The 144179-nt window shown below is 46.5% G+C and overlaps 1 protein-coding gene and 1 pseudogene across 1 annotated transcript; both read left to right on the forward strand.

Moving 5' to 3' along the window:
* Positions 1–37168: 37168 nt before the first annotated feature.
* LOC144180446 (uncharacterized) lies at positions 37169–93735 on the forward strand. Its single transcript, XM_077708786.1, has 7 exons — positions 37169–37546; positions 53874–54064; positions 54749–54958; positions 57384–57493; positions 64320–64434; positions 86535–86834; positions 93477–93735. Exons 2-7 carry the CDS (start codon positions 54002–54004, stop codon positions 93624–93626), a joined length of 948 nt encoding a protein of 315 aa, XP_077564912.1. The 5' UTR covers positions 37169–37546; positions 53874–54001; the 3' UTR covers positions 93627–93735.
* LOC144180769 (U4 spliceosomal RNA) lies at positions 50588–50669 on the forward strand (annotated as a pseudogene).
* Positions 93736–144179: the final 50444 nt, after the last annotated feature.

Consider the following 144179-nt stretch of genomic DNA (forward strand, 5'->3'; position numbering starts at 1 on the left):
ATGACGATCGTTAAACGCTGACATGTGCGCATGTACAGGGTTGTACAGCAGGGCTGCTAACTATTTCATTCCTTCGTGAAGGCTGCCTGAGGAAGGAAGAACGAGGTTTACGTGTCCGCGCATCCATCCTCGAACAACACCATCTGGAAACGCTGCCTCGGCAGGGTTGCCCATGCGAATACCTCTGTAGGAGGGAAAGCCCTCCCTACGTCCGCGCTTAACCACCGTCCCAGTGTCAAATGGTCGTTCGTCTCTCCACTGTCGGCGGTTGCGTTCTCCGAGATCGCAGTGGTGCAGAGAGTTAACGCAAAGCACTCCCATAAACCCCAGCGGCCCAATCAATTCTTGTGTAGTGTCAAACCCCGCACATACAACGATGACGAATTGTGCCATACACACTAAACTTTTAACACCCTTTTTGGCCCAAAAGGGTGTAAAAATCTTGTCCCATGGCTAACACCCTTAAAAGGTGTTCTGGCAAAAAAGGGTGTACGAATGGAAAAAGGTTGTTGAGCTCAACACCCTTACAAAAGGTGTAGAGATGCTCAACACCCTAAATTACGGCTGTTGGGCATCCTCACACCCCTTTTTTAAGGTGATGGCATGCGCAGTGGCGATGTGAATTGACCGTGCGCGCAGAATTCAATACAAACAGTCAATACGCACAAGTTACAGTTGGAACACAAATGAATTGAGCAAGGAAACTAACGGGATGGAAGCGATGCAGGGAGTGCATACTTAATTAGTAATACATGTGCTGTTCTTGCTTTTATATTCAATAGAGGAAAGCCCCCTGATCGAGTCGGTGGGCTTGTCGCAAAAAACAAAAAATTTAGCGCTAATTTTGGAAGTATGGATTTTACTATGAGAATATACAAATCAACACGAGGATTTGCAAAAACTTTTTAATTACGAGGTAGTTTTTGTGTTCCATAACTTATAGAATTTTATTAAATACCAAACAAATCTTTCCCGCCCTCTCAACACCCTTTAAAAAGGGTGTTAATTATTTCAACACCCTTTTTCCCAGAAGGGTATAAAGCTCTAAATTAGGGTGTTCGGAACTAAGCAAAAGGGCGTAAAGAAAAACGGTGTAAGAAAAAGGGTGTAAGAAAAGACCGCCAACTAAGAAAATGGTGAACAGACCTCGAACTTTGTAGACATTTTGTACCTGTATTACGGGTGGACTGAACATTTTCTACAAACGGGGGGTGCTTTGTACCTCATGATGTTTAAAGCAATATAAATTGGCATAACTTATTACCAGTGCAGCTCGTTAAGCTTGAGATAGTTTCGGTGGCGTTAGCAAAAAATACAACGAAAAAGAACTGCGGCACCTGTAAAGGGTTCACCACCGCAGATAAGGTGTTATAACAGCGAAGTTGGGTTTCGAGTTTACTATACCATCTCAAAGGTATTAGTCTTTTTTGGATTCTAAAAGGCAAAGAATTTGGCGCAGCTTGCAATAGCGGCGCAAAGCTGGAGAAACGGCATAGCTGGGGGCCGACCTAGCTTGTTTCCCCCTTGGATCTCCTGGCATTGGGGGGCGGGGGGAGGACACACTGGAACAGCCTTCTAAAATCCGGTTAAACTTGGCCTTACCCCTCAGCGGTCCGCCTAGCTTAGCAAGAACATTGTAAAGCTTAGCAAACATAACAAAACTTAGCAACACCGGAAGAAACTAGTTCGGCCGCCAGCTCCGCTGTTCTGTTTTTGCTACTGAACACCTATTTCACACCGTTTCAACAAACTACAGAAACCGAAGCATGCTGCAGTCGGTGAACACACTTTTCGCCACACGCATATAGTCTTTTTAATTTTGAAAATTCAAATTGGTGTTTCACGTGCCAAAGCTAAACTTGGGGCATGAGGTGCACCGCATATGGAAACGAGCGATCATTGCATATGAGCAATTATTTTTTGGCGTTTGAAACTTTCTGCCGAGTAGAGGAGTGTATGAGGGGATGTCGTCTTTACAGTGCTATTATGCATCTAAGCATGGCCTTATTGAGTGAACAGCTTAGCCCCTTTTCCACACCCTTTCAACACCCTAAGAAAAACCATGGGTGTTGAAGTTGATTAACACCGTTTTTTCACACAAAAAGGGTGTAGAGCTAGAAAAATGGTGTTGAGATTCAAGAAAAAGGGTGTAAAGGCCTCCCAACACTTTTTTTCATATTATAATACACCCTTTCTGGCTAAAAGGGTGTATAGAAGTTTAGTGTGTATGTTTAATTTCAAACTCAGGCAATTTGGCGTTCAGGGAGTAACTGGGCGCGCCTAACTTCGCCGTACTTCCTGATGCAGTTGTATTTTCTGTTTTTTTTAAGGCGAAGCTTTTGTGTCCTCACTGATGCCGTTGTACGCGAATACGCCCTGCAGAAAAGCGGACGTTCCCTAATGATGATAATGAATGATCGCGGGTACAGTGACAGAAAAAAATGCTTGCCATGGCCAGAACCGAATCTGCGTCCCTCGCGCTAATAAGCCGGAGTCTATCCGATAGCTCCATTCGACATGGTCAAAATGAATGCAAAGCAGAAGGTACCGGATTGGCGCCGTACAACAAGCCAAAACGTTAGGCCTATGGTGCACACACCTGAGAGTTACTGCGCGTATTTTAGAAATGTGGTGCGTACGTACAGAGTAGCACATTCCCGCAGCGTGTGATTGCCCAATAAAATACTCGCTCGCGAGAAAGCTTGTCGCGTTTAATTATCGCCATCGTTAGACAGAGGGGTACAGGCTTTTTTTCTCTTACTATGGGTTTAAGAAAGGGTACTTAACCATGGATCCCATCCATGTTGTTCATCGAGTGATAGAACGGCATTTATAGACCATGAGAAAGCGTTGGACTCCGTAGTCACCGCAGCCGTGCAGGAAGCACTTAAAGACCAGTGGAGACCTACATGAAACTTCTATAAGGCATATATAAGTAATGCACGGGCAGGATAATCCTCCCCATGCAAAGCAATAAATTCCCGATCTGAAAGGGAGTACGACTATCTCGCCAAAACTATGCAGAGCCTGTGTGGAGGGGGTTCTTAGAAAGCTTGATTGGGAAAACATAGGATTAAGGATAAACGGGGTATAATAGAGCCATTTTAGGTTGGCGGACGACGTAGTATTGTTCAGTGAGACTGCAGAACACTTCCAAACAATGCTTGAGTAACCACAATCAGAAAGGACGGAAGGGGGGGGGGCTAAAAATAAATATGAATAAATATCAAATAATCAGGAATAAGCACTCTAAAAACGTCCTCCTTAGCGAACGCTAGAAGAAGTGAATGAAACTACCTCGGACAGGTGCTTTTAGGGATGACCCCAGCCACCAGAGGGAAAACCGGCGCAGAATAGCACTTGTTTAGGGAGCATTCGGGAAGTTCCACCATAAAATGAAGAGTAAGCTACCTCTGTCACCCCGAAAAAAATTACAACCGGTGCATACGGCTGGTTATGACATATAGAGTTGAAACTAAGCGCCTTACTAAACAACTAGAAAGCAAAATTAGGTCAGTTCAGATGGCCACGAAATGGATAATGTTAGAAGTAACACTCCGGACAAGAAACGACTTGAAACGAGCGTTGCGCGCGCACGCTCCCGCACGCACGCACTCACGCACGCACGCAAGCACACACTAACGCACACACACACACACACACAGACACATACACGCGCGCATGCGCACGCGCACACACACACGCACGCGCGCGCGCAGGCGCATTACTGGCGCACACGTAATGTTGCGTAACTGACCCAAGCACTCTTGTGAATGCAAGAATGAATGATTCTGTCTAACTCCATGTCATTCCAAAAATTTTTTAGAGATTCTCTGAAACCAAGCAATGTTCTCAAGGTAATCAGAGGTTGTTCTTGTCAACAATTTTTTCCTTTTCTCAACAGATGAATTGTCCGTAGTGGACCATCGTCATCGTAAGTGACTTCGTTCTTGTAAGCTTAAGTCAGTCATTCGACTGGTAGGCGGCCATTGGCGTTAATTTCGAAATAAATCTGTACCTACCAACTTACAAAGGGTATTCTTTCTCAACTTTTCGTTTTCCCGCACGCTGTTCACGCCATGAAAAATCGCAAGCAGGGCCAATTTTTATAGCAAATTTGTTTCTTTTATATGTACTTCGAAGTAATTTGTGGCCCTGAGGACTGACACTAAGATGCAACTTCTGGAATTTTTGGCTAGGTTGATAAGTGTTTTACTCCTGAGTGCTGATAGCTGACTTTATTTCATGTAGAATTTCAGCCTTATCATTTACAGGTGAATACGTTGCTTTTTTTACGATGGGCGAAGATAGCAAGGTGAAACACAAGCTGTTCCGAGCTGTATAGAAAAATGGGCTGCACACTAAACATTTTTACGCCCGAAAGGGTGCGTTCAGCTTGTCGCCGCAGGAGACCCTCATAACAGAATAATTTACACCCTTTAAGGTGCTTGGATGTTGTCACCACAGGAGCACCCTCTGTGAAGCACCACAGAATACGGGTGCCTTATAACACCCTTTTCGACCTAAAAGCCTCATAGGGCGCTTACTTGGCACCCCAATCTGTAGGAGCTTTTTCTGCAAAAGCACTCACCTAAAGGGGTACAAAAAGGGTGCGTCATTTTCGGTTCACAAATGGCACTGCAGGTGTGCAGCCACATATGGCACAGTATGACTCACAATTATGGTATGAAACATTCGTGCTTTCCAAGCTTGCTTCTATGAGACGTTGCATTGAAGCTCAACCTCAGCTGACAATTTCCTCGAACTTTTTATCCCACCGATTTTTAAAACATTCATTTATGAAGTCTAATATTAGGGCCGCATCTCAGTGCAGCAGTAATAACATTGGAGGTTTTTGATTATTCAAAACTTTGTACAAAATCAATTATATGTTCATTTGCCGAGCTGCAGAACACATCCTTCGAGCTTCCCTGGAGAGCATCAATGTGTTACGCAATAAAAGCAAGTAGATGTGCAACACATCAACTGCCCAAAAGTTCTTTGAACCTTAAAACCCTTGTCTTCTCAGTATTACATCAATCTTCAAATCACGGTAGCTACCCGCAATGTTTAGTGCCTTATTCTTGAGCTGAGCAGGAAAGCTGAACATGAAGGAAGACCAAATGCAATATGTATACTTCCCTCCTTACTGTCGCTTTAATCTACTCATAAAAATAGGGTCTCCACTTCGTGAAAAAACATTTGCTGCATGAAAAAACATTCATAAGGTACAGGACTTGCAAGGTTGGGTGGTATATTGAGATTTATGAACATACATTTTAGATCAAATGACCCCACATAGCAATACCAAGAAGTGTAAACATCACAGAACAATGCATATGAGTTCCCTGGTGAAGTCCATGGTTGAAATGTGATGACATTAGTGCTAAAGCATTATTTTATCATGAGGCTAGCTTGTACATGGTGCTTGCATTATGTCCCTGTCTGTGGATGTGGGGTCATTTTTCAATATTGCAAATGAAAAGCCAACAGCCAGTGCCCATTAGATTCGTCTAGTACTAGGAGATGCTCTATGGCATGCATCGAACCCGTCTATAGCCCTTCTTAGAGTTGACTAGAAGTAAAATCAGCAAAATATTTCCTATAAAAAATTTGGCATTTTTTATCATCAGCTTGCTTCCCCTTTCTCCAACTTTTGTTTTCTTTTGATATCTGACTTGTTCTCCAGCGTTGTTTGTGCAGGAGAGACTAGGTGGTCTGTTTCGTGCATGTGTACACATTATTGACGGTCGCTAAAAATAATTATGTAATAAAATTGTTAATGCTAGTGCGTTATAACTTCACTGAGCGAAGAGAAGGACTGGTCTCAGATGGGGCTATGATTGTGCTGGTGGGGCAGGAAAGGAACAGGGAACGACGGAATGATGATAGAGATGTCACAGTTCAAGGTTGTGCTGTGGTCCGTGCAAGGCTGTATACAAAAAGTGGGAGGGGAAGCGTTATTGTGTCGATGTTCGTAATGAGCAAGAGCTAATATTTTTTCCTGTTTCAACGTCGATGCCGCCGCTGTTATATATTGAATTTCGCAACGAGAGATCACATCGTAAACGCTTTCATTTTCAGTTGTATACTGTTCTATTTATTTTTTATTTTTCACTCGGGAAACAAGATTTTATGAAGAGTTAAAAAACCACTTGATTGTTGTTTTTTTTATGATGAAATGCGAAACCATCATTCAAATACTGCGTAGATTCGCGTCAGCAGCGTTACTGCATAATAATGCGATACCAAATTCTTAGGTAAATTCAATGCCTTGCGTAAAAATTTTATAGATAGGACTACAAGGGGCATTTAGTGCCGTTCTCTTCCTGTATACAAAGACTTCGAAATTAACCTTGTGATGCACTCGAAGAAGTAATATAGTGCAGAGTGGGATCTAAATATTCAGCATGTTTTGCGCAATTTCGCACCTTCTACAAGCATATTTGCACCCTTTGTTTTAATACCCAAACCATAGGGTGTTGTGGCGAACACCCTAATCGGCCATAAATACCAATCAGCACCCTTTTCGCCTGCGGTTGCACCATTTTAAACGACTGTTTACACCCTTTATTTAGAAGCACCCTCATGTTAAGGTGCCGGCGCAAAATTAGGGCGCCTAAAAGGTGCAAAAAGGGTGTAAAATGTTGACTGCACCCTTTCAGCACCCTTAATGGTGCAAAATTGTTTAGTGTGTGTGGTGCTGGACGTGGGCTGAGTCAACGCGGGCCGCTCCGGGTAACCGTAGTGGTACACATACTTCCTTCCTCAGTCTGGAAACGCGGTCCGTGCACGCTTTTGCGGCGAGATGCGTTTAATGTGTTTGTTAAAGCCAAAAGAAAAGAAATCTTTCTAGCAATCCGAGCGAAGGCTTGATATTGTCATGAACTTAAGGAGCATACCAATCTGTCGACATCGGCTAATGGACGCTGAATATAGTTGTTATAAATTAACACGCGAATAACGTGAATAAAGAACACGGAGATAAATATGCAGCAAATGTCTTTTTGCGGTTTGTAAACTTCCAAAAAATACCCGAAGTTGCTCTTTAAAGAAGCACAAAAGAACGGTATTGCACCGATGCAGGGGAATGAAAGAATACAGTCAAATCTCCATATAACGAATCAAGCTGGACAACCTAAAATCGTTCGTTATTTCAAAAAATCGTTGTAATGAAAAAGTGGCGGTTATAAGCCAGTGCTCAAACCTAGAAATGATGACGTAGGTTAGAAGTAGACGCATGTGCAGACAGGCAAACTCTGACATTAAAATGTTGCTTTCACTTCAAATGGTACTATTCGAAGAAATCAGTTTTGTTCTCTCGTGTGCAGCACATACTCGAGATTAAGAATGCCTCTACGTATTCCCCCTTAAAAAAACACCTCTTCGGGTGCGTCATTATACTGAGGAATGGAAGTGCGGAATGTGTTCGTATGCAGTAAAACATCAATTTTAACGTTCGACACAACTCCGCGTTCTGCGTTTGGTGAACCACCGTCGTCTTCCTTCGCGTCGCCACCGTCACTAAAGACAATGAATGCTCTCGCTTCTTCTTTGCTTTGTGTCCAGCTACATTTATCTTTAAATCTCGCACTAAATTCGCAGCAAAATCATCTACAATAAAGAAATACCTGCCCGCACACGTTATTAGCGTGAAGTACGACCGACAAGCCACCGTCACCTAACACAAGGAGAGACACAAGAAGCAAACGCGGCTAGGCCTACTAGGCAACTGCCCATTAAACCACAGCTTTCTTGTGGCACTAGCAGTTGGCACTTGACATGGTGATGATGATAGTTTTCCTACTCGGGGAAAACACAGAGAAACGGCGCTTTGTTTCCCGCGAGAGTTGCGATGCTGTTACTTTTAGCCGGATTCGTAATAGTGATGTCCCTCAATTAAAATGTGGAAACTAAATTCCGTGCTTCTCTCTGACACATGCGCTATATTGAAACTCGTAGTTCTGGAATATTTTTAATACGAAGGTGTTTTATTCCCGGACACACAAAGATTTCACTGACTTCATATTCGTCACGGAAACGACGCCAGTACAACGAAGCATGCGGCCTTTAAAGGGTGCACCCCTGCACACAGGGTCTTGTTGAGGGAACGCAACCATTACTACCAAAGAGTGCGTTATACTTAGGGTTGTTCCTTTTCGGGTTTTATGTTTTAACACGAAAATGTTTTAAGCCAGTTTACAAGATTCTGCTGACGTAATATTGTCACGAAGCCAAAGACGACGCAGTTGTCTTGAAAGAAAACAAGTTTATTGGGGCAAACTTGTGATCCCCTAACAACTCAAAGAATACACAGGCGGCGAAACAGCAGTCAAGAAAGTGACGTGGGTAGGCAAGCGTCGAGCGTCGAATGCCGCGGCGTCTGCTCTGCAGGCTTTCATCTTTCGGCGCGAGTGTTTCTGGAACCGTCAATTTGCATCCAGAACATTGTAGATCAAAGACAACTATTCTGGGATAGTGAGGTTAGGGCGAAAGAGTCTGCTTATCTGAATGAGATAGCCCGTGCGGCATGAAAATAAAGAATGGAAGACGCGCTTCACTTGGGACACAGATAGCAGAGCCGAGCGTGACCGAGCCGTAGACAAACAATAAATAAACAAAGCCATACATGGTTCACGGCATTATCCATCACAGAAATGACGCCAGTACAGCATTGCTGAAGCGACCCGCCTTCAGGGCGTCGCTCCGCAAGCACACCCACAAGACAGCCGGCGACCCGCAAATCACGCTCACCTTCACATTTCGCTGCACATTTCACTTTCCGGTTTTAGAGATTCCTATGACAGAGAAATCAGGGTTTTATATGGAAAATATAGGCGATCTAGCGGGGATTCTGCAAGTATTCGTACATTAGAGAAATTCGTTAATGTGGGGTTCGAAGTAACGACATTTGACTATCACAATTAACGAGCGTGTTACGCATGTACGTTGATTTTTTCGTGGCGCCTTTTGCAAGTAGATGGGAATTCCGGTATATGCTAGTTTGTACCAGAGTGGTGTGACCGATGTGAGTGTTTAAACCGATGTGAGTGTTACGTGAGTGTGATGTGAGTGTAACCGATGTGATTGTTTTCATTTCTAGATGATCAAGAAGGAAGGTAAGTCTACCGACATTTGTCGTCCCTTTCAAAAATAAGGGCAACGGAATATTTTGCCCAACGAGTGATGATCAATCGTAAAACATATCCTTCGGCCAGTGAGCGGTCTAATTTCTTGCGACGGCCTCACCGTGTCTGCTTGATACGGATTATTCGCCGCTTGCTTAGCTGAGACCACTTGCTTATTGTTTGCAAGACTTATTTTGTGCGGCCGTGCTAACGCGCCAGAGAAGTGAAACTGATGTTCGACCGACCGACCGACCGACCGACCGACCGCCCGGACCGGAGCGGACCAGCTCCGGCCTTGCCCGCTGTGATCTTTCCGGACACTGTCTTGCCTGCTACTCACCGACCACCACAGCCGGTCGCACTCGCCTCTACAGTCGCCGCCTTCGGTTTTCTGAACGGACTGCTCGTTGTCCGAGGCAGCTGAATCCACGATCGCAGCGAGCGTGGAACTTTCCATAGTATGGGTGGTTTTCTAGCCTTTCTCGGGCTGCTTTAGGTAGGTTCGCATTGCCTTATTGGTTCGTATTGCCTACTCACAGAAGGCGCTCGGGACTTTAGCCATAAAAAATCTGTTCCAACCTAGTCGTATATGCAGCCGTGTTATAAAATGCCCGCAAGCCAGCGGACTTTCCCTTCTTCGTGTTCTCTGTGCGTTTGAAGAAATGAATGAAGAGGGCATGCTAGCAAGGAGATCACTTTCAGTTTGCACCATAGGAGCTAGATACCTTGGATTGCTAGTTCCTTCAGGGCTAAAAGGCCGAAGCTTGGTAGGCTACGACAGTCATAGTTTACCAACCTACGTGCTTGGGAACAGCGAATGCACTACCGTGGGACGGAAAGTCTATGGTAATTTCGGAACGCACTATGGAAAAAGCCCATAGGACCTGTCTTGAGCGTATACAGTAAAAGCTAGGGAACGCCACCTCAGTTCGAATGAATAAGAGTTCTAAATAATAAAACGAAGAGCAAAAGCCGTGCAATGCGATTAGGTAGCATTTCAGCAAGCCAGTAGCTGAATGCTTGGAAAAATAGGTGATTGAAGCCTGGTTTTTATGCTTGAAAGCGAAAACCAACACTTTCACTCTGACGATTGAATGTAGCGGTGTGCTCCTTTTTCAGGTATACTCGAAAATTGAAGGGGAGACGGGCGGCATTCCGTCGAGTCATTCAATTCGACCGATGGCCGCATTAGGGCTTTGTCCACACTTATCCTAGCAGTCACTGGCAGGGACAGCTTTCACGCTTTTGACATCAGAAAAGATTCCACCTGTCAACAGCACGCTTCAAAGTCTCAACTCGTGTCCTCATTGGCGTAGTACGCAAAACAAAACTTCTCACAGAACGTCTGCCATTGGACATTTAGGTATGCTTTTACCAGATTTATGTTTCCTCTGCGTTATTCTTTCTCTTCTGGAGGCGATGCGGCCTCCTGTGTACATTCGGCGGGTGTGTTCCACTGGCTGCGGGTCCGGCTCCATTCTGCTCGCGCGGTGGCGCGTAGTTCAAATTATTCATGGCGGATGAAACTTCCGTTTGGATTACCAGGGTTTTAAGTGCAGAGCACTTGAAGGGCCTGGCATTTCGTGATAGCTCGTCTGCGGTCACGCTAGCTATCCACCGCAGTCAAAAGGCCATACGCACCCAAACAAAGGCTTCGAAAAGATACCCACTTGTCGCTCGACCAGCCGTCGGGGCAAAAGTTAAGAGGATGCTTGAACAAAGGGTTCTTAAACGCAGGACCATTGGAAACTCCTGGAACCGCTGTCACTTGTCCTACACACCCACATTATTTACCGCGAAGAAAACTGCGGGTGCATTTGAGTCTAAATATATGAAATTAGCCGGAATTCCCGTGTCCATATCACTCTAAACTTTTTTTCCACCCATATACTCCTTAGAGGTTCTTTTTCGCCTGTCCTCTAGTGGTCCTCCTTGTAGGAGTTTTTTTACTACATGGAACAGGGAGGTTTTGTTTACCTCCTCAAAACAGGGCGTTTTTAGGTTATAGAAAGGAGGTATTTAGGGAGTGTTAAGAAATGTTCGGGAGAATTTAAGGAGGTCAAAATGGAGTATTCCCTACTTCCTGAAGGGCGTTTTTAAGTGATGTTTATGGAATTTTTAGGCGGTTGAATAGGAGCCTATTATAGCTCCCTTTGGAAGTACTAATGTTAGTTTAGGGGCGTTTTTAGGAGGTTCAAGGGAAGCATTTACTTCTTTTGAATGGAGTTTGACGAAAGCTTGGGGAGTTTTGTAGGCCTTCCGAAAGGAGGTTTTCAAGGCCACAAGGGAGAACTTCTAGTTCCCTGCGGGAGTACTGATTTCACACGGTTTTTCTCGATTTCAGGTTTATTTCAAACGAACTATCGCAGACAAGTTTACATGGTACATGGTGTACACAAGGGGGTTCCGAAATAAATACTTATGGCGACCTCATATTAGAAATCACAAATGGTACATTGCTAAATAAACGCCAGTTAGGAATTGAAGACAGCAATACGATGCTAGTTGAACAAAACGTAGAAACAATATTACTACAAGAACTGGAAATACGCGAAAAACAAAGATAGGCACAAACACAACCGCATGGTAAGTGAAATCATCATAGAATACTAGAGGATCGAGGACGCGTCAGTACTTATCAGAACTTATCAGTACGCATCAGCGCTCAGTACACAGTGAAAAAAAATGGCTGCAGTGGTTTACAACAACAAAAAAAAATTCAGTAGGTGGTGAAATGAGCGAGAGCTGTCTGCTAGTTGAACAAATTGTAGAAACAATAATAATACAAGAACTGGAAATACTTGAAAAACAGATAGGCACAAACACAACCGCATGGTAAATGAAATCATTATATAATACTAGAGGATCGAGAACCCGTCAGTATTTATCAGAACTTATCAGTACACATCAGTACTAAGTACACAAAGTGAAGAAAAAATGGTTGCAGTGGTTTACAACAACAAAACAATGTTTCAATTTGTCGTGAAATAAGCGAGAGCTGTGCAACGATTTGATATTGAAAGGTAACAAGCATTTTGTAGGTGGTAAAGGCACAAGAGATAAATGATGTAGGAGACAGACTGCAGTGAGATGGCTATGGAAATGAGTAATATAAAGAACGAAAAATATTCTGCGGAAAATACCAGTGCGTTTTGATAAAGACACAAATGCGCCAAGAAAAGTGACCGAGTCTGACGGGTTAATTGCAATGATATAGAACAGAATGGGTGGTATCGCGACAGCTTCTTTAGAGTAAGAACAAAAAGCCATGAAATTCGTGTTTTTCGGATAATTTTTAGTTGATTCATTTCGCACCAGTTGCCAATATTATTTAGATAATTGTTTCAAGTTAAATTAGTTTGTTAATATTATTGCTTCACTGAAAGATAGCTGTATTATGAGCATACAGAACGGCCCATCAAACATCCCCTTTTCAGTAAAAAAAGAAAAAAGAAAAAGTCATAAATATAATACGGAATTCTTTTTGACTACTATCCAATGATTACAGGATTGAAAACAAATATTAGAGCGCGATATTGATGCGATAAAAGTTAATTAGTTCTAAATCCTTCACACGTGGTTTGCCGCAGGCAAGGTCCAAAAAGCCATGTTCCACAAATGTTAGAGCTCTCTGTGCCTTCTTGGGATATTGAATGTTGAAAATCCAGAACGATGCAAACAGACTACACAGTCCTCCCAGTAAAGATGATGCAGTCAAGACACACTGGCCATCGATGTGGAGGCTAACTTCCCCGTTCACGGAATGCAGGCAGGGAGTCAGAGGAACATCTGCCTGAAAAAGCAAAAAAGAAAAAAAATGCCCCACACGTAAAATTCAAAACAGACATTATGGTTAAATGAACTTAATAATTCGGTACAGTAATAAAATTGTAAGGCCAGGTTCCCTGCGAATTCCAGTACCTAATTAGGCTTCATAAGATTAGGCTTCATAAAACCAAGTGCCAGTACATTAACCGTCGTGGCTTTTGCAGCAATAAAAAAGATATTACTTCCGCACAATATACTCGAGCACAACTCTAAATGACAGTGAAGATAAAATGCAAGTCTCTGTAGGTTGATAGATTAGTTTTTGTTTTTGACTGAAAAACACTTTGGTATTGCATGATTTTGTTAACTGCTGTTTCTTTCTTTAAGATGCCAGCTTGCATCTATTCAAGTGAGTGGGCACACAGTTAAAGATGTAAACCCTTACACTGCCTCTCCCCTACCATGGTGGCTCACTTTCATAGAAAAAGTGGAGCTTTTGCGAGCTGGACGGCTGTTGCAAGCCGTGGCAATACTCACATCTGCTGGAGGGGCCAACTTGGTTTCCGAATGCAGCCTTGCCTTGTACAGCACAGCCTATCCTGCCTTAAGATCTATGAAGTCATTCAACTCGATCATGTATCAGGATCTGCAGAAGAAAATCGTGTCAGCAAATAATGAATTCATGCCGGACAGGCACCCACTGTTTCAGTTATACTTGCAGATACCTCTACCTATTTCCCTCCTGGTGTTACATCCAAAGCTACTTTGTTACGGCTTGTCTCATCAAGTATGGTCATTTGTCATAACACAGCTAGTCATACAGGAAAGTCCTTCACTGGGTCAGAAAACACTTTCTTTTTTTACAGTAGTAATAAACTAGGCGACTCAGTCATCCGTATTCTGACACCTTAATATTCTGTGTAACCGAGCTGACAAGCGTGATTGGTGCATAAGGTCATTTGTAGCCGCAACCGTTACTACAGCCTTGTTAGCTAACGTAAACCTCGTTCATGGCACCAAATTACTTGTGATTGCATGGCAACAACAACAAAAAAAAACAGCTGAAATGGAAACGCTATTCTCGCAACCTTACCAACGCTGCATGCCACACACACCTGACTTAGTTAATTTACCGTGATTGTAGAAGTTTCCGTCACGCAAAACCACAGTGCACTTTTTGGAGCTGCAAGCTCCGTGTCAAAATCGAGTGTCAGATGAATCGAGTAATTTTTGTGTATGGTCTTACTATTGATTATGACAAATTTATTACCAACAAAAGAAGAGTGTGTGCATTGTTCTTATAAAAAAATTATATCCTTTTTTATGCCCGGCAGACCTGTGTCATGCTACGGCAAATTCTGTTCTCTTCCATAAGGGCATGAATTTGTGTTTTTAATTACGTGGCCTTTGCTGGCGACTGACGGGCCCCGATTGTATACAGACCCCTCATTATCATCCGCACGAGAATAAAAACATTTCGGTTTCGAACCACGTCGCCGTCGTGGTCCACACTATATGCATTTAATCGTTCGATAAGCTCATAGCATCTTTTACGCATGTCACCGTTTCCTTAATGGGGTACGCTGTTAGATGTGAAGAGTCGACTCAAGCGAGCAAACAACCCCACCGAATCTACAGGGCACAGTTTTCGAAGGGGGTGGCCGTCTGATCTGCGGCTTTCGCCGACCAGAGCGCTAAGAATGAGTCAGAGCCTTGAACGAAAACAACACAAAGACTTGTGTTTGGACAGGCAAGCCATCAGGAGCGTTAACAAATAGATATTACAAAGTAGAGCAGTTAACTAAAAAGAACACGAGCAGTTCGATGCATATGAGAGACAGAGTCCCACAATATTCACCGACCGGGCCCGACGATGCACCGCTGTCGGAGGCGATTCGGCTATGAGTAACCGTCACGTTGCTTTGAAACGACGCCGCGCGCGACAAACGATTTCATCTCGAATGCCCTGTTACAAACCGGCCTACAAAATAATACGAATGCATACCCCAAAAGCCACATACAAGTACAATAAAACGAATGTGCGCTTTTTTCTTTGCCCGTGCGTGTACGTACTGTGTGCGGCACGGGTACTTCGCAGTTAACCCTATCCAAACGTTTGACAAACGCATCGACTGATGAAAGAGCACTTACCAGCGAGCTGTCCACAGCTGTCGCCGTATCCAAATGTTGTTAGCGGCCGTTCGTCGTGTGACAGGGGCACATAAAAATCTTTCCACCAAATGGCACTACTAGTCCTTCTCAAATAAGAAAAAATGATGGCCCAAGGCGAGGCGCTTGAAGCTCCGGCCGCACCAAGTCACCGGCCGCGCTGCATTCATAGCACCACAGAACATGGAGGATTTTAGAGAAGCAAAGGTCTAGCTTAAGGTCCCTAAAATTACTAAGGTAGCGCCATCTTTAGATCTCGCCGCCTTTCGCCCTCGCCCGCGCTCCTCTCTTACTTCGTTTTTTGCCATTTTCTTTTTCGCCGGCGAACGCCGCGCGCCATTGGCCAAGGGAAAAGTCACGTGGTTTTGTTTTTTTTGCTCCGCCGCCGGGTCGCCTCGCCGATGCCTCGCCGGCTGGGACATTGCGCAACGCCGCCGCTGCGACGCCATTGCTGGCTTCCGAGCCACCGTCGCCACCGTGCTTCAGTACCGGAATTAGCTGCTCGCTTCGAAAAAATGTCGCACCGGTGTCGTTTTAGGTTGCTTCTCGGTGTCGATGTGTTGTGCCTTAGGCAGCGCGAATATCGTCAGGCAGGGCACAAGACTTCGTTATTCCGTCCGGGAAACGCGACGCAGAAAGGAGAAAAGTTTGGTTGCATAGATTTGAACGGGCATACTTCAGGCCGACGCTACCATCACTTTTTTCCGAGGTAAGTTTCTGAATGCTTGTTCTTGCTCTGTTAAATTCTGCGCGAGCTTGAGCGGTCACTTACGAAGAAATGCGTATTCCCTTCGCGACCGTCGTCCACGCTTTGTTCTGAGTAGGCATTGCGCGCAGCGCCGAGTTCGTCCCGTCGTAAGCTTTGGTTTGGATAAGAGGCCGTGTATTTGTCATGTGCGCGCTTAACTTCCAGCATCAATATCAGCGGCGTAGCATGTTCAGTCAGTTGTCGTAAGGGTTTCGTGACGCGAGAATTGTTCACCTGAATTCATGCTTGTTTTGGCCGACGGCAGCTTGCGTCTGACCATGTATCGTGTGCGTTCCGAGTGCGTGTACGCTCTTTTTGGCGTGAAGTCATGTTTTGTGTGTTAGCTACCCGGGTGGTATTATAATCCCGTTGTTATGACATCGGAGTGATTTGCTGCGTAATATGGGCTTGGTCGGTGCGGCGCAAATTGAGGCTGTTGCGAGAAAAAAAAATTGCGGCTAGGTAAAACAATTTAAGGTCAGCTAATATAGTGACCGCGCCGTTGACGTACGTTTGATGCGCAATTTCTGTTATCGCTTTATTAAATTCGCGCACGTTTGAATGAGCACTTCAAATGCATATTCGCACCGTAACGGCTGTACGCCCTTTCTTCCGTGTATGCACAGAGGAACGTTAATTACGACTTACGTTTGCATTACACGTGATGCCGTACATTTGCAGTGTGCGCGCTTACTTCATCTTAGTAGTCAATGGCGCAGCGTATCCAGTCATTGCGATTTGAACCAAAACACACTGGGCGGCTATATTATTTTCAGCAGACGTATTTTTGTCCAGCAAAGCGCTTGCTAAACGGATTTAGTGTAGCGAGTTGGGCGGACGCGGCACTGAGCAGATGCGCGAACACGAATTTGACCATGCTACGGTAGAACAGTCACTAACTCCCTTCTGCAATGCATTATTGCCTATATTTGCGGAGTGTTTGTGGCGCATCTCAAACTCGGTGGCGACATTTCTTTTCCCTTCTCAATAGGATTATTTCACGGATCAATTTGAGCAACGGATATTGGAGAAGCTTGGCGTTAAAAAAACTAAACCCAAATGCCACTCCCAACATTTTTTCTCATGGGAAGCCACGTCAGCAGCACAAGCCACCTGCACGACGTCATTACGGACGTTTGTTCCAATAAAATATCTATTTGCTGGCACCAATTCATTTTTGTGATTTATTGTTTTCTCTTGATAATCATCGTGACATTGGTCCTCTTTCGAATTTCTTTCGGGTGTATCCGCGCCCGGTGAAAAAACGTATTGCGTGATTAATTAACTGCAGTAACTAGTTACATAATTTGTACCTAGAGGGACTGTAATTTCAGTTTACCCGATCGATTGATCACAGTCTTCTCTGGCGCGTATTCCCAGAATTACAAGTCTGCGTTTTTCACTAGGTTCGCACATGAACGTACGGCCGCGAGTGTAGTTTAGTGTATCCGGCTGCGAAGTCGGGGAAGCAGGGGCTTTTCACGTCGCTGTACGTGCACACACGCACAACAGCATGTGTATGTTTTTAGTCTACTCACAGCAGCCTATAACGACATGAAGGTGAAGGAAACATTTCTACAAGAACGGCAAAGCACTCTAAACTGCGCGTAATTAAGGTAGGCTGTAGGTCGTTAGTAAAAGCGGGCGCAGAGTGAACGCCGCTGAGGATACACAATTATCGCAAGAAAGGCGAGTGCAAGGACGCCAGCGCAGCGCTCGAACTACGGCATTTGCGAATGAAGCGCACTGTATACTGCCGCGAACCGTGCGTAAGACCTCTGTGCAGTGATTGCACGACCACAGTCACGCGAATGCAAGAACGGAACTACCGTAACAGAGCAGTTTGAAATGTCCACTCTCGATCCTTTCGCATTCACGAGCTATCCTGAGGTGTTACAGAATGCCGCACACGTAAACAAAAACCGCGCTGTGCGTATGCGCCAGCGGCATCCGCCCCCCAAATATCCCCTTGTAGACAAAAATATAAAACAAAACACTATCACTCAGTGTCTGTTGGTAAAACGGGGCTCTAGAAATCCTATAAATGCTACCAAAGAGCGATTTCGGCGCGAAAACAAGAGCAAACTGCAGCGAGCGCCCTGAAGCGTAGCGAGGGCGTCTGCTCTCAAGTGGCCAACAAATATGGCGGCCCCGCTGCGGAGTTAAAGGGACGGCGGCGCCGCGGGTGAGGGGAGAGAAAAAAGAGGAGGGCAGCGGAGAAGGAGGGAGCAGTTGGCGCTACCTTAGTTCTTTCAGGGACCTTAGTCTAGCTTTGCCTGTAGTGCCAGAAAAAGCGTAGTGGCGGCGTCGTGAACTACCCAGTACGCCCGCTTGATGGCGCTGTAAACACGGCTTTGTAAACATGGCGGATGCTTTTTGCACAGGCCGCTTGAGCTCCTTAATAACATGGCTGCCCTCGCACGGCGGCCGCCGGCTCGCTGCTCCACGGCCGGACTCGACTCTCCTCCTCCCGCGCGCGAAAGGGGCGTCGAGTCCGGCCGTGGCTGCTCCTGCTGGCTCCTGGCTGGCACGCTGGTCGCGTGTTTACTTGCGCCGCGCTAGTGAAGTGATGTTACGCCAGGTGACCAGATGGCCTCGACTGGCACAGACCACAGTAAGCAGCAAGTGAGAACAAATCGTTTATTGACATCCGCAAGTTTACAGAGGCCAGGACATCATTTCATTTCGATCGCTGCAATTGTACGTCGCTTTCGTGACAACATTTTTTTTTTGCCATAACAACTCGTTCACTTGCGCTAAGATTTCGAACGAAGGGCACAAATGAAGTATTGACGGCGACAACGGTTTCCTTTGCACCGTCTTTCTAGCGGAGTGCATAACACTCACCTTCTGTTGGAAGAATCGAATATTCTGGCCTCGACAGCTGCCTTCCGATGCGGAATTTCCCACATTTGTCATTCCACAAGCACTCAATTCCCGTGTTTTGCCAGTCCTCTCAACAACTGATGGACGCAAAAGCACATAACAGCAATAACAGTCACGAAACCGGTATTCCGCGCACATTGAAACGGTCGGCCGTTGCAGCGGTTTCAATTTGAATTGGCGGCTTTGTGGTTGCGAATTCAGAAACGAGGTGGTGCACCAGTCGGCTGTTCGTAAAAAGTTGCGTACATTTTTGCTCAAGGGATGTTTGATGCGGAACTTGTTAATAGTATTTTTAAATAACACATTGTAAGCGAACTGTGTGGGCTCTTTGAGTCACGGAATGAATGTTTTGTATTCTATTCCAAAAGTAACATTTTGCCTGCGCCGTCTGGTGGGCTTGATGGTCGAAAACAGCGCTTTAGGTTGGTCACGTGGGGGGTCGATTTTTACGCCGCCTATAGGGAAGACAGGGAACGTCCAAGCTTGAGAGGCCTGATAGCACGGAGGTCTCCGGAGGTTGTTTACATCCGGGCAGCAAGTCGTGCCGCCAGGGCAAGTTGAGTCGCTGCAGTCGGGTGCGTTGGCGCGCTGGCACGAGAATTTAAATTGTCTATATATGCGCAAGCAAGCGAAGCAGATGAACATTGCATTTGTTTGCAACGGCGAGAACTGTCTCTTTGTTAGCAGCAGAGTTTGACAACACCTACCGCCAAAATAAACAGATTGAAACAACACGGCCGCGCTGTCTGCTTGTGATCGCGCTGGCTGAAGCATCTATACGGGTATACGTACGGTATCGGTTTTGTAGCTGCATGCAACTGTCACGTCCTGCTTTCTTGTTCTAATTAGCATTAGTCCACGGTTGAAGTACTGACACACGGAAACAACACAAGACTAACATGGCGACCGCCCGCTTGAGATGATTACCCCAGATGGGGAGTTTATTGTAGACGTGGTTGTTTACAAGGGACCGAACGCCATCTCACAAATGGTGTTATGTCGTTCTAAATCCTCCCTTTTGCTACACGGATGGGCAACGGTACTACCATGGAGGTTCGTCCACTTGTTTAGACCATGCCTAGGGAGTACATTTTTTGCTATAAGTACTTTTCAGGGCACATTACTTGATTAAAACTCCATTTCCGGCTAGTTTGCGTTTACAGTGATTTAGTTGGGAATGCTCATTGGGTTGGTTTTTACGATAGTAAGCGAAAAAAAAGTGGTCGCTGAACAAAGGACTACGCGTTCAAAAAGGCGCAGAAAGGCTCCAGCACCAGCGATATGAAAGCAAGCACTGAAAGAACAGGTCTCCTGCCCGTGATGTTCCATACACAACAACAAACAAACGGAAAGAAAGCGATCTGAGGTCTCCCTAAAGAAGGCGCACGAGCATTGCAAAGGCGGTAAAGTTGAATCGAATTGAACTAACCTCTGCTCAATTCGTCAAGAGAAGAGTGAGAGCGAGAGAGAGGGGGTCGAGCGTGAGGGTGGGTAGCAAAGAGCAAAAACGGCGCCGCAACCACTACGGCGGATCACTGTCCTGCACTTCGGACAGCTTTCACATTGAGTGGAACTGATCTAATGTTTCTTATGCACAGAGTTCTTGGCTTGGCGGGACCAAATCATACAGTTCGAATAATCCATACATTCGAATTATTAAAGTTCAAACTTCTGAGCTTTCACTGTATTCCAGTATAATGTTCCCTGTCATACCATTACTTATCCCACGTGGGTCCGCTCAAAACGGTAAATATAGAGGCGGTTGACTCGAAGTGGTTGGAAGCAACTGAAAGCGGCCTTAACCCTAATACAAACTTTTCACGTGGCTTTGACGATGTTCTGCGGCGTGGCCAGAGACTGACCGCATTATCTCGAGTGAGGCCCCCGGAGAATACGGGGTAAAATAAGTTTACGCCTAAAGTTCCGAAAAAAGCGACTGAGCAGGGAAAGGAAAGAGAGCGGCTGTATCTTATTTCCCTTTACATCCAAATTGTTTAATGCGAGGCATCTATTGTCTCGTTCCATCTGCTCTTCGATCGCAAAGCTCGGTGTAAGGAGCGCCTGTTTGCAACCATGCGCGTGATGACAGAAAGCCAACTTCATAAAGGATCAGACGTCCGGATCGGATCAGACCTGACAGGGGTCCTTAAAGAACGCCCCCAAAACATTAGGTGTTTTGATTTTGTTCTCGAGGCTGTAACAAATATTTTGGGTGGCGTCGTCAATTGGCAGAAAGGGTTAAACCTGCAAAATTCGACTTTTTAAAGCCTTTGTATTTCACCGTTACTTTGTTGACTAAACGATTGTATTATGCAGTTAGTTGCTTTCTAGTGAGCCCGTTCAGTAAATGCACAGCTCATTTTGTTTGACCAGCCTTAAGCGCCTCTCAAATAGTCACGCAGCGAGGCAACGCAACACATGCGCAAAAATGCAGGCGCTTTGATTTTGTGGCTCATTCCCTGGCCTCCTTACCCATGCGCATTAGAGCTGGTACGCAAGTGCTGCGCGAACGTCTCCATGTCATGATTAAACGCTCGAATCGCGTACAGGTAACAGGTTAAAAAAACGCTTATCGCATTCAACCAGGAAGCAGCTATGCGATGCTGCAGCCGACACAAAATCCTGGCAACTCACAGTTAATCTCACCGTATTTTGCTAACCGCATACGGATACATAACTACAAGTTGTCAGATTAACACCCATAACTTTCGCCGTTTTCAGTGCGTATGAACAAAGCGGACAACCTTTATGCAGCCATCGTGTGTAGTATACACTTGCATTGGCTCAGCGGCGTGCTCTCCCTGTCAGCATCAACTCTACTGTGCCAACTGTGCGAAACCAACTACCATAAAGTTCCAAAACAACGCCCACCCAGAGTACTCAGATATCAAGTGAACAATACGGGATGGGTGAATTTTTGGGTAAGGTGCGAAAAACTACAAAAAAGTGGCCGCACTGCCAACCAAAACTACCGAGAATGAAGAAATAAATTTCAGGAGAGAATGTTCGGGTCAAGTGCTGTACTGACAAACAAGGGACCGTATCAACACAGGAATACATGATTCATGTTTATATTGTTCCCTCATCGGCAATAAAGCAACCGATTTTAGGGGGTAGGTGATCTTTGAGGTCTTTTAGTAAATGTAATATTTCACCCCTCTAGGGGAACGGCTAAGTTTCGGGATAGGGCGTTCTCACGGAACTTTACGGTAACCTATAAATGGCCACTGCACTTAGTCCTCCAAGGAGCCTGAAGTGAGTGATGAACATAGTGTAGCACCTATTTTGCCTGATTAAAGGCTGGATTCTAAGGACATTTTGTAGGTTCTTTCATTTCCTTTAATTTCATTTCATTTTGTTTCATTTATTTTACCCTGAGGGACGGAGGGTTTACGGGGGAAGGTGGGTTAGCAAACAAAACAAACATATCTTTGTTTTGATGCCATATGGCATCAAAAAGTTAGTGTGTAACAGATACACGTGGTTCCTAAAGAAACAGAATTAGCTAAAATAGTGCGAACAGGCAATGGTCTTCACTGGCGGTGATTGGTCCGGGAAGGTGGTTCCCGTCATGTGCTGTGCGAGGAATGAAAGACTGAGAACAAGATTTTGTGGGACAGAAAATAATTGTAACATTATGGCAGTCATCAATCCGGGCAGGAAGGAATAACGGCTCAGAAATGAAGATGGAATGCGATTAGGGATTCTGATAACGTATTATATTAAATACACGAAGATGAAAATACTGATGCCGGTTGGCGTGTTGAGGCAAGCACAATGCATCCATCTTAATTTCTGAGCCTTTATATTTTTCTGCCCGCAGTGATCAGTGACGTAAAGTTGGTTATCAATGCGGTGATCCCCGGTGATTTTAATAAATCGTGAAGAGTTCTGTTGAACAGGTTCGAGAGATTTAATTATAATGTCAGTACCCGGACCTTACATTGCCGTACCGTACTTCAATTTAGCCCTTTCAAACGTTGTGTACAAGAGTATCCTCACTGAAATGGGAGCGGATGAAAAGTTACGACAAAGGTTGGTGTTAATTATTTGTTTAGTATGCAGTGACCATAAAAGCGACGAAGTTATGTCAACACCTAATTATCGGAATGATGTTACAGATGATAAAGGGCAGGAGAAGATGAAGAGACATGCATAACTTTACATGTAGTAGTGGTTAGTTCTATGTTGAGTTCCCTCGATCGACTTACACACTTTCCCGAAGGAAGTTCCCCCGAAAGTGCAACTTCCCGATTCGCCGAACTTTTACAACTCTGACAAATTCACGGGAATAAATTCAAAGGATTGAAATGATGCTCAACCTTTTGAACATTATGTGATCAAGTACAACGTCAATATTACGCTTCAAACAGGCACATTTTATTCTCAGGAAGTAGCGCGCATTACACTACATGCTCAAACGATCACCCAGTGCGGTTTCGTTACATTAAGTGTGATGGTGTGTTCAACATTACAGATATAGTTATACTCTGGATTTCCACCAAGCAGAGAAGTAAAGAGCGAGAGCGGTAAAGTTACTGTTGCGAGTTGACGGCTGCCTGGGCGTGTGTGTGCGGCCGTGTGCGTGTGTGGGCGTGTGTGTGAGTTTGTGTGTGTGCGTCGTGCGTGGGCGTGTGCATGTGTGTGTGCGTGCGATCGTGTGTGCGTGTTTGTGTATGTACGCGTGCGCGTCCGTGTTTGCCTGTGCGTGTGTACATGTGTGCGTGTCTGTCTATGCGTGCGTGTGCGTGTCTGCGCGTGTGCGTGTGCGTGTATGTGCATGTGTACATGTGTGTGCATGTTATTGTGTTTGTGTGCGTGCGTGCGTGTGTGTATGTGTACGTGCGTGTGTGCGTGTGTGTGTGAATGTGTGCTTGTGTGCGTGCGTGCGTGTGCGCGTGTGTTCGTGTGAGTGCGTTCGTGTGTGTGCGTGTACGTGTGCGTGTGTGCCTGTGTGACAATGTTCATGCGTTTGTGTGTGCGTTTGTGTGTGCGTGTGTGTGTGCACGTGTGTGCGTGGGTGTGCGTGTGTGTGTGTGCGTGTGTGTGCATGTTCATACTTTTGTGTGTGTGTGTGTGTGTACGTGTGTGTGCGTGCATGCATGTGCGTGCGTGCATGCATGTGTGAGCGTACGTGTGTGTGTGTGCATGTGCGCGCGCATTTGCGCGTGTAGGCGTGTGCGCGTGTGTGTGAATGTGTGTGTGCGTGTGTGTGTACGAGTCTGTATGTGTGCACGTGTGTGCGCGTGTGTGTGTGTGTGTGTGTGCGTGCATGTGTGTGCCTGTGTGCGTGTGTGGTATGTGAGAGCATGTGTGCATGTGTGTGCGCGTGTGTCCGTGTGTATGTGTGTACGTGTGCGTGTGTGCGTGTGTGTACATGTTCATCCTTTGGTGTGTGCGTGTGTGTGCGTATGTGCGCGTGCGTGTATGTGTGCGTATGTGCGTATGTGTGCCTGTGTGTGTGCGCGCGTGTTTGCGTATGTGTGCGAGTGTGTGCGTGTGTGTGAATGTGTGTGTTCATGTGTGCGTGTACGAGTCTGTATGTGTGCATGTGCGTGCGTGTGTGTGTCCGTGCACGTTTGTGTGCATGTGTGCGTGTGTGTGTATGTGTGTGCATGTGTGAATGTGTGGGCGTGTGCATGTGTGTGTCCATTTGTGCGTGTGTTTGGGGGTGTGTGTGTGTGCTTTTATTTGCGCGTGTGTGCATGTGTGTGCGTGTGTGTGTACGTGTGCGTGTATAAGTGCGTGTGTTTTCATGTCTGTGTGCGTGTGTGTGCGTATGTGTGTGCCTGTGTGCATGTGTGTGTACGTGTGTGCGCGTGCGTGCCTGAACGTGCGTGTGTATGCGTGTGTATGTGTGCGTGTGTGCATGTGTGTGTGCGTGTGCGTGTTGCTGTGCGTGTGTCGGCGTACGTGTGTGAGTGTGTGTGCGTGCATGTGTGCGTATGCATGTGTGTGCGTGTGTGCGTGCGTGTGTGTGCATGTGTGTGTGCGTGTGTGTGTATGTGTGCATGCGTGTGTGGGTGCATGTGTATGTGTGTGCATGTGTGCTGTGTGCATGTGTGTACGTGTGTGTGTATGTGTGTGCGTGTGTGCATGTGTGTGTGTGCGTGTGTATTTATGTGTGTGCATGTCTGCGTATGTGTGCATATGTGTGTGCGTGTGTGTGCATGTGTGCGTATGTCTATGTGTGTGCATGTATGTGTGCGTGTGTGACAATGTACATGCGTTTGTGTGTACGTGTGTGTGCATGCGTGCGTGTGTGTCTGCGCACGTGCGTGTGTGTGCGCGGGCGGGCGTGTGTGCGCGTGTGTGTGCGTCTGTGTGCATGTGTGTACGTGTGCGTGTGTGTGCGTGTGCGTGTGTGCGTGTATGCATGTTCCTGCTTTTGTGTGTGCGTGTGTGTGTACGTGTGTGCGTGCGTGCGTGTGTGTGCGTACGTGCGCGTGTGTGTGCGTGTGTGCGCGCGCGTGTAGGCGTGTGTGCGTGTGTGTGTGCTTGTGCGAGTGTGTGTGAATGTGGGCTTGTGTGTGCGAGTGTGCGTGCACGTGTGTGCGTGGGTATGCGTGTGTTTGAGTGTGAATGAGTGTATGTGTTTGTGTGGGTGCATGCATGTTTGTGTGTGTGTGCATGTGTGCGTGTTTGTTCATGTGTGTGTGTGCGTGTGTGTGTGCATGTGTGTGTGAGTGTGTGTATTTATGTGTTTGCATGCGTGCGTATGTGTGCTTGTGTGTGTGCGTGTATGTGTGTGTGTGGATGTGTGTGTTGTGTATGTGTGTGCAAGTGTGTGTGCACGTGTGCGTGTGTGACAATGTCCATGCGTTTGTGTGTGCGTGTGTGTGTACGTGTGTGTGCATGCGTGCTTGTGTGTCTGCGTACGTGCGTGTGTGTGCGTGTGGGTGTGTGTGTGTGCGGGCGTGTGTGTGCGCGTGTAGGCGTGTGCGCGTGAGTGTTTGTGGGTGCGTGTGTGAATGGGTGTGCGTGTGTTTTTGTGTGTGCAAGTGTGTCTGTGTGCACGTGTGTGCGTGGGTGTGCGTGTGTATGTGTGTACGTGTGCGTGTGTGTGCTTACATGCGTGTGTGTGTGCGCGTGTGTGTGAATGTGTGTATGTGCGTGGGTGTGTGCACGTGTGTGCGTGTGTGTGCGTGTGTATGTGTGAATGTGCGCATGTGTGTGCGTGTGTGCATGTGTGTGTGCTTGTATGTGTGCGTGTGTGCATGTGTGTGCGTGTGTGTGTACGTGTGCGTGTATGTGTGCGTGTGTTTGCATGACTGTGTGCGTGTGTGTGCGTGTGTGTATGTGCGTGTATTTGTGCGTGCGTGTATATGTGCACGTGTGTGTGCGTGTGTGTGCACGTGTGTATGTGTGTGCATGTGTGTGCGTGTGTGCGTGTGTGTGCGTGTGTGCATGTGTGTTTGCGTGTATGTGTGCATGTGTGTGTGAATGTGTGCGTGTGTGTGTATGTGTGTGCATGTGACCGTGCGTGCGTGTGTGTGCGTGTGTGTCTGTGTCTGTGTGTACATGTGTGTGGATGTGTGAGTGTGCGTGTGTGTGCATGTGTGCGTTCGTCTATGTGTTTGCGCGTGTGTCTTTGTGTGCGTGTGTGTGCATGTGTGTGGGTGGTTGTGTGCGCCTGTGTGTGTATGTGTGTGCATGTGTGTGTGTGTGAGTGTGTGTGTGTGTGCATGTGTGGGGGTGTGCGCCCTCGTAGTGGGGTAGTGCGTCCTGGGCCATCATGGAGAACGTTTCTTTGCCAGTTTCAGTTTTTTTGTTAACACCCCAGTGGGCTGCTTCCTTTATCATGACTGTTCTCCGCTCGCTATATATTAAAGTTTGGCTTCGGCTGTTTATTTTCGGTATGGAGTCAACTCCCCTGCAAGCGGCTCTGGCCCACCACGATACCTCTACATGACGGAGGCCCGCTCTTGTACACCTTCGCCCATGCAACACAACGCAATCAAGCCGAAAATAAAGTTTGACACTCTCTCAAGGGTCCCCTCCAGGCTCGGCAATGCAGCCGCACCAGACTTGTGTATTATCCGCAGACTGCGTGTCTGCGGATGCTACTGTGTGTCTGTTCTAATAAAAATCAGTTGTGAGTCAGCGCTGTGGTTTGTCGTTTCTTTTCCTAGTGTGCGTGTTTAAGTGCGCTACCTTCAAGATGTCACATAAGCATCCGCAGGGTGGTGTTGTACTAAAGCACCGAAGCACTAACCTTCAACTGCTCCCCGTGCTCTTTCCTCTCAACCCACGGCAATAAAAGTAGTGCAGCCTGGCATATGCAACAGTCTCCCATTCGGCCATGCACCTTCCTTCACTTGCAGAAAATCCTGGAACTATGCGTGGATCCTTTTTTGCCTGTTCGCCTCGTTCTTCATCATCCTGAGCACTGTCCTGGCGATTACCCTTGGTACGTGTGCGCTATTCCATCCTCCTGCGCGCTTTACTATGCCACTTACTATGCACGCTCTTTTTTCACTTTTTGAGGGATTTTTTGTACGATTTTCGAGTTGTTTTATTTTATTTTTCGCTGTATGTGTGACGAGAATAGGTGTACATATTGCGGGAGACGTCAAGGGCAGCCGTCACCCAGAAGAGACGTCGCAGAGGCAGTGGAAACAACGCGTTTATTCTTAGCTGCGACCCAGAACTCCAGCACCAGGAATGATGATGACAATGGGTAGGAAGAAGGGATGAGGTACGGCATGATGATGATAATTATCGTGAGAAACAGAGGAAGTACACGATGAATTGGCCACGACTGTACAAGGGCACTTATCCATGTCTCTTCGAAGTGGGAACTAGCGCATCGCACAGATTGATGCTCTATATATGCATATAGAATAATATGGGTAAATATAAGGGTCTTGTTGTGGAAATACAGATGAAAAGACCACCAGTCTACAACGCCAAGGAGGCATAAAGCATTGGTGCGGCTTTTCTAAATGCGTAGGATTGTTTACCGAGTATCTCCATAGCCAGGATGGTGCAATGCCATGACTTTACACAAAAATGCAAATTAGACAGAAGTTACACCCATAGTTACTAGAATACCGTAAATGTAAATAACTCGCCGACGAGAATTTTGAAAAAAAAGAACACTAGACAAAATGAGCGCGAAGTGGGGAACCCCGTATTTCCTCAAAAATTGAGATTAGGTGGAAGTTACATTTTTAATCGTTATAATTGCTTAAATGTAGATAATCGTCGAACAGAATTTTTATAAACCAAGAAATAAGCAAAATGGAAAATAATAGCGAAAAGTGCCGAACCCTGTAAAGCCACGCATTTCTAAACAATTGCTGCCCACAACAGCTTTGCACTGTTGGGGTTCGGCTGCTGCCTCTCTTTCCGAATCCGCTGTCAGTGTGGGGAGCAGATAGGTCGACCCCCAGCTCTGCTGTTTCTCCATCCTTGCACCACTAGTGCCAGCTAACCCAATTTTTGTGCGAGCTCCTTACGTGGTGTAAGCCCACGCGCAAGCCTGGACGACGCCGCTGTACACGAACCTTTACACCATGTGTTGCGCAGTGACGTCACGGCTTTACGTTCACCGGTGGGGCTCGGAGGAGCCACGCCTAGGCTAGCGAAGCTATGCACAGCGGATCCAGGGATTGCGAGGTGACGTAATTGAACCGCGAGGTTTTTTCTACGGCAGACGGATAACGCGGCTCTTAAATAGCTCCGCTGTTAAATCAGGCGTCCACAGTGGGAACCGAACCCCACGAATTTCTACTAGATTTAGGATGCCTTACCAATTTCGCAGTCGGTGTGACCTTGTTCCCCAGCACTTTCTCGGGTATTTGTATTTAGCACAACTATCTCTGACATTTCAGGTTGGTAGCCAGCGCAACTAACAAGGGGTGAAGGGGATATTTTTAAATGCGAATGCATTTTTTAGTCGGGGGTTGTCGTGCGTTGGCCGGCGTGCGCCTAGCAGCAGCTGTGGCGCGCCTAGCAACCGGAGCACGTGGTAGCTCGGGCGGGAGTAGCGGAGGGCAAGGGGAGAGGAGGAGCGCGCTCGGCGTGTGAGGGCGCTCGCATCGCGGAGCTCGGGCGGAGTAGCGGAAAGTGAGTGGAGAGGAGGAGCGCGCTCGGGCGTGTGAGGGCGCTCGCATCGCGGATCCAGGCGGAGAAAGCTCGCTCCGGGGCGGGCGTGTTGCGCGGGTCTCTCTCTCCTCTCCGCGTACCCTCTCTCCGCTCGCTGCGCTCGGAAAAATATATATAAATGCAGTGGAGCGCGCGCCTCTCTCCGTGACTGCTTGCCGCAGCGCACTCATCGGTGCACCCAATGCATTCGCATTTCCGCACGATCCCCTTCGGGGAGGTGGGGGGAGTTTTTAACCCCTTGGCCGTTGTGACTCGCACGTCTACAGACTATCATGAGTAGTATACAGACCGGAAACCCTCTTATGCTACCATGACATCAATTCTACCAGAACCGAGGCCGTCCCAATGCTTTGCAGAATAAGGTTAGGAATGAGGGGGTAGCTGAGGATATATAGAAGGAAAGCCTGGCAGTCTACAACACCGAGGGAGGCATTGGGGGATGGTTAGGCTTTTCTTTTTGCTACGATTACTGAAGTTAACTTTTTAAAATTTTAAGTAAGTCACGAAAGAAACAGGGCTCCCAGGAGTTTTACGATCCGGACTAAAAAGAATTGGAGCGGGTTGCACTTATGGTACAAGGCTGGAGAAACAGCGGAGCTAGGATCGACCTAGCTTGTTCCGGTTTTAATTAGTTTTGCACTGTTTTGGTAGGCTTTGCGAAGTTTTGTTAGGTTGACAAATGCTCTTGCTAGGCTAGGCTAAGTGTTGATGGGTGAAGCCAAGTCAGCCGGAATATAAAAGGCGGCTCCGGTCGGTCCGCCAGACTCACAACAGAGATCAGGGGGAAGGAAGCTAGGCCTACCTCTAACTCCGCCCGCTGTCTCTCCAGCCTTCCACCACTAGGGCAAGGCGCCCTTAGTAGCCCAATAAAGATTATCACCTTTAAAACTCAACGGAAAGGGGTGAACATATGCGTATTCCCTTTGTGCTTACACTCGAGCACTCAGAACCCGGCTTCAGTGTTATAATACATTATTTGCGGGGGTGCACCCTTTACAGGCGGCGCACTTTTTTTCTTGCAGTTTTCTTTCTTGCTAACCCCACCTGATTAAGCTCAAGATTTAACAGCTTCGCTGTTGAAATCGATTGACACTTAGCTGTATATACAGCTCCGCTATAAAATGTGCGCAAGCTTAGGTACTTTAGCCTGGTAGCTACGTCGGCGCTAGAAGATGAAGACGACGGTCGTAGCCTCCCAAGATACGTGGGTGGGAACAGCGAAGGCCCTGTAATGACTCGAAGAGTCTCAAATTACTGCGGAACGCACAATAAGGAAGCACAAAGGACATCTCCAGAATATATTTCCAGTCGAAACTTCCCTTCATAGGTGCGTCAGATAAAAGGAGTAAATATAAAGGCCGGTCACCCGAAATTGGTCAATACAACTAAAAGCGGTATCAATATGGTAATAAAAAATGAAGCTAATCTACCCGGCGAAAGTGGTTGGAAAGCGAAGCTGTAAACCACACCCACAAGGATTATCTTGAATTCAAACACTTGGCTCTACAAAGAGTGAAACCAGAAGCAAGTGAAATACACTTAAGTACAGCGTTTATTACTTGAAAGAGGTGTTAATTGCTAAGGTCAAAGCCATGCATGATTCGTGATTGGTGGTTGGTTCAATTGTATGGGTGAAGCACATGAGTGGAAACTCTTTTTTTTAAGCATGAAACGAAGCTCAAAAACACCGATAGACGAACTCACTTCTCCGTCTCTGCTGCCGCCCACGGAGGCTACGAACCAGCAGTTAATGTTGTACCGTCTTTCGAAAATAGGCGGCACGAAACAAAAGACAATATTTTGTTATTTATCTCCCCATTATGTGGTACTCAATTATGAGCAGTGCATCTCGATTTTCTATTTTTTTCAGGAGCGGATACGGATACTACTGGTAAGTTATTTATCGTGTGTCTATCAAGGGAGAATATAAAAGGAGGCCCCCTGCGCAGTCGCGTAGAATGGGCGTCATGACACTTTTAGCTTCTTTAGAATTAGTCTTGCACTGAGGTCACTTGAACACCTTTAGTGTCACTTGGGCCTCTTGACACTTACGTTTACATCGACATTTAATCTACGTCCAGTCTACCTACTTACTGTAGGGCATGCATCGACTCTATAAAAAACAAAATTTTAGCGTTTCACTCGCCGAACATACCCCTGGGCCAATATGTGGGTTGTAGTTAAATAGTACAGAATAATTTATTCCACCTGGACATCCTAAAAGCCCTTTGTAATCTCGACTAATGCATCGAGATTACAAAGTGTCTCACCTCCATTGAAACATTCCGAGAAGCCCTTGCACTCTACAAAGGTGGAAGTCAGGGCAATATATATATATATATATATATATATATATATATATATATATATATATATATATATATATAGCGAATTTGAATAGGAAATGAGGGGCTCGTTGAAAATAACACAGAAATAAGAGTTGGCAGTCAAGAACACCTCCGAAAGCAAAGGGGAAGATGTGGTAGGTCATTGAAATAGATAAAGAATTTGGAAAGAAAGAAAGAAAGTGGAGAAAAAAATGCCCGCCAGGTGGGATCCAAACCTACGACCTCCAGAATACCGGTCTGGTGCGATAACCACTGCGCTACCGGCGGGGCTATTTTTCCCCTCAACTTTCTGGGGTATTTATGTAAATGTAATTTTTTCCTGTGCTTGGGGGTGGTAGCCAGCGCCACTTCGACTTCTCGGGGTGAAGGGGACCTTCTTTTTAACCCCCGGGCCGTGACACGACTGTCTACGACATGCCGAGAGTGGTCGACCAGCGTTGAACCCTCTTAAGCTCCCATGGCACCAAGACTGCCAGAACAGAGGCCCTCGCTATGCATGTAGCGAATTGGATTTGGAAATGAGGGGCTCGTTGAAAATAACACAGAAATAAGAGTTGGCAGTCAAGAACACCTCCGAAAGCAAAGGGGAGGATGTGGTAGGTCATTGAAATAGATAAAGAATTTGGAAAGAAAGAAAGTGGAGAAAAAAATTCCCGCCAGGTGGGATCCGAACTCATGACCTCCAGAATACCGATCCCACCTGGCGGGCATTTATTATTCACTTTCTTTCTTTCTTTCCTTCCAAATTCTTTGTCTATTTCAATGACCGACCACTTCCTCCCCTTTGCTTTTGGAGGTGTTCTTGACTGCCAACTCTTAATCCTGTGTTATTTTCAACGAGCCCCTCATTTCCTATTCAAATTCGCTACATGCATAGCGAGGGCCTCTGTTCTGGCAGTCTTGGTGCCATAGGGAGCTTAAGAGGGTTCAACGCTGGTCGACCACTCTCGACATGTCATAGACACTCGTGTCACGGCCCGGGGGTTAAAAAAAAGGTCCCCTTCACCCCGAGAAGTCGAAGTGGCGCTGGCTACCACCCCCAAGCACAGGAAAAAATTACATTTACATAAATACCCCAGAAAGTGGAGGGAAAAAATAGCCCCGCCGGTAGCGTAGTGGTTATCGCACCAGACAGGTATTCTGGAAGTCGTGGGTTCGGATCCCACCTGGCGGGCATTTTTTCTCCACTTTCTTTCTTTCTTTCCAAATTCTTTATCTATTTCAATGACCTACCACATTATCCCTTTGCTTTCGGAGGTTTTCTTGACTGCCGACCCTTATTTCTGTGTTATTTCTACGAGTCCCTCATTTTCCTATATATATATATATATATATATATATATATATAAGGTTAGTAGAGACAGAGACACACGAGAAGGAGATTGAAAATAAAAATTCTTTCTTTCTTTCTTTCTTTCTTCTGTATAATTAAAAAAAATGTTTACTTAATCAACCGTAGTGGTAAAGAAAAGAGCCTAACCACACCCCTATGCCTCCTTTGGCGTTGTAGACTGCTGACCTATCTTATATATATATATATATATATATATATATATATATATATATATATATATATATATATATATATATATATATATACGTTAGAGGTTGATACAATGGGAATGGGCCCGGTAAAAAATACCGTACAGCAAGAAGACGAAGAGGTAACAAACCTATTTGACGTTTTTGCTTGGGACAAGCCTTCCTCAGAATACAACCGAAGTGCTCGAGCACAAGCTTATAAGGGGTCACGGGCCAATCACAGCAGAGAGTTACACCTGATAAATCTTTAAGAATGATGTGTGATGCAATATCAAAATAAAACAGGTTTTCACAATGACATGTCATTTCTATGTACAGCATGCTAAAAAAAGAAAAAAACGATTGTAAAGAAGCGTGCAGTACAACAAGACCTGCATACAATTACAGTGCAGAGTGCGAGGACGCAGCAACAGCCACGTACGACCAATGTGTCACTATTAAACAAAATGTAAGATGGGGCCCAAGAAGTTGATAGTGGAGCTTAAACATTAAAAATGTAGGAGTAAAACTGCGGGAAAGCCCGCATTCTCATACACGAACCCCCATACACAAAGCTATATAATCAAGATATGAAGCTTCACACAGATGACTATTAGTTCACCAAAAAGATAAGTGTGCCAATGTTTTCCTTTAATCCTGATGTCATGGATTTGAATTTGCGAATAAGGTAGGATTCTCTGACTTCTGTATCATGGTGTGAACAGAAACCGGATTCACGGATTGTACCTTTAATTTTATCAAATAAATGGCCAGCTACATTTATAGGTTTCAATAGCGGCAGATTTGGAAAGGTCTTAATCTGTGACTCATGATTTTTGAAGGGCACTTTGTCAGAGTTGGCGCTCTGGCCAATGTATTGAATTCGGCCTTCCGTGCATTCGAGCAGATGAATATCATTTTCGGTGTCACATGTGAAATGTCCTGTGATATTAAGCTTAAAATATGAACGTCTACTAGCAGCTGCCATGGGTTCAATTACCTTGTGTTCAACAGCACAACACGTTCGCGCCAAGAGAGCAAGAGAGAAAGAGAGAGCGAGAGAGAGAGAGAGAGAGAGAGAGAGAGAGAGAGAGAGAGAGAGAGAGAGAGAGAGAGAGAGAGAGAGAGAGAGAGAGAGAGAGAGAGAGCTCTAACTCTAAGAAGAGCTCTAATTGCAGGGGTTGCCCGGCAGCGGTGGCTGTTTGGCGGGCTTTGTAGCCCGGGCTATGATAATCATATCTCTCCGGCTCCCTCTCAGAGCTCCTAGGAGTTGACATGGAGGCGGGGCTCATATAGAGAGACCCACAGTTGATGTGCCGGTGTCTTGTCTCCACATAGTGTGCAGAATGGAGAGAGATATAGTGAGATATGCATATGAATGATAGCCACGTTGGAACGGGTACTGTTTTCGTTAGCCTCCACTTCATCCTTGTACGTAAGTCAGTGAGGGCCGCATGTCCCCACGTGGAGGGGCGGCATGGCGCCGCTCGTGTTCCGGCCGCACAGATGCACGCCCTGCTGCATGTACCCACGGCTTCGAAGAAAACTCCAAGTCCCCATTTGTGCGTATTCTCTATGTCCACGCCATTTTGTGTCGCCCCTTCACACGGACAATTTGCTGCACATTGGCCACTCTTATACCCCACCAGAGACCAACCAGCCGCGGTTGCGACGTGGTTATGGTATTGTGCTGCTGCGACCAACAACGCGGGAGCGGTTCTCGGCGACGATGATGGTTTTTCAGGTGGAGGCGAAAAGCAAAAATGCCCGTGTGTGGATATTTAGGCGCACGTCAAAGATCCCCAGATAGTCAAAGTTGACCGGAGCCCTCCACTACGGAACGCACTAAAGCCAAGGTGTATGTTCAGCACATACAACTCCCTGAATATTGTTCCGGGCTACAGCGGTAGAACCTCCGCAACCACCGAGAGCAATCCGAGCGACAACTTCACAGAGAGGTCTTGACGAATGCGCGCGCTGAAAGAGCCTCCAAGCATTCTTAGTGTGGTGGCGAGATTGGCGAAACTGTAACATGTAACAGTGCATGGCTACTTTACACCGGTTTCCCGAGCCCCTCGTTGCACTACAATCGAGCAAATTTAATCGAAGCCCGTGGGCCAATTTTAAATTATTGTTTTTGTTGCGTTCCAATATGTTTCTGGGTTCCTAACAATTTATCGTCGCCCGGACAACAAATAGCGGATTAAGATAGAGGTTCTGCGTGTCATTTGGGTGTGATCATTTGATATAACGAATATATCAAGTTATGTATCACGGCAGCCATTAATAAGACGTGCACTACTAAAATGATTACCAATGCTGTCCTTTACTTCTTTACCTTTGCAAAAAACCTATACGATCAACTTTGTAGACGAAACAGTACTTGTTTTTTTCGAAGGGCACCCCAGGTAGACCGAATGTAAGTTTGGTGCGTAAACGCGCAGTTGCAACGTTTTTCAATGCGCGAGGGGTTCGCGCAGTTCGTGACTGAAAACTGGAGATTTCATTGATCACGTGATCACGCTGCTACTTGGCGGCCGTAAAGTGGGCCAGGCGGCAGAAATAGCCCCAATGCAAACGTTGGGAACGACAGCAAACAAAAGTACGAATGGAAAAAAATCGTCGCGCATGATACTTCTCTGTCTGAAAGGGGGAAAGGGAGAAAACAGTTGACAGCGTTAGCTCAGACACGTTTCAATCAGAATCGTGACCACTTCACAATAACCAATGAGCCGACTTAGCATCGACTGCTCGCCCAGTGAGCAGCGGCGGATCAAATAAGTGGCAGGAGCTGGGCACCACTGTCATCCACTGCTCTTTGCAGCTGGGAAGGGGGGGGGGGTGGAGAAGCAGGTTGTGCGTGTTCTTTCTACGCTCTACAGTCCAACCCGAATGTAACGAACCCGGATATAGCGAATTATGCTATATATAGAACAAAAATAAGTCAGTTACGAAAATACACGCGAAACACATTCCTTATAACGAACTTCACATCTGATATATCGAACTCAGCGTGCCTAGAATGGCCGCCAAAATGCATGCTCTCGGAGCGGCGATTGAGATTTTGAACGGCCGCGACTTCTAAGCAAAGGCCGCGACTGAGACATTGCACCTCGTATGAAGTTGCATGACGCCCGCCACTTTCCGTAACTGTTTCCGACGCGCAGAACTCATGACGGAACCCGCCCAGTCAGTGAGTCCGGACTAAGGCGGCAGTTCACCAACTTTCCCGATGCTGTGACTAAAGGAGTGTCCTTCGAAGATTTCCTGAGCATCGACGACGTCGTTGCCGTCACTGTAAGCCCCTCGGACGCGGGCATCGTCAGCAGCACCATCGTAATGCTGATGAAAAGAACCAATGAGGCAGAGGATGTCGCGAATTAAAGCCATCCGACGCTTTATGAAGTGCATTAGGATCTCCTCCGCCAATGTTTCTTCAATATTGAAGGACACGGACTCGAACTGAAGCAAACAATGTCTCGTGTAAAGAATGCTGTGCTAGTTGACGCTGCCAATACGAAAAGGAAAAGAAAAATCACCGCCTTTCTGGAAGTCGGCAGTTAAGCGTTAAGGCGGAAAGCAGCCTTATTATTTGCAATAAATTGATTGTTTTGTGTATGGTAATGACATACTCTATTTTTTTTCGTTTCTGCATGCGGGGATGGCAAGGGAATTCCCGCGTATTGCGAACTCGTAGCAATAAACTCGTTATCGGCGGGCTCGGCTATATCGAACTATGCGATATATCGAACTAATCGTGGTGCATATTGCACTTCGCTATAACCGGGTTTGACTGTATAACGATGTGTCGAACTACGCCTGGCTTCCTACAGGATTTTTATACTTGGGGAAATTATCTAGGCGATATCCGGTGTAGCCAAATCGGGTGAGGGAAAATGTTGGTTGGTATGACCCTGAGTGTTGTTCCTCGGGACTTCGTGTGGTAGCGCCATCGACGGAAATGCCCCACGGGGTCTCTAGAGAACGATTCAAAGTTAATTAAGCAGTGCTCGTACAACAGCGTCAACCTCCACAGGTTCATGATCGCGAACGACACCTAATATGGCTCCGTTAATTTCTGAAGCGCGTTCCACCGCCACCTGAATCTCTCAGGCCACTCACATACTGCTGCTGTTACACCACCACAGCCCGAGCAAAGAGGATTATGTGATGTTCGACGTTGCGGTTCTGCATGTCGGGAATTGTAATCGCGCTCCACGCACATTGCTCCGTCTGCTCATGACACTCTGAATGAACGAGCGACTCCCTATTCACAGCAAGTTTTGTATCCCGCCGCCCCCACCGCTCTTATCGGTTCCATTGTGATCCTTTCCAAACCGTAGACTTAACATACGCGGCCCTATCACAGCTACCGCATTCTGACAATTTGATACAATCACGTGATCAGTGAGGTCATCGAATTTTCGTTCACGCACTTCCTGAATACGCGCCACTTGCAGCGAAAGGGCGATACGAGTGGGCGGAAAAGGACGCGCCTACACGCATGCGTCTACCGTTCCGAGAACCGGTTTTGCTGCCGGATGACCCCGGATCGGCTGCTCCCGAGCGTGTTCTAGCTGCTAGACATTTTGCCGCGGCGTGTTAGAAAGTGGATTTCTGGAACACGCATGTGTCTGCCGCTTAGCACTGCAACGAAGAGCGCATATCCCTACTAGTTTTCGTTCATGCTATGGTCCCCCCGAGCCTCCGTCGGCTCTGGCAGGCCCATCGAATAGCCTCCCCGCATGATGGCGAAAAGTAAGGACTAATTCCTATCCCACTTTTAACTTTGTTAGATGGCGGCGAGGGCGAGAACATCCCGGTACAAGTTCCCGTCGGCGACCGCGGTACCACAGTTGAGAAGACAGGTAAGCGAGCCATTATTACTCAACGTAACGCGAGGGGGGGGGGGGGGGGGGGACGGGGAGGGGGCGGTTGAGGGTTGCTCCGATCTCACTTATAATTGCGCACGGGATCCTCCCAAAGTAGCGGCAGCAGACATGTTGATGCCGCCCAAACATTAGCATGTGAGGGATTTTCTGTGATGTGGACAAATGTGAGGTGATGTGATGGGATACGGGTACCTCGAAGCACATTATTCCGGGTTTTATCGTAGGACCACCCGGTAATCACGTCTGCGTAGTCAGAAGCGAAAGTACACTATCGTTTCAACCGAAAGACAAGATATTTAGTTCGCCTTTTTTTTTCATGACCAGTAGCACTTCGTATAAACCCAGATAAAGCTGAAGTTGTAATCTCCAGTTTCCACTCCAGTTTTTTTACGGAGTTACAGAGCGCATAGTATGCAATAAACCAAACGCCTATCTGGCCGCCCGGTGGTGCTGTTACCTAGGAAAAAGCGTCGAAAATATCCGCGCAATCGATCAGCGCCCACCGAGCGGTCGATTGTGGAAGTCAATGCAATGACTTTTAGGGTAAACCCGCCGGTGGCTCAGTGGCTAAGGCGTTGTGCTGCATGATCACGAAGTCGCGGGTTCGATTCCCGGTCGCCGCGACCGCTTTTGTGATGGAGGCGAAAAGCAAAATCGCCTGTGTGTACGAGATTTCGGCTCACGTTAAAGATCCATATATGGTCAAAATTAATCGGGAGCACTCCACTACGGCGCGCCTCATCGCCTGCGTTGGATCGGCTCGTTGAACCCTATAATCAATCAATCGAATTTAGGGCTGCCGTAAACACTAATAAAAATGTCCCTGGATATTCTTTTTCACAGTGAACCTGAATGACAAATCGCGGCGTCCGAGGGAAAAATGTCGGCAAATGAAGAGGCCTGACTTAAGATTTGACCCCAAAATTCAGCGCCATTCCGTTCTCTGAAGGTGGATCACCAGCAAACCATTTTGTGGGTTACCGTGCTAAAGGAATGAGGTCCCCGGGAAACCACAAGAGATCATACAGCACTCAAGAGATGCCGAGTTGTTGGCCGCAGACTACCGCTCAAAGGGCATCCTTAATCGTGATTGGTAGCCACGCCGACGTGTTGCGGTTTTTACCTCGCGGTATTCGGGGCCTGAATGGGCATAATGCTTATGCTTGGTTTCGGGGCCCGATCGTCCTCGGTGGTCTTCTTCCGCCACTGATGATGATGAATAACGATTGCTAGTGGCATCCCTTTGTAGCGTAGTAATGACCTGTTATCTTACCAAAAAAACTAATATACATACGTTTTCTTCTGTTAGTTTAATCCCAGCGCTATTCCTAGGGCAAGCACCCGCCGCGGTGGCTCAGTGACTAACGCGTTGTACTGCTGAACACGAGGACGCGGGTTGGAGCCCCGGCCGTGGCGGCCGTTTTTCTGATGGAGGCGAAAAGCACAAGCGCCCGTGTGTTCGCAATTTCGGCGCACGTTAGAGATCCCCAGGTGGTCAAAATTCATCCGGAGCCCTCCACTACTGCGCGCCTCATCGCCTGTGTTGCGTCGGTGCGTTTGCGTTAAACACTACAATCAATCAACTCCTAGAGGAAGCCGAAAATACTGAGTTTTTTTTGTTACAGGAGGTAGCGGCGTTTTGTCCACCAGCATTCTAATCTTATTTTCGTCGCCTGGACAGCCTTTAAGTTAACTACCTCTGTGCTATCTTTAAATCCTGGGCTTCTGGAAGTCAAATATTTCCGTCACGTAGATTTGGATGGATACACTCCCATTCCAACACTATGTGCCGCATAGGTTTTTTTTCTCCGCAGTCCGCTCATGTCCCATTTTTTTTTGTGTACACTTCCATTCAAAGTTCGTAGTTCGCAAGCAGCCTGCTCTAGCCTCAAAACAAAGCACTCCCTTTGGAATTACCGTTGAACTTTTCCTTTCTCATGTCCAATTTCTCTGCCCTGTCGTTTCAACTTCCTTATTTTTTTTTCTCCATTTATTCATTTCAGTCTGCCTTGGTTCCTTTTGGTTACGTTGGCTGTCTTTGTTTCTCCACTGTCCGTTCTGTATTACATCGTTAGGCTCCTAGTCCTCCTACTCTCAACCTCTCCTCAAAATGTATTTTACTCTGAGCTAGTCGAACTTAAAACGACAACCAGCCCATATATCCCTGCACTGCTTAGTTAATTGTTTTACCATGCGTTCCTAAGGCCAAACGGCTTGCCGTTCTTTGGTTGAATTCAAGGCTGCCAGAGCGTCTGATTTTAGGCAGATTACGGCATTCGCAAAATGTACAGTCCAAAGCCATTACTTCTTTCCACATTCCTCTAGCTACTTCATATTTATTATCCCCCCACATAGCTCCATGCTTCATTATAGATGCGTTTCTATATCATTTAGTCTTAAATTGCTCCTTGTCAGTTCTTAAGTCGCTGTTCTCTTTGTTTATCGACCCTTCCAAATACCGTATTTACTCGATTCTACGTACCCACTTTTTTCTATGCTTGCTATGCCAAAGGGAAGGTTGTGCTCAGATTCGAAAAACATAAATTGCCGCCCTCACCGCCATTTTTTTTTTTTCGCGACCGTATGTTCAGGAGACGGGGGCAAGGAATAATGTTTTATTTAGGAAACATTCAAACGAAAAATAGGTAAAGAGAGTGAACCCACTGCTTACGCATGACACTCTGCCAACATCACTGGCATTTGAGTCTCTTGTACCGCTTGGGGACTCCGCTCGCAGTATCCGCAGTAGGTCCTCTTCTGTCCTGTTGAAGTGGTTTGTAATTGAAAACTTCAGAAATGGCTTGGCCACACCTTCAACTCAGGCCCGCTTCAACGCGTCTGAAATCTACAGGCGATAGTTGCTTAGAAAAGGGGGTGCTTAGATTCGCATGAAACTTTTTCCCAAAATTTAATTTTCGAAAGCAGGGGAGGAGCGTGCTTGGAATCGCGAAATTACGGTATTTATATTCCTTGACTCTGGGTAATTCGCCATGCTGGATTGACACTGTGTCAGTGCAAGTCTCATTTAAAACCATTATTCCCTGTTGTTCAGAGCTAAAATTTAACCTGAGGTCTGTGGCTCCCTGACCACTAATATTTATGAGCCGCTACATATCGGTCTGGTTATCAGCTAAAGTCACAAGGTCGTCTTTGTATAACATTCCCGGAATACGCTGCTCTACCACTTTGTTTTGCAACATATGCGTTAGGTTGAGCCCCAATTGACTCTGCTCTAGTCTTTTTTTCTAACCTTGCCTTAAAAAGCATAAACAGTAGGTCTCAAAGGACATCCCTTTTTAAGTCCTCGATGTGTGTTGACCAGCTTTGCGCATTTCTACCTTCTCTTGTCAGGGGCACTCCATTATCTTTATATATTGCTATAAGGAACTCTATTAACTCTTCATAAAAGCCCTCGAGTTTCAGCATTCTACACAGCAGTCGTCTGTTTACGTTGTGATATGCCCCTCTAATTTACAAGAACGTAATCTATAATGGTCTATTCTGAGCCTTTGCAATTTCAATGCACAGTATTATCATGAACAAATTATTATCTAAGCGCCTGTCTTGTCAAAATCCATTCTACAGTTCCCCAAGGATTTCATTTTATTCCATCCATGCTTGGATTTCTAATTTTATCACCTGCAATTCCAATCTATATACCACTGAAATTACTGTGTGTGGTCTGTATCAATCAATACTGGCTTTGTTGCCTCTGTCTTAATATATTAAATTCATCCTACTGTCTAGCCACTTCCTGGTTATTTTCTTTTTTTATCACCTCATCTATTGCCCTCATAAACGATGCCTTACGTTTTGGTCCAAACAGGTTTATCAGCTGCATTGGTATTCCGTCCGGTCCCACTGCTGTTCAGCACCTTTTGCTCGGCTTTTTAATGAATGTAGCCCATTCTTTTTTCATCTTTCGCAGTCTTCCGTGGTGCTCCTGTTATGGGTGCAGGCTTCCCTACCTGTATTTCTTTAATATTCTCAATAAACACTCGATAAATATGCGCCAACGCCTGCTCTCCTTCGAAATCTTTCCCCTGCTCATCAATGATTTTTTTTATGGATATCGTTTTCAAAGCCTAGTATTTTGCATGGTTCCAAAATTTCTTGGATGCAATTTTTCCTTCCTTCGTAATTCTGCCATCCACTGTTCGCTTTTTCCCTTGATACTTGCTTGCTCCATTTTCTGCATTTGTAGAGTTTTCCCCGGTAGCTATTCCATTTTTTTTCTGCATTAACTCCGGTTCGATACCAGTTCTTTTTGCCTCTCCATGTTCTCTCGATGACGCGTTCTCACCCACTGCGTCCTATTTTGGCGGGCCTAAGTGTGCGACTCTCGATGTGGAAAAGCAAGCTTGCACAGATAGTCTACAAAGATAGTCTACACTTACGTCTTTGAAGTCGGCTTTACTTGTAAACATAGCTAGGAAGACATTGTTTTTCAGCGGCAATGTACACTATCTAATGTAAAACATATGAAGCACCGGAGGTAGCGGGTGGCCAGAGGGAGAGGGTGTGCATACAGGGCGAGACGAAGAACAGGTGCAGTCAGCCACGTTACGTACAGAGCACACAGACCCGGGAGATGAGAGAGAGAGAGAGAGAGAGAGAGAGAGAGAGAGAGAGAGAGAGAGAGAGAGAGAGAGAGAGAGAGAGAGAGAGAGAGAGAGAGAGAGAGAGAGAGAGAGAGAGAATTCCTTTGAACTTTGTGCGGTTAGAAGGCTGTTGGGGTGTCGGTTTATGCCGGGCAACGACGGCGGCGGCTCTGATGACTACGGATGCTTGGATCTCCTAGTCTGAGCTCGCCAGTGCCTCCTCTTACTGCGAATTGGTGGAAATTAAGGGAACAGTCTTTGATGCACCTGCATATAATATGGGGAAAGGCCGCCATGGAGCCGCATATTTTGCAGTTTGTTGAGATGTAAAGAGACGGGTGGAAGTTCAAGTTCAAGTTCAAGTTTGTTTCACTTTTTTCCATAGCATAAACGAATACAATGACAAAAGAGGTCCCGAAGTTTTGAACCGTCTGGGGGATTGGTCATTTTAATAGACTAAAAGCAGCAAGGAGTTGAGCAGGTTTTAGAACATCCTAAAACATAATTAAGACAAGCAAAAACAATATATCGAACAGAAACCATGCAATAACGCTTCATGGAGAATTGGCACACATTCTGGAAAATCAATTATACAAAGCAAAAACACATATAGTTTACTAGACATGTAGTTTTCTAAGAAGGTATAATTTAGATAATTTACGAAAAGAATGTAATGTACAACTTTACATAATTTCTTCAGGTATATTGTTCCATGTGGACACACCAGCAAATTTTGCGGTCTGTTGGCCGTAGTTCGTACACACTTTTGGCGTCAAGAAATTGTTTCGGGCAGAGAATCGGGTGTTATTTGTGTTAATGAGATTCCCCCGGGGTAATCCATCAATGGATATGTGATTATAGAAAAGGCGATACATAAATGAAGCCAGATTTATCAGTCGTTTACCGGAAGCACGCCTAGGTTAATGTAGAGGGGCATGGAATGAGACCGAAAAGGAGCAAATTTAATGATACGGAGAGCCTGATTTTGGAGGATTCGAAGAGGCACGACATGTGCAGCATATGTATTGCCCCACGATGAAATGCAGTACGAAAGATGACTCTGAATATATGCATAGTATAACGAAAGAACAATGCGTAGGTGAAAATAAGGGCGGGCTTTGATAAGAACATCAATTCAATAGCTACCTTTTTAAGCAATGATTGCACGTGGTAATTAAGCTTCAAATGTTTGTCTAATACAACGCCGAGGTAGGGGTGAGGTTGGGTTTGATTGATTGATTGATTGATTGATTCATTGATTGATTGATTGAGTGATTGATTGCGAGGTTTGTGCCAACGCTGTACGCAGGCGAGGGGGTTGCCGTAGTGGAGGTCTCCGTATTAATTCTGACAAACCGCGGGTCTTTATCGAGCGCCTAAATCTCGAACGCGTGCGCGTTCGAGATTCAGGTGGTTCTTAAGGATCCACGGGTGGTCATAATTATTCTGGAGCACTTGGTTTAAAAAGGTACTAGTTAGGAGGAGTCGACACGTGGGCTGTTGTGCGGGCGCGAGCAACACGTTGGCTGAGGGGAGCTTTCTACAAGAGGAAAGACAATTGTGATCTCATATATGGTATGATCCCACGAGACCATTCTGTCAGTGGAGGATCTGGCACCATCGTAAAAGAACGTACGCGCTTACCCCGGCTGAAATAGTAAGCCTTAGTGTGGACGGCCTCGTTACCCTCCAGGCCAGCATGCTCTGGAGTCCATACAATTGGATGGTGGTGGGTGCTCTTGAATAATTCTGTTTATATGATTTTATATGTTTAAATATAATTATCATTATAATAAATTTTATACAATTTTGTTTGTATAATTTTTGATGGCCGTCTTAGAATCGGATATTATGCCGGAGCGGTTGGCCTTCCCACGAGCGCTCTAATCGCCTTTTCCGCAGTTATCAGGTTACTGCGATTGCGAAAGCTGCACGATGTCTGTATCCCGCCGCGTCCACATAGAGCGTTTCCACTTTGGTGGGAAATCGTTTCTGTTGCGCTTTAGACCTCTGTTCCCTACTTCGTGAGGGGTATATACGATGCCCATTTCTGGGGATTGGTTTCACAGCCACTTTTCTCGTATTTTCCGGGTAGGGGGCACCTGCCACATTCAGGTACGGTGATCGGCAATGCGGAGTGAGGATAACGTGCCTACTTCGTAATCTCCGTTGAAGTTTGATTTCGATAAATTTTTCTTCGTTGCATAAAACATTTGAAAGTTATAAAATTCCAGAAAGCATACATTCTTCTGCCCCGCATGAAAGGGTGCAACTTATTCGTATAAGCCCAAGGTACAAACTTTTTTGCAACAAATAATAGTCTGGGCAAGTAGCTACACCATAAATGCATACAAGCCACAGTCGCTGATTAGTTGGGAAGCCACCACACCCCTTAACAAGAGTTTTACGGGCATGTTTTGCCTAAATTGTTTGGCATGCATGAATGGCCTCTTCTCTGGCTAGTACAGCCTTTCTCTGCTTTGCAGAAGGGAACTCCAGTCGCTTTCTGCTTCGTTTTTGGTGGCATAGAACCACCACTAGTGGGGACGCCCGATTCCCGAAACTGTCGGAAGACTTTCCTTAACGCTTCAAGGTTGCCTAGTCCTTCATTCATTGTCCCCACGCGGCTTCTACAATCATCGTAACGCTAATGGTTCATTTTTCACCCTCCAGTGATATATTTCTAAGTCTAGGCACATATACACACGCCAGTATCTGACGGAACTCCTCAGACTGTCCATGTGCCAAATTACCAGCCGTTTTCGCTGTAAAAGCGGTTTACTTGAAGGACAGAGGCATGCGCACAAATATTTCATTAGAGCACTTGATACATGCAGGTATCTGCAGAACGCATCACAGTTTTTCCATGTTTAAAAATGTCGCGAAATTCAAGTCCCTCTTTGACTGTTTATCTTGCCGCTCGCCATTTTTGGGCCGAGTGGAGAGGTACGGCGTAGCAAACGAATGTTTTCGCCTCCATTGCCGCGCCGGGTCGGCTGGCCATCTGTTTCGGGAAGAGGGTAGGGGAGAGTGCCGCGGCCAACGGAAGCCTACGCCCCGCGGATTCTCGGAAGACGCGCGGCCCGAGGGACTGTGTGCACGGTGCAGCGCGGGGTTTGCGGGGAGAAGGGGCTAAGAACTGGCGATGGGCGAACGGACGGCCGGAACGCGGCGTCGGCCTTGAGAGCTGTGCTGAGGAGGCCGAGCGACGACGGCGGGGAACTCCGGGCCCCCGAAGATCGCCTCAAGGAGGTGAAACTGCGCGGCCGAAGTTCACCCAAGTTGCGTCGCTGATGAGCGGCGCCCCACCACAGGCGACCGACAGCTTTCGTCACCCCGGCGAGATCATCAGCCAGACCGCAGCTCAGATGTTCTCCCCTTCTCCACCCTTCTTCGGACTCTTTCTACTCGTCTTACCTGTTATACTTCTCTAAGTGGAATGCACGGGCTTCTATATCCGCCTCCTTCAGTGCACCATGCTATATGTGTCCTTCGCGGGCCTCTGTTAGCAGTTGGGCGAAGCCTCCAACCCCGCCTATTGTACACTCTACTATCCCCTTCATTTGCTGTCGCCTCCTTCTTGGGCTCGTAACGACGAGTACCGTTTCTTTCATTGTGATTAATGTACTCTGTGTCGGTTTCTTGGCAGCTCTGACCCCAACGGGGTGTCAACTGCAGTGTGTTATTAAGTGGTCAAACCTTCTGTCTGCCTGTTCTGGATTTCCTGTGAATGTAGAGAAAGTAAATGTGTGTTGTTTTGAAGCGGCTATCCCGTGCCCCGTCTCGTGCATCACGCCAGCGGCCAATCAGGCGTGGACCTATCGCCGGTGAGCAGGTCCGAACCACATCACGGAATTCACACGTTGGGGGGAGTTGTTTGTCGCTCGTCCCGTCCGAGACATCGGCCACTAAATTGCCTCTCAATTCTGTGACACAAAACCTCCAGATCAAAGGTGGGCAACCTTTTGAGGTGGAGGGCCGAGTTCATTAAGCGGACATGGCGGAGGGCCGTGAGGCCAATCGGGTGGGGGGCTTCCAGGCAAAGCGAAAAAAGTTTGCGAATTTGCAACAATAAGAGACAATAATTGACAATAATCTGGCTAAGTGGGAAAATAGGGAACAATGCAAGTAAAGCAATCAACTACCGGTTTTGTCTCCGGTCTAACCCCGTTTCAGGTCAAAACTGGTGTCTCGGCCTTCAGATACGAAACCGCAAGAGGAGGGCAGGTGTTCTGATGACGTGCTGGTGGCCGCATAATACTGCTCCGCGTTCCTCCGGTTGCCGACTCCTGCTCTAGATAAACGAATGAAACTTTATTGCTGATTTAGGGCTCTTTATAGCTTTGTTCGGAAAGAGGGTTACAAGAAGGGGGAGTGGAATGGCTCTCCCATTAGTCCGGCCAGTTCGGCCTCGCGCACGAACGGCCGCAAAGAGATGCTTGCATCCTAGGAAGCGGATGCTTTGCGCACCCATTTGAGGGGGTGGGGTCGCCCATTCCTGCAGTGAAGTAATGCTTGGACCACTGTGCTTGTTCCTCAGCGGTGCAAGGCTGGGACAATACCGCCGTAAGTGCCGCACCATTGGACCGGCAAAGTATCCCATTTGAAGCACGTCACAGTGGCTGCGTGGTCGCCCTTCGCGTTTTGATCGGTGTTGTCCACATGTGCTGCAGGGTTAGCGCCATAAGTTCACTTGGGTGCAACGTGTGCTCGCCCCTTATTCCAATAAGGTAAAAATTAGACGCTTGTGCTTGTTTCTTCGCGGTGCAAGGCTTGGGCAATATTACAGTAAGTGCTGGAGCGTTGGACAGCACTGGTATCACATGTGCAGCACGTCACAGTGGTTGCGTGGTCGTTCTCCTTGTTTTGATCGGTGTGGTCTGCGTGTGTTGTAGGGTCAACACCACGAGTTCTGTTAGGTGAAACGTTTGCTCGCCCCTTATTGCAATGAGGTAACACTTATACCCTTGTGTTTGTTCCTTAGCGGTGCAAGGTTGGGACAACCCACAGTAAGCACCGGACCGTTGGACAGGCACCGGTATCGGATGTGCAGTACGTCACAGTGGCTGCGTGGTCTCCCTCCTCGTTTTGATCGATGTTATCTGCATGTGTTGTAGGGTCAGCGCCACGACTTCTTTTAGGTGCACCGTGTTCTCCCCACTTGTTCAATCAGGTAACACTTGGGCTCTTGTGCTGGTTCCTCAGCGGCAAAAGGCTTGGAAAATCCCACAATAAGTGCGGGGCTGTTGCAAAGGCAACGGTATTTCATGGGCAGCTCGTCACAGTGGCTGCATGGTCGCCCTGCCCGTTTTGATCGGTGTTGTGTGCATGTGTTGTAGGGTCAGCGCCACGAGTTATTTTAGGTGCAGCGTGTGCTGGCAACTTAGAATATCTTCAGTTGAGGCAGTACCGGTCGTCGCCTAGTAGATGAACACTTCCGCACAACGCGGAAGCCGTTTAGGAATTGGGCGGTGATTGTGCCCGCAGTTCCCGTTTCGCTCGCACTTTTGGTCACTCCCGTTTCTCGTCTGGGTGTCTGGGACTTTTAGTTGCTCTGGGATTTTTCTGCGACATGCCTTTTTATTCGCTGCCGTTTCTCGTCAAGCAATGCAGCTTGAGGGACTACATCACGGAGAGACGGGCAGAGGCGTGCCAGCTGCCTCGCAGCGTCATGAGCGGCGCCGTTACTGATGGCGCCCGCATGCCAGGACCCAGTCCAACCGCACCATCACGCCGAAGAGCTCGGGGAGGTTTTGCAGACGACTTTGACGTTATGCGTCAAAGTGCTGGCTCTGGGTGTCCTCGTCCGATCTTTTAGGGCCTCCAGTGATCCGATGAAAACGGTGAAGCTTTTGTCTCGCATGGGCTTGTCCGAGCACATTCCGTTAACTTCTCTAGTGACTAGAGGATGGCCTGCAGCTCTAGTGACTACATAGCTTGTTCTTAGCGATATCAAAACGCCTGCGCATCCCACTGTTGTCCTCCGCTGGCCGCAATGGACCTCCGGAAGGTAATAGGGTCCCAGGCAGTGTCCGTGAAAATTGCGTTGCCTTGGGCCCTCTCAGCAAGGCCATTTCGTTGCGCTGTGTAGTCCGTTTTTGCGACTAGGCGCGTGACCGGCTTTTTAACTCGAACATGGAAGCTTTGCCAAGGAGCGATCACATGGGGAACTTCTTTCTTTTCACCCAACCATTCCCCATCAAGGTATTAGAGAAACTGGCCCGAGCGCCTATATAGACGGCGGCGATAATAAACGCCGTAAGAGTCAGCCTTTAGATGGGCTAAAAACAGAACATTTCTCTCGTTTTCTCCCACAACGAAGATGACGGACCACTGTGTAGGGCTTAGTCCGATGGAATGTCCTCAAAGAAACGTCGGTCGGCCAAACACCGTTAGATGAAACAGTGTTTGATGAAGCACACTCTAAATGGAAATACTTCGAATATGGAGTAAAGGACAAACGGAGTTTTATTTGTTCCTCTAAGAGGGAGTATTTTAATAACTCCTCTAAGGGAGAAAGATATTTCAGGTATTTAGCAGAGTATTTTTGTTCTTAATTAGTCCGCTGAGAAAGTGGCGTTTTTGGCTCATTTCGCGGGACTTGAGAGAACAAAACAGTCAATTATTTCATTGTCCCAGTCGAGGCAGATCAAATTCACAATAGAACACAATATTCGCGTTCAAAAACACAGTGCGTGATACTGCAACATATAGATCGAACACAAATACATACGGTGATAGACTGTCACATCGAGCAATAATCGCATCAAACCCAAATCAAATACCAATTTGTTGGAACACACGTGAAACACTGTGGAAAATACATGCGGCTACCAGCCACATGTTGGCCCAGTGCTGTTGTGATACTGAGCCCAGGGATGATGTTTCGATCCCGGCCACAGCAGGCGTAATTCTGATGAACGCTAAAAACAAGAGTTCTCGTGTGCCGATATTTTCGTCACGTAAAAGGTCCCAAGACGGTGAAAATTTCTTCATTACGGCGCACCTCATAGTCATAGTAGCTTGGGCTCCTTGAAATCTCCGAGATATAGAATACCTCCTAAAGAAGCCCACCACACTGGCAACTATCCTGCTCACTCAGCGCGGATTCCAAAAAAAGTGACTTGACGTAAAGCGGCAGTTAGATCTCAGCTGTCATTAAAACAAATGTTTTATTTAAACAACAAATCAATGGGAAATCAGGCCCATACTTGGCGAGTATCATTGTTAACAAGCTTGTAACAGGGTTTATAAGAATGAACCTTTATCCAGTAGCGACCTGTGCATGGTGGGACCACGCGGCTGTGCCTCGGTGTGCATGGTACGAAGTTTGTGAACGTTCCTAGAAAATGACGAGGCCATGTTCTCCCCGCGTGATGGCCTGTGAACCGGTCGACGGCTGCTTGAAGCAACACCTTCGCGGTGTGTTTACGCTGCATTTAAAGCTTTTTTATGGCACAGGAAACTCAGTTATATAAAAGAGGACGGAGGGCTTTAGGCTAAGACAGTAAACAAAAATAAACAAGCATAGCCACTTAGTACACTGATGTGCTGTTTAAAAAAACATGTAAACTTAACGCTGCAAACCATGGGGCTATTGCACAAAGGCTAGCGTCTCTAACCGACTGTTTTCTACTTCGAAGCAAAGCGGAGCTCCTGGAATATGCATTGATGAAGAATGAAGACATTAGCCGGGTCGCTTTTAGCAAATGATTACAGCCATACATAAACACGTTCCCTTTCACGCCACCACCACCCCGTCAAAGTCTACGCGGTGGCACTTTTAAATCGAAATTGAAATTCCAGGCTTCGACTAACAACATGGTGTTAGAAGATTACGCCTGAATATGCGCCTACCAAAGTACGAAGTGCAGGCTAGGAAGCCTCCTTACCGTTTTCGACATCCCCCTTGTTGTGTAGGAAGATCACTTGCTTTCAGAGCACAACACTTCAAAGCGTCGACGTGTCCTACATCGGTTGTTGATCTGATGCCTGTTTGAAGCATCCTGTTCATGCTCCCGCACGCACACACCACCACATTTTACCACCGTGAAGTAAACGCGGGCACTACACAATGCGTCGGGAAGAGTCTTGGTGATATTTTGATGATACATTCTTTTCTTGAATGCCTTTTAATCGCCAAGGTCGTCACTTTTCTGAAAATGCACGCGACAGGCCATGTTTTCTATATCGGAATTCGCTGCCTCACTGCACGTCCACCGGGAGCAGCAGCCACCTTGACGACTGCCCTCTCATTTGCACCGAGATCTCGCGAGAGTCTCGTCCTTAGCTCCACTCATAGACGGAGCGTTTCCCAGTAGGAATCTCCTCAGACGAAGATTTCTTGGTGGTTATGTGGGGCGTCCAGCTGATCCTGACGACCCTTGAAAGGCAGAAGCCGGTCGTAAGCCGAAAAGGCTCGGTCCAGAGGCAGTGTCGCACCCAATGAGGCCTGGCTGAGGGGCGACTATTGCTAGTTGAAACTTCATCCAGAGGCGGCTGAAGGACCTCGAGGGAACTAGAGAGGCGGCTGCCGAGTAAAGGGTCTTTGAAAGAATGACGTAGGCCGCGTCATGGTGCTCCATTAGGAACACCACAGCAGGCGATTTCATTAAACTCTTTACTCACTCACTCACTGGAGGTTATGTCACTAATAGTCCAACCAATGGTATGTTATCGCTTGGTTTTTACACCATCACTTGGTGGCCGTAGTGTTTAGGCGTATAGTGCTTTATACACTCCGCAGTACGGAGTAAACTTTGTACTGCAGGATGATTTACCGGGACATAACCCAATGAAACTCCCCATCTGGCTTGTTTTCATTTACTGTGCGGCTTCTATGAAATGGCTCAAGATGTAATGGTGTTTCATCTGTTTGGAAGCCATTGTAACCGAGGGGGAGAAGAGTAAAAATTAAAGAATGATAATAATGAAAAGACGTGTTCGGGTATTAGACATCGTAAGGAGTGTTTAGGCTTTTGGCGGCATCCAATACACGGGTCCTGCGCGCGGTACCATGCCGCCGCGGCCCCATACGTCGTCGATGAAGGCTGTGTGGTACACCAGGGGACCATGGCTTACTTTTCTCGGAAAATTGAACTGCCGCTTAACATATCTCCAGGGAGTCATCTCGGTTGAAAGTGATGGGAGGTGTCCCAGGTCACGTACAACGTGTGCAGCGACCTGCTTATTGAGGTTGCCTTCCGATGATTTTTCTGCATACACAATTGGTGCGTAGGCTTGCGTATATGTATACTCCGAACGCTCGCACCTCATTTGGGAGATCGGTGATCCCGCGTATCTCCCCAAGGCGGAATTTCGATTGTCTAGCAATGCCTAGGCATTTTTACGCTGCTTATCTTTAGTATGCATGTTTTCCCTTATATCGGGAACGGCCGCGAAAACTCAGTATGCTACTGGCTATATTTGGTTGCTTTACGTCTCACGTAATTGTATATTTATTTATTTATTTATTCAAAAATACCCCTAAAGGCCCTCACTAGGAGGGTATTACATAGGGGGCAGGATACATTGAGAACGAGAAAAAAAAGAATACTAGCAGCACGTTAATAGGCAAACAAATAAATACAAGTGGGTGTGAGGCAAAAAAAAGAAAAAAAAGGAAGCAAGAAAGAAGGAAAACAAACAAAAAATCTCGAAGGAACTCTAGAACCTATAAAAGCACTTTTTAGTAAAGTTAACATACGAAGTAAGTGTGTAAAAGTTCTTGGAATTTGGTCGGATCTGTAAAATTTACAATGTGAGATGGTAGGGCATTCCAATCCACAATTGTGCGAGGTATGAAGGATTGTGAATATTTGGAAGTGTGGCATTTCACACGTGTCACTTTTAAGGCATGGTCCCGTCGGGGAAAGATGGTCGGTGTCGATGGAAAGAAATCAGGATGAAGAGAAAAGTGATGGTACAGTTTATGAAACAATGATAAACGTGACAGTTTACGTCGATCTGATAGGATAGGTAAAGATGCGCGATGTTTTAGAGCCGTGAAGCTGGTATGACGTGAATAATCTGAAAAGATGAAACAAACGGCACGATTTTGAAGGGATTCAATTTTGTTAACTAAGTATGCTTTGTCAGGGTCCCAAATGGCAGATGCGTACTCAATTTTAGGTCTGATGAGAGTTGTGTATGCAAGTTTGCGGAGGTTAGATGGAGCATGTTTTAGTCTGTGCTTTAAAAAACCCAATGAGAGGTTGGCAGATGCAAGAATGAGGTCGATATGATGATTCCATGTCAGGTCACAGTGCAGGTTAAGTCCCAGGTACTTGTAGGTGTCTGCTAAGTCAACAGTTGTGTTATTTAAGGAAGAGGAAGTTTGAATGCGCGATGCGTGGTTTGTAAATGACATAAGTTTAGTTTTAGAATTATTTAACGACATTAACCAAGTGGAACACCAAGTAGATATAGAGTCAAGGTCAGTTTGGAGGGCCAGTTGGTCAGTAAAGCAGGTTATTGTACGGTAAATAACACATTATAAAACAAAATAAAAGAATATACTTATTTCTTTTATTTTATTGCGGATGACGTTGTTATAAGGAAGAAATATTTTGCTAACTTCGCTGATTATGCATTTTTATGCAAATAGAAGGCGTTACGGGGTTGTGGCTTTGTTAATCTGTTTTTTCGCTTTTGCGTTTGCTTTTGATATCAGTCTGAATTCATTGCGTTAGGGCGATGTGTAAAACACAGTATGGAATAGATTCAACAAATGTTTTTACCGCATTTACTACTTTAAAATCTGCTAACTCTGCCCAATGATGCATATTTGTGCTAAGCAAGGTGTTAAACTTAAACGTCTAGAACGTTTTGCGATTTTTTTTTCTATTTTATTTTTGTTGTCTTTATCACGTGAGCGCGCCGTATGAGACCATTTTTTATATTTTTGGGAGTGAAACCCCTTAGGGGCTGGGGCTGTTGGCTCCTCTCGCCGTCGTTGTCGTAATCGCTGTCTCATGTAGTCGTGGTACCAAAGAACCTGGAAACTCGTTTACGCCTGACGCTAGAACGTGACAGGTACTAAAAAAAATCGATACACTGGTTTACACGTCGCGCTGGAGCGCTTCGTAACGCGTATTAAAAAGCAGTGGGGCACTCGTTTACGCCTCGCTCAAGACAGCTTCGTGTTTCAAAGACAAGAGACTTTTACAACAAAGCTGTACATCTCTATGCCGCAAAGGTTTCATATCCTTTCCAAAAACGCGAAGGCGCCAAGAATACACTTATCCACTGCATCCTTCGCCCTTCCGCAGGTTTCACGTTAGTGGAGATGGCCCCGGATTTTTATTTTACACCCCATATGTTGTTTTACGTCCTTTTTTGTTTTTGGGAGTTTCCTCTCATGAGTAATCTACGTATACAGAATTTTAGCGGCTACATGCTCAACACGCGAGGCATTGCATGGTTGGGCTCTGGGGTAATAGGCAAAAAAAGCTTCTGCAAAAGAAAACCTGGTCGCAGTGTTCAGCGAAGTTAAGTAGATATGCTACTTGGTATACTGGAATGGACCATTCGTAACGTGTTTTTTCGAGACCGCATTCCATGATCGCTGCTGTGTAACCATTTGACCCACCAAATGCGATGGCGTCTGCGTTCATTCCAATTTAAGCCGCTAAGATGAGCTATTCTAAGTTAGGCTAAGAAAACTTCCCCGTATTTCACTGCGGCCGCTCGCTTTCCTATAGCTACTTCTGCACAGCCGACGAAACCCAGAGTAGTACGGCCGGGCAAGCTGGTCTGCGTCCTTGGCTCAAACTTCGTTCACGGGGACAACATCACCGAATTTTGCGACTACCTTATCTACCCGGACCTCATGGCGTCACAAAGAAAGTTCATGCCGCTGTACGGAAACACGTCGTGGGAAGCCTTCAAGCAGGTGAGTTGCACTGCATGCGCCTTGAGCCGCAGAGCGCCTCCTGGGCCGCGCCTAATTTCATCCTGAGTTCCCATTGGGCTTCAGCGCTGCGGGAGGAAGCTATTGTGACGCGCAGAGCGGCATTTTATGCGCAAAAATCTGAAGACGCAGTACGCTTTTTTTACCGAGACCACAGTTCGCTCCGGCCCATCAATACGTGCGTAAGGGATGCAGGTTCTTCGACCTCAAGGCTGAGTTACAAAACTGGGCAAGGTGTGACAACAAAAGAAATGGCTGAGGGCTAACACTTGTAAACATAGACATCTCGAACGAAAGCTCAAGCGCACGCTACAGACAGTCCACCGTTCATGGCGAGACTAAGCGTCCAAGCGCTGGCGAAGCAGCCATTAAACCCTGCCTAGTCACGTGGCACCACAGCGGCGAGGCTCCGAGGGAGCGCAGCTGCTACGCCCCTACGCAGCAGAAAACGTGGCGTGTTGTCACACCTGCCACACGTGCGCTCAGGTGGCTCAAGGTCATCGCGACCGCAGGAATGACCTTTCGCTCTGAAAAACATCGGGCACAAGGCAAAAAAGTCTTTCAGTAGCCCTAATCGCGCTTACAGTGGAATGTAATGTTGGAACATGCCGGAACTCTTCTCGTCCTTTGCGGGCCATGAGTGCGGCGGCATTGACGGTGGTGCAGGCAACCCTAGTGAGCCAGGTCGACTGCGTGGCCGGTGTCAGCTTTTCCCTCAACCAGCTTGGCCAGGCCGACAGCACTGTGGACCAAATACCGGGCATGGCCGCCGAGCTCGCCAACCTTGTCCAGATGCGGATCCAAGCCATGGGCGTGCTCAACTTTATGCGCCACAAGCAAGATAACACCGCCTCAACGCTTAATGGCGCGCTCCAGGTTAGTTTGCTACCACCTTGGTTCAGCGATAAGATGCTGCGGCAGAATTGGCTATCACGCGGTAATGAACAGTTTCAGCTTTCGCGTGCACTCGAGGAAGTCCGTCGCCTGTATTTTGAACGGTTTGAAGAACAGACTGATTTTAAAGCTGCGTTTTACTTAACAACCTTCCAAGCGCTTGGTACACGTAAGATTATTGTTGGAAAATAACAGCCACGATCGGAATTATAACAAATGTCAGATTTCGCATACGCCTGGACGTGTTACGAAAGCAAGAGTTACTGCCAGCACAGAATATTAGTTCGGAATTATCTCGCTACAGTAGGCACGATTTTTTCGTTTTGTTTTTATTTCGATTTGTTCTCCAATGCCGACACAATGCTCCAATTTCTGCAACGGAAACAAAGCCGGCCAGTATCGGCGTTGTTTCTACGGAGCCACGTAAGTTCACAAAAACTGCTCCGACCTGCCCTCTGGACATTGAGGAACGCAAGAAAGCAAGAGAAGTACTTTGAGCGAGTTTCTGTTACCTCGTGTGCTCATACGAACTATCAGTGCTCATATTACTGCTATAATGAGCAGTAATATTTAACTCTTGTCACAGAGTACTCTGCGTACCACACGTGCTTATTTATCATGTCATAACAGCACTTCGGCTATACAAAAAAAAGTTTTTTAGGCCCTCCTTCGGGCTGCATAACGAATGTAGGAGACTACATATCCGCGCTGGTTCTCTCATCATTCTTAAGTTGGTGGGTATAAGTTCACAGCAACGCGAGCTTACGCCTGCAGTCGATTACGCCCTTATGATTACGTAATCGATTGTGCAATGCTTGCGATTGTTTTCGTGGTCCTTAGTTCGTCCTAGTCGTGTCGCACTATGACTTTGCTCAACATACGTATTCTCTACAGCAGAGTAACCTCATAAAAGTTAACAAAGTATCACATCAGCATCGACCTCAGTTCAAACACGACTCATTGCTCCTCTTCCAAACCTCAACATTGGCATTTAAAGTTCGATGCTAACAGAACCGGCCACTTTCCAGATGGAAGCAAAAATCACTAACGCCTGTCTGTCGAGATTTGCACGCATGGTATAGATTCCCAGTTTGTGTAAATAAATCCGTAGCCGTAGCTCGCCTCATGTCTGAGGTGTAGTTTATGCGCGTGAAACCCCACAATTCGTACATAATTGGGTTAGGGGTGCAGTTAGCCTAAGTCACCTCAACATAAATTAATTAAGCACAACTTGTCTCACCTCAACAATACCTCACTCCTAACTTTACCACCAACTCAACCTTATTATTAATTCGTCTTTGTTAACCTAGATTTCATTCGGAACTTATACCGAAAACACTAAAAGACGCGTGGCTTCCCACCCACTTGGCGTCAAGCGAATAGAGAAAGGCTTTTTTCAGATCATAGTTGAAGGTTTGTTTCATTCAATTGATGCTGCAATCATTCAGCCGACAACAGTAGCGCCTTTTTACTCCGTACCAAATGGTCTGAATACGGTTTGTCCTCTCTGTAATTCGTTTCCATGCTTTTCACTCCACTGTTCTCTGCGTTCTAGGACACACAAGAACGAATCACCATGGAAAAAATGGCCGCGTCTCTGCTCCTTTCGTTGCTAACGTCGACTCAAAACGATAGTCGACTGGCGCCCCTGACATTTAAACGCCTCCCTCTTTCCCGCTCACCTCTCATGCTCTTCCTCTCCCGTCTTGTTCTTGCCAAAATAACATACTAGAGGTCTGCTCAATTTAAATTTACCGCATTCTACTGCTCCAGGCCGGGTGCCTCGAATTTAGAGCTGCCGTACGGCGGAGACGCGCGTGGCTCGAGGCGCACTATTACAAGGTTTACAGAACCACGTTGCCCTGCTCCACGTGCATTCCAAGTGGAACATAGAACGCATCTAGTGGAATCTTTTGTTACTGTTACGGTTTGATTTCATAAAATTCCGCTGGAAGCTCTGGTGGCGCGGTCAACAGCAGGCGACGATTTTTTGCAGTTGAAGTATTTCATTTGATATCGCAAAAACCACGCATTCATGATTTTTTAAAAAGGAGCACTGCGAATATCACTTATGTATTGATTTTCTGACTCCCATTTGCGTAATGTTTTGTCCTTGTTCAACAAAGATTGGCACCGCACTGAGAAGTTTATAATTGGCTGTGGGGATATCAGAATATAGCACAGATTCTGTTTCACTTTGGCCGGGTGGCTGAATCTAGTCACAGACAGAGAGACAGACAGACAGACAGACAGACAGACAGACAGACAGACAGACAGACAGACAGACAGACAGACAGACAGACAGACAGACAGAAAGACAGACAGACAGACAGGAGCGTTCATTGCCCGACCGCTGGCCGCAGGCGTATACTGAAACCTCGCCTGAAAGCTGCTTCCCCCTTCGCAGGCCTTGGCTGATGCTGTTCAAGGACAGCAGCACGCAATGACCTTTCTCGGCGTGTGGCTGTACAACAAGAAGGCGGTGAACGACTTCGTCACGGAAGTTTTGGGAATGCAGTGAGTGTGCCCGGTTCCTGACGTAACGTTGCCCTTTATCGTGTCCTAGTCGGGTAAAGGGGGAGAAACCTCTAGTGGCACCAATTTCTAATGCTTCCCCTACAGTAGAAAAGAGACCGTTTTCTACGGGCGTAGTTTTTTCATCTTAAATTTCAACTTAGAATGCAATGCAGTATGACAAATAACGATGATTGAAGGCTTTGAGACCATAAAATGTCTATATGTCTCCAAAGAGCCTCAAAAGAGTCTGCAGTATTGTAAAGCAAAATAAAAACATAAATAGGGGCAAACAGTGCTGAGTTACGTTTTGCTGAAATATTCTAACAATGGTTCTAACAAATAATTTCGCCCGAATCAGTTTTGATGATACGCAAATAAAATGGCAGCGATGCGTTATCGTCGCTTCTATTAGGGAAGTCAACTTTAAATTTCCGTTCACACAACTTTTTAGCTTTTTTTGCTGTTGGTTGCAACGGACGTTTCCAGAGTCGCATAAACACCGTTTAAGAGATCAGCGTCGCATTTAGCACCAGGGCGAGATTTCTGCAGGAGCGCGTTGGTGAAAGAAAACAGCTCGTGATTAAACACAACGCTTAGCGGCTAGCAGCTGTGCGAGTGCGAAACAGCGGGAGAAATATGAGACGACCGATGAGGCCACATGCAAAGAGCGCTAACAACTGAAATTTGCTACCGCTACCGTAGCAAGAAATATGAAAAGGCAGTTAACATGCAACTTGAAACTATACAAAAATTATAAAAACGGAATATGCATCTAAAACAACAAATGAAATACATATTTCGAACTTGGAACACAAAACACAGTAAGTGGCATCACAGAGAGCCTGTCGGGAAGCGCATTTCCAGAACAAGTCGCGCGTACCACCGCACGCACCTTCTTCTAGCCTTCAAGTAACAAACTTCTTTCCTTGTGGGCGCAATGAAGGGTACGATTCTGCAACCGTGTTGCGTCCTGTAAATTTTTTGTTTGCGTATTCTCGACAGGGCATGCATATATCCCATTCAGCAGTAGTATCATCGGACTCGCAATTAAATCCATGATACAGGAAATCGGGTGGGGACACGTTTTGATAAAGAATTGCAGGTATTCTCTGTAGAATGATCTGTCCACCAAAAGTGTTTGATACGCGGTCAGTAGCGTCACAAGCTTTCGCCGCGGAAATAAAGCCACCCCTGCACACCTCGAGAAAATTTCTTTGCTTAAGTGCTGTCACTAGATCTTAGAGAGGGTGTTGCAGAATTCGCAGCCCCATTCTTTTCCAATTCCATTCTGAGGAACGAGAAGGTGGCGTGATTCCATTCCTTTCAATTCCTCAGAATGACAGAAGTGAGTCTATTCCGAATCCTGGAATAAATTGGTAGTTCAATTCCATTTCTTTAATTCCTGAACATAAAAACTGCCTCAGTTGCTCTATCGAGTTATCGAGGAATGCAACATGAATCTGGCGTTATTACATGCGTTGAAAACTGCAAAAGTATGCAAAATCTGTCACTGGTCACCTCAGTTGGCAAGTGGCAGCCGGTTGGTTACATATCTCATGAAGAACAACTACTCAACGCAAAAAATTACCATCCCTTCCTAACGAAAATAGAGAAAAGCGCGAAAGCTTAAAGTGCGTCAACCTTTCGCTGAAAGTGCATCGAAACTTCGCGGAAAGCGCGTCCAATCGATCGCGAAATCTCCAAAGAACAAAATCGCAGACGAAGAACGAATTCATGCGACTATTTTTTGCGCCTTAAGTAAACACACCTACGAACTATTTAAATGTGCACCGTTACGTGGTTTATGAGATAAAGGTATACTATTATACTGCTTCTCCATATGATCTACCCGCGTGTTGTCTTATTTACAACCGTTCGTTTTTCTGCTATTTTGAAGTAAGCGTTTTGACACAATTGAAGCCCAGTTTCAGGGAGAGAGAGAGAGAGAGAGAAAGAGAGAGAGGGGGAGAGAGAGACCTAATTTGCTGTGCCTGGTTTCATGCACGCTCCATGTGTGCAGAGACCTTATCAGAGCTTTGCGGTCGAGCACCCGGCCTAAGGGGGAATGTATTAGGTTTTGAAAGAATGGGATCGGTCCCCCTATAGAATCTTTCTTATTAAAAATGGACAGTGTGACACTGCCCCCTTTGCATAATAAGTAGCATGATCTCACTAATTATTATAGTATTTGCATGTTCGCATGCTTTAACGGTTTGCTCTTGCGTGACGCGAGATGAAGCAGATATTACGTTGATGTCCGCCTTTTCAGTTTAGTTGCTCAGTCAGCGGCGTGCTATCTTCCAATAGACTTCACCTACCGTCATACCAGCGTAATTAGTATGCTGTGGATAACTCACAGGCATGTCGCGCCGAGCTTAAATGCTCATATGTACACTCATTCCAATTGCTAACTTGAATGATTTCAAGGGAATTTACATCATTGAGCGCTTATGCTACTCTAGCAATGCGAGAGACGGGAGGGGAGCAGCACAGATTGCCGTTAACAGTTTTTGCATCTACCGTATGCCAGTCGCCACCGCTTCCACGTTCACCTCCATCGCGCTGATTTATTGCCATAGCACTACCTGAGGCCAATTCGTTCAATACAGGACATTATTTATGACCCCCTAATTTAAAGTCACAGAACCATACCGTGACGGGAGCCCCTTTAAAATAAAGAAGTATGGTCAGGCAGTTTGTTTCCATGAACGCGCAACCATTACGCACGGTGACCCGATAAAAATTTCGAAATGAGACCTCCCTACCTGAATAGTGGCAATGCTCCAACTTTCAAGCCGACGACTAAGGCTTCAGTAATCAGGTGCGTTTGTATCCAGGGGCAAAGGCCACGCGCACAGAAGCACATACACCAAACTACGAACAAGTTTGGCCCAACTGGAGGAGAGGTCCGCACAGTAGAATCGAAGCAAAGCACAGTCTATCAAAGCACTGGTATAAAAGGGCGCTATTGGAGCCGGAACTGATAGAAACTGATGCCTTTCGGCAGCTGTGTTCGGCATTGTGTTACAATATGTATACAATCGTATATTCCAGCTGCCCACTACGGTAGCCGCCGTAGCAGTGTGTGGAGGTACAGAGCTCAGTAAGATATCCGAAGCTCGCTTCATACGCTTATGACAGGTGCCTGGCACACAAATCCCTCACCTCCAAATGTCCTTTTGCTGCCTTGGTTTTGATTTGCTGGAGCCCCGGGGCCCCACTGCGACACACGGATAGACGATCGACAGGTTGGCGCCATAATGCCGCGACATTCCTATCGGGTCGGCCTATAAGCTACATTGCGTGCCGGCTATGGACGGCGGGTGGGGAACACCAAGCAGACTCGTTGTTTCGTGTTTCACGCGCGAACGCTTTATATTGTTAGCCCCAAGATTTCAGAGCATCATCTTGCGGTGAGAAACACCGTGGCTAAGAATGAGCTCCGTTAGTATCCGCACCCCCCCCTCCCCGTCTACCCCCCTGCCTGCTTCTCGATGCTATTCCCCGCCTGCTGGCCTGGCCACACGGCGACTGCCACTGAGAGAGACGCCAGTCTGCCATCGGCGCCACAAAAAGTTGCACCGAGAAAGCTATGCCTCAAAAAGCCTGCCGAAGGACAAAGAGCTGTTTTCATGAGTCCGTTGCGGAAAGAACAAGGACAAAAAAAAGGAGACACAACACAGCGATAACTTCCATCTAGTTTTATTTCACAAACATGCACATATCAGTGTGTCCTCTTTCTTGTCATCGTTCTTGGCGCTATGAATTCGTCAAAATCGCCACACCAACTTGCCCACGGATCCGTACTCGCGGACAAAGAGCTGACCTAACGGCGCCACCGGCCAGGCGTGCTTGCGCCGCTGAAGCTCACCTTGTAGGGACCGTTGTTTCCCTAGATGCGCCTGCACATGTTTTGGCGAGCTGGGAGCCGCCATTTCTGGCAGCCGCCACGTCACCCTCTCCCCAATACGGGAGAAGACCTCCTCTCCGTACACGCCCACCAGCGGGACGAGTGCGCATTCCGCCGGGAGTCGGCTGGGGGATTCGGCCAGTGTCAATTGGTTTGGGCAGTGCCTACTCCCAATTCCCCAATCACTGAGAACCCAGTTGTCTCCAGGGGACTTTGCTGAGACATTATGCCCTGATCGTTCCCAAGCGAAGCCTCCCCCGCTCCCGCGGCCGTGATAGCGGATATCGAGGTATGAGTCTCGCGGCTTGAGCGAGCGAATGGGGCCACTGTGTCCCCGCAAGCGATAGTCATGTTGTATGGTATATGTCCTATATCTGCAAGGCAATAAAGCCGAACTTTGCATAGCCTCAGTCTGTCTACCGCATGTGAGCACGTGAACCCGTGCGTGAGTCTTCGGATTCCACAGAGCCTAGTGTACGGCGCGTAGAACTCTTCTAGCGAAGCTGGCCGGGGTCCTCTGCAATTCCGTACGTTAGCCCACAACTTTCACACGCGATGCCAAGGCTGCGTGGATTCAGTTACTCGAAATGCCGGGTATGCGTACTCATTTTCGTCGTTGGTGCTCCCTTTAAGATAGACTGATGCAGTCCCCGCCACAGACTAATTAGGTTGCCGGAAGGCGCCACCACTCGTGACGCCGTCGTCTAAAAATCCCCATTCGAAACCGGGCAAAAAGCGCTTAATTTCATTACCATTCCATTCCTCCAATCGTTGTCCTCCTTCCATTCCCATTCCATTCCGTCGTCTCGGAAAGGTGGAACGAATGTTGGGTCATTCGTATTCCGGAGTGGTAACTCCGCAACACTGCTTAGAGATGCCACAGGGGGTTGAAGTGGTTTGTTCATTCATTCTAATGTTTATTTACTTCAAAACATTGGTTGGTAGAATAGTGAAAATTGCGTCTTGCCCCTTAGCAACAATGCTTGAACCGGGCCCATCTAGCTAGTACGTAGATTACGCTTATGATTACGCTAAAGAAATATAAATAATATAGAATATGCAAAGTACACTGCAACAGACGAAAAAGCAAACAACATCTCGTGAATAAACTAAATGCATTAGGCGTGTACAAACTACAGAATTTATACAAACTTCGTTAATATGACTACAGAATTTATAACAAAGGAACAGTTATTGTAGACAAGTGGTTACAAAAGCAAAATTTCAACAATACATTAGTGCTGCGAGATCGTTCTATGTACTTCTTGAACGCACTTGAAATTAGTTGACTTTGTTTATTGTGAACTGGTAGAATATTCTATTTTTTAGCTCCAATATATTTCACAGCCCATTTACCATAACAGTTATGTACCATAGGAAGGTTGAGGTTACTGCCTGAGCGAGTTCTTGTATTTTTCAGAGGTCTAATAAAATTGAGGATGGTAAGGGGTATTGTGTGATATGTTCTGGGTAACACAAGCTATTTTGCAATCACGTGCAAGTAAAAGGGGCATTAAATCTAGCTGCCTAAGGAGCGGTGCTGAATGAGCCGTGCATGAAAGACCGTCATAATTCCCAGCGCCCTTTTTTGCAGTTCCAGATCCGAATGATACGTATTGCCGTGTGCTTCGCTTTGACTCAGTATGTTAGGTGGCAGTGGAAGGCGCCGAAATAAATTGCTTTTAGCGTTGATAAAGGAATATGGTAGCGTGAATAGTATAGGATGAAACAATAATGGCTCAGGTGGCTGCGAACAATTTAATATGTTCTTTGCCACTCAAGGAGGCAACTATGGAGGGATGTAGGGTTGATTTTTCTCCCGCGGATATTATCCTTTCTGCCATAGCAACGGATCTTTCTGGACCTATTTTCTCCCCCTCCTTATCAAGCTTTGGCCGAACCGATTTTGCTACCAAAAGGGCTTAAAAACGCCCTACTTTTTCATGCCTTAAAATGACATCCTTAACTGCAGAATCGACCCCTAGTGGATCTGCGGAGTTAATTTCTCTTGCCTAAGAAAAACGTGTAATGCATCTGTTTCGTATTACTTTGCCGCTACCGTAGCTAAGCATGCTGTTGGACAGAGCGTTGTGGGAGCTCATCGCTTGGCTAGATAGCTGCCACGTTTGGCAGCTGCCACTGTTGGTCAGGCTGCGCTATGCTTCTTAGCGTTTCTCAGGGAGAAGAGAAGTCACTCATAACCAGCAAATTTTAATTTAATGCGTCGCTTGTCTTTCTTTTCTCTATACGACATGAGCGCTACGCTCACATCCTTAAACCCATCTTTAAACATTGCTTACTCTCCAAGTTTGTAATGCAGTTGTTCTGCCATCTGTGGTACACGAATCCCCTCGTGCCACTTAAAATTAACAGTGCCACATATAAGGTATATCTTGTGCTAAAAGAAATAATAACGGCATGATTAGTTTTTCTTGGATAGCCGAGTTTTATTTTGCATTCACACGAAATTTAAACGCAGAATGCGATTACTTCCGTACACCTACTAAAAAGTGTGTATTTGTGGCATTCGCGTTTATACTAGTTGTATAAGCCAACTACATCAGATACATGTTCCGTAGCAGAAGACATCAGTGTTATATGACTTTTGACCTTCGCCAGTACACCGGGGAGGAAGATATATCGAGAGGAAGTCATATCGATGAGGCTATATTCTAACATAGGAGCTGTACTTCGACGGGGTATATCAGCAGACTTCACTACGTGAGTATACGTATGAATGGCCCACACAGCAACCGTTCACAAAAAGCTGAAGTCGCGCATTTCGAACGTACTCCCAGGCACACTTTTTCAGTGACGGATGGTAACTGTGGAACCCCTCGTAACTTTGGACCGTGTCTGTGGGTGCCCATTTCACTCTGTAGAGGTCCATTAGCATGCTTTTCGTTATTTTCCCAGGTCGGTAGATACGATCATTCTGCAGACCCATATGTCCGAGCCTGTCTTCTCGGATGGTCCCTGTTTGGCTCGACCAGTGTCTCTAATGTCGTCATCCGAGGAACTGCCCACCTTCGTAAGTGAATGCCCCTGTCACGACAGTGAATGCGACGTTCCTTTAGCGTGGGCCACAATTACAATTGCTAGAGGCGAGGGAAAAGATGTGTTGTACAGGGTCAACAACATCAATTGCGGAAATGACGCAAAATGTTTCTATTCTTTTTGTGTCTTTGTATGTTTGTGAGGACGGTACAAGGTTTGGTCTGTAGTAGTACAACTTTGTCTTCGTTAATAAAGGACCAGCAACTGAAAGCGATGATTCTCGACACCTTCATTTGAACCACTGAACTCAGTGTTACATCCAGGTCTTCTTTCTGCCAAAGTGTTCATTGTTTATAGGGGGCTCTCGAGCTGTTAGGGTTGCACTCTATTGATAGATGTTAACCCGTAGCAATTGGGAGGCAGATTAATAGCAGATGAACAGCAAAACTGAATAGTAAGTCAGCAACAGCAACACTGAACGAGCCAGATGAACAGCAGCACTGAACAACACCAAGAAGCTGAAAGACTGGCTAGCTGTTAGCCTAACAGCCTGGCGCAGGGTTGCAGGACATGTGGCCCGCCGGGATGTCTCGTGCAGCCTGATCACTGTTTCGGGTCTGAAATGCTTATACTCGTCCTTGCGAATAAGCAAAATGGTTTTTCATGCCAAAGCCTGATATGCGTCTTGAGAAGGTGACCTTGGGTGACCTCGGCGTCGGCACGAACGGTAAAAAACCTAGGAAAGGCTAGAAGCGAACCAACAAACGGTTGCCATCAGTGTACATAAGATAAATAATGATTACCAATGTTAAGGATTAATTGGTCAGGGAGGTAACGATGATAAAGGGGGATTAAGATGAATAGAATTAAGATGGATTAATCAGTAATTAGTGATTGATAGTGATGATTACTGAGGTTGACTAAAACAGATAAAGGTGCATTGCGATGAATTAGGTATAAAGATTTAGACGAATTAAGATGGATTAGTAAGTAATTAGTGATTGATAGTGATGATTACTGAGGTTGACTAAAACAGATAAAGGTGCATTGCAATGAATTAGGTAGACTAAAGGAAGAGAAAGATAAAAAATGGCCGCGTATCTGCTCCTTTCGTTGCAAATGTCGCCAAAAGACGATAGTCTTTGTAGACATTTGCCAAGGAAATTCCCCCCATTTGCTTTCCCGCTCACCTCTCATGCTGTTCCTGTACCGTCGCGCTCATTCCAAGGTAAACGCACTAAACGTTTGCGCAAGGCGATTTCAATTTACCGCGTTCCACTGCTACAGGCCGGGTTCCTCGATGTCAGCGCTGCAATACGGCGGAGATGCGGCTGAATGGAGGCGGCCGACTAGAAGGTTTATAGAGCCGCCGTGCTTCACGTGCGTTCCAAGCAGAACGTGGAAGCTAGCTAGTGGAACCTTTCGTTGCTGTTGCCCCGTGATTTTTTATATGTCGCCAGGAGGCGGCGGTTTTCTGCAGTAGATGTAGAATATCATTTGCTATCGAAAAACCAAGCATCCATAAATGTTTTTAATAAAGGAACACTGTAAGTATCCCTTGTGTACTATATTATATTTGCGTAATGTGTTGTTCTTGTTCAACAAAGTTGACAAGTATGAACATATAAACCGGGCTTAGACGTTTACATGTGGCTGTGAGTATATAAGACTATTGCGCAATAATAATTTTACTTTGCCCGGGTGGCTGAATCGAGTTACAGACAGACAGACGGACAGACAGACAGACAGACGTTGCGCTGCTGAGCACGAGGTCGCGGGTTCCATTCCCGGCCGCGGCGGCCGCTTTTCTGATGGAGGCGAAAAGCAAAAACGCCCGTGTGTACGAGATTTCGGCGCACGTTAAAGATCCCCAGGTGGTCAAAATTAATCCGGAGCCCTCCACTACGGCGCGCCTCATCGCCTGCGTTGCGTCGGCGCGTTAAACCCCACAATCAATCAATCAATCAGACAGAGAGACAGACATGCAGACAGACCAACATTTCTGGGTTTAAGTAGCCCAAGAAAGACTATCGTCTTTAAAATGGGTGCTTTAGGTTGAATTAAGGTTACTAACGATGTATTAAGCTGTATTAAGACGGATTCAGGCCGCAAAAATAGCGCGGGTGTTGTAAAGACGGGTAGACGTGCTTGCGAAAGGTAACCGGCACAACAGCACGCCACGCTTTCTCCTTCAAAACACGTAAGCATACTTATAGGCGGGCGAAGGTAAAGTTTGGCGGGAGAGGACAGCACTGATTTTATGGCGAAGCGGCCTGCTTCTAGTGCGAGGCCTTCGAACTAAGGCAACTGAATTTTTTGGTAATGTTCTGGCTTCTTTCTTTCTATTAATAGCTATATCTGAAACTTGGTTGTGCCCTGATATCCTATCCAGTGATTATTTTCCTCAAAATTACCATGTATATCGTAATGATCGTGCCTTAACGGCATCCAAACAAAAACAGGGCGGGGTCCTTCTAGCCGCTAACAAATCGCTCCCGTGTGTGCTACGTAGCGATATTGAAAACGCAGATGAGTGTTCTTGCTTGTTTGTTTCTCACTTTACCGGGTTTTGTGTTGCTTGAATTTCTGTAGGTTTGAGTGTCAGTGGTTGTAACGCTGAACTTCGTTTTTCCATTTTGAAACTTCCTAACATTTTGTTACAAGACCTTTTTATGGGTATAATCTATCTGCGTCATGTTCATTGAGTATTTGCCTGTGTATTTTCAATTTTTCACGTGCCTTCAACGTTTTGCTGGCCGAGTGTCATGGCTTCTAACAGTAGGCTTCCTTTTTTTGCAGTTTTGCTTTCTGGGATCTCTGTAACTATTTTTACTTTATTGTTTCTGTCATACATATTTTTTCATGTGTTGTGTTGTCTTGATTTTATTTTGTTTTTATGAATGTTTGTTTATGGGGTACCAGTACCAAGACCCTAGGGTTGTTGCTGGGCACTGAAAATAAAGGATGATTTTTTGATTGATTTGATTATTATTTGATTGTTGTTATTATTATTATTATTATTATTATTATTATTATTATTATTATTATTATTATAGAAAATCCATAGAAAATGTCTCAAATGCACACTCCAACCATAAGCTCATCATACTTGGAGACTTCAACACCCCAGGTATTCGCTGGAACAGTCTTTCCTTTGAGCACAAAAACCATTATGCAGCGCAGAAATGCAGCATGCTATTAGATTTTCAGTCGTTTACCTCCATGCAGCAGTTTTGCCGCATAGAAAACTCTTGTGGTAATGTTCTAGATGTGTGCTTCTCAAACTTAGAAAACGTACAAGTGTGTGCCTCCGAAATATCCCTTGTGCACCCCGACAAGTTTCACCCCCCTCTTATTGTCTCTGTCTCGGTCGCGACCCAGCATCGCTCTGGCGGTGTTGACAATTGTTCAGTCCCGCGATATGCTTTCAAGCGTGGAGATTATGCTGGGCTGTATCACTTTTATTCATCTGCTGAATGGTCTAGTGTTTTGGATGTCAATGATGTTGACGAACAGGTTCGACGTTTTACCGAAATAGTCAGAAGTGGCATGGAAAAGTACATCCCTTGTTATAAGCCTGTTCCTTCCAAATTTCCCCACTGGTTTTCTAAAGAACTTCGAAGTTCGCTTAAACTTAAGGATAGCGCCCACAAAAAGGCCAAGCGTTCTGGGCTTGACAAGTGGAAAGCGGAGTTTAGTCGGTATCGCTCACTTTGTAAAATCCTCTACCGGCGTGACCACCAGCTCTATATAGAATCGTTAGAGGCTGCTGCGTCTCAGAAACCGGCTGAATTCTGGAGGTATGTACGCGGCCGTTCTAAGGCGTCTAAAGAACACGTTAGCCTGCTTAATTCCGATGGTGAAGAGGTTGAGGATGTTGCCACCAGTTTTGCTCAGTACTTTCATTCTGTCTTTCAACTGCCAGATGGCAACGACGAACGCCTATCGTTTAATAACTCTAATTTTAACACACTTAGGTTCGATGAAAAAATTGTCAATGATAGCCTTCAACGGATGAAACCATCATTTTCCTGTGGTGCAGATGGAATTCCAGCAGCCCTCATGAAGGCTTACGGCAACATTTTTGTGCCTGTCTTAACTTCCATTTATAATAACTGCTTATTTTTAGGTAAATTTCCTCGTGCATGGAAGATCGCTCGAATTTTTCCAATATTTAAGTCTGGTGATAAGTCAGCCGTTTGTAACTATCACCCGATCTCACTCCTTTGTGTCGCCTCAAAACTCTTTGAGTCAGCTCTGCACAAAGTTCTTGCTGCCTGCGTCAAGAACGTTGCGATACCAAATCAGCACGGCTTTTTCTCGGGTCGATCGACGGTCACAAATCTTGCAAGCTTTATGACACAGGCTTCGGCTGCAGTTTGTGAAAACGGCCAGTTGGAAGTTATTTATTTTGACCTCAGTAAGGCGTTTGATGTGGTGAACCATCGGTTATTAATTAACAAGCTTGCTAAGTCCGGTGTAGACGCAAGCCTTGTTGCCTTGTTGTCCAACTATCTCCTTGACCGGTCCTTTTATGTAGATGTTAACTACAAAAAGTCTAGTGTTTACCCTGCAACAAGTGGTGTACCCCAGGGTTCCGTGCTGGGTCCATTATTGTTTTCTGTCTTTATCAATGATGTTTCAACAGAGTTAACAAACTCTTCTTTTCTTCTCTATGCTGATGATGTCAAACTATTTAGGCACATTAGCGGTGTTCAGGACTGCTGTGCCTTGCAGAGGGATGTGTCGGAATTATCGGTCTGGTGCAGGAAAAACTGCCTAATTTTAAACCCCACTAAAACAAAGATTGTCACCTACAGCCGGAAAACCCACCGTCTGCTGTTTTCCTACAGTATTGAGGGAGCTCCTCTGCAAAGGGTTGAGGAGATTAGGGACCTAGGGGTGCTTTTCGACAGTACCCTCTCTTTTTCTCCTCATATTAAGTTCATCACCCGGCGAGCACTCCGAAGCCTTGGAAATGTGTGTCGGATTACAAAGGAATTCTCTTGTCCAGATCCATTTCTAAAGCTATACAATGCAATATGTATACCACAGTTAGAATATGCTTCTGTTGCCTGGAACGGCATCTCCAAATCTAGCAGTGAATTAATAGAACGTGTGCAGAAGAAGTTTTTATCCATATTTAAGCACCGTCATCACAATCCCAGTTTTCATCCTGATTCTGACTTATCCATAGTCCCTTCCATCCCTTCCTTGAACTGCAGACGTATGCGTGCAGACCTTACATTTCTTCACAAAATTGTTCATGGTGACCTTTCTTGCGCAGACCTGCTTAACTGTTTAGAGTTTAGTGTACCACAAAGGCCCACCAGGTCGCATCGCCCGTTCTTGACCGCTGCGCGCAACTCCAATCATTCTCCTGTGCGCAGAATACAGAATTGTTACAACCGCTTCTTTGAACGCCTTGACATCTTTCGGAAATCCTTTACAGTTTACCGTACAACGCTGTTGAATACAGTATGTTAAACACCTATGATATGTCTGTCGTTCTTTTTTTTTTTTTTGGAATTTGATCTCTCTGCGGTTGTGGCTATCCAACTGATAGTTGCCTATTTTTGAAACTGTTTACTGTCATTTGTTCGTTTTTTTCATTTGTCTCTACACTCTTGCCATTGTTTTTGTTGTATTACTGTCAAACTTTGTTGCTCTGCCTGTCGTGTGGCCTTTACGATGGGCAGAGCAACATAGGCATCTTCGTTTTTTATTTTTTACCTGTACCCAGGCTCCGCCTGTGCTTTATTTCTGTCATTTTCACTACTTCAATTTGTGTGTGTCTTGTCGCTTGTTTGTTTCTTGCTATATGTTTCTTGTATTTTGTTTTCATGTAACTACCCGTGCGCCAGCACTCAGGCCTCTGGCTGTTCCTGGGCACGTAAATAAACATGATTGATTGATTATTATTATTATTATTATTATTATTATTATTATTATTATTACATTTCTTCACAAAATTGTTCATGGTGACCTTTCTTGCGCAGACCTGCTTAACTGTTTAGAGTTTAGTGTACCACAAAGGCCCACCAGATCGCATCGCCCGTTCTTGACCGCTGCGCGCAACTCCAATCATTCTCCTGTGCGCAGAATACAGAATTGTTACAACCGCTTCTTTGAACGCCCTGACATCTTTCAGAAATCCTTTACAGTTTACCGTACAACGCTGTTGAATACAGTATGTTAAACACCTATGATATGTCTGTCGTTCTTTTTTTTTCTGGAATTTGATTTCTCTGCGGTTGTGTCTATCAACTGATAGTTGCCTATTTTTGAAACTGTTTACTGTCATTTGTTCGTTTTTTCATTTGTCTCTACACTCTTGCCGTTGTTTTTGTTGTATTACTGTCAAACTTTGTTGCTCTGCCTGTCGTGTGGCCTTTACGACGGGCAGAGCAACATAGGCATCTTCTTTTTTTATTTTTTTACCTGTACCCAGGCTCCGCCTGTGCTTTATTTCTGTCATTTTCACTACTTCAATTTGTGTGTGTCTTGTCGCTTGTTTGTTTCTTGCTATATGTTTCTTGTATTTTGTTTTCATGTAACTACCCGTGCGCCAGCACTCAGGCCTCTGGCTGTTCCTGGGCACGTAAATAAACATGATTGATTGATTGATTGATTGATTATTATTATTATTAATATTATTATTTTAAAGGTTGATTGATTGATTGATTGATTGATATTATTACAACGTTGCCGTTCGCCAGTCAACTTTGGCGATCAAATGGCGCTGTTCGTGACAAAGCTGGCTCCTGAAACATCGTCCTCCCAGGTGTCGGCATGTGTTTCTAGCGTCGCGATCGCACCGTTAGTGTGCAAACGGCTGAAAACGAAGTATGAATCCTATGCCTCATTTTACGTTGCAGTTGACGACGAAGCTTTTCAGAAGCTGCAGGACCCGGGCCTATGGCCGACAAACTGCCGTTTTAAACCTTTCCAGGCAATTCTTCATGATCGCCATCTGCGCGTATCTGAGCTAGAAAATGAACAGGTGACTCATGAATAGGTCCCTTAACGTTTTGTTTCAAAATGTTCGTGGTCTAAGGACTAAAGCAAGCGAGTTTTTTTTTGTAATGTATCTTCCTCAATTTTTTCTGTGATTGTTCTTACGGAGACCTGGCTCATACCCAGTATCTCGTCAAAAGATTATTTTCCGCCTTATTACAATGTGTTCCGTGTTCCGCAGTGACCGTTCCACATCTGGCCTAAACGCACGGGACGGGGAGCTTTGATAGCCGTCAATAGCTCATTCAGATGCGTGAGGCGCGCAGACCTGGAGACAGAGGATGAGTCTGTCTGGTTTGACTTGTGTTGCATCGGTGGCGAACGCGTCCTGCTTGGTGCATTTTACTTAGCTCCTAACATAGCTCCGGTTTCTTTTCAAACTTGTTTAGCATCGATTGAAAATGTAATTTCCCCTCATCCTAGACACCGTATCGTGATTCTCGGTGACTAACTCGCCGGGAATAGAATGGGGTGACCTTAGTATTTCTCATTACAATAACTACGTTCTTGAAAAGGCCTCAGTCTTACTGGACTTCATTTCATTTACTGGTCTTGAACAGTGCAACCACGTTGTGAACTCTGCTGGGAGCTTACTTGACCTTTGTTTTTCAAACATCGAAAACTGCAGTGTCAACATAAGCCCTACTGCTTTGGTTACCCGGACAACTACCATCCACCCTTATCCATAGTATTACCTATTCAAAGTGATGTGCAAAAGGACAAGAAACGTGTTTCCGAATTCCCCCACTATAATTTTGCTGCAGGTGAATACATCAGTTTTTTACCAGTACTTGTCGAATTTTGATTGGTCGGCAATCCTCGCGTCAAATGACCCAAATTTTCAGGCCAGCGAATTAGCCACACTACTTCAAGAAGGTATGCGCAGATATATACCACTAAAGAAATCTAAATCTTCGAAGTATCCTTTCTGGCTCTCGAGTGAACTCCGGTCGGCACTAAAAGGCAAAGAGCGTGCCCACAGGAAAGCTAAAAAAAGTGGGGAGACAAAATGGAAGTTAGAGTTCAAAGAATACCGGACACTCTGTAAAAAACTGTATGATCGTGATCGGGCTGCATACATTACGTCCATAGAAAGCAATCTTAAAAGGAGCCCCAAAGATTTATGGAATATATCCGCAGTAGGTCACCCCAGCATAACAATGAATGCATTATTCTTCTTAACTCCGATGGAGTAATCACTGATGACGTCCATGCCGCGTTCGCTCAGCAGTTTAAAACGGTGTATAGAGATACCTGCGACGTTCCGTCAGCTCCGATGTCCAATTGTCGTGGTACGGCACCGAGAACGGCATTTGTAGGGGAGGAAATCGGATGAAAAGCCTACGGGACGCGAAGCCCTCGCTAGCCTGTGGAACAGATGGCATTCCCATGGCTCTACTCAAGGCTTTCAGTCCTATCCTTGCTCCAGTGCTTGTATGTGTGTTTAACAACTGTATTAGTACTGGCACGTTTCCTAACTGTTGGGAAAATTGCTAAAGTTGAACCGATACACAAATCCGGGTAAAAAACAGATGCAAAAAATTATCGACCGATTTCCCTCCTGTGCAGTGCTTCTAAAATTTGTGAATCTATAATTTATTCCCTCATTACATCCAGAATAAGATATAAAATTATTCCAAATCAAAATGGTTTTATACGTGGCCGCTCGACCACTACAAACTTCGTTTCTTTTATGGAACATGCGTCAAAGACAGTGGAAGACTGAGGCCAACTTGACGTGGTATACTGTGACCTTAGCAAGGCATTTGATGTGGTTTCCCATTCATTGTTGTGTAAAAAAACTTTCCCTCCTTGACATTCCTGATCCGTTGCTAGATCTGCTGCGTGACTACCTTACCAGTCGTCACTCCTACGTTCACTCTAACGGGCTACACTCCGGAACGTACTCAGCCACCAGCGGAGTGCCTCATGGATCTGTCCTTGGACCTCTTTTGTTTTCACTCTTTGTCAACGATGTTTCGACAGCAATTCAGTACTCATCGTTCTTGCTACACGCAGACGATATTAAAATATTCAAAGTGATTGGCAACATCTCAGACTGTGCACGACTGCAATGTGATATCTCCGCGTTTTCGGACTGGTGCAACCGAAATAAGTTGATACTTAACAGTGCAAAAACCAAAGTGGTGTTGTATACCCGTACAACAGATGATATCAATTTCACCTATCGTATAAGTGAAGAAGATCTGAATCGGGTATGTTAAATAAGAGACTTGGGAGTTTTGTTGGACTCTAAGCTCACATTTACAGCCCATACTAATGAGATTACCCGTCGTGCTTTGCGAACACTTGGTGCAACATGTCGTGTCTCCAGAGAATTCAACTATTCAGACACATTTCTTCAGCTCTATACCTCAATGTGTCGCCCTCTATTGGAATACGAATCCGTGGTCTGAAATGCAACGTGTCGGTCCAACGCGGCGGCCATTGAGAGAGTGCAAACTAAATTTCTCTCAATACTAAAAGATAGGTACGCTACTGCCAAGGCTAAAGATTATCCTGGTGTTGATGCCGCCAGCTTGCTTGTAATGGACCCACTACACAGCCGGAGGGCCAAGGCTGACCTTTTATTCTTGTACAAACTGGTCCACAGCCTCATTGATTGTACAAAGTTGTTGGGTGCCATAAATTTGAGAACCCCGACAGGCAATACCAGGGCACCTAGACTGTTTCATGTCCCCGCCCGTGTCAAGAGTCCCGTGGGACGCATTCAGCACCTATACAATATGCACGCAGAAAGTTTGGGCGTATTCTATCGTCCCTTTCCAGCTTTTTGTAAGGAACTGCGTAGCTTGACAAACCAGGAGTAGTTTGCTTGCCCTAGTATGTAACTTCAACTGACACACTTTATGCTGCCGGGGTTAGTTTATGTATGTATGTATGTATGCTAATTCTTTCGATGATTCACTTGTGTATGTAAGTTGTATGCCTTCATTGTGGCGTGATTTTTAGCTAGTATCTTTTTCCGGTTTACATGTTTCAGTGTACAGAGTTTTAATCATGTCTTGTCTTCTTACACTTGCCTTGTTTGCATATGTGCGTGGGTCATGTGCGTGTGTCGGCGTGTGTGTATTTTAAAGTGTCTCATTCTCGTTCAGACTAAACAATGCTATTTTCTATAGTTTTCTGAGATATGCACTTTTCTTTCCGCACCAGCACATCGTTCGTGGACACACTATTAAACAATTATTGGTAGATTCATTCGTCATTTTTATTATCTCCGCGATTTTTTTGTCTGATCATTTATGTCTGTTGGACCTCTGGGTCCTCCAGCTGCGGCGCGATGGTCAGAAAGCGGAGCGACACGTCGTGATAGTATGAGGCTTTTTAATGGAACCAGAAGAAGAGCGCGAGCCGGCGCAGCCACGCGAGCATGCGACAGCTCGTGAAAAGCAGCATGAATGATGATGATCAGTGTCGTCTGCAAGCAGCGAGGAAGTCCCAACAGTCTCCCCCGCCGACAGATGACGCTAGGTCCATGGCTTCCGAAGGGTGGAGTACGGCATGCTGGACTGAAGTGCTGCTGGGCAAGCGTAGAGAGCAAGTCCTGATACTTCGTCCCATCGATCGATCGACTCTTCTAATCACTGCGTCAAGGTCCACAGTTTTATATGACGTTGTTCGCCGAGTAGAATGACTCTGTCCTTCCATAAGTGTCTTTTTCTGGGCTGGATTTGAGATTCCCGTGCATCAGTCGTCCGCCGTCAAGAGAGCGCTTCCTCCGCCATCGGTGTTTCCACTGCCTAACCTGTCGCTTCTTGCAATTTGTCCACAGTGTTTTGGAAGCCAGAGTCGATTCAAGAAGGTAGGAGCAGGAAAGTTTTCTAAACCTAAACAAGGGAAACTTGCTGCAAACGGAAAACTTCTCTTGCAGGTGTCGGACCTTCGGGGAGGGCGTGCTTTTGCTGCCTTTTCTCTGTGCTTTCCTCCGAGGACGTCTTGGCGCTTCTGTTTTTGTTCTGTTTTGTTCTTCTGTTTTGTTCCGTGTCTGCAGCGCCACAATTTTCGCTTGATGCCTCACTTTTGGCTCGGAATGGGGTCTTCTGGCTCGTGCCTTGTTTTGGCGCTCGTGTCCTTTTGACTCGGTCTGCTTTACAGACGTTGGCTGAAGAAGGTGTCCTGTATCCTTTGAGGCCTGTTCCCGGTAGTACTGGATTATCTGGGGCGTGAAGGGAAAGATGTCCGACTCTTTGTTGCAATGAAGTCCTACCACTTTTGAGGTTCCAGAAGGCGACCAAATTGATTTTTCCGGTGAAGTCAGTACTTCTGAGGCGTTAGATACAACAGGGTCGTTGCTGGCCAATATACATGTAGTCATTGAAGCTTCTCGGAAGATCATCTCATTATTGAGCATCTCGATGGCTTCTTCAGTAGTGGACTCCGCTTCAACGAGGGGATACTTCATACACTTGGACTCCGCTTCCACGAGGGGATAGTTCACAGTGGAGTCTTGTGGTAGTGGGGCTGTCGTTGTGTGCCACTTTTCCACGGATTGAAGCTGGTGGTTCAAAGTAGCCGTTAAAATGACAGGACTCGAACTATCTCCAAAGGGTACCCGAGGTAATTTCCATGCGTCCAAGTCCTGTAGTGGATGGTCTGTTTGTGAGGATGTGCACTTGCCCTGTGTTTGTGAATGAACGGTCACCGGGCGTAGCGTCGAAGACCGGCATTCCTGAATCTTGAAACGCAGACTAGCCGTCAAGGTGACAACCTTGTCGCGGTACTTTCCGGCGTCTAACGTCTCACTTTCTAGCAAGTCGTCTGGTGTCTCCTCAAAAATCGCGTCATCCACTTTCTCAATCTGTGCATAAAATGCGCTGATTCGGTCGAGCAGTACACTTACTGCAGGTGGTGTCACCTCTAGATTTCTTCTTAAGTGGCCTTCCGCTTCCGCTAGAAGGCCATCCAGTTGCGCCCGTAGTCTGAGGCGTCGTCGAAGTTGCCGCTCCATTTTGTCGCACGCAGCTGGGAACGCTCGCCAAGATCGCAGGCGCCGCGTCGTTTCCTCTGCTTTCGCGGTTCCGTGCGTCGATGTGCTTAGCGTCGGCTAGAAGTCCCGGGTTTCGGCACCATGTGTTGGACCTCTGGGTCCTCCAGCTGCGGCGCGATGGTCAGAAAGCGGAGCGACACGTCGTGATAGTATGAGGCTTTTTAATGGAACCAGAAGAAGAAGAGCGCGAGCCGGCGCAGCCACGCGAGCATGCGACAGCTCGTGAAAAGCAGCATGAATGATGATGATCAGTGTCGTCTGCAAGCAGCGAGGAAGTCCCAACAATGTCTATACTCCTGCCATTGTTTTTTCGCTATTTTTCTGTAAAACGTGTTGCTATGTTTGTTGTGTGTCTCGACAAGATGGGACATTGCAAAGGCATCGCTCGGTTTAGGCTAATACTTTATTGCAGTGTAACCTTTCAGAGAGAGAGAGAAACCACGTCTTTATTTGGCCTGCGGAAACCTCGGGGGGTACCTACTATCACCGGCCTCCCTGGGGGGGGAGGTGACAAGTTCGGCCGCTGGCGATCGATGGCCGCTAGCGCGAGCTGCGCAGCCATCTTCTGTAGTTCATAGTCCGCACTGGTCACCGCACTCTCCAAGCACGGCGGCAGCGGATCCGCAGTTGTTGAGTCCGTTTGCTGGCACTCCCAGAGCATGTGCTGCATGATAGCGCGACCGTCACCACACATCACACACTTATTTGTCTGGAATAATTCGGGGCACACGTGTTTGGCGAACACAGGCGTCCATATCGCGCGCACCTGTAGTTGGCGCACTAGCACCGCCTCTCTTGGGGTAAGATTCCGGTGCGGCGGCGGGTAGGCTCTTCTGCCCTCCCGATACCAGGCCAGCACCTCCTTGTATGTGTCGATTGGAGTTGTTGTTGTTGTTGTTGCGCCTTTTGGTATGGCACATACCCAATCAGGGGATCGGCCAATCAACAGAGGATGGTTAAAATGAATGGAATTCTTATCTAATCACGAGACGTTTAGGAAAGATAATTTAGACCGGTTTGAAAAATGTTTGGGAAAAAAGGAAAAAGAAAAAAAAATCCTGAAAAATCAAAGCGAGGGTGACCAATCGCAATCATAAAGAGAATCGTTTTGAATTTTCAATGTAGCGCAGGAGGGCAGAGCATAAATCCCGGCGGCAGAACCCCGTTTCGGATGCCCCGAACGATAGAATAGCCGGCACTGTTAGGGATATCCCCAAACTGTAAAGCGGCACCTCCAGGGACTGACGTCTGAGTAGGAAAAAACGTCGGCATGTCAAAAGGTAGTGATCGACCGACTCGTCTTCGTTGCAATAGCTGCACAGAGCGGTTGGCGCCAGACGAGACCTGTGCAAATACCTATTTAACTTGGGTACTCGACAACGTAAGGCTGTAATAATCACCTCTAAGTTGCGTGAAGGGCACCATTCAGGTTTCCATGAGAATTTAAGATGATTAAAATCCCTTAATGATAATAAAACCGATTCTTGCTGTACTTGGAGTTTCAGCATCCTACGGTACCTAGCTGCTGTTATTAAAGGTGTCGGCTCCACGACGTCTACTACAGGCCCAGAAAGTGCTACCCTTGCTAGAGAGTCGGCAGTCTCGTTGAATGTGATCCCTGCATGACCAGAAACCCAAAGAAGGTGAATTTCAGTGAAGTGAGGTGGCAGGAGTGACCGAAACGTCCGCAGAAGGGGAGTGTCTTTAGGGGAAGAAAGGGCTAGGCATACAGAAAAAGAATCGGAAATTATCATTGGAGATGTAATTGACACATCCAGCTTTCGTAGCGCCAGGACAATTGCCAGGAATTCCGCAAAGAATATGGGGATAAAATCACGCAGACGAACCGAAAAGGTCCAGTTAAGGGAAAGGGAAAATATTCCGATACCGGATTTTTCTTCTCGTTGAGAGGCATCTGTATAAATTATAGCACCTGGCTGCATAGAGGCCAAATAATCTTCGAGAAGACGACTGAGTAGCCGGGCTGGTAAAAGTTTAGCATTTTGGGGGAAAATGTTCCGGAAATTGATAGAAAGAGGTGAACTCCTGTCAGTATATGGAATAATCTTATTTATTGCTACACCCAATGGAGAAAGGAAGCTCTGTATCAAAGTGCTTTGTGGACATAAGGACCTGGGCCATTGGTGCACCGTAAACGCACTTGGTTCTGCAATAAAGATAAACTGCTCCCTGTTCACCTCAGAGCTATAAGCTCTCAGAAAAGTTTCAACAGTCAGAATCCGGAACCTATTAAGCAGAGGAGGAACGCGCGCTTCCAAGTAAACTACTGCATTTGCTGCATTCTTAGGCAACCCTAAACAGCAGCGAAGAGCCTAACGCTCCAGAATAACCAGACGATGAAGCTTATACGCGGCGCACCCAGAGAATAACACGCACCCAAACTCTAAAATGGGGCGAACGTACATTCTATATATCATAAGAAGGGTCTCTCTGCGCATGCCCTTCTTTCTATGACTGAGACTTCTCAACATCCCAACAGCACGTGCACCTTTGGCCTCAATGAGGGCTATATGTGGGGTCCAGTCAAGTTCACTGGTGTAAATAATTCCGAGGTACTTTAAAGAAGGAACCTGAGGAATTATGCACTGTCGGTAACTGAGAGTAATGTTAACAGGACCTGAGAGTGGAAAAACTAATAAGGAACATTTGTTCACATTCATAGAGAGACAAATACTGTCCAACCAGGAGGCAATAATGTTCAGATAAGACTGCAATAATTTGTAAAGAGATATAATGTCAGGTGCTGATGCAAAAAACGCAATATCGTCGGCATATACATATGTAGAAACACCAGAAACCTCCGGAATAGCGCTTACAAGGATGTTAAAAAGAACAGGGGAAAGGACCGCCCCTTGCGGTACGCCCCTAGACTGTGGCCGCTGTGAGGAGGTAACATTAAATTTTACACAACTGAACTGCCTGTCTCTCAGAAATTCACAAATCCAAGCTATGATATACCTTGGGAAGTTTAAGACTTGTAACCGGGACAACAACACAGGGTATTCGACGCTATCAAAAGCTTTTGCTACATCTAGGGTTACTAGGGCCGAAAACTGGTTAGCGCGACGGGCTAGTTTAATCCGGCTTTCAAGGTCCATTTGCGCACTCCAAATCGAACACCCAGGGCGGAAACCAATTTGTCTTGGGCTAAAGATTCTAGAACTGGACACCAATTGCATTATGCGCTGCTGCAAAATCCGCTCGATTAATTTAACCACATTAGATGTCAACGCAATAGGCCTGACGTTTTCAATCAAGAGGCCCTGACCAGCATTCTTAAGTACCGGAAGTATTTTGGCGAGACGCCAGACATCGGGGATCCATGCATGTCGAATAGAATAATTTATCATGTTAAGTAAATGATTGGGAGCCTCGTCAAATAATAACTTTAGCATTTCAGTTGTAATGCCATCTGGGCCAGGAGCTGCAGCAATCAATTTAGTCATGACGTCAGCGAGCTATGATAGCGTTACCTCTATGAAGTCGTCTACGACGTCTGGCGGAGTAAATGACATCGCTAAGGAAGACGAAAAACGAGCTTCAAGCCCATCAGCTATCGACTCTAGGGACTCTGAGAGTTCACCTGGAGATAGCACCACAGAGTCTGTATTATCTGGAGAGGGTACTGCTTTCCGCGATCGAAGAAAGCGAAAAAGCGCACGCTTATTGTTAGGCTTGGAGAGACACAGAGATCGATCTGTGTGATAAGTCTGTTTAGCATTAGAAACAGCGCGTTTGAATACCGCTGAAAAATATTTGTAGTTGCACCAGTTAAGCGGGGATAGGTTATGGCAAAGTTTCTTCCAGGCCGCCTTTCTACGTCTAAAGCTGCGCGAACATTCTTCGTCCCACCAGGGACTCGGCATTACTGACTTCTTCTACATCACTTCAAATAATAACGACTGAGCTGAAGAGGAAAGGGCGGAACAAAGGCCTGTCGCACATTCAGCTTCATTTTGTGTGACCAGAGAGGACAGGGACTCCTTCAGAGAGGTTTGAAACCTTTTATAGTTAACAAAAGAACGGCTCTGGCGGTTAACGAAACGGATGGGACACCCAATGTCAAAAACTATTGGGATGTGGTCACTACTCGACCCGCCATCAACGGTCGACCAAGAAGGCACTGAAACACCTCGAGAAAATATACTTAAATCTAAAACAGATTGCGTTTGTCCCTTATGGTAGGTCGGAGAATCCGAATTTATGCATGTTAAGTTGTTATCTGTAATCCAATCCAACAAGCGATTACCGCAAAAATCCGTCCGGAAGCCCCAAGTAACGTGGTGGGAATTAAAGTCTCCTGCAAAGATAATGGGAGGTACAGCCGAAGCAATAGCCAAATCAAGTGGTTCGGAATCAACGACGCCACTAGGAAAGTACACGTTGGCCAATGAGAAGGGGAGGCAACCAGGTAGCTTTAATTCCAGCACTAAAATTTCACAGTCTGGGCGTTGAAGTTGGAAGGACACCTTCGCGGTGTGGGCAAACTTTGTAGATATCAAACTTAACAGACCGCCACCTCGGGTTGGCCTGTCTAGTCTAAAAGTGCGGTAATTATAAAGTCCAAATTTTTGGTTGCTACTAAGCCAGGTTTCCTGTAGCAAAATTACGAGTTGCCTCGATGTGGTCTTCTTCATCTTCTTCCTCGCCTTCCGCAGGAAGAGGGGGGGAGCTCGGGGCAGCGCTGTGTCTGGTAAGCACGCGCGCCGCTCGGTCTGCCCCCTCGTTGCGGTTGGCACCCGTTCCCACCGGGCCCATGTGCGCCGGGAACCACTTGATGGTCACCGGCATTGTTCGTTGTGGTAGGGCCCCGCACACCCTAGACGCGCACGAGGACACTCTGTTTGTGGCGTAGTTCATGACAGCACTGCGCGAGTCACACAACACCGTCGCACACCTGGGGTTGGTTAGGGCCAGCGCTATGGCCAGCTCCTCCGCTTGCCTCGGGTCAGAACTCTCGTTGTATATGTACACTCTGTCTCTATCATATACACTGTGTATTTTGTATATTTCCTTTTCTCAAGTGCCTTGATTCCTTCGCTGGCCGAGGGCCATAGCTTGTAACACTGTTTCTTTTTATTTTTTTAAATTTCTGTAAGTATTTTTACTTTATTTTTTCTATCATATCGAGGATTTTCTTCGTTGTGCCGTGCTGTTCTACGTTTCTTTTATTAATGTTTTGTATATGGTGTGCCAGCACCAAGACCTCAGGGTTGTTCCTGGGCACCGAAAATAAAGGTTGATTGATTATTATTATTATTATTATTATTATTATTATTATTATTATTATTATTATTATTATTATTATTATTGAGTTTAGTGTACCACAAAAGCCCACCAGGTCGCATCGCCCGTTCTTGACCGCTGCGCGCAACTCCAATCATTCTCCTGTGCGCAGAATACAGAATTGTTACAACCACTTCTTTGAACGCCTTGACATCTTTCAGAAATCCTTTACAATTTACCGTACAGCGCTGTTGAATACAGTATGTTAAACACCTATGATATGTCTGTCGCTCTTTTTTTTCTGGAATTTCGTTTCTCTGCGGTTGTGTCTATCCAACTGATAGTTGCCTATTTTTGAAACTGTTTACTGTCATTTGTTCGTATTATCATTTGTCTCTACACTCCGTTGTTTTTGTTGTATTACTGTCAAACTTTGTTGCTCTGCCTGTCGTGTGGCCTTTACGACAGGCAGAGCAACATAGGCATCTTCTTTTTTTATTTTTTACCTGTACCCAGGCTCCGCCTGTGCTTTATTTGTCATTTTCACTACTTCAATTTGTGTGTCTTGTCGCTTGTTTGTTTCTTGCTATATGTTTCTTGTATTTTGTTTTCATGTAACTACCCGTGCGCCAGCACTCAGGCCTCTGGCTGTTCCTGGGCACGTAAATAAACATGATTGATTGATTGATTGATTGATTGATTGATTACTTTTATGATCGCCCTCTTCATTGACGATATCATGCTTAACTTCCAGGCGGAACAAGGCTGATATTATCTTCCTCTTTAAAATTATGCACGGCATAGTGTCTTGTGGTGAGCTGCTACAGCATGTTCGTCTTTATGTGCCGCAAAAGTGGACCAGGAAACATGATACCTTTTGCAACCCCAATTGTCTGCGTGTCTTGTGCCCTGTGTGCCGACTGCAATGCACGTACAATCGGTACTCGGATTACCTTGATATATTTAATGATTGCCCTACTCTGTTTCGCAAACATGTCTGCGAGTTTGTATTGGCGTAACTGCCAACTTTTCTTATTCTGCATTTGTCTTTTATCCTTGAGTTCATGCACTTAAATGACTTTCATTCCGTAACTTCAACATAAGCTATCCTTTCGTTTTTTTTGTATTTTGTATTTTATTTTGTATTTGAAAGATATGTACATTATGTTTCGTGTGTTTCTGTTTCCGTGCGCCAGCACAAAGGCCGACCCCGGCTGTTCCTGGGCACGCAAATAAATGATTGATTGAGTGCATTGCCGACTGCAATGCACGTACAATCGGTACTCGGATTACCTTGATATATTTAATGATTGCCCTACTCTGTTTCGCAAACATGTCTGCGAGTTTGTATTGGCGTAACTGCCAACTTTTCTTATTCTGCATTTGTCTTTTATCCTTGAGTTCATGCACTTAAATGACTTTCATTCCGTAACTTCAACATAAGCTATCCTTTCGTTTTTTTTGTATTTTGTATTTTATTTTGTATTTGAAAGATATGTACATTATGTTTCGTGTGTTTCTGTTTCCGTGCGCCAGCACAAAGGCCGACCCCGGCTGTTCCTGGGCACGCAAATAAATGATTGATTGATTGATTGATTGATTGATTATTATTATTATTAATATTATTATTATTATTATTATTATTATTATTAGCGATATTGATAACGCAGATGAGTCTTTATGGGTCGAAATTCATTTCTCTAAATCTGAAAAACTTCTAGTTGGTGTTTTTTACATTCCTCCTGATGTAGCTCCTGAGGCGTTCAATAAGTTAATCTCCTCCATTGAACAGGTGCTTATCACTCATGGCAACCGCAAAGTCCTCCTGCTTGGAGATTTTAATGCTCCTGGCGTGGAGTGGAGCCAGCTAACTTGTTCCCACTACAACCACCACATTGAACAGAAGGGTAATAGGTTGCTAGATTTTGTGGCTTTCACTTCTATGGCACAGTGTAATCGCATAAAAAATTGCAGTGGAAAAATTCTGGACCTGTGCTTTTCGAACTTTGATGGCGTTAGTGTGTTGCACTCTGATTGTTCTTTAGTAATACCGGACAGATTTCATCCTCCTCTTTCTATTTCCTGTTGCCTCCCTTCATTGCTCCACCGTTCCGTAAATTCCAACAACACGCAACCTCATTACGCTTTCGCCAGGGGAGATTATGCTGGGCTGTATGGCTATTTTTCCGCTGCCCCTTGGTCGACCGTCATTGACCACACTGATGTCAATGAACAAGTCGACCGTTTCACAGAGATTGTGCTTTCGGGTATGAAGGAATACATCCCGCAATATTTACCGAGGAGGTTCAAGTTTCCACACTGGTTTTCTTCTGAATTGCGGGATGCCCTGAAACTCAAGGAACGTGCGCACAGAAAGATGAAGCGCTCTGGTGCCAACCAGTTTGCTCAGGAATTCCGGCGCCTACGTGCCCTATGTAAAATATTGCACAAACGTGATCATACTTCGTACCTGGCGTCGGTAGAAACTAAAGCAACTCACCAACCGGGAGCCTTCTGGAAATACATTCATTCTAGATCTAGTACAACTAACGATTCTATTCGTCTTCTAGACTCCAACGGCGATGAGGTTGTCAAGGTGGCCGACTGCTTTGCTCGTCAATTTTCTTCTTTTTTTGGGATTAGCGGTGGTAGTGACAACAGCAGCGCCCCTTGTCACCAGGGCGAGAACTCCGGTTGTTTACAACTGGACGACAACATCATTCGGACCAGCATCAAGCGGCTCAAGCCCTCGCTTTCTTGTGGGCCAGATGGTATTCCTGCTGCAATCCTAAAAACATATGCAAATATATTCGTTCCTGTGTTCACTTCAATATTTAATAACTGTCTCCGGTCGGGAACGTTTCCTCGCTCATGGAAAATCTCTCGCGTATTCCCTGTTTTCAAGTCAGGCCTAAAAACTGATGCTATAAACTATAGGCCTGTCTCGCTGCTTTGTTCTGCCTCTAAAATTTTCGAGTTATCTCTTCATACGGTCTTGTCTTTCTCATTTAAACATGTCCTCATTCCTAATCAACATGGATTTATGCGTGGTCGTTCAACTTCCACGAACCTTGTATGCTTCATGGAGAAGGCTGTCCCAGCAATCGTTGGTAGAAGCCAACTGGATGTGGTCTACTGTGACATGAGCAAAGCCTTTGATGTTGTCAACCACTCGTTATTGCTTGCAAAGCTCACTCTGTTAGATGTACACGCTTCTTTGGTGGGTCTTATACGTTGTTATCTCAAGGAGCGATATTGCTATGTAAGTGTTAACGGTCAAACATCATTTAGGTACAAAGCAACCAGTGGTGTACCACAAGGCTCCGTCCTGGGTCCCCTTCTTTTTTCCATTTTCATTAACGATGTTGCTTCTGCCATTCAAAATTCTTCTTTTTTGTTGTACGCTGATGATATAAAAATCTTTAGAGAAGTGCGTAGTGTTCAGGACTGTAATTCTCTTCAGGTTGATATTGTGTCATTCCATCGTTGGTGCACCAAAAACGACCTTATTTTGAACCCTTCAAAAACTAAAGTTGTCTCCTATAGTAGAAAAACTCAACAACTGCAATACCCTTATGAAATTGCAGGCACCACACTGCCGAGGGTGACCGAAATTCGGGACTTGGGAGTACTGTTTGATTCTTCTCTGACTTTCTCTTCCCACATTGCACAAATTACCCGTCGGTCTCTTCGTTGTCTGGGTGCTGTTTGCAGGTATTCTAGAGAGTTTAAAGGTCCGCTTCCTTTCTTAAAGTTGTATTCGGCTCTCTGCTTACCTCTTCTTGAATACGGGTCTGTTGTCTGGAATGGAACTTGCAAGTCCAATAGTGACCGTATCGAAAGGGTTCAAAATAAGTTCCTTTCTATCTTTAAGCACCGCTTCCGTCATGTGCAAGACGACGCAAACGGCATCATGTCTCTTCTGAAAAGCATTCCTTCCCTTCGGTGTCGACGAATGCGAGCTGATATTATCTTTCTCTATAAACTTCTTCATGGTAATATTTTGTGTGACGATTTGGTTACACTTATCAATGTCAATTTGCCAAATAAACTTTTCAGAAAATTTCCAGCTTTCAGACCAGTTGCTTTAAATAGCCGACGCTCGTCCATCTGCCGAATACAATGTGCATATAATGAATATTCCGTTCGGCTTGATATATTCCAGAGCTCCTTTACTTTGTTCTCTAATGAGTTGAAAACTGTTGTAGCTTAAGTCCTTTATGTCATTCCAAATTTATGTACCCTATGTATTATGTGCAAACTGTTCTTGCTTGCTTTTCACTTTTTCTTGTTTTGTGTTGCTTGAATATTTGTACGTTTTTAGTGTCAGTGTTGGTAATGCTGAAGCTTTTCCCCCTTTTTTTTTTTTGGAACTTCCTAATATGTTGTTAGAAAACCTTGGCTATATACGTATACTCTATGTCATGTTGATTCAATATTTGCTTGTATAGTTCCTATTTTTCACATCTACTGAACGTTTTGCTGGCCGAGTGGCATGGCTTGCAACACTAAGCCTGCCTTTTCTTTTTTGACTGTCTGTTCTTTTTTTTTTTTTTTCCTTTTTTGCTTTCTAAGATTTCTGTAACTATTTTTACTTTATTGTTTATGTCATACATATAGTTTGTGTATGCTGTCTTGTCTTAATTGTAGTGTTTTTTTTTTGTATGGTGTACCAGTACCAAGACCCTAGGGTTGTTCCTGGGCACCGAAAATAAAGGTTGATTGATTGATTGATTGATTGATTGATTGATTGATTATTATTATTATTATTATATGCACATCATGTCTAGTGTGCTCCTGTTTTTGTTTATGTTGCGCTTGTAAGAGGCGATGGGGGTTATTGTTGTAAACTGCCGCAGACGCTCGCCGAGGAGGCCGCCCAAGCACTGTGGTCGGGTACCGACCGATTCCGGATCTTGCTGTCCTCAGTTCTGGGCGTGTTTCTCTACATAACTAGGAACAATGCGTCAGTCAATGTGGACTGCACCGACGCCAGTATCGTCGACCTGGACGTGGTGTGCAGCACCAACTTAGCCGGGGCCACCTCTGATACTGACTCGACCCACATGTACGAGTACCTGACGTACACACCTTCGACTGGTTCAAGCCCCAATAGCTACGTGGCCTTTCACGAGACGGTGTCGTCTCTCAATTACAAGGTACGCTTCCTTTTTAAACGTGTTGTTTAAACGAGGTGGGGCTGGCAATTCGAGGAAACAGGCTTGCCGTAACTTCGTCGGTTACAGAAGGGTCTGCATTAACAAGGCTGTCCTCCTTTTTTCGACCCGGGGACGCACGGTGTGCGAAACCTCTCCCGGGTGTGCGCACCCCTTCCGCGTGTTTTCGGTGCCCCTTTCGCGTGCCGCAATTTTTGTTTTCGCGAGCCACCTTTGTGGGCGGCGCGGTTTCTCCCTTGCAAGAGAATCGTCTCTCGTCAGCGGCTGCGGAGCTGCAATCGGCTGCGCGGCCGAAAGACACCCTTACGCATGCGGGCGCCGCACGACGTGGCTGTCCGCGGTGTCTAACTTTCACATCTAAGATTAGTGGCACTTGCTTTTGCCTGTCTGTACAAGACTCTGTTTGAAGACTCTGCTCAGCGAAGTGTGCAAACTGACGGTTACGAAGTGAAGGGTATGTCTGCACCCTCTTCTGCGACTAGTGAAGGTGCTTGTTGGGTTCTGCTTGAGAACGTCACTGTCCGCTGCAGGCCGTGTGTTCGCCCCCTAGTGTGAGGTATGGTAGCTTTTCTTTTCTCGCCCCGAATGAAACAGTTGAAGGTTGCCCTCTGGCTCTCTGTCCTCGCAACGGAGGCAGCTCTCTTCTGCAAGCCGCTCGTCAGGCACGTTACCTCAACGAGACGGGCCCTCCGTGTTTTCTTAGCACTGGGCTCTCACGTCCAATCCTCCAGTGATGGGCGGAAATGACTAGGCGGCGGGTGGACCAGGGGCACACGTTTCGAGCCAAGTGTTCAGATGCGGACAGTGGCGCAGGGCATACAACGCAATGCCATCCAGCTACTGGCATCGAAGGCTGATGCAGTGCCACCAGGGCATGTCACTGGAGTGAAACTCCTTCTATGGGCTTGCTTGATAGCTATCCGGTATTTCTGTGTGTTCTCGACATTCTGTAGCCACGAGCGCATCTGAATGCTGGGGCACTTCGGAAGTTACCGCACCAATGGTTACCACAACCACTTTCATCGAGTGGCCGGGCCGCAACGTTTATTTATTTATTTATGTTTATGTTTTATTTGTTTTTTATTTGTTTTTTATTTATTTATTTATTTATTTATTTATTTATTTATTTATTTATTTATTTATTTATTTATTTATTTATTTATTTATTTATTTATTTATTTATTTATCGTGTCGTGAGTAGCTAGCATAACCCAATGCACTGACATCGTCCTTAAATTCTCCCCATATCCTGGAGTTCCGTCAGCTATTTTGCACAATTACAGCTGCGCCGTGAAGCCAAACAATTACGGCGTCCGTAGGGCAGCGTGCATGCGTCTTCCAGCGGCAAGAGTGCGCAGCACAGACTCCATAGTCACACTCTGGGAAAACCCTTTAGTTTTATTTTGGGTTCCTTCATCCCGTGTAAAAGATAAGGAGGTCTATTTTGGTTCTCAGCGGGGACTTGGCCAGCGGGGATTGGCACAGGGCACTGGGCACCGGGACTTGGTACCGCGATAGTCGTGGCATTAAAGACAAACTCGCGTTTCGTCGAATATATATACTCCCATGTGTGTCCCGTTTGCTTAACTTTCGATGTAAAAAGACTCGGGGCAAATTGTCGGCACAATCTCTTTTGGACATCTGTTCCGACCATGCGGGCGTTTTAACTTGTTTCTTAATCCAGACGGTTCATTTTGCCCCTGAAATTATGTATTTCGCAACAATGCACTTCTGTATAAAGGTGAAGCCGACTTTAAAAGCGTCATTGGAAGCTTGGTTTTTGTAATATCGCTTTCCCACATTGCCGCTTGCACAGTGAAGCATGACGATCTACGGAGGGAGTATGATTACAGAAAACGGCTCGAACTCTTGTTATGATACTGTAAACATTAGCCGCTACGCCGAACCTACCTTTACGCCGAGTTTCATTTACTTTGCATAATTAGATAGTTCACAGACAAGTTGTAAAGACTACAGAATTACCAACTGCTGTCAGAACATATGTCGCCATCTACGGCGGGAGTAGAGTTACAGAAAACAGCTGTTACTGTTCCTTCCAGTAACTCGCTGGATACAAATTGTATGACAATTAGACTACTGTAACGTTACTCCCCTATCGAAAAATCGTTTCCAATCAAACGGGCTTATACCATCCTCTCTGACGGCTGTACAGGTCAAACGGGTTGAAATCGGACCCGTTTAATAATACAGGATAAGTCTGATCTGACACACATACAGTTTCCATCGGGTACAGTTTGGTCCGCTTGTCATCCTTCTTCACAGAGTGGAAAGGCAATGAACCTATTGTATCCACTTCGTTTTTTTTTTGTATTTCCGTTCCTCCATTTCCTCCTCATCCCATAGTGGTGATTTTTCTCACAGATGTTGACCAATCACCAACGGGTGCTGCTCCTCCACAAACTCCGTCCTCTCTCTTCTCGTTCAAAAATATTGTCCTACCAGCCGTCGAACACTTTACGTCAAGAGCAGGCAACCGACATTCTGTACTGCGTCCATACTCAGCGACCCCCCACTTCGTCAGCGCGAGCGGCGTCCCACCTCCGCCGTGCACTCTACTACCTCTTCAATTCTTTTAAAAACACATAGCCTGGGTGTCATCACGTGGTTTGGTTCGTTTGACTCTTATTTCGCACTAACCACCTCTTCTCACCTCCTGTACACTGAAACAAGGGACAACTTCGTGCCATGGAGCCAGCCACCATGTGGTCTTCTGGCAATGCGGAAAGAACAGCTGATGCCGTGTGAAGTTCAGGCGCTAAAAGCGTAAAGCTGCTCTTCTTGACGGCGTTCAAACAAACTAATGAAGCGGCCCCATATTCGCCACTTATTCTTTAAATGGGGATGTGCTTAACCAAAGCACTCAGCGCGCTAAATGTGCGCTGCGTCGTCATACAACGTGACCCACACTTCGAGAACAGCTCGCAGGTTATTGTCATTTTACCATTAAGGGATGATAAGATCCCTTGTGCTGACATAAGCTGTATCGTGCGTCTTTGGAGACATACTGGCTAGCAACTGCGGTTATTAGATCAGCGTAACAATCAAATACAGGCAGCTCACGGGATAGGCAGCCCACGAGCTTGCCTATCCCTGATTTCTAAGGCGCCAGCATTCTTCGGAGATACGACACAAAAAACTTCCCGTCACAAAAGCTCAGTGCCAGATTTAAAGATTCAGAAGCAGCTCCAGTACACAAGAAACAAGGCGGAACGGGAGAGTTGCACTCAGTATCATCGCACTTTTTTTTTCTCCAGTACGGGCGAAGCCTTCGAGTCTTGAACAATCTATCAACAAGCCACGCTAACCTTTTTTCAGCTAAGTGCCATATCTAACTTACGTTAGAAAACGCTTTATTAACAAGTCGTAGGGCCTTCATGTTCTCATCAAATGAACCCTTGAATTGCCTCTGAAAAAAAAAAAAGTATCTCCCCAGCAGTGCATTTGTATATCACAGTAAAGCTGACTTTCAAGGGTTTCGATATATAGCACTCGGTATTGGTACATGGGGTCTTGGGGTGCTGTTTAATGAAAGATCCTTGCGCCTTCATACGTTAAATCAAACTATTTTTATTGTCCCTAAAAATGCCTCACCAGCAATACACTTGTGTACAGTCATGATACCGACTTAAGGGGGCTCGGTTTGTACCAAGGAGGTTGAGAAAAATACTTACGCCTCGACCGAACAAATTCGCAAAAAAAAATCAATTCTTTAATTGTAGTGGCTTTGAGCGCGTAGGAATGTATGGTAGCTAAAAATTATTGCCAATGTTTGAGAAATTTGCGAAGCCTATGTGCAGCGTTCGCGATTCGCTTATTTTTTTACCGGAAGAATTGCCCCATCGATTTTGGCGGTATACGCTAAGTGTCTGTGCCACTGCCACGGAGCAAGTATTGTCCGTTTTCCGTGGCTACCGGTGGCGGATCGTGAAAGCCTTTTTTTTCGGCTACCTGAATGCGAAGGTGTTGGTTCATCATCATCATCCGATTTATTACTTGATTAAACTGCCGGGCCAAAAGATGAATCAATTCTTCAATAATACGTATCCATCGGCAAGACCAATTCAAACTGCTAAAAGCGCTGTCATGGATCATACATGTTCATTTCATGAACGTTCAAGGAAATCTCAGGCGTAATAAATGTCTGCGCGTAAAATAAAGAAGCAATACTCTCTTCTAATTGTAGAAGTGCGTCGCATTGCCTATTACGATAGCACAGAGTTTCATACAAATAACTAGGGGAGAAACTGGCGCTAGTGTCAACGCGAACATGTTAGCGGCGCTTACGCTTCAATGGCAATGATGGGTAGTTGTGGAACCGGATTGCGTAGGATCAAAACGGGCTGATGGCTGCGCAAATTGTGTTTTTTGACAAAAAAGCTGTTATTGCCCGGTTCTCCGTTTATAAATTACATGGCAAACAAGAAAGTTAGTGACGAAAAACTGGTTTTTTTACGAAATAAAACGGCGCGTTTAAATAAAAAGCATACGCGGTGTCGAGAAGGTTTGTGGAACAGGTTTGCCATTTTTCGCCAACTACAGAAGGACGTGGACTTCTTTAAAAACTACCTGTAAAAGTTTCGGCACTGGTGGTTTGTAATAGTAAGATAAGTTTTGTCCTCATAAGAAAAAAGAAACCGATTATCTTTGGAGAAGTTATATAGTGACATACATCAAGCTGCGTTCCTATCAGCCGCCGGTGCTGCTGTTCTACGCCGCAGGAGCCGGCGTTCGCACGAAAGATGTGGCTGTTCCAAGCGATTCGCAACCGTCGTCAGCTTTGACAATACATTGCTCTGCCGAATGAGCAGCGCCGCAACTACTAATTCGCAGACAACTTCGCCGTACATGGCGCCGTCATTTGTGTTATCGTGCTCGCTGTGCGTCAATGAATTGATAACCCACCCAGTTCGCAACTCTGGTTATAAAACATTCCACTCAGGGCAGCGTTAGTGCACGCGAGGCATGCAGTTCAAGGAAAAACGTATTTTTGATCACTCCTCCCAACACCCCGCCTAGGCAAATGCGTTCATGTAAATCCAAAATGAAAACGAAACTGCCTACAATCTATAGTAAGTTCCGCGAGCCATCGAGCGCCAATCCGAATCCACAACTACCCATCACACGCCCATTGAGGCGTACGATCGCAGCGCCGGTTTCCCCACTAGTTATATTGTAAGAAACTCTATGTACGATAAAGTATAAAAAAATTACACCATCTTCTCGTGGGGAACCCTGATGAGGATGCGAAGCATCGTGGCGGTTCCGTGTGGTTCCATTGTGTTGCCGTTATGTTGAGTGATCTGGTTTTTACTAGCGCCAGAGGGAATTCCGCGTCCGGGTCCACACCGGTGGCAAAGGCACGCAAGTGCTGTTGTGTTACGGTGAGTAGGCGGTGGTTCTCGATGCGCCGAAACTCGTCCATCATGTTCTTGTCGATGTTGTCTCTGTGGTAGAATCGGTAGTCTCCGCCAGCTTTGGTGAGGTAAAGGTTGTTGACATAGCTGCACCCCCTGAGAGCAATGTACACGCCCTCCTCTTCGCAGCTTTGTCTTCTCGTTCTTCCTCTTCTTCGGCGGTTCCCCTACGGGAAGATGACGACGGTGGTTTAACGCGAACCTATCTCGTGATGGATTCATTGGTTGGCCAATCCCTAGGGGCATCCTGCCACAATCAGCATCAGAGGCGCTGCGGACGGGGCTGGTTGAGCTGCAAGGCGCGTGGCGCTTCCCGCCACAGCTACGGGAAATTCAGCATCCCCCTCTAAAGTTTTCAGTTCGTCGTTTCCGTTGACGTTCAGCTTCGCGTGTCTTCGTTGTATCAGTAGCTTCTTGACATAGTTTGAATGAGTCAAGGACATAAGGCGCGTTCGTAGCACTTGCTCCTGTCCCGGATTTGTAGCGTAGTGGGAAGAGCACCGCGTACCTCCGTTGCGGCCAGAGAGTCGTGGGATCGAAACCGGGCGCCGCTAACTACTTCTTTTTTCTATAGTGTAGTATCGCGGAGCTGTGGGTGTAAGGAGGAGAGTTGCGCATGCGCAGTGAGCGTGTGGACGGCGCCGCCATCAACGACGGAGGCCAGGTGAGCCTAAGAAATGCTCCGCATTTAAAAAAGGGGGCAAGTTGCGCGTCCTGGCACCAGATGGCGCGCGAGCAATGCTAGGTCTACGGTACCCGGATGTAATGTTGCACTACCTCTATTGTCTTTCACTATTGTCTTTACTGTAGAAGTCTTTTCATGCCATTTGCAGGGTAGCAACACGCGGTCAGTCTTCCTACATGACTATAATGCAGATTTAGGCAGCGGCGACGGAAGTGGCGAACGCGGCCTGCGGCGGAGCTCAGCCGGGTGAATCGCGGGATGCGTTACCAAGCGTACGGCGCAGCTGCGGTCAAATGGAGGTGAAATTTACCGCGACGGCGAAATCGCCCCACGAGATTACTATAGCTTCGCTTTAAAAAATGGTGTTCCCCAAGTTTCACTTCGCTCTTATTCAAGTTATGACGTCCCCGTACGGAAAATATTGCATCGATGAGGTAGTCCTTTTACGCTATTACGAAGTGCACCGTGTATATAAGATTGCTCACTGGGACGCCATCGTTGCAGGTGGATATGTTCGTGAGCCGCCACCTATCGGAGGGCTGGGCGGTCTTCGAGGTGCAGCGTGACCGGGCTGGGCGGTGCATGAATGTGAGTGACTACCAGCACCTCATGGCCATCGCCGACAAGGCCCGCGTCACAGAGACGGTTCCCTAAATGGTGGCTGCGGAATCAGCGAGCCTTGGATACAGCGTTCGCCGGTTGCGTTGTCGGAACGCGTCATCTCGCAATGCAGCTGCTATTGGCCCCATCGTTAAAAATAAGGAATTATGCGAGAACGTTGTGACGTGTCTCTTTTTTGCCCGCTTCGCTTGCTTGACATCACCTCGTGATTGAAAGAGGCACAGCGCCACGACATTCCACAGAGTCACAGTGTAGGGCAGCAGTGATTTACATTCCCTGACACCCCGAATTGTTTGTTTGCCTGTGTGTTTCTTAGTGCACAGCAAAACCAGAGACCGAGGTCGTCAACCTGGAAACGTCAAGGACGATCACTCGAGGCGGAGACAGTACCGACCTTCTCTGACGGCGTGAAGGAGGCACGTTTTGCAGCGAAGCTGGATGCGGCTCGCCCTTCGATTTTCTCCGGGTCGTAGTCGCCACCCAGAAAAATACGCTTTGAGGCGAGTTCTTTTCGCGGATGTTGTGGTTGCGAACGTACAAAGTAAAGACGTTTGATATCAGGAAAAACAGTATCCATGTCAACTAGGGCTAGAGCAGGTTGCTAGAGAACGATGAACTTCGTTGGGAACAATACCCAAATGATGCTGCATGCGTGGCCTGCGGAAAGAAAAGAGACGATGCGGCTCATATTTTGGAATGTGATTGCACGCATCTAAATTGATACGAGGAAAATGTTCCCCTTCTCCAGTCCCCAGTGTTTAAAGGCAGCACACAAATGACTCCGAGGCTGATACTGTTGCACTTACCGAGACATGGCTGTCAAGTAAAATAGCGTCCAGTGAGGTATTTAAGCGCAACAAAAAGTATTTGGTGTATAGACGTGACCGTGATTGCGAAATCGGTTGTGGTGTATTAAATGGTGTTGCATAACTTACAATTTCAAGAAATTTATATTTGGCGTTAGTTATCGGTCCCCCTCTAGTGCTGGGGTTTTTACAACAGTTTTCACGATTGCTTGAACCAGATTGCTTTGCGTTATCCGGGTGTGTCACTTTTTCTTGTCGGTCATGTCTTTAATTTTTAAAAATCAAAGGGGCGCATAAGTGTCCTTTTGCCGATCATGCGTCTGCCGAGCCTGAGGGCTTTCTTAATGTCTGTTCCGAATTTAGTTTATCAGAGCTAGTCTGTAGCTAGTCAGAGCTACATCTTTGCTTGACTTCATTCTGACGTCATGTATGGTTTAGAATTAATAAATACTAAGGGTGTGCGAATATTTGAAAATTTCGAATATTCCTCGAATAATAAATCTGTTATATTCGTATTCGCTTTGAAAACTATGTATTCGAAACATTTCGAATATTCGAAAGGGTTTAATAATCGGCTATTATCAAATATTTGGATTCATTAGTTTAAGGGGGGACACGGCTTTTAACTTTGGAGAAAATGACCAAAACATGGTTTTTTAAGCCACATATCCCGCTTTTATGTTCTCTATCTTGTGCGTTTGCAAACCTTCCCAAAGTGGCATAAAAAATACTTTTTCTAGCCGCGGTGACAATAGGTCAGCGCAAAAGGGTGAGAAACGGCAATTTTCTGAGCGCTGTATCTCCGCAACTGTGCCACAGGGCGCGGCCATTTTCGTACTATTGGATCGGGTGAGCGAGCCTCTTTTGGGTCTTGGCCGTCTCCTTTATCTTCGTTCATTTACAAAGGCACGAACTACACAAAAAAAAGACGCACAAACGAAACCTGAAATTGATTCTGTAGCGCGAATGGCCTACCAAGCTTCAAAGTAGCTCAGTTGTATCTTTGTGGTATGTAAACTTTTGGCAATGAACACCTGCACGTACGAGTACGAAGTTGCTGCTCCAAGCAAGCTTATAAAGCATAAAAGAAGTCAAAACCCAGTTTTTACATTTAAGTGAAAAAGAGTGCTACACTTGTTGCCATGTTCACAACACTGCAGAGGGAAGTTGTCCTGTGCAATGAAGGCAACCAGCTAACCTACTTTGCATTGAAAGCCATCTCCCCGCGTATGGTCCACAAACTGGGCTATGTATTCTTCACAAAGAAGCTGAAAATAATGTTTTATCGAATGAAGAGGCTGAAAAGGCACTCAAATTTCAAGGCAAGCCAATCCAGAAACCCCGTGTTCAAAAGGACGCCAAAGGGTATTATACAACGCTAGCGGTGTTTGATGAATTAAGTCAATGTTGCAACTTCGGAAGCTGTTTTCTCAACACTTTTTTTTGCCACTTACGTCGCTTGTTCTAAGATTTATTCGTGACCGCTAGGTCTTTTTTTATTCCATTCTTTGCGTTACATTCCTTGATGAACAGCTCCAGTCGTGACACTCTTGGTTTTTCAGGTTTACGTTTTGCTATTTTGTACTAAATGTAGAGCATTTCAGTAACTCACGATGTCACCCGCGTTGATGTCCGTAGTCGTAGTCCGCACCCCACCCCCTACACTATGTAAAAAAATACTATCCGGCGCCTGGTTTCGATCCCTCGACCCTGCGGGCGGAACGCAATGTACATGGTGCTCTACGCACTGCGCCACAAAGCCGACACAGAATGGGAGGCTACGAACGCGCCTTATATCCTGGACTCATTCAAACTACGTCAAGAAGCTGCTGATACAACGCAATCACTACCAACAACTACCCCAAACACTAAACGTTAACGCAATACACCCACCCCCTATGCGACGCATTTACTCGAGTCAACCTCGCGGTGAGATGGGCCCAATCTTTCAAATAGTTGTTAATGGTTTATGTGCCTTTTGTGCATTCACCTCTAAAAACTGAAAACTAAAAAAAAATGGTGTTCTAATAAAAAAAAACACTGACTGTTGCGACCTTCGCCATTCATTTGGGAATGCAAAGCACTTCGAACAAGTTTTCTGTCGTGTTTTATAGGCCACTCAAGCTCGGTACAAGGTGAACAGAAAGTTTTATACATGCAAAAGTTTTGAGAATATTACACTGAAATTTTAATGGTATTATCACAGAAGCATTCTTAGTTGCTGAGCCAATGTTCATCAAAATCCACACAGAAACAAAAAGTTCATTTTGAAAGCCACGTTCCCCCTAATTATTCGATATCCGATTCGATATTTGAAGCTGGATGTACGTATTCGATTCGTATTCGAAAAATTTGATATTCGCACACCCGTAATAAATACATACTATTGAGGAATGTGTGCACTTACACTAATGCTGCCTGGTAAACGCGACATCTTAAAGTATTATCCAATAAGGAAGCCATGCTCTTCCGCGCTGCTATAAAACCAAGTCCGCTGCGGTAGCAGCTTATAGCGGCCTTGACGGAGACTCTGGGTCAAATAAAAGAAGAGCAAGAGGGGGTCACTCTCTTCACAGACGCGTCGTTACCCAAGTTTTCCTCGAAAGCCACGCTGACAGTTACGACGCGGGATGAGCTCGTAACCTGCGCCTCCATCAAGACGTCTTTTCCGGAGGTGGCAGAAGAGGCCGCAATAGCGCTGGCGCTCGCGCAGCCCAACGTAGGAAGAATTGTCACCGACTCCCAAAAGGCGTATAACAGCTATAGAAAAGGGTGGGTGTCTCTTGCGGCACTAGGTATTCTCAACAGTAAATGCGACGTATCTGAAAAGAAAGTTGAATTGATATGGACGCCGGCTCACTCTGGGCTGGAGGGCAACGAACTTGCCCACCAGTTCGCCCGAGAGATGGAACACCGGGTAGAGGAAGGTCAGCCACAGTCCATAATTAGTTATAAGGACATTACGAACCACTACAGGACGGAGAGGCGACGTTAACCCTATCCTCACAAATCGCTTAGCAGAGAACAGCAAGCGATTTACAGGCAGATGCAAGCAGGATCCTTCCCGCACCCTTACCTTCAAAACAAGATGTACCCGGAAAGGTACGACAAGGAACGCAATTTCTGCAAGACTCAGTTAGGCACGCTCCAACACGTCATTGGAGCATGCGATTTCTACAAGCCAATCCCCCACCTCTTACCTTTCCCACTACCCCACCTCATCCATCATCCACCCTTACTGAGCGATGGGAGACCATGTTAAGCAGCCCCTCCCTGGAAGACCAGCTCGTCCTGATCTCCAGGGGCCAGGTGGCTAGAGAAGCATATAGGTCCCGTGAAGAGGGAACCACTTCCATCGACGGCGTCTAAGAAGACGTCGTAGTAGCTCGGTTCAATAAAAGTTGTTTCTCTCTCTCTCTCTTATAGCTACCAGTAGCATTCTCCGCGAATGCATTGAAAACAGCTAAAAATATTTTTTTCCCCTGTACCTTACCCTCCTTTTTGAAAACTAACCCTATGCGTTTTTGGAGCACTGTAAAGCCGAAGCGGGATTGTAACATTTGTCTGGTCGATATGTCGGGAGAACCAGTTCTGAACCATTTCTGTGCCTCTGTACTAAAGTGATAGCTTCGCGAATTCTTTTTTCCCCATGGGCCCTTTAATTCTTGGTCCTAAACCAAAGAGGTCGTCATCCTGTGGTCGTGATGACATTAAATGTTTTCAGAATACTAAAGAGTACAGCTCAACTATATTGTATTTCATTTCCAATAAATCTATTGACGAGAGTTACTTGCCCACGGAATGCAAGACGGACAGGGTGGTTCCACTAACAAGTCAGGTGACGCGCATACCCCCTGAAACTACCGTCGCATATCCATTACTTTACTTGCATACCTTGTAAAATGCTCCAACACATAATATTCACTCATTTGGTTAACTTTCTTGAGTCCAAGCAGTTTTTTCGTATTTACCAACATGGTTTCAGAAAAGCTTATGTTGTGAAACTCACCTCAGTACGTTTACCAATGACTTGCATGCATTTTTTTACTTCTCTTTTGTAACCGATGCGTGTTTCTGGATATTTCTAAAGCGTTCGATAAAGTTAATCATCAACTTCTCCTCCCGAAATTACGTAATTTGAAAATTGATCCCCAAGTCTTACAATGAATAGAATTATTTCTTTTAACCGAACAGAGTTGGTGTCTGCTAAAGCTGTACAAAACCGTTCTGTGAGATTCATACTTTCTTATTATCCTAGGGCCAGAGTGACTTCTATGGAATCCAGTCGGAACGTAACTCCTCTCGCCACACGTCGAAAAAATTCCCCGCATTTCCCCGAGGGGAAGAATGTGAAAGTGCGAATGCGCGAGTTGAATTTGCGCGGTTCGGTAATGTTCGCGAAAGAGAGATCACACACACACACACACACACACACACACAACTACAAAGAAAGAAAGATGCATTTATTCACAGACACCTATTTCTGTTGTCGTTGTACTTGATTGCTAGAGCGGATCTCAGCTTTGAAATTTCGTGTCAGTACTCCTTTAAGCGGGTGCATTAGCCCTTCTCACGCCCGATTCCTGGCCAATCCCCCACGTGGGTCTGTGCCATGTCAGCGGCCAGGCAGCGCGCGCCCATCTCCCCCCGTTGCCAAGGAAGACGAGGAGATTCCTGGCCAATCCCCCACGTGGGTATGCTATGCGGACATCGCCAATTGATTGCTAGAGCGGATCTCAGGTTTGAAATTTCGTGTCAGTACTCCTTTAAGCGGGTGCCTTAGCCCTTCTCAGGCCCGATTCCTGGCCAATCCCCCACGTGGGTATGTGCCATGTCAGCGGCCAGGCAGCGCGCGCCCATCTCCCCCCTTTGCCAAGGAAGACGAGGAGATTCCTGGCCAATCCCCATCTCCCCCCGTTGCCAAGGAAGACGAGGAGATTCCTGGCCAATCCCCCACGTGGGTATGCTATGCGGACATCGCCGGTGGACGCAGGTTCAGGGTCGCTTAAGAAGTGCATCGCACTTAAAACTGTCCAGTCTTTGCCTCTTTCAGGAAGTGTGTCATAATAACCATGTACTCGAATCAAGCTACATACACCCCGCACGTTGCATATCTGACCGTCTTGACCAGCGCCTCAAAGTTCATATCCCGCACCAAAACACTCTCAGCTGTTCCTTCTTTTTTGCCGAAAACGTGCCTTGAGTGTAACCACCTGCTTACTTCATTAAATTACATTACTAACCCTGACCAGTTCCGGAAAGCATTGTCAAATTTAAATTTATTTTAAGTTTTTTTTTTGTCTTATACTTTCTAGTAAGGAGTGTTTTTTGTTTTTCCTTGTGTTTATTGTTCTTTTAGTGTACTGTTTAATGGTGTCGATCCGCGATTTCTGTGTTCTTTTACGGCGGATGATGTGCGTTTACCATTTGCTTTTCTTTTGTTCCGAGTGTGCATTTACGGCTGCGTTTAGTGCATTTACTTTAACGCGTCCTTTTTACTTTATTGTATATTTTTGTGTGTACAATCGTTAAACACTTGTCTCGTGCTTTAGACATCTTTTTGCTCTTTTATGTTAAGCCGTTCCCTCTATAATACTTGCATGCCGTGGGCTGAAAATGTAAAAATAAATAACAAAATAAATACCAAGACTGTAAACGTGACAAAATAGATCTGGAATGCGGTGGAGAAAAAGCTGAGAAGGGAATGTAAAGAAACTCAGCTACGGCATGATATGGACAATTTATTTAGAGCCGCTAATAGCACCGCTAATGAAACAGTTGCAGGTGCAACTTTGCTTGCAAATCGTAACAATAGGTATAGTCACAGAAAACACATGGCTTCTGTAACGTTACCAGTTGTTACGATTCGGTGAGAACTGCTTTGTCGCGACTCTCTGCGCCCGTGGTATGCCGGTGTAGTGCCGTGAAACCCGGACATCAGACAGGGGTCTAAACGACGGAGTCCCTTGATCCCGCGAGCCCTCCAGGCGGTGATTCATCCGGCGGCAGTTCGTGAACACGGCTGCCGTCGGTAGCCAGCGCCACTCCGACTTCACCCCGAGAAGTCGGAGTGGCGCTGGCTACCACCCCCCAAGCACAGGAAAAAATTACATTGACATAAACACCCCAGAAAATGGAGGCGAAAAATAGCCCCGCCGGTAGCTTAGTGGTTATCGCACCAGACCGGTGTTCTGGAGGTCGTGGGTTCGGATCCCACCTGGCGGGCATTTTTTCTCCACTTTCTTTCTTTCCAAATTCTTTATCTGTTTCAATGACCTACCATATCCTCCCCTTTGCTTTCCGAGGTTTTCCTGACTGCCAAACTTTATTTCTGTCTTATTTTCAACGAGCCCTCATTTCCTATCCTGATTCGCTACATGCATAGCGAGGTCCTCTGTTCTGGCAGTCTTGGTGCCATAGGAAGCATAAGAGGGTTGAGCGCCACTCGACCACTCTCGACATGTCGTAGACACTCGAGTCACAGCCCATGGGTTAAAAAGAAGGTCCTCTTCACCCCCGAGAAGTCGGAGTGGCGCTGGCTACCTCCCCCCAAGCACAGGAAAAAAATACATTGACATAAATACCCCAGAAAGTGAAGGGGAAAAATAGCCCCGCCCGTAGCGTAGTGGTTATCGCACCAGACCGGTATTTTGGAGGTCGTGGGTTCGGATCCCACCTGGCGGGCATTTTTTCTTCACTTTTTTTCTTTCCAAATTCTTTATCTGTTTCAATGACCTACCATATCCTCCCCTTTGCTTTCCGAGGTTTTACTGACTGCCAAACTTTATTTATATATATATAATATACCTTCCGCAGAGAGTTATAGCGATGAAAATTGCAAAGATATAACCTTACTTTCGGCGGAAAGTTATGGTGGTGAAAAGGGCAAGGTTATAGGCGCGTTGACAGGACAATGCTTGGAAACTTGTCGCACAGAATCGGAACGATGTGTTCCGGAGGTTGCTGACGTAATACGGAAGGCTCAACCCATGACCAATGGTTTACCACTGGGGCGTGTGGAAGAGTTCTTTTAGGAAGAGAACGTGTGTTTATACCTGCCGAAAGGTAAGATGCAGCAACTTACCAGTACTGATATACAGGGCAGAAACTTGCAGGCTCACTAAAAGGGTTCAACTTAAATTGAGGACGACTCAGCGAGCTATGGAACGGAAGATGCTAGGTGTGAAATTAAAGGACAAAAAGAGAGCGGAGTGGGTCAGGGAACAAACGCGTGTTAAGGACATGTTACTATAAATTAAGAAAAAGAAATGAACGTGGGCAGGGCATGTAATGCGAAGGCAATGTAACCGTTGGTCATTAAGGGTAACAGAGTGGATCCCTAGAGAAGGCAAGCGTTGCAGGGGGCGCCAGAAAGGTGGATGGGGAGACGAGATCAAGAAGTTTGCGGGGATAAATTCGTCGCAGTTAGCACAGGACCGGGATAACTGGAGATTAATGGGCGAGGCCTTTGCCCTGCAGTGGGCGTAGATAGGCCGATGATGATAAGGAAGGAGGGTTCATGGTGTTCTCGACAGTAAGCATCAGGCAGAAGGCCATCGATGCAGTCAACGGATCTTTCACGAGTCTTGTATTGGGTTATACTTCGAAGTGACCCCACCGCTCAGGAGTGTAAGGTATCAAATTTACGATATCGATGAGGGGAATCACGTGGGACAAATAAAAAAGTCTTCCTGGTTCTAATCATCAGATAGTTATGGTGAGTCATAGATTAGGTTAAAATTCAAGTGAGGCCGCTAATCATGTGGGGTATCAAATTCAAGTTTTCAATTAGGGGAATTGCGTGAGTATATAAATAATGCATCCTGCTTACAGTCATGAGAGCCATCGCTAGTCAGATTTGATTAAAGTTCCAAATGATCCTGCTAGGGTGTGTGGGATCAAATTAAATGTCTCGTTGTGAGGAATCACGTAGTACAATTATAAAAATGCTTTCTGGCTATAGTTATGAGACAGTTGTGGTGAGTCATAGATTGAGTAAAAATTTTAAGTGATGCCAATAGGGCTTGTTGGGTATCAAGTTAAAGGTCTCGATGAGGAAAATCGCTTGGAATAAATAAAGAAATGCGTCCTCTTTAGTCCTCTTTATCATCATGATATAGTCATGGGTAGCCACCGAATGGGCTAAAATTCAAAGTGATGCCGATAGGACGTGTAGGGTATGAGAATATTGGTCTCAGTGAAGGAAGGCTGATCGGATGCAATTATCGGAAATCATGGCCCTGAATAATGACAATTTCAGTAAAAAGTCCTATTCAGTGCCCCATAGATATATTTCTGCTCGTTAATTGTCGACACGCCATCTTGAAAGCGTGGTTGGGTCGACACATTGCAGCACTGAACATCCGTCAACAAGCCTGCGTTTCCATGAAGCAGTTTAGGAACTATTGGGCTGATATGCCTCCAACATATACGCTTTGGAGTACGTGGGTTGGCGCAATCAGCGAATGCCTCAGATCGCGCGCGCGACAGTGCAAATTTCCAAGCATGGCTTGCTGCTGTCAGTGTGCGAACGTGTTTACTTTTAATACGTGCTCCTATACCTCCTACTTAGTTCGTTCTTAACAAGGCCCTGAAACACTCCTTTAACTGCGCAGGTCTAGGCGTACATGCTCATAAAAGTAAAATATTTGCCGCCGCATAACACTATTTCCTTCTGCCAAACATGGGCAACTTATCTGTTACACCTAGATTTCACGGCTGTTTGCTGGCTTAAGAGAACTTTAGCGTTTCATCGGCTGGTGGGAACCCCGAACAGCTATTTCCTGACACGACCGGGCGTCCTTCGCCACCGCGACGCTTTTATTTCGTTTTCGGCACAACTTTTTCGCATACCAAAGCTGCAAAATAGGTGTCTGTAGGATTTTAGTCGGCTTCCTGTCGATGAAATGAACAGAGCACACCTACAGAGAACATAAACGTGCGATATGGATCGAACATGAGGGTGAATAAACAACGCTTCCAGAAGCAGCGTACGACCTTACGTATTCTGGCAAAATTGCTTGGTTCGAAGTCTTTCCGATTCAGCACGACGACCAATTCACTGCAGCACTCAAGGGGCGCAGGAAATTTGTGCAGCGAATAGATTCCGCACAGGCAGACACTTCTTTTTGTCGTGGTGCACTTCACACGGTTGTGTCGTGAGCACTTTGCCCTAACGCTGATTGCTGGTGCAGCCAACAACAGCGCAATCACACCTGGACGAGTAGCTTCTGTACATCGCCAAGTAAAGGCAATGACGGCAACCTCCCCACAATTACGAAAATAAGCATCTATTGGGAATGAAAAGCCGGGCATGCTGCTGGCGCGGCGGAACAAAGCCTCACCGGCAACCCCCGTCAGGACAAACCGCGTGTGGGGTGGCCCGCCGTCTTAGGGGGTTGGGGATGGAATGGATGGGCAAATCTGACAGCTCTCGGACGTTTTGAACGTTCTCCTTAAAGCCCTGTTGAACTTGTCGCTGCTCACGTACCGAATAAATGATACTTACCGATTTTCGATTCCGCCTGGACGACTGACATCCACGCGCGGCACGGAGCAAGAGCGTGGGACTGCGACGTCGTCTGCTCGCCCCGCAGTCACCAAGAAATATCCGCCAGGTGGTGCCTCGATCGTCAGAAAAATGCTGACCTCGCGAAATTATGGTCTATACCAGTTATAGAAGAGTTATACAGTGAGCAGTAGGTGGCTTATGATGTTGACCCTTCCTGACGTTTAAAAAACGTTTCCCCGATCTGAATTTCCATCTTGCCCTTTGGCTGTTCACCAGCGTTGTTTTCGTGGCTAAGCGGGCTTTTTTCAAGACATTGCGAGCCGCAGGGCGTCGACCAAGCCACGTTTTAAAGGTGGTCTGGTCAAATTCCGCAAGCACGATTGATCCCTCTGAAGCACCAGATGAAGGTTTTTGAATATTTTAAGGGCCTTGTGCACTTGGTGAAGTAGGACGTTTATTCTACGACACAGCCGTCTCGGAACACCTGTAGAGGAACCAACGATGATGATGATCAGTCCAGAAGAAGACAAAGTGTTTCTCGAAGTGTTTGATTATGGGGATGATGTGGAAGTCAAATAAATTAATTTTAACGCTTCGGAACTTCGCGCTTATAATATTGCCGTCTTTAAAAACTAAACTCGCCACTACTAAGTAGCATGCGTTCGCTTTAGCTACACGTGAATCCCGACACGGAAACCAATAATTATACAGCCCCGATAAGCTTACGCCACAACTCCGAATTTTTACTTATGAAGTGACTGTACATAATGATATTACGATGCGGTCTTTGCCTGGTTGACATTTTCTCCCTCAAACCCTTCCCTTTGACACCACAATTCGTTTTGTGCTACCATTCTAGCATCTGCGATGAAATTGCGTAGTTTACTCCTAACTAGTACTGATCAGCCGGATGCCCTTTTTATCTGCCCCACATGATTTTATTCATCGAAACCTTTAATTTGATACCCCACACACCCTTTCGGCATTTCTTTGAATTTTAACCTAATATATGACTTACCATGACTATCGCATGATGACAACGAGGAAGCATCTCTTATTATTCCGAAGTGATTCCCCTCATCAAGACTTTCAATTTGATACCCCATACCTCTCGGCGGCATCACTTTGATTTTCGACCAGTGTTGTACACGTTCCTCATTTTTCCAAATGAGGAACGAAAGCTTGTTCCTCGTTCCTTCCCAATTTTGGAACGAGTTCCCGTTACAAGTTTCTGTATTGCGAAAGGAACCATTCCAGTTCCACTTCGAAAATTTTAACGTGTCGTTACATTTACGTTACATTTCATTATTAAATTAAATTATGGTGTCGGATTCCTGAGGCGAAATAAAGTGAGAAAGTTAAAACTCACATCGAACTACGTATATTATAGGGGTATGAACACCGCCGGGAGGAGTTTTTCTGGATATAAAAAGGATCTCCTAGGCGATTTTTTTTTCAGAGAGCACCGGGAAAGTTCCAGACATAGACTGCGATTTTGGTGCTCGTTTATTATAGGTGTAACACATATGACCCTTCTCACTTCGTTCTTACAAATGTACAGTAAGGTTACTGCGCATCAGATGGGCAAATAGAAAGTTGCTCACATGCAAGAACGCGATTAAATGCCTTCCATTAGAAACCGCGTCGAAAGGAACAATACATAGGTCTTCATGAATGCCGATTTATTGTTACACTTTATTTAAAATACCTCACAGACCCCTTTGCAGGGAATTCGGTAACGGGGTTACAAAAAGTTCGCATCATACAGCATAAATTTGCGAGTAACAAAGCTCAGCATGACAAGTAATGACTACGAGGTTCGCAATGTTTAGGTTCTTCGGATGACCTCATGATTCTTCGGATGACCTCACCCCGAAGGCAACTCCCTCGACAACAACGAACCCGGGGCTCACGCACACCAATACGATAATTACCTGTGACAATATACGGCGATTTCACTAGGTACCTGTTGCGCCGCTCCGACCTAGAAGCCGATAGAATTGTTCCCTGCCGAGGAAGGGCTTCCTCGGCAGGGAACAATTCTATCGGCAAGACGTGCATCCTTGCCTCCCCAGACAAACGCTGAAAAGTGAAAAGAATTTCCACAGCTGCGCTATTCACCCGTGGAACGCCACATAAGCTCAACCGGCATGAAGGCAAGCACAAGCTGCGGACCGCTGCGTGGTTATTCTTCCGCCGTTGACCTTCTAGAAAGCACGTTCCGCTTAAGGGCGGGGAAATTGACCAGCTTATAGGAAGAGAAAAACAATAGGGACTTGTGGATTTTTTAACTCGAACTTTGGCATCAAAAACAGCCAATTCCTAGCGATGTAACGTTTGCAGGAGTAACGCCGTTCCTGCCGTTCCTTCAAAAACCTAACGAGTTACCGTTGTAGTTCCACCGACCCTTAATGGAACGGTGGCGTTCCTCAGTTCCTCCAAAAAGGAACTAGTTCCAGAAACGCCGTTCCTTGAAACACCGTTTTGTACAACACTGTTTTTGACCAAATAGATGACTCACCATGACTATGTCATGATTACATCCAGGAGGAATTTGCATTTGTCTCACGTTATTTCCCTCATCGAGACCTTCAATTTGACCCCCCACACGCCCTAGCGCACGCCTCACTGTCCAAAGAGGTGAACGAGCCCTTTTCCCCAACCCGGACAAGAACCTCTCTGGCGCAGAAGCTCAAACGCTGAGGCAAATCCAGACGAACACTTATCCTAACAAATCCCGGCTATCCACAATGCTCCCTCAAACACACACAGACGCATGCAATAAAGGCGGAAACCCTTCCAACTTATTTCACGCAGCATGGGCCTGCCCTATCATCTGGCCTTCAGGAAGCAACCCCACAAATACGGTCGCGCTATGGGAGGCAGCTCTGGCCAGCTCCGACTTCGGGATTCAGAAGGACTTAATTCTTCGAGGCCAGAGAGGAGCAGAAGAGTGTGGGGCCCTGGAAGGAGGGCACCACCCCTAAGACAATCGCGCCACCTCCTTTTTTCCTAATAATAAACGTTTCATCTCTCTCTCTCTCTCTCTAGCGCACATCACTTTGAATGTTAGCCATATCTATGACTCCCCATGACTGTGTCATGATTATATCCAGGGAGCATTTTTTTTCTCCCACGGGAATCCCCTCACCGAGATCTTCAATTCGATACTCCACACACACTAGCAGCATCCAAATGAATTTTAAACCATTCTATCATTCACCGTGACTATGCCATGAGTACGACCAGGATGTATTTCTTATTTGTCCAACGTTATTTCCGCAACAGAGACATGTAATTTGAGACCCCACGCGCCTACGCGTCATCATAATGAAGTCCAACCTTCAGTATGACTCACGATAACTAAGTCATGATTATGACCACGAAGCATTTTTGTATGTCCCACGTGATTTCCCTTGACGAGACCTTCGATGTGATACCCCATATGCCCTAGCGGCACATCACTTTGAATTCTACCCCAGTCTGTGACTATCCATGACTCCCGCGTTACACGGTTCGCTATTTCCGATATTTTTTCTTTATTTCTTATTTTTTAATTTCTGTTTAAATTTCGTTTGATCAATTATCTACATTTACGCTTTTATGGCGATTACAGGTTGAACTTCCGTGATATCTGCATTTTTGAGGAAATGCAGCGGGTTACATGATCCTGGCCGGGGGAGCGGGTGGGAAGTAGTCAGCAAGCTACGCATTAAAAACGCAAAGGCGTATTTATGAAGGCGTCGCGCTTCAGAGATTCGCGGAGGCAGTTGACTTTGACACAAGGTGTTTTTTTTTTCAGGCTGCAGAGCAACAATGCACGGGACCGTAACCCTAAACAACTTCCATGTAAATGAACTGAGCAGTGAGCGAACGTCCCCTCGCTCAATGTTGTTTGTTTCGCCCCAGGGCCCTAGCACATCATCGAGTCTGGACAGCCTCTGTCATACACACGAACACGGAGCCTACATCAAGAGTTTGGTATCCAATATATACGTAAATTTCGTGCAAGCAGCGCTAATCATAATGTCCAGCAGGTATTGCTGTATTAAATCTACAACGAAAATTGTTTCCGACTTCACAGGAGTTATGATATCCTGTCGTACCGAATGCAAGAGTTTGAGCTCATGAATTTGCACCCGTAATATTTTTACCACGCATGAACTTTAAAACTCCGAATGCTAATGAAATCAGACTCCACCTGAGCCCGAGTAAATTCCTACCACGAGAGAGTTGTGAGTCCATTTTGAGTTCTGAGTTCATTTTGAGTTTTGAGTCCATTTTGAGTTTAGGTACGTTTTGAGTTTGAATATATTTTGAGTTCTGAGTCCATTTTGAGTTTGAGTACATTGGAGTACTGAGTACATTTTGAGTATAGTGCATTGTGAGTTTTAAGTACATTTTGAGTTTTGAGTAAATTTTGAGTACTGAGTACATTTTGAGTTTGAGTAACCTTGAGTTTTGATTACATTTTGAGTTTGAGGACATTTCGAGTACTGAGTACATTTCGAGTTTGAGTACATTTTGCTTTGGATTACATTTTGATTTCTGAGTACATTTTGAGTTTGAGTACATTTTGAGTTTGAGTACATTTTGAGTTTTGAGTCCCAGTGAGTTCTGAGTTTCGTGCTCACTTTGAGTTTGAGTTGGAGTGAGTGCAGATGTGCTTCACAGCAATGAGTCTGAGTTTGAGTGAGTGGTGATTCGAAAATAAATTTGAGTGAGTTTGAGTGAGCCGCGCCAACTTTGCCGAGGTATGCGAATGATACAGTAGGTATGCGCATGCGTGTTTTTAAATACTGCTTGTTTCTGTAATAAAAGTTCAGTTTGCAGTCAGCGCTCGCCCCGTGTGCCTCAGCTAAAGTCTTTGCTTCTGCTGCGCTCTATTGCTAAGATGAATCACCAACTCGCCCAATCTACACTCTGCTTGTCTTTCAGAAATCTTATGATTACACACACTCCCGCCACGAAAGTGCGTTGTTTCCGCCAAGCTGGTTGAAATTTGTTATCTGTAACAACATAAACTTGCCCTTTAAATTCAGCACGATTCCAAGCTGCTGTTTCTCATTTTTTTTATTCTGATTGTTTGTAATTATAAAATCGCTGCTGTTTCTAATATGCGTGTAAATTAACTGCCAATGAAATAATCTCTCATTTGCATCTGTCCGAAAAAACTGTGTTATACAGTAAAAGCTGCTGTGCAGAGTCCATGCAGGTGTAACATTCTTTAATAGTGTTATGTGCGGAACATTCAGCTCAGTACTAATAAATGCAAATCAGGAAAAGTGAAGTTACCTATATTGTTCCAGAGTATCCAAGCTATTTCTCATTAGCAGGGTGGCGAGTTAGGCGAGTTGGGGTACTTGCATCTTGGGGAACCGCGCGAACTAACAGGGACACAAATAAGAAAGAAGTGAACCGGGTAAGCGCTGACTTTCAACTGTATTTCTCACTGTCTACCAATACGTTTGTGGTAACTCAACTAAGCACGCCTTCGGATTTTTTCGCATCCCTTTATCATTGTTGTGATCTGCAAACATTATTTGCTGAATTTATCACTCCAGACATTCCTTGTTATTCCACATAACTAGAGCTGCATAAAATGTTGGTTTTGTTCAGTTTTCCCAATGACTTCCAACAGGCCACCTGACGAGCATCAAAATCATTTTAAACGTTTAATTGCAATTTATACCAAACAGTACTCTATGATTTTTTATCAAACATTTCATTTTAACCTCATTCAAAGTTTTGTTACCTAGCCAGCTTGGTTCATATAACTGGCGTGAGCATCTACAAAACAGATGCCTTATTCCTTACATTCACACGCCCATCTTACAGCAAATCTGCAGAGAAACGCCACAAGTTTTGGCTTTTTGGCAGAGCTTTATAGCGTGCAAAAAAGGTATCTTTTTCTTGGCTTCTCTGCTGAGCTTTGCAGTCAAGCAAAAAGCTCACTGGTTGATTTGGCTTTCCTGCAGGCTTAAGTGTAGTGCACGAAGGTACCACTTGAATAATCGGCTTTTTCGCACTGCTGTGTCGAGCAGAAAAACCTACTTAAGCTCTGGCATTTCCACAACACAGATTGTTAGAGAAAGTAGACCTATAGTGACTTTTCGCATAGCCATGGAAGTTTGGCAGAATCACTTGTCATTGGCCAACACCGTGTTATAGTTTGCGGCTTAAGGCGTAAAGCTGGGCTAGTTGGTTAATATTAAAAAAATACCGCGCTAACGAACTGGACGAAAGTACATTAAGAGGTGCCGTAATGAACATGGTGTCTATGTGCTGGCGACTTGTTTGTCCTTTCTTCCCAGAGTTTTTGCATGAAGATTTGCCAGGGTATGTATGTGTGTGTGTATGTATGTATGTATGTATGTATGTATGTATGTATGTATGTATGTATGTATGTATGTATGTATGTATGTATGTATGTATGTATGTATGTATGTATGTATGTATGTATGTATGTATGTATGTATGTATGTATGCATGCCCGGTATCTGGTCCGCAGTGCTGTCAGCCTGGTCAAGCAGGTTAAGGGAAAAGCTGACACCAGCCATACAGGTGACCTGGCTAACTAGGGTCGCGTGCACCAGAGTCAACGCCGACGCGCTCATGGCCCGCAAACGACGAAAAGAGTTCCGGCCTGTTCCAACACATTCCACAGTAAGAGTGATTAGCGCTGCTGAAAAACTTTTCAGCGCTACTGAAAGGCTTTTCTGAAAGAACGCTTACGAGAGTGGCCAACCAGACCTGGGAAACCAGATACTTTCCTGATGAATGCAAAATGCCATCAGTTATACTAATCCCCAAACCGGGAAAACCTCTGGGACCCGCAAACATGAGGCACATATCGATTACGTCCTGCATTGGAAAGGTACTCAAGCACGTCGCACAAAACAGATTATCAGGCTACATCGAGAAACAACATGGATGGATGGATGGATGGATGGATGGATGGATGGATGGATGGATGGATGGATGGATGGATGGATGGATGGATGGATGGATGGATGGATGGATGGATGGATGGATGGATGGATGGGGCTGTTCCCTTTGTAGCGGGTGGCCTCTTGTGTGGCTTTCACACTCACACACACTCTCCTACACACACTCTCCTACACACACACGCTTTCACACTCACACACACAGACTCCTGGAACAGAGCCTCGGGGCATTTCATGTCGGGAAACCTCGGGGCACCACTCCACTCCCCGTAGTGCATCTTCGCCACCTCGCCCAGCTGCTTGAGGCCTGGTTCCATGTACTTGCGCTCTCTCACGTACTGCTCGCGATTGCGTTTTGGTGCCACGCACATGTGACCGGTGGAATACCGGTCGGGTGCCAGAGTGCGTTCGCTCCCCTCCGTGGAAGACCACGCGTCCCCATGCGGCGTGTTCTTGTAGATTGCTTTTCTGCGTGGCTTCGTTCTCGCTGCCGACTCGGGACCCTCTCGAACCGGTGCCACACACTCCCAGCCTAAAAAACTCGTGATCTGGGTCGTTAGCTTTCCCACCACCTTTTGAATGCCCTCTTCACTGTAGCTAACGCCGTTAGCGGTGAAGTCGTTCACGAACCCGTTTATCGTTCTGTCTACAAAGTGGATTCGTCGCTCTTTGCACATTCTCTTCAGTTGAGCATTCGTCAACACTATCCTGGCCCTTGTTTCTCCCCCGCGCTGGGTGACTCCCGGGATGGCACAGATGATCACATGCCGCTTTCTGCCTTCACACAACTTCTCAAGCTGTCGCACCACTTCCTCCTCTTTCGGCCGGAGCAGGTCCGTGAGCCCTACATGCAGTATCCACATCCTCGGTAGCGATCGTGCTGCCTGCTCATACACCTGCATTACTCTGAGCGCATCCGCCACCGTAGCTCCCTTGTTGTAGAGCACTTCCATGCCATTAGTCGCCCCAACTTTTGCCACTAGGCTTTGTGCAACGAGACCCACATCGCCGTCTCCAACCACCACTACCTCCTTCGTAACTCCCAGTGGGGGGCGAACCTCTGACTTCTTGTTTCGCTTCCGCTGTCCGTCAGTACTAATTTACGGTTTGGATCTCATTTGCGGGGTGCTCCACTTGACTACCTCCTCCATTTCGCACTGCCACCGTGGTTAATGCCTTCTCCGGACGGGCGTTTTCTCGGTCAGCATCCTCGACGCTTGAGCTGGGACCATCACAACATGAGCTGGGACCATCACATAAACTTAGTCTTAAGTAGGTTAGGAAAATCTGTCGGAATACTCGCCAAAGTTCGCTCCTTCTTTCCATTATTTGTAAAACTCCCATTGTACAACGCGTTGTTTGTATCACATGTGAATTATTGCTTCCTTATCTGGGGCAATACAACAAACTCTAACATTCAGAAAATGTACCTACTCCAAAAGAAAGCAGTGCGTCACATAGCAAACGTTGACTACCTTGCCCACACCAAGGAGTTGTTCACGCGTTTTAAAATTGTACCTGTTCCTAACTTATATAAATTTTGCCTGGCGACGCGTTATAAAAAATCTGTTGCTAATTGTGAAGAAAGTTTCTTACAAATGCTATCCCTTAAACCAAACCCCGTAACTTACAGGTTTCGAAAGCAACAATTTTGGTACCTTCCATTTTGCCGTACTGAGCATGGACGGCAGATGATAAGGTATGCTTTACCGAGGCTACTAAATGATTTCATATCAGACGGTTTCTGCCTACAAGAATCTAGTGCTCGCGCTACACGAGAGCACTTCCTGTAACATTTCTTTTAATGTTTTCAAGCTGCCCCTTGTTATGCCGATTTCGTTTTTCATAGATATTGCTGTTGTGCATTGCTATATATTATGCTCTATTTCTTGTTGACTCAGATAATGTTTGAGTGTCTAAGTAGTGTCCAAATAGTTGTGTAATATGGGTTATTTTATAAAGACAGTGTTTTTATCCGATGTTTTACCAATGGAGTGCATGTACCGCTTGTCACATGAAGCGTCTGTATTGCTGAGGGTAGGAGATGTGCCCTTGATGTATGCCTTGTACCCAAGGGGGGCTCGGGTTTCCTCAAGTAAAACCTGTTCGCTTTTTGCCCGAGCCTACCCGCATCACAGTGATGCAAATAAACTGATTTGATTTGACTTGATTCCGTTGGCTAACCCCTCGTGGTTGCTGCCGTCTCCTTCGGGAGTTGGTGTAATCCCTTTCTGCCTATCCCCAGGTGCTCGTCGATGCTGTTCAGCCAATCGTTGATTTCCGGTCGTCCTCACGTCACCTTCGTCTGTGTGCGTCTTGTCCACGCCGTTATTCTCGGTGCCATGAGGGCTTGTATCCCCTTGCGCCAGCTCTCGCCGCTCCGCCTCTGCCGCTGATTCTCCATTTCGTTCAGTGGCCGGCACCGGCTGAAGGTGTTCTTCAAGAGACTGTACTCCCCTCTCGATGGTGGTGATCCTATCCCGGACTTGTCGGCACTCCTCACAACTCGCTAGTTTTGTCACTGCCGCCACACTTTCCGCGATTTCTGCTTGTAGCGCTTCCACTCGCTGGCACCCACGGCATTGAAAAGGAGCGTTCTTCGTTCCCGCTTCTCTCAGATCAGAGAACGGTGTCTCTTCTAAGTACGCCCACCTAACGCACGTGTCGCATTTTACAGTAGCTTGCTCGTCATCTGCTGCGCCGGCCGCTGTTTTTCATCCCATATTGCACGGAGTGGAGGCGACGATGGTTGTGTGGGAGCAAACTGGTTGTGGAATGGAGGGGTCTCCCTTCCCGTCACCCTTGATCCTCCCGCTGGGCCCGTATAAGGGATCCGACAGCCGTCTTCTCCGACATGGCCTAGCGGCCGCTGTTTTCCGTCGTCCTCTCATCCATACGGTTGCCGTTGTTGAGTGCATCTGATTCCAACAGTGCATATGCATGAGAAGTGGCCGCATAGGCATTCCAGCCGCTTCGCTGATTCGAAAGGCCGGCGCTGTGCTACAAATAAGAGTTGCTACGCGACCATCCGGTTACTACGCGACGTCCGCGCCCATGGTGGGTTTCCGGCAGGGGATACCGACCCAATACGTGACGCTATTGCTGCGCCACCATATACTGAACAACTACTCCAAAGACGTAAGAGGCGTCTTGGCACTCGACTTAACCAAGGCATTTGACACTATTAAGCGCAAATTCATACTTGAAGCCATCTCCAAAGAGAACCTGGGGACGAAATTCCACTCGTACATTCACTCCTTCCTCAGAGACAGAAATGCAACGATCAAGATCGGACTTATCCAATCACGAGAATTCAAGCTGGGGCAGCAAGGAACACCTCAAGGAGCCGTTGTGTATCCCTTGATGTTTAACTTCGCCATGAAAGGACTGTCAGACAGTATAAGTACCAATAAAGGAATCAACCACGCCGCCTATGCAGACGACATCATGGTATGGAGTCTTGGAGAATCTTAAGCAGAAACCGAACCCGCTCTGCAGACTGCCCTGGAGGCAATGGAGAGCTACATCCGTGACTCGGGCCTCAAGCTGTCGCCGGGAAAATCGGAAATGCTCCTATACACGTCTAACAAGAAGGGCGGTAGAGGTCAACCAAACCGTATACCCAAGCAAACGTACGAATCGAAACACAATGCGTGCAAACCATCCCCATCGTAGACACAGTGAGGGTCCCCGAACTAATGATACAATGCCGGGGGCAGAATACGAGAACGATCGAAAAGCTCAAGAAGAAATCGGAAGGCACAATCCGACTCGTCGTACGAGTATCGAACAGACGAGAAGGCCTTAAGTAACACAACGTGAAGGGTGGCAAATGTCGACGTTCATGGATGCAGCACGATGGGACCACTCCGACAAATACGTGGCGGTCGTAACCGATCCAGCTGGCAAACTACTTAACGCAACATCCGCCCTTACCCACAAACCCGCAATCGCAGAACAAGTGTGGATCGCCCTGTCTATGGGCGACCCGTCAGACCGAACACTAATCGCAATCAATGGCAGCATCCTGTGCATTCCTCAAAGAAGCGATAGCCAAGGAAGCATTGCGAATCATTAACAATAGAAGTGAGGACGACTATCACTACATTACGTGGTTCCCTGCTCACGTGGGAAACGAAATACACGAGAACATCCCCAACGCCAACAAGAAGGCCAAGGACTGCGCGCGTCAATTCATCCACCGCGACAGCGTAGGACGCTCGACGACCAGTGACTGGGAAGAGTATAGAGATCCACTACAAATCTTCAATGAGATTACTGCGCACTATAAGCTAGATAGAAAGCAATATCCAGCCCCGCGCGCTAAGCCCAGCAGGGAATGCTCCGGACGGGTACAGTCCCCTTGAGAAATGTATTTATCCACTTCACGCATATCAGAACATACTGCACACAATGTAGTAGCACCACATGCTCCTTAAACCACATGGCTTGGCAATGTCCTGAGTTACCGCATGGTGTCTTTATTACAAAAAAACGAGTGGGAAGAAGCCCTTCAAATTAAAGAGTACGTTACTCAACTCCGGGCTGTCGAGATTGCTTGCGAGAGAGTGGTGGAACAAGGACTTCCACCCCCTGTGCAAGTGCGGCCCGCATACGTAGGACGCAGTCACTAAGACTGCCAACGGATATTTTGGACCTCAATAAAGTTCTTTGTCTGCCTGTCTGTCTTTTTGTCTGTCTATCTGTCTGTCGCGGCGACCGCCCTACGTCATCGGCACATGCTTGGGAGATTGCCCAAGACTGCCCCCCGCCCAAAATAAACTCCAGCGTTCGCCGTTATCGTGGCAACACTTGCTCGGAACGAGAGAGAGATAGAGAAGGAACTTTATTTGAGCCCAAACTGGTAGAAGGAAGGGGGTGACAGGGAGGAAGTCACCTAGCCTTCCCCGTTAGATGGCGGCCATGAGCCCGTGGGCCCTAGCGGCATCTTCTGCCAGCTGGACGAGTAGTTGTTGTACGTCGGGGTGAGAGCTGAGCAAGGCGGCCTCCCATTGCTCCTGAGTCCTGATGTTTAATGCTCTATTAGGTGAACGAGGTTTCTGTGGGCATGCCCATATGATGTGTTGTAGGGTGGCTTTGTCTGCACACCACTTACATCTGTCGGAATACGTGTCTGGGTAATATCGGTTGTAGAGAACAGGGTTGGGGAAGGTGTTCGACTGTATTCGTCTCCACGCAACCGACTGCCATCTGTGGAGACGAATACAGTCGAACACGAGAAATACAGTCATAGCACATGCCCCTCCAAGGCAATGTCCAATGATTATCACTTCCAAAAAAATTAAAGAGCTCACACTCATAGGAACAATAATATAACTAAACCGTCATGATGGTCGTGAAGGTTGTGTACAGCTTCGCTACGTTCAGGTCTTCCGCATTAGTGTGACCTGCCGTACTTTTTCTATATTTATAATGCAATCAGCCCCTTCAGAGTCTCCCGGGTCCTCGAAGAGCAAAAAAAAAACACGAAATGAAGAATAGAACTAGCGACATAGCCCCCCGCGTGCCGTTCTATAGGTCAAGCAGGACGACTTCCCATTGGACTACCAGGTGAAGACAACGTGAACATCTGAAACAAGGAAGCTTCACGGCCATGCCATAGACACGTGCAGAGTCACCTGTTCGTGGCGTGAACGTGTTCGCCGATCACATGGACACCACCTGCTGGAAGCATATTCTCGTTCCGGTATAGGTTCACCCCAGGCACTTCTGGTGCGTTAAAGACCTTCAACGTGTTCATATGCCGCGCTCCACCCCTAAACCGACCTAAAAGATATCAAGCCGCATTTATTTACTCACACAGTGCGTACAATTGAGCCAAGAGAACATTTTACGCTGAAAAAAAATCACAGGTCGTGCGAAAATTCTGGCACCACAGGGGCCCGAATCCGCAGTTCCAGATAAAGTTCGAGGAGCTACTTAGTGACATGGAAAACGAAAAACGTGCCGCGAGGGTGTTTAAGTATCTGCATATGAGGAGCCTTGACACGCGGTGGAGACGGACGACAAGCCAGCTGACCAACCGGTACGGAAACTTGGTAGAAGAAAGTAGGGTTTAATCAACAGATAAAAAAAGGTAAAGCTAGCAGAGACGACGAAGTGGGCTTAGCGAATGGAAGCGAAAAATCCCCGGAGACTTATAGGACAGAGAGAGATATATATATATATATATATATATATATATAGAGAGAGAGAGAGAGAGAGAGAGAGAGAGAGAGAGAGAGAGAGAGAGAGAGAAACAACTTTATTAGGCACCGGCTGTTTGGGGACGTGGCCTCTCACGTTGTGACCGAGCAGCCCTAGCCAGGGCTTACTCACAACCTGGAGGTTGTGAGTAAGTTGAGTAAGCTTACTCACTTGAGTAAGCTGGAGGTTGTGAGTAAGCTTACTCACAGCTGGAGGGCCAGGAGTTGAGTGTTGTAATCGAAACTCCGAGTAGCAGTTATGAACTGCGGTGTGATCCCTACTTCTTTTGCTTCGGTTGACTGAGTTCTACTGTCCCATAGGATATGAGCCGTAGTAGCTCTTTCACTAGCACACCACTTGCACTTATCACTTGCGTACACTTCCGGACGCATGTGTCTAGCGAGCACTGGAGTAAGTAACGAGTTCGTTTGTAGTTGTCTGTACGTCACTGCTTCTTGTCTTGTAAGTCTTGGATGTGGCGGGGGCATGGTCCTACGGCTGGATCGATACGATTCGAGGACCCCACTGTACGTGTTGATCGTTGAATCTTCCTCGGGCTTCTGTTCCGCAGATGGAGAATCCGGACATCCCGACGCGTCTCGACCGGTTAGCGCACGCGCCGCCTGGTCCGCCTCCTCATTGCGGTTGCTGTGTCCCTTAGTTGAGTGGAGAAGTCCCATGTGCGCTGGGAATCATTTTACCGTTGTCGTCACAGTTCTGGGGGGTAGGGCACCGCACACCCTCACAGCACTCTCAGACACGTTGTTGTTGGCGTAGCTTAGGATTGCTGAACGTGGTCACTAAGTATCGTGGTGCAGTTAGGGTTAGTGAGTGCTAAGGCAATGGCTACTTCTTCTGCTTGCTGTGTGGTTTTAGCCCTAATGCTGCCGGCGGTGAACATTTCTCCGGTAGTGGCGGCTATGACAACGGCAACATAGGTGTCGGTCCGATCCGGATATCGGGCTGCGTCCACGTAGAGAGCACCCGTGTCTGTTTCATGTGTATCGATGAGGGTTCTAGCCCTTGCCTTTCTCCGCTCTGCATTGTGTTCTGGGTGCATATGTCGAGGCAGCGGACTAATCTGCAAGCCGCGCCGTATGCCTTCAGGGAGTACTGAAGAGCTTTCCTATTCTTTCGGTGACTGTTGTCCGTGGATTCCGAGGCGTTTGAGGATGTATCGTCCGGTGCGGGTTTGCATTAACCTATTTCGCTGAGCCTTGCCCACCGCTTCTTCAATCTCTTCGAGGGTGTTGTGTACCCCTAGTTCTAGTAGCTTGTCCGTGCTTGCGTGAGGATAGAGACCCAGGATTTCTCTGTACGCCTTGCGTATAATAGCATTTAGCTTCTGCCTCTCCGCTGTCTTCCAGTTATGATATGCAGCGACATATGCAATGTGACTGATGGCAAAGGATTGCATCAATCTGAGGAGGCTTGCCTCTTTCATGCCTTATCGTCTTGTAGACACTCTTCGAATGAGCCTGGTGGCTGTGTTGACCTTTGTCGAGAGATTGCTTATGGTTTGCCCGTTGCAACCACTCGCTTCTGTTATCAACCCCAATAATCGTAAGGTTTTGACATGTGGAATGGCGGCTCCTCCCTTCGTTCTGGGAGTGATGATTTTAGCAGAGAAACTATAAAACAGGAAGGAAAGTTTCAATGGCAATAGGAGGGGCAGTGCATTGCTCTTTGAAGAACGTGCGGGGTGCCTGAGAACCCAGGCATACACTAGTATCTACAGGCACCAGGATGAAACATGTGCATGCTGTGGCAGTTCGAAACTATAGACCATATTGTCAGGGGATGCACAGAGATAGGAACACCGCGGACTGAGGCGGAAACGACGTTGGCGGAGCCTTTGTGATTTGAGGTAGGGAGCCTCGACTTCACGGCCATAGAGGTGATGAAGAGACTACAGAAATGGTGGTGAAGGAGAAAAAGGAAAAGAGGAATACGCAGGCAGAATAATCATACGGATGAGAATTTCGTACATCGGGGAGAGAAAAAAGGGGGTGGGAGCGATGAGAGTTTAAAACAGGGGTGAGGGGAAGAGGGGGGAGGCTAATCTATTAGGTTAGCTAGGAGCAGGACAAGGAAGTGGATTAAAACAAGCAAGTCGCTAGCTGACAACCAACGCCCCGATTCAAAGAGAGAGCTACTAATCATCATCGTCGTCATCATCATCATCAAGTGGCGGTCTTGTAGCCACAAGGTAACGGAATCTCGCCCGGCCGGCACCACGCAGCAGGCGTAGCACGAAGTAGGAACGGAAGTTGTAGGGTAAAGAACATAATTTACTGGGAAGAGAGTGTGATTACTCAATCCATGAACGCAAGTGACTACTTGCCTGTTTCTATAGAGGGACCAAAATGGCGCTATGGTACCTCCGGAAACCGTACTCTCATCACCCTTTGATTTATCAATTTCGACATATGATTACGCAGTTTTCTCGCAATGCTATCCCTCTACGCCTTGCGTGGATGCCAGGCTGAGAAATCCAGCAACTAGGGTGCTCACGAAGCAGCGCGGGACAGTCTTCTCCACCGGCTGACTTTCCAGCTTCCCCGCCCTCTCTCAGGCAGCAGCCGGATCACGCTCTCCAGGATCGGCATGACGGCCTTGGCGCCGTCACTTCTTTATGTTTCCTGCATACCGAGTCTCCTCCCTAACTCATCTTCCCGAAATTATTATTAACTATGTTGGCGCCAAATCTGCATGACACACCACCACAGTATACACAAATTTGGCGTCATCCGACTGGCGATCCTACCGCTTACTGCGCAAATTATAACACCGCTACACTAGCAAAACCGACACCTTATTCGGCCTTGCTTTACTTACGAATCCTTCCATCCTATTTTGCTGAACGACCGACGGAATGCGACCGCGACAGTCCCCACGACACTCGACGACCCTGATTTTCTCGCTTCCGTTATGCGCTTTGCTCTCGAAAGAGGCCTTACAGAGGTAGTCTGGCCGGAGACTACCAAGCATGCCTGTCCATTCGGGAACTGACTCTTCCTCATCATATCTGCAAGTCAACATCCCCTCCTGACCGCCTCTTCATTCCTTCCATTTCCCTCCATCTACACATTCCGGACCCTGGACCCTCCTTGCATTAATAGCACTGCCCCTCCCTCAGTATTCGGAGGCGAGATACTTTTCCCTTGCGGGTATACAATCCCGCCCCCTTTGAATGAGCGATTAATTGTTAATGGTATCCCTTTTGTAACGCGGTGAGGACATGTCACCTCACCAAACAATCTAATCTATCTATGTTTAGTACTCTTCGTTTAATTCTAGCGGTGCTCTCAGGGCAGGAACCAAATACTTCCTTTTTCTGTTGCTGTCCCAGGCAGTCTTCCCCTCTCCTCTTTTCGTCCACAAGCCTTCCAATCTTACTTTCGTCGCCTCGACGGGCTTGAAGTTAACTGCCTCTGTCCTATCATTAAATCACTGGGCTTCTACAAGCCGAATATCTTGCTCATGTAGATTTGGATGAATACCCCCCCATTCCAAAGCTATGTGCCCCAGAGTTTCTGTTTCTTTTCTGCAGACCGCGCATACGTAAGCCATAATTTTGTGTATACTTCCCCACAAAGCTCTTAGTTCTCAAGCAACATTCTCCCCCCTCAAAATTGTCTTAGGAATTATCCTAGAAATTTTCCTTTCTTAGGTCCAATTTCCCTGGCCTGTACATCTCTAACGATGTTTTGGATTCCTGTACCCGCCCAGCGACATGTATCGATGGGCTTCGGACACTCCTTCAATTGTTTTGAGCAACAGATAAATGAGCCCTGCTGTTCGGCCTGAGTAGCGCAGTAGTTAAATCCGCGTGTGGTGGCGCGAGCGGCTTGGTATCGAACTCCAGCAGTGCAGAGATTCTCACAGGAAGAGTGATCTCCTTTACTGTAAAATGCTCTCATGGCTCAATACTACGCATTCTTTTCCCCAACGAGGGAGTCTGGCTCGGTATCCTTTGCGTCACCTTAGGGTCTAGACGCGGCATATGAACACGTTTAATTGAAGGCTGACATCGCACTGCGATTCCCTGGCTTGGACCTATCTCGCAACAGAATACTGTGGCGATTGAAGAACAGAAAAAGAGGTGTTCTCTGACTTAGAAGGGAGCACACATGACGCGTGAACTGACGGTAAGAGCCAAGCACCCAAAACCCCCGCTGAAGTAACACTTCGGCGTCCTCGTTTTCTCTGGCCCCATTGCTCGGATATTGAGCATAACCTTGCAAGGATAATGACTCTCAGTAACAGTTCGGGCGCAACTTGTAGCAATATTCGTTTACGGAGAGCACAGAACAAGCAGCTCACCACCTTACAACTTCGCCACTTCGCTAGGACAGGAAGGGTATTTATTTCTTATTCTGCAAAAGTTTTTTTTTTTTAGACTACCCTTTTTTGCTTTTCAAGCATATACACATATATTGCCGCTCTCCACTGGCCAATGCCGCTCGGTGCCCAGTGCTTCCTTCATTTTTTCATCTTTGGCTAATCCCTTTGAGCGCGGTCTGACAACTGTAACTGATAAAGAGTAAAGACATATCTGAGAAAAAATAATTACTTTGTCTACTAACCAGTCGTTTCTGGAGCAAATATCTATTTTCCTTGCCTCAAGCTCTCACGTGATGTTTTCCACTGTGAGTAGACGAAGAAGTCGGCCTGCGTGTGCTCGCGGCATCCGCACTTGCGCTTCGTTGGCACTGGCGTCAGGTCAACCCGGGTTCCTTCGGTCGCGTTCGCTCTAAGGCTTCGCCCATCCCAACGTCGGCTCCCCGCACTCCACGAGCGAAGATGCCTCATCAACACCACAGTGAGTCACGTTTGGGTTTGAGCGGTGTGCGATTACGATTTGATACTTTTCGAGACTAGTGCGGGTCACAGCAGGTGACCCAAACGAATGTCCCGCCCATTCTCTTGCTATGCTCTGTGAATTTGTCGAGTTAATTTAACTGTCGAGAATTTTAAATCGCCCGGCCGCGAAATATCTCTGAGGTAAATTTCTAGTGACTTTTCTTCGCGATAGATGAGCCAGATAACAAATTATGTTCGCCCAACTCGGTTTCGGTTTAACATGCACAGCAACGTGCAAATGAAACGCGAACACGTAAATATGAACCGGAACGGACAAATAGCGCAAATTCTTTCACCGCGAAAGAAATTAACGCGTGTCTTCATTATAGTAGCAAATATTGAAAATGTATCTTTCCGAATATACCACTAGCGAACCATTATTTTATCTCCTCCATTATTCTTTGATTTTGCGTGTTGTAGTTCATATTATGGTGTTTTCATTCCTTCGTCCGTGATTGTGCATACTGAGCGTCGGTAAAATAGGTTTCTGTATTACGCTGTTATCAAGAGCGCGGCTATTCCGAATACGCGGAATCGAAACCGCAACTTTCTGCAAGCGCTTTGGACATAAACCATTGGTGCTTCTCGGGGCCAGGCCTAGAGTAGGGGTGTCAAATACTGAAATTTTAATCGAATTCAATACGAATATTCCACTGAAAGAAAGAGCGGACGTATAATGTCTATAGGAATACCGAAGTTCGTAATCGCTATGGTCTCGTAATTCGCTTCACGAACGACACCATTTAAACGTTTCGGTCATTTTATGTTGCACAAACCGCTAACCAAACAAAACAAAGAGAGCTAGAGCTCATATTTGGTGCGCATTATCTGGGGGTGAATTTGCGGGCTAAAATTTGCTGAGCAGGCGTGTAGGCAGCGAATTCAGGCATATCTACGAGAGCCTAAATATTCGTAGTAGGCCCAAATATTCGTTCAAAATCGATCACTCGAACATATCAGATATAAAATTATCGAGAGAGAGAGAGAGAGAGAGAGAGAGAGAGAGAGAGAGAGAGAGAGAGAGAGAGAGAGAGAGAGAGAGAGAGAGAGATATTAAACATTGAGAGCAAGCGTTGATGTTGGAGCGACCTGCGGGTGAGGGGCTCCTAATCGAGGTAATCAGGTAGCCCTGGGCTACCTGGTTACTGCGCTCAAAATTTCGACCGCGCGAAATCACTGTTCCTGCATAGCATGACTAAAAAGACCACGATGTACGAAGTATGACGCCTAAAATGTGCGTAATTACGCCACAAGCGACCAGCAGAAATCGACGATTTTGAAAACGAAACTCGGCGAAACGCGGCCATTGCGGGCAGGCGGAAGTGACGTATCAGCCGTCGGCGCGAGCGGCCAGACGGCCTGGCCTGACGGCGCGACCTGTGCGGACCGGCCGACGCGGCCGGCTCGGCCAGCCAGGAGGAGAGTGTGAACGCGCTCGTTCGGGGGTGTGGGAGGCGCGAGGAAAAGCGAGCGCTTGTCCCGCCACACCGCGTAGGCATGATGTCGCGATGACACTCGAAAAGGCGAGAACCGCACGGTTGACGAAGCCTCTTCGGAGCCACGGAGGCCAGGCGTACCGGCGGCACGAAATACGAGTTTCCTGGATCACGGCCGGAGTCCGGCCGTGCCTGGATTCTCCCGCTGCGAGGCAGGCCGATCGGCCTGCACGGCTGGCATGTCACTTCCGCTAAATGGCTGTTTGTGCCACACGCCGGTAGGTGCTTTGTCGTCTGCAAGGGCGTGATTTTGAGTGCCAGAAACTCACTAACCACGCATTGCACAGAGCTACCGGTCGCGTCGCAGTAGTTCTCTTCGTACCTACTACACATTTCGAAGTCATTTAGCCAAGGTGAAATTTCAGTGCAGTTGGCCTTTAACTGGCCGTCACAATACTCTCGTACCTTAGCTTCCTCCGCGCTGCCGTCTGCTAGTCGCTCCGCACCTGTGGATGCGCCGCCAAGCCAGACCACCTAGTGACGTTCTGTTGACGTCACATATTCGCCCTCCTCCAGGGGCCTTCTCGTGCATCGTGTGAACCCCCTTTAGCTTCCTTTGCGTGAACCGTGCAACTTGCGCGGCGACGGCGCTGCCATTCTCGTGCGAGCGCCCGTTGACGTTCAAGCCGATACGAAAGAACTACAGCTCCTCTCTTTCAGCAGATTTCAGAATGACTGGGACGGGGTTTAAATTTTTCGCTTTCACGTATTGATCAGTGTCTGCCAAGGACAGCAGTTATATCAGTATGCTGCTATTTCATTAATTACAAGAAGAGGACAAACATTCTGATAAACTCTTCTCAATTATTGAACTGGCTGTCTAACTAGGTGTAGCATGTCTTCAGCAATGAAATAGTACGCGCGCCAGTAAACTACAGTATTACGATCAAGTTAATATTCTTACCACGGCACTAAAAACTTAGATTAGACAGGATCTATCATACCCTCTGCGTCAAATATTCACATTTTATTGCACTAAATTCAATACCAATCTTTGAAACAGTCACATATTCTGCCGCCTGTGTTTTGCGACAGGTTGGTGTATTAATCCGCTCTATAATCATCGTAGAATGGCATGAAATTAATCCAACACCCCCCTCTTCCTTGATCCAAGATGACGTAGCTATGAGACAGTATACTTCGTTGAATGAGAGTCAGCCCGTTGGTGGGCTCTACACGAATGTAAATGCTGGAAACTACACGACTGCGTCAAGTGCACATCTGCGTTACCGTGAATGCTTACGGCAGAACGTGGCAGCCCGTTGATGTGAATAAAACAAGTGCGTTGAACAGTTGTACTTCCCCGACAGAATAGTGCATGCTATAGCACTTATTCGCCCACACTTTGAAAATATTGAATAACTGTCTCCTGAGGTGATTGAGTGAAATCGCCATCGGTCATTTCTGCGTGGAACATATTTCCGTAAATAAATGTAACGTACGTTCTCCTTCCTAATATGCTGCCCCGTGTACTTGAGAACGCAAGCCGGTGCAATGTGTCTTGTACCCTGGAACTTCCCCGGTTTAATAGTGTATGTTAAACTCACCAGTCAAGCATGAGCCCATTTCGAGTCGTGTGGCACAATCACAAAATGGACTTGTGTTCGGCTCTCGGGGCAAGGAAAAAAATCGCAATTTTCGCTTTATCATGGCGGCTATCGCAATTTTTTAACCCACACTTCGTTTTTCCGACTCCAGCGACGCTGGACCATGATGAGCACTCCGTGTACGGTGGTAAGTGGCCTAAATTTGCCTTTTATGAGAACAAAAACGCTGTTCACACTGTATTTACTACTATGACAGCGCACTTCTTAATTCTGATGTGTCCCGTGCGCGCTTCTAAATCAGAGCCCTGCTGAAACGTATTATAGGAAGAATGTGAAAAAAATGGCTGCGTGAGAAAAGGTTCCATGGCATCTCTGGCAGTAATACGCAAGAGAATGCTACCAAACAAAGACAACACTAGTACGGCTCGCGTCGCATCTATTATGCGTTATTTTACTATATCAGCTTCAATATAGGTACCCCCTAATATACAGTTTCATACAATAACAACTAGACAGGGATCTGGCGTTGCGATCACCCACCGCGATGCGCGTGATAGGTAGTTCTGGATTCGGATTGGCAGTCAATGGCTTTCGGAAGTTGTCATGTGTGAGGGCACCCCCTGAGAGGGGATGCATGAAACCCCCGGAAAACGAGGAAAAAACTCCCAAGCATTTCCCCGAGGGTGAACATGGTTAAGTGCGAATGCACGGGGTGATGCTATGAAAAATCCGTTGGCATTCGCCCGTGAGCGCGCGCGAGCCGACCCACGGAGGTCTGGCAGTTTATCGCTGCATATATAGGGGGGTACGCCGCGCCGAGCGCGCCGAGCCAGGTGGCTGAGAGAGGAGGAGAGCGCAAGGGGAGAGGGACAGCAGCGCACGGCAGCTGCAGCCGAGCGAGGGGGAGGGGAGAGAGTGTTACATCACGGTGGAGAGAGAGGCGCGCGGCAGCTGCTGGGGAGAGGAGGCGCGCTGTGACGTCATACCATGACGTCACGGCGCGAGGAGCGGTGCGGGGAGCGGCGCGCACCCGCGCAGCCACGGCGAGGAGGCGGAGCGAGCGCGGTCACGTGGTGAAGTGACGTCACCGCGCCGTTGCTACCGACGCTCCTCTCCGCTCCACGCCGTTGCTAGGGAGAGGAGGACTGCGGACGACGCCGCCGCCGCTGCCGGCGGCGGTGGAAGGTTTGGGGTCACTTATAAAGTGCATTCGCACTTAAAAGAACAAAGGAACGGCCATTTAAAGTGCGCGCCAGGAGCGCGCCAATCAGCAAGCGCCAGCGCCGACGCACCGAGGAATCATGGGCAAAGGTGGCAGCTCCCTGGTCGGCCAATCAGGGAAGGCCACGCATGGGACAAGTGGCGAGATGACCATATAAGGACAGGGAAGAAGCAAGAAGCCAATGGGAGTGCGCCACCGGAGAGCCCAGAGGGTATAAAAGCGGGGCGCACAAAGAGAAGGGGGAGGCAAGAAACCGAAGAAACCAGGAGGCAGCCGGAGCACGTGAGCTTCACGGAACGAGCCAGGGGGACGCGGCCAGGCCATCGACCACGCCTTCCGAGCCTGGGCTGCAGCGGGCCGACTTCGCATCGGCACCATCATCCTAGGTGTACCACGAACCTGTGTCTTCGTGGCCCCAGCGGCATCAGTCGGGCACCAGCGGCCAGCGTCCACGCTCCGTCGACGTTCGTCTCGACGGCCCCGAAAGGCTACGTTCGGGCCGAACCTACCTGGAACCTCCAGCAGCAGCGGCTACCAGGGGGTAGCCACCGAGGAAGCACGCCGCCGAAGGGATGACCGCGCGCGTCGAACGCCGGCATCAAGGACCTCCAGCGAGAGCGGCCACCAGGGGTAGCCACAGAGGAAAGAAGTGAGGACGCGCGGAGCCCACGCCGTCCAAGGAGTGACCGCGCGCATCGAACGCCGGCACCGAAGAAGCGAGACGAGGAAGGCTACCACCGAGTCGCGGCCACGCAAGGGTGCGACACGTCAGCGCCGACGACCGGGGTAGGCCAGTCCAATAGGGACGCAGCCTTAGGACTTAGGACAGAACTAGGAAGTTGTGGTTTAGTGAGATCACCTTGAGGGTGATAGAATAAGTTGATTTGGACGAGTGGTGTAGAACTTTATATTGTAGAGACCTTTGGGTTAAAGTTGAATTGTATGTTGGGAGTGTTAGTTAGAGATTTGAGTGTTTATCGTTTGTGTGTAGTTTAAATATTGAGTGCTTTGCCTGAGGGGTTTTTGTGTGTGTATTAAATGTATGTTGTTAAACACGTCAACGGCTTCCCAGTGTCCATTGCTCAGAGCTGGTAAAGACCACCCCACCATCCGTTCACGTGACAGAAGTCATTATGGATTTAATCGTCAAGCCAGATTCGTTAGCATTTTGGACTTGCAAAAACGAATTTGCTTACGTTGAAAGAAGCGTTCAAAAATGCGTTTCTCCTTGAACTGAATGCGCATGTGCACTGACGCCTCCTTGAGTGGAAATGTTTTGTAGCTATAGTTGCGAATTGGGTCGGTTATGAATTCATTGCCAGCACAGCAAGCATGAAAACAAAAATGAAGGGGCCGTATGCAGCGAAGTTGCCTGCGAATTAGGAGTTGCGGCGCTGCTCATTCGGAAGTTCCACTTTTCGTGCGAACGCCGGCTCCTATGGCGTAGACCAGCAGTTCTGGCGACTCATAGGAACGCAGCTTAATGCATGTCACTAATTCAGGCGAGAATAACTTCTCCAAATGTAACCCGTTTCTTTTTTTATGAGCACAAAACTTTTAGTATTAAGAACTACAAGCGCCGAAACTTTTACAAATATTTTTTAAAAATTAGTCTGCGTCCCGCTGTAGTTGGCGGCAAATGGCAAACCTACTCCCCAAAGCTTCTCGTCTCTGAGTCTGTTTTTTACTTAAATGCGCCGTTTTATTTCCTACAACGCCAGTTATTGGTCACTAACTTTCTTGTTCTCCATGTAATTTGTAAACGTCGAACCGGCCAATAGACGTTTTTTGTCAAAACAAATTACCCCATCTCCCGAAGGGAACTATGTGGTGATGCAAAGCAGAATTGTTGGCGTCTATTCAGCTCATCGGACGGTGCAGCGTGTCGCAACCGAAGCAGCAACTGAGAAAGCGGCGCGCGGACCGGGTTTATTATATAGAGCAGATGGAGTGGAGAGGAGGAGACGAGAGGGGAGACGCGCGTGCGCGCTTATCGCGCAGCTGGCGTGTTGCCGTTATGTTGAGTGATCTGGTGTTTAGTAGCGCCAGAAGGAATTCCAGGTCCGGGTCCACACCGGTGGCAAAGGCACGCAAGTACTGTTGTGTTACGGTGAGTAGGTGGTGGTGCTCGAGGCGCCGAAACTCGTCCATCATGTTCTTGTCGATGTTTTCGTCTCTGTGGTAGAATCGGTAGTCTCCGTCAGCGTTGGTGATGTAAAGGTTGTTGACGTTGGTGCACCGGCTGAGAGCAACGTACACGCCCTCGTCTTCGCAGCTTTGTCTTCTTCTCCTTCTTCTTCTTCAGCGGTTCCCCTACGGGAATATGACGACGGTTGTTGAACGCGAAGCTATCTCGTGATGGACTCTGGTTGGCCAGTCCCTAGATGCATCCTGCCACAATCATAATCAGAGGTGCTGCGGACGGGGCACGAACGCGGGACATCCCCCCGAGCAAGAGACGCTAACATCCTCCTCTAAAGTTTTCAGTTCGTCGTTTCTATTGACGTTCAGCTTCGCGTGCCTTCGTTGTATCAGTAGCTTCTTGGCGTAGTTTGAATGAGTCAAGGACGTAAGGCGCGTTCGTAGCACTTGCTCCTGTTTCGGTTTTGCAGCGCAGTGGGAAGAGCACCGCGTACCTCCCGTTGCGGCCAGAGAGTCGTGGGATCGAAACCGGGTGCCGGTAACTATTTCTTTTTTTATATAGTGTAGGGGGAGAGGTGCGGACAACAGACGGACACCGAACATAGCCCCGAGCAAGAGATGCTTTGCATCTCAAACACAAATTGCGCATCCATAGGCCTATTTCAATCCTACGCAATCTGGTTCCAGACCTACCCGTCCTTCCCATCGAAGCGTAATCGGCGCCGAGGGGTTCGCGTTGACACTAACACCAGTTTCCCCTCTAGTTGTTATTGTACAAAACTCTATGCCCCCTAAGTTATTCGTCCAGTTTGTAGGTTTGTGTAATGATGCAGTAGTCTCACGCTCGCCAGGCAGGTTCCTCCAGAAATTTGTTGGTATGTTTGGTTCCCAGCGGTGTATACAGGGTGGTGCGGCGATAATTGGAACATTTTCAAAAGTTTTCCTGAGTTAACCGCCGCTCTGTTCGCACTAAAACTTTACACGAAGGACGCATATTGCAGTATATTTTATTTGAAACCGGGAAAAACAACGGTACTTACCTGGTTATTGTGAAAATAAATAAAAACAATTTTCGCCTATGGGAAAATGGTGGCTGATTTGGACGTGCGAGCCAGCGCAAGTTGATCTTGGAACGATGGAGCCACCTGGGGTATGCAGAGCGAAACCCATGTTTCGGATTCTCGGTAAGAAGCCAAATGGTTTAGCAGACGATAAGAGCATCTTTTTAGTCCCTAGCTTACGATGATCACAGATATTGCATAACAGCTGATATCAATCATAAGTATATATTCCCACGGTTCATCGTTGCCAATCAGCGTTGGATTTGTTTCCTCACCTATTGTTACATCGCATAAAAAATGTGTAGGTCAATGTGTCAGTTAAAATGTTTTAGTTATGCTGGTATCGAACACCGGCACCCTTTTTTCTTCCCGCACTTTACGCTGCAAGTATCTGTTCGCTTCAAATGCGTCCCTCCACCGAAGCACAGAAGGGTAGCTCGGGGGTCGCTTGCTGAATCTTTTCTTGAAGAGGTCGCGTACTCGATGGTACGACTTCGTCGTCACCTAGAAACATGCCGCAGCTGCCTTTTCTTCTGCAGAAAAAGTTCTCATCATAAAGGCCAACTGCACTCAAATTTCACCTCGGCCAAATTTATTTTTAATGCGTAGTAAGTACCCCCAAATAAGCTGGGGCACAAGTGGTAGCCCCGTGAAACGCCTCGTTAATCAGTCAGAAGCGTTTAAAAAAGCTCCGCCGCAGACCACTCTGCACCTGCCGGCGGATCGCGTAAACAGGCATGACGCGCCTGTGACGTTCCAGCCGACGGTGGCTTTTTCCTCTGGCCAGCCACGCAGCGGGAGAACCGGTCGAGCTCTGCTGCCCCGTGCGCTCGTAGAGCTTGCGCGCAGGCATTCTCCCGAACTGGTGACCGTCCGGCCGCTCGCTGGACGGCTGCAACGTCACTGCAATGGCCGTGCTCTCCTCGGTTTCGGTTTCAAAATCGCCGATTTTTGCTGGCCGCTTGCGGCGTCCACGTGCGTATTTCAGCTGTTGTATTTTGCATGTTGCTTTCTTTTTAAGCAGACTATACGGAAATATGTTTTTCAAGAAGTCGAAATTTTGAGTGCAGTTGGCCTTTAACGCTTCGCGATGACAGATAGACAGGCACACACAAACACGCACACAAAACTTCACAAATAAAACGAGAACGAACAAACAAGGAAAACGCAAGAATCGTGAGGCTGATTTCACAGGGCCGGATAACCTGGTAAAGCCAGCAGACGATCAGCAAATGTGAAAGCAGGCGAGGAAACATTTCCAACGCTTATTGGCAACGATGAACCGTGGGAATATTTTATTATGATTGGTATCAGCTGTTATGCAAGTATCTGGGATCATCGTAAACTAGGGACGAAAACGATTTTCTTATCGTCTGCTACACCATTTCGCTTCTTCCTATCGTGAATACAAAACGTGGGTTTCGCTCTGCGTACTCCAGGTGGCAACGTCGTTCCAAGATCAACTTGCGCTTGCTCCCACGTCCAAATCAGCCTCCATTTTCCCATAGGCGAAAATCGTTTTTATTTATTTTCACAATAACAAGGTAAGCACCGTTGTTGTCCCCGGAGTCAAACAAAATAGACCGTAAAATGCGACTTTCGTGTGAAATTTGAGCGCGAACAGAGCAGCGGTTAGCTCAGGAAAATTTTTAGAATGTTCCAATTATCGCCGCACAACCCTGTATAACAACCAGGGTAACGAAGATTCCAAAAGTGTCCAAACCAATGGCTTTCCTTTTTAACGTTTGCTATGTCGCAGCTTTATCTACTAAGCTCTAGCGCTTCGAGCTTTCTCGAGGGCGGAGTCACCACGGCAAAGAGTCACCAAAGGTTGGCAAAGAGTCACCACGGCCATCGTTCGTTTTCGTCAAAAACATACGAAAGTCAGCAAGACATCTTTATCTCGTCTGAAGTGGTGTGGAGTCCCTTAGGTTATATTTCTAAACACCGGTGTTAAAAATATAACCGGAAGGACTTGAACCTGCAGGTTATATTTTATAAATATAACCTGCAACGAGCGCAGTGGCCAGCCGCTACGATCGTAGTCCGAATAACCCGCATAATTTTGCTCCAATGCACCCTCTGCTGATCCTGGCGGCTTGATAACATGGTAGCTTTAGCTGTTGTACAGCAAAAGAAATATTCTGCGCCAAAACGCAGCCTTATGACTACAAATAAACCTGGAGGCGAACCATTGGTCTTGGGCTTGTAATCCAGACAATGAAGAAAGGGTTTGGAAAATGCCGTATGATACATTGGAAAGCAGGGAGACGGGGGTACTTTCTCCTTTGACCTTACCCTGGTAATCAAAGAGGTCCCGGAGCTCCCTGCCTCGTAGACAGGCAGGGAGCCCATCGGCCTGAGCTTGACTAAGGCTCCTACGGCCACCGTTCACGGCTTCCAACCCTTCACCTTTCAACTTCTAGCCACGGTAGGTAACAACTTAAGTATGTGGGCTCAGGGTACGCGGTGTCGCCACTCACCGTCACCAAGATTACTCAAGGTGCCTTGTTCGGGGGCTTCATTGTATCTAACGCTGGTCATGCCGGAGGCGAAGGAATGCATGACTGAGAGTGTGATGTGCCGCCGCGAATGTTGTCGCTGATAAGAAAAACCAGAGACCAAACGTACCTCGACAAAGTCAACATACGACAAATACGGGCGCCTGCACCCATTCTATCCTGTCTCCGTCCACGACTGTTCAACGCCAGGTTTTCTTTTTTCTTCAAGAAGGAAGCAACTGATTGATTGATTGATTGATTGATTGATTGATTGATTGATTGATTGATTGATTGATTGATTGATTGATTGATTGATTGATTGATTGATTGATTGATTGTAGGGTTTAACGCGCCGACGCAAAGCAGGCGATGAGGCGCGCCGTAGTGGAGGGCTCCGGATGAAGTTTGACCACCTGGAGATCTTTAACGTGCGCCGAAATCTAGTACACACGGGCGTTTTTGCTTTTCGCCTCCATCAGAAAAGCGGCCGCCGCGGTCGGGAATCGCACCCGCGACCTCGTGCTCAGCAGCGCAACGCCTTAGCCACTGAGCCACCGCGGCGGGTAAGAAGGAAGCAACTCGCACAGCAACAATTTTTGTTAAACTGTAGCTGACAGTCGGTGCACCGGTTCACAACGAAGACGACATTCTCTTAAGACACGCTCAAAAACATTTCTGAGCTCTTCAAACAATTTATTTTTTGAAATAATGGTAAAATAATAAAATAAGAGCCTCTAATGAGTTTCCCCCAAAATATTAACATTGCTGTTAACCACCAGCTTGTTCTGCAGAATAGTAGGCACAACCTTTCCGAGAAAATACGCTTTGCTTCGTTTTTTCTTAACTTTAAAACAGCCTGTTTTTTCACCTAAACAATGACACACCACTCATTGTATTTTTGTAGCACTGTGTTGGAATATACGGCCACTAAAACGTTTCTATCCAAGCCAATGACGAAACTAAGGCGAGCGATGGTCTAATGAAGGCCCATGACGACACAGGCGGCCTTGATATCAGGCGCATATACGTTAGCGTCATTGACCTCTCTAGTGTATATTGTAAGAAACTCTATTTCGGAGGTTCGGCGAGCCGTGCAATAGCGCAGTCAAGCCAAGTCATCGTGTTTTGACGTCAACGAAACGTCGTAGGAAATCGGCAAGGAGGATGCAGAGACGAGGACGGCACTTTCGAATTGCTTTTTCTACTGAATTAAGTCGCGTAAACGCAGCGAGAGTGGTCGAAACATGGCCTAGAAGCTCAAGACTACAATTCGCGCTAGTAATCCCCCAGTGTTTACAAATCCCTTTGTTGTACCCTTAAGGGCATGTTCCATGGCTCGGCAGTACATGATTGCGATGAATATTATTACGGTGATAACGATGATTATTATAATGATCATGATGATGATGTTCCTCAGTGAACCTTGTTCTCTTTCCTTATTTTTCTGCGCTGCTACAGATCACTCGTATATGGAGAGTAAGTTAAAACATTTCTGAAACTCTTTCTTCCCATTTTGGGTAAAGCACGCACCGCGGGGCCAACGTAAATTTGTCACACTGCAGTGTGAGAGTTTTATTAGTTGTTAAAAGTGTGAGCCCAACTCGTCGCAGTTATTGGTTCTGCCGCATGTAATGTCCGTCCCCTTGTCGAGGCTCCCCGGCCGGGCCCGCGCCTAGAGGGACATGGCGAACGTTAAACGCTGACATGTGCGCATGTGCAGGGTTCTACGTCAGAGCTGCTAACAATTTCATGCCTTCGTGAAGGCTGCCTGAGGAAGAAAGAACGAGGTTTACGTGTCGGCGCATCCATCTTCAGCCAACGCCGTCTGGAAACGCTGTCTCGGCGGGGTTCACCCGGCGAATACGTCTGTAGGAGGGAAAGCCTACGTCCGCGCTTAACCGCCGTGCCAGTGTCAAATGCTCGTTCGTCTCTCTACCGTCGGTGGTTGCGCTCTCGAAGATCCCAGTGGTGAAGAGAGTTAACGCAAGGCACTCTCATAAACCCCAGCGGCCCAATCGATTCTTGTGTAGTGTCAAACCCTGCACATACTATAACGATGCGAAATTGTGCCATATATGTTTAATTTCAAACTCACGCAATTTGGTGTTCGGCGAGTAACTAGGTGCGCCTAACTGGCTAACTGTGCCGTACTTCCTGATGCAGTTTTATACCTTTTGTGTTTTTTTTAAGGCAAAGCTTTGGTGTCTTCACTGATGCCGATGTACGCCAATACGCCCTGCAGAAAAGCCGACTTTACCTAAGGATGATAATGAATGATCGCGATTGAAGTGAAAGAAAAAAATGCTTCGCATGGCCAGAACCGAATCTGCGTCCCTCGCGCTAATAAGCCGGCGTCTATCCGATAGCTCCATTCGACATGGTCAAAATGAACGCAAAGCGGCAGGTACTGGATTGGCACCGTACAACAAACCAAAACGTTAGGCCTACGGAGCACAGACCTGAGAGTTGCTGCGGATATTTGAGAAACGCGGTGCGCACGTCTAGAGTAGCACATACCGCAGTGTGGGATTGCCCAACCAAAGTTTTGTTCACGAAAAAGCTTGTCGCGTTTAATTATCGTCGTCGTTAGACGGAGGTGTGCAAGATTTTGCTTTCTCTTACTATGCTTTTAGGAAAGGGTTCCTTAACCATAGATCACATCCATGTTGTCCATAAAGTAATAGAATGGCATTTATAGACTACGAGAAAGTATTCGACTCCGTACTCACCGCAGGCGTGCAAGAAGCACTAAAAGACCAGGGGAGACCTACATGAGACTTCTATAAGGCATATATAAGGATTGCACGGCCAGGATAACCCTCCCCATGCAAAGCAATAAATTCCCGATCTGAAAGGAAGTACGACCATCTCGCCAAAACTATGCAGAGCCTGTATGGAGGGGGTGCGTAGAAAGCTTGATTGGGAAGATATAAGAATAAGGATGAACCTGGCATAATTGAGCCATTTTAGGTGGGCGGACCACGTAGTATTGTTAAGTGAGAATACAGAACGCCTCCAAACAATGCTTTTGTAACCACAATCAGAAAGGACGGACGGGGGGATAAAAATAAATATAAAATAATCAGGAATAAGCACTCTAAAAAGGTCCTCCTCAGCTTAGGAAGAGAGCGCTAGAAGTGAAACTACCTCGGACAGATGGTTACGGATGACCCCAACGACGAGAGAAAAACACCGGCGACGAATAACACTTGTTTGGGGAGCATTCGGGAAGTTCTCTCATAAAATGAAGAGTAAGCTACCTCTGTCACCCCGAAAAAAATTACAACCGGTGCATACGTCTCGTTATGACATGTAGATTTGAAAATTAGCGCCTTAATAAACTACTAAAAAGCAAATTTAGGTCGCTTCAAATGACCATGGATGGGATACTGGTAGGGGTAACACTCAGAAGCAAGAAACGAGCTGAAACGAGCGTTGCACGCGCACGCTCGCGCACGCTCGCGCACGCACTTACACACACACACACACACACACACACACACACACACACACACACACACACACACACACACACACACACACACACACACACACACACACACACACACACACACACACACACACACACACACACACACACACACACACACACACACACACACACACACACACACACACACACACACACACACACACACACACACACACACACACACACACACACACACACACACACACACACACACACACACACACACACACACACACACACACACACACACACACACACACACACACACACACACACACACACACACACACACACACACACACACACACACACACACACACACACACACACACACACACACACACACACACACACACACACACACACACACACACACACACACACACACACACACACACACACACACACACACACACACACACACACACACACACACACACACACACACACACACACACACACACACACACACACACACACACACACACACACACACACACACACACACACACACACACACACACACACACACACACACACACACACACACACACACACACACACACACACACACACACACACACACACACACACACACACACACACACACACACACACACACACACACACACACACACACACACACACACACACACACACACACACACACACACACACACACACACACACACACACACACACACACACACACACACACACACACACACACACACACACACACACACACACACACACACACACACACACACACACACACACACACACACACACACACACACACACACACACACACACACACACACACACACACACACACACACACACACACACACACACACACACACACACACACACACACACACACACACACACACACACACACACACACACACACACACACACACACACACACACACACACACACACACACACACACACACACACACACACACACACACACACACACACACACACACACACACACACACACACACACACACACACACACACACACACACACACACACACACACACACACACACACACACACACACACACACACACACACACACACACACACACACACACACACACACACACACACACACACACACACACACACACACACACACACACACACACACACACACACACACACACACACACACACACACACACACACACACACACACACACACACACACACACACACACACACACACACACACACACACACACACACACACACACACACACACACACACACACACACACACACACACACACACACACACACACACACACACACACACACACACACACACACACACACACACACACACACACACACACACACACACACACACACACACACACACACACACACACACACACACACACACATGTGCACGCACACACGCGCACGCGCATTACGGACGCACAAGTAATGTTGCGTAACTGACCCAAGAACTCTTTGAATGCAATAATGAATGATTCTCTTTAACAGCACGTCATTCAAAAAAAAAACAAAAAAACTAGAGATTCTCTGGAGCCAAACAATGTTCTCAAAATAACCATCGGAGGTTGTTTTTGTCAACAATTTTTGCCTTCTGCCAACAGGTGATTGGTCCGGAGTGGAGCATGATCATCGTAAGTTACTTCGTTCTTGTAAGCTTAAGTCAGTCATTCGACTAGATGGCGGCAGTTGGTTTTAATTACGAAATACTTCTGTACCTACCAACTTATAAAGGGTATTCTTAGCTTTTCGGTTTCCCGCGCCGCTGTTCACGCCAGAAAAAGCCCCAGCAGGCCCAATTTTAATAGCAAATCTATGAGTTTTTTTATGTATTTCGAAGTTGTTACTTGTGGCCCTGGGGACTGACACTAAAAGGCAACTTCTGGAATGTTTGGCTAGGTTCTTAAAAGTGTTTACTCCTGCGTCCTGATAGTTCACTTCCTTTTATGTAGAATTTCAGCCTTATAAGTTACAGGTGATTACGTTGCTTTGTTTTACGATGGGCGAAGATAGCATGTCGAAACACAAGCTGTTTCGACATGGGGTGCGGGACGTGGGGTGCGGGACCTGGGCTGAGGCAACGAGGGCCGCTGCGGGTCCTCGTAGCGGTACACATACTTCACTCCTCAACTGGAAACGCGGTTCGTGGCAGCCTGTTGCGGTGCGAAGCGTTTAATGTTTCTGTTAACGCCAAAAGAAAAGAAATCTTTCTAAAAATCAGGAGGAAGCCTTGATATTCTTATGAACTTAACGAGCATACCAATCTGTCGACACCAGCTAATGGACGATGATTATAGCTGTTATAAATTAACATGCGAATAACATGAACAAAAAACGCGGAGAGAGAAATATGCAGCAAATGTTTTCTTGTGGTCTGTAAACTTCCAAAAATACCCGAAGTTGCTCTTTAAAGAAGAACAGAGGAACGGTATTGCACGGATGCAGGGTAATGAAAGAATACAGTCAAATCTTTATATAACGAATCAAGCTGGACCACCGAAAATCGTTTGTTATTTCGAAAACTCATTGTAATGAAAAACTGCCGGTTATAATCCAGTGCTCAAACCGAGGAATGGTGACGTAGGTTAGTAGTAGACGCATGGGCAGACAGGCAAACTCTCACATTAAAATGTTGCTCTCACTTCAAATCGTACTGTTCGAAGAAATCAGTTTCCTTCTCGCGCGTGCCGCTCGCACTAGCGATTAGGAATGCCTCTACGTATTCTCCCTTAAATAACACCTTTTCGAGTGCGTCATTGCACTGAGGATTGAAAGTGTGGAATGTGTTCATATGCACTAAAACATAAATGTTCGACACGACTCCGCGTTCTGCGTTTGGTGAACCACCGTCGTCTTCCTTCGCGTCGCCACCGTCAATAAAGACAATGAATGCTCTCGATTCTTCTTTGCTTTGTCCCCAGCTACATTCATTTTTAAATCTCGCACTAAATTCGCAGCAAAATCACCTACAACAAAGAAACACCTGCCCGCATACGTGATCAGCGTGAAGGACGACTAACCAGCCACCGTCATCCCAACACAAGGAGAGACAGAAGAATCTAACGCGGCTAGGCCTACTGGGCAACTGCCCATTAAAGAGCTTTGTAGTGGCGCTATATCTGTTGGCACTCGACATATAATGATGATAGCTTCCGCAGTCTGGGAACACACAGAGAAACGTCGCTTTGTTTCCCGCGAGAGTTGCGACGCTCTTACTTTTAGCCGAATTCGTAATACTGATGTTTTTCAATTATAACGAGGAAAATAAATTACGTGCTTCATTCTGAAATATCCGCTATATTGAAAGTCGTAGGTATGGAATATTTTTAACACGAACGTGTTTTATTCCCGGATACACAGATTTCACCGACGTCATATCCGTCACGGAAATGACGCCAGTACATTGAATCATGCGGCCTGTAAAGGGTGCACCCCTGCACACAGAGGGTTCTTAGGGTTCTTGCGGAAAAGCAACCTTTTGTACGAAAGAGTACGTTATACTTAGGGTTGTTCGTTTTCGGGTTTTATATTTGAGCTCGAAAGTGTTTTATGCGGGTTTAAAATATTTTGCTGACTTAATATCCGTCACGGAAATGACGCCAGTACACCATTGCTGAAGCGACCCGCCTTCAGGACGTCGCTCGCCAAGCACACCCAGAAGACAGCCGGCGACCCGCAAACCGCGCTCATTCAGATTTCCCTACACATTTCACTTTCGTGTTTTACAGGTTCCTATGACAGAGAATTCGACCAAGGTTTTTTTACATGGAAATATAGGCAATCTAGCGGGGATTCTTAAAGTAGTCGTAAATTATAGAAATTCGTTAATGTGGGGTTCACAGCAACGACATTCGACTGTACTAACGATCGTGTTACGCACGTACGATGATTTTTTCGTGGCGCCTTTCGCAAGTAGATGGGAATCCCGGTATATTCTAGTTTGTACCAGAGTGGTGAAACCGATGTGGGTGTTTAAACCTATGTGAGTGTGATCGATGTGAGTGTTTCGTTTCTAGATCAACGAGAAGGGAGGTAAGTATGCCGATTTTGTCGTCCCTTTCATAAAAAAGGGCAACGGAAAATTTTGCCCAACGAGTGATGATCAATCGGAAAACTTATCCTGCTGCCAGTCAGCGGTCTGATTTCTTGCCACGGCTTCGCCGTGTCTGCGCGATACGGAGTATCCGCCGTTTGCTTAGGTGACGCCGCTTGCTTATTGTTTGCAAGATTTATTTTGCACTGCCATGCGAACACGTCAGAGAAGCGAAACCTATGTTCTACCAACCGACCGACCAACCAACCAACCAACCGTCCGGACCGCATCGAACCGGACGAGCTCCGGTATTGCCCGGTCTGGTCTTTCCGGACACCGTCTTGCCTGCTACTCACCTACCGCCAAAGCCGGTCGCACTCGCATCTACGGTTGCCGCCTTCGGTTTTGTGAGCAGACTGCTTTTTGCCCGAGGCAGGTGATTGCAGCGAGGGCGGAACTCTACGTAGTATGGGTTTTCTAGCTTTTCTGGGTCTGCTTCAGGTAGGTATCAGCGCAAGCCTTACTGGTTTGCATTGCCTACTCACAGAGGACGCTCCGGACTTCAGCCGGTAAAAATCTGCTGAAACCCAGTTGTATATGCAGCCGCGCTATAAAATGCACGCAAGCCAACGGACTTTCCCTTCTTCGTGTTCTCTGTGGGCTTGAAGAATTGAATGAAGTGCGCACTAGCCAGGAGGTCGCTTTCAGTTTGCATCAAAGGAGTGAGATACCTTGGCTTGCTATATCCTTCGGGCTAGGAGGAAAAAGGTGCTAGCTTGGTAGGCTACGACAGTCGTAGCTTACCAACCTACGTGAATGGGAACAGCGGAGGCACTACCGTGGGATGGACAGTCTATGGCAATTGCGGAACGCACAATGAAAAAACGCACGTAGGGCCTGTCTTGAGCGTATACAGTAAAAGATCATAAATTCGAACTGCAATGGGATGCCACCTGAGTTCGAATGAGCAAGAGTTCGAAATAATAACGTCATGAGGAAGAGTCGTACAATGCGATTGGGTAGCAGTACAGCAAGCCACCAACTGAATGCTTGCAAAAATAGGTGATTGAAGCCTACTTTTTATCCTTGAAAGCGAAAACCAACACGTACTGTCACTCTGACCATTGAATGTGGCGGAGGGCTCCCTTTTCGCGTATATTCGAGAATTGAAGGAGAGACGGGCGGCATTCCGTCGAGTCATTCAGCTCTTGCGATGGCCGCACTGAGGCTTTGTGCACACTTATCATCGTAGTCACTGGCAGAGATAGGTTCCACGCTTTCGACCTCAGAAATGATGCCGCCTGTCAGCACGCTTGACATTATCAACTCGTGCCCACATCGGCGTAGTCGGAAAAAATCAAAACATCCCCCTCGCGAGGGGCACGATCAAATGCAGAGCATTTCCGCGGGAATCCAACGCGGCGAGAGAGTGTTGCGCACGTCCCCACTTGTTGTGCGCCCGAACCGAACGCGGCGAGAGAGGGTATTGCGAGCGGAGAGAAGGCGAGGAGGACGCCGCCGACGGCTGAATGAGTCAAGTATAAGGCGCGTGCGTAACCTTCCATTTTGTGTCGGCGTTGTGGAGCAGTCGGTAGAGCGCCGTGTACCTTGCCTTCCGCCCGCAGAGTCGTGGGATCGAAACCTGGCGCCGGAAGGCATTATTTTTTTAAATAGTGTAGGGGGAGCGATGCGGACTGCGGTATGCGGACTACGGACGCCAACGCAGGTGACATCGTGAGTTACTGAAATGCTCTGCATTTAAAAAACACTTCTCGCAAAACGTCCGCCATGGGGCATATAGGTATGCTTTTACCCAATTTAAGTTTTCTCTACGTTATTCTCTCCCATCGGGAGGCGACGCGGTGTCCTGTGTACATTCGGCGGGTGTGTTCTACTGGCCGTGGGACCGGCTCCAATCTGTCGTCGCGGTGGCGCGTAGTTAGAATTATCCGTGGCGGACGGCACTCGCGTTTGGATTAACAAAATTTTACGTTCAGATTTAGGGGCCTGGCTTGTCGTAGCTCGTCCGTGGTCACGCTAGCTATCCACCGCAGTCACGCGGCGTTACGCACCCAAAGAGAGGCTTCGAAAAGATACCCGCTTGTCCCTCGACCAGCCTTCTGGCCAAAAGTTGAGGATGCTTGAACAAGCTGTTCATGTACGCAGAACCATTCGAAATTCCTGGAACCGCTGTCACTTGTCATACACGCACGCATCATTTATCGCAAAGAAAACTGCGGATGCGTTTGAGGCTAAATATGTGCAAGTAACCGGCACTCCCCGCTTCGATTAGAATTCTCATTCGGTTGGTTTTTACGATAGTAAGCGAAAAAAAAGTGGTCGCCGAACAAAAAACTACTCGTTCCGAAAGGCGAAGAAAGGCTCCAGTACGAGCTTGATGAAAGCAAGCACAAAAAGAACAGATCTCCCTCTGGTGATATGTTCCAGGCCGAACAATAAACAAAAGATAAAGAGAAGCGAGATTTCACAGGAGAAGCCGCAAGAGCATTGCGAAGGCGGGAAAATTGAATCAAATTTAACAAAGCCCTGTTCAATTACTCAAAGGAAGGGTGAGACAGAGGGGAGCGACCATGAGGGTTGGTAGCAATGAGCAAAGAACGGCGCCACAGCCACTGTGGCGAAACACTGTTCTGCACATCCTAAAGCTTTCCCGTTGAGTGGAACTGATCGAATGTTTGTATACACAGACTTCTTGGCTTGGCGGGACCAACTCATGCCGTTCGAATAATCCATAAATTCGAAAATATTAAAGTTCAAATTTCTGAGGTTTCACTGTATTACAGTAGAAGATCTTTTGTCATACCATTACTTATCACACTTGGGTCCGCTCAAAACGTTAAATATAGAGGCCGTTCACTCGAAGTGGTTGGAAGTAACCGAAAGCGGCCTTAACCCTAAGACAAACTTCTCACGTGGCTTTGGCGATGTTCTGCGGCGTGGCCAGAGACTGACCGCATTATCTCGAGTGAGGCCCCCGGAGAATACGGGGTAAAATAAGTTTACGCCTAAAGCGAAAAAAGCGACTTAGCAGGGAAAGGAAAGAGAGCGGCTGTATCTTATTTCTTGGATTTTAGAGTCAAAGCATTCAATACGAGGCATCTGTTGTCTCGTTCCATCTGCTATTCGATCCCAAAGCTTGGTGGAAGGAGCGCGTTTTTGCAACCATGCGCGTGATGACAGAAAGCCAACTTCACAAAGGATCAGATGTCCGGATCAGATCAGACCGGACACGGATCCCTAAAGAATGCCCCCAGAACATGAAGTGTTTTGATTTTGTTCTTGAGGCTGTAGCAGATATTTTGGGTGGTGTGGCCACTTGGCCGAAAGGGTTAACCCTTCAAAATTTGAATTTTTAAGCATGTTATAAGTGAGAAGCCTTTATATTTCAAAGTTCCTTTGTTGACTAAACGACTGCATTACTTATGTAATTAGTTGCTTTCTAGTGCGTCCGTTCAAGAAATGGACAGTTAATTTTGTTTGACCTGCCTTGACCGCCTCTCAAAACGTCACGCAGTGAGGCAACGCGACACAGCGCAAAAATGCAGGCGCTTTCATTTTGTGTCTATTTCTCTGGAGTCCTTGCGCATGCGTATCCGAGCTGGCACGCAAGTGTTGCGCTCACGTTTCCTCGCCATAAAGAAACGCTCTAATCGCGTACAGCTAACGTGTTAAACCAAAAACGATTATCACATGCCAACAGGAAGTAGCTATGCGATGCTGCAGCCTACACAAAATCGTGCCACCTCAGTTAATCTCACCATAATTTGCTAACCGCATACGGATACATAACCATGAGTTGTAGGATTAATACCGATCAGTTTCGGCGTTTTCAGTGGGTATGACCAAATCGAACAACTTTCATGCAGCCATCGTGTGTAGTATACAGTTGCATTGGCTCAGCTGCGGGCTCTCTGTCAGCATCAACTCTACTGTGCCAACTGTGCGAAACCAACTACCGTAAACTTCCAAACAACACCCACCCAGGGTACTGAGATATCTAGTGAACAATACGGGATAGGTGAACTTTTGGGTCAGGTAAGAAAAACTACAAAAAAGTGCCCGACCGCCAACCAAAACTACGGAGATTTAAGAAAAAAATTAGAGAAGGGACAACGTTCGGGTCAAGTGCTGTAAGGACAAACAAGTGACCGTATCAACACGTGAATACTTGATTCGTGTTAATTTTCTTCCCTCATCGGCAATAACGCAACCGATTTTAGGGGGTAGGCGATCTTGGAGGTCTTTTAGTAAATTTATATTTCACCCCTAAAAGCGAACGGCCATGTTTCGGGGTAAAGCCTTTTCTCGGAACTATACGGTAACCCATAAAACGGCCTCTGTACTTAGTCCTCCAAGGGAGCCTGAAGTGCGTGATGAACATAGTGTAGCACAGGTATTTTACCAGATGAAAGTCTGAATTATAAGGTCATTTTGTCGGTTCTTTCAGTTCATTTGATTTCATTTATTTTTTTATGTGGGTTAGAAAACAAAACAAACATTGCATCAAAACGTTAGTGTGTGACATATCTATGTGGTTCCTGAAGTAACAGAATTAGCTAAAATAGTGCGAACAGGCAATCGTCTTCACTGGCGGTGATGGGTCTTGGAAGGTGGTTCCCGTCATGTGCTGTGCGGGGAATGAAAGACTGAAAACAACATTTGGTTCGACAGGAAATGATTGCAACCTTATGGCGGT

This window comes from Haemaphysalis longicornis, unplaced genomic scaffold, assembly GCF_048455015.1.
Source record: "Haemaphysalis longicornis isolate Haplotype H1 unplaced genomic scaffold, Haemaphysalis longicornis Haplotype H1 scaffold_4, whole genome shotgun sequence".
NCBI classification, from domain to species: Eukaryota; Metazoa; Arthropoda; class Arachnida; order Ixodida; family Ixodidae; genus Haemaphysalis; species Haemaphysalis longicornis.

Excerpts from the sequence above, each read along its gene's own strand:
- LOC144180446 (XM_077708786.1), top strand. The coding sequence starts at position 54,002 with ATGGCGTCACAAAGAAAGTTCATGCCGCTGTACGGAAACACGTCGTGG. Across the intron at positions 54,065-54,748 it reads CGTGGGAAGCCTTCAAGCAG|GCAACCCTAGTGAGCCAGGT; the intron begins GTGAGTTGCACT and ends ACGGTGGTGCAG. Across the intron at positions 57,494-64,319 it reads ACGGAAGTTTTGGGAATGCA|GTCGGTAGATACGATCATTC; the intron begins GTGAGTGTGCCC and ends TTATTTTCCCAG.